Source organism: Natrix helvetica, assembly GCF_964273705.1.
Source record: "Natrix helvetica genome assembly, chromosome: 1".
Lineage (NCBI taxonomy): Eukaryota > Metazoa > Chordata > Lepidosauria > Squamata > Natricidae > Natrix > Natrix helvetica.
In genome coordinates, this window is record NC_138548.1 from 96,794,801 (window position 1) to 96,938,979 (window position 144,179).

The 144,179-nt window shown below is 38.6% G+C and overlaps 2 protein-coding genes and 1 long non-coding RNA gene across 3 annotated transcripts in view; 1 reads left to right on the plus strand and 2 right to left on the minus strand.

Moving 5' to 3' along the window:
- Nucleotides 1-48,687: 48,687 nt before the first annotated feature.
- On the minus strand, nucleotides 48,688-104,474 carry LOC309390174. The gene is made up of 3 exons (XR_014175082.1): nucleotides 101,452-104,474; nucleotides 100,088-100,191; nucleotides 48,688-51,002 (listed from the first exon to the last, which is right to left on the minus strand). It is a non-coding gene; the product is annotated as an uncharacterized lncRNA (long non-coding RNA).
- Nucleotides 104,475-104,638: 164 nt separating this feature from the next.
- On the minus strand, nucleotides 104,639-110,231 carry KCNA4 (potassium voltage-gated channel subfamily A member 4). The gene is made up of 2 exons (XM_081949213.1): nucleotides 110,062-110,231; nucleotides 104,639-108,923 (listed from the first exon to the last, which is right to left on the minus strand). Exon 2 carries the CDS (start codon nucleotides 108,177-108,179, stop codon nucleotides 106,200-106,202), a length of 1,980 nt encoding a protein of 659 aa, XP_081805339.1. The 5' UTR covers nucleotides 108,180-108,923; nucleotides 110,062-110,231; the 3' UTR covers nucleotides 104,639-106,199.
- A 24,983-nt stretch (nucleotides 110,232-135,214) lies between these two features.
- FSHB (follicle stimulating hormone subunit beta) overlaps nucleotides 135,215-144,179 on the plus strand; it is a gene marked incomplete at its 3' end in the record, with an annotated part of 50,000 nt that continues 41,035 nt past the window's right edge. Inside the window, exon 1 of the mRNA XM_081945647.1 lies at nucleotides 135,215-135,297. The remainder of the gene's footprint in view (nucleotides 135,298-144,179) is intronic.

The following is a 144,179-nucleotide window of genomic DNA, read 5'->3' on the forward strand; positions in this document are numbered from 1 at the left end:
TTCAGAGCGCTTAAAACAACCGCGCCTCTGGAGCAACCCTGGCGCTTCGGGGACGAGCCCCGCCGAATTAGTGCCGGTGCAACAACGTTGTGCTCTCCTTTGCAGGGATCAGCAGGGCTGCGGCAGTACGGCTGAGCCAAGCGGGGGCCCAGGTGGTGGCGGTGAGCCAGACCCAGACAGATCTCGATAGCCTGCAAGAAGAGGTAGAGGCAGCGTGGCTCCTGCCTGCTCAGCCTCTGTGCCCAGTTTGGCTTCTGCCTGGCCCGACCCTCGCTTTTCCTCTGGCCGAAGGCACATCCTCTCTTCCAGGAGGGCCATACCTGGGTGGTTGCCTCTCACTCAGAGGAAGGCTTTGCTTCTGGGAAACAGAAATACGAGGCAGCTTTTCCACTGGGGTCTCTACATATTATAGGACTAGATCGGTTCTCAAAGGTTTTAGCCTGGGGGTCTCTTTGATTTTTAAAAAGTGATTGAGGACACCAGAAAGCTTTGATGTGTGTGGGTTATATCACTGATGTGTAGTATGTTAGAAATTAAAACCGAGAAATGTTAAAAATATTTATTTATAAAATACTCCGCCATCCCCCTGAAAGAGTATGGTAAACCATACTTTGAGAATCACCGCTCTAGATAAACCTTGAATTTCATTCTGTAGGGCCCTTGTTACCAATTTAAAAATAAGATATTTACTGCATTTCTCATCATTTTCTCACAGAATTGCAATGAATTACTTATGGATAAATGTTTATTGTATAAAATAAGAGGTGTTTAATAAGGATACAGTGTTATGCAGAGGTGTACTTATAACAATTTTATAGACAAATGATACTATTTACAGTCGCGCGGGGGGCGCGAAATGTTTTCTTCTTCCTAAGGGGGGCATGACAGAAAATAATTGAGAAGCACTGTGTTACACCCACCCTACAATTTTCTCTTTGGAATTCAGCTTTTTTCAAAACATTGAAACATTGTTTATCATTTTATTGCTTTTTCCACAATAATATTATATTCCAGATTTTTTCCAGAATATATTATATTATATCATATCATATCATATTTATTTATTCGTGTGTGTGTGTGTGTGTGTGTGTATGTATGTATTGTCGTATATTTTCACGGGTACAGGTATGCTGGTCTTGTTGTATTCGGATCTTTTCCCATGTAAGATTGAGATTGTCTTGGCAACATTTCAGCAAGGTCTCACTCGCCATCCTCACACACAGTATATATATATATATATATATATATATATATATATATATATATATATATATATATATATATATATATATATATATATATATATATATATATATATATATATATATATATATATATATATATATATATATATATATATATATATATAATCAATGAATCCACATGTAATACTAATCCTGTCAAGCTTATTAAGGTAATATAAATAAGTTTTTTGATGAGATACCTGAGCCATTAAAATTTGATTCTGAATAGCACAGCAAAAGTAAATAGCTACATGTCAGACAACAAAATATATTGAGATGATATTTCTTCCCCTGATATTCAGTGGCATATACTATTACATTGTTTTATGCCTTTTGAAAACCAACTATTTTCCTGCGTGAGTGGTGGAAACAGATCTCCTCCCTTACATCTATAATATTTATCTCTCATGACTTATTTTTGTTTTAAAATTTGATTGCAAACTGCTTGGAGATCATTTATATTACATGTCACATTTTTATCACATGTAATATAAATTCTCTCCAAACACTTTGCAATCAAATGTTAATAAAATGAGTATGTATGCATGTTTTAATAAAATAAACTAAAACAGAAATAAAACAATTTCCAATATCTTTAGCCTCAATATAACTTAGGGAGATATATGGTTATTATCGTCCTGTTTTAATATTTCAGTGCTACATTGGAGTAATTCTACATCTTCCAAGCTTGTGGGTGCCCTGGTGGCACAGTGGTTATAATGCAACATTGCAGGCTAACTCTAACCAATGCCAGGAGTTTGATCCTGATGGGGCTCAAGGTTGATTCAGTCTTCCATCCTTCCAAGGTCAGGAAAATGAGGAGCCAAACTGTTGGGCACAATATGCTGACATTGTGAACTGGCCAGAGAGTGCTGTAAAGCACCATGGAGCAGTATATAAGTCTAAGTGCTATTGCTATTGTTTTGTTTACTGCAGGGGTGTACAAACTTGGGAACTTTAAGACTTGTGGACTTCAACATAGCTGGCTGGGGAATTCTGGGAGTTGAAGTCCACAAGTCTTAAAGTTCCCAAGTTTGGACACCCCTGGTTTACTGAATTGTTTTGATTACTGAAAGCCTGGATGATAGAATAAGTCATACCAGACTAAACTCTATTTCTTTATAGACATCAATTGGTATAGTATGGAAATATTTATAGTAAATATTGATTTCAATGAAGCCCTCAGCCAAGTTTCTGTGATATGTTTCTACCCAAGAGAGCCAAATGTAAATTGAACACTTGCTATTGTTATGTGGATCTGCAACTTATAGAAGGACTAGGGGTGACAGGACAGCAGCGTTCTGATATCTCAGTGGTTGCCACAAAAAAGAAGGAGTCAAGCTATTGTCCAAAGCACCTGAGGACAGGACAAGAAGCAATGGATTGAAACTAATCAAGTAGAGAAGCATACAAGAACAATTAATCAGCTGAACAACTTGCCTCCAGAAGTTGTGAATGCACCAACACTGGAAGTTTTTAAGAAGATATTGGACTACCATTTGTCTGAAATGGTATATGGTTTTGCTCCCTGAGCAGGGGGTTGGACTAGAGGACCTCCAAGGTCCCTTCCAACTCTATTGTTCTGTTCTGTTCTCTTCTATTTATAGAACAACTGAACCTATTCTTTGAAAGGCTCTACATTAATCAAGCTAAAAGGAAGAATGAGTGCATAGTATCAGTGCTGGTCTTAGATCTTGAACGCTTTTACCTCCCATCCTTTTTCACATGTATGATCAATAACCATATGCCAGATCAATAAATTGATCACTGCTAAACACTGCTCAGGAGTAAAGTGTTTGGATTTAATAAACATGCAGTCATTAAACTTAATAAAATGAAATTCATTAATTCAGAAGAAGAATGTTTTTTAAAAAATCATACTTAGGTAGAATAACAGGATTTTGAAAGCCTGTCAGAATTTCTTTCAGTGCCATCTTACTAAATAAAATAAAATAAAATAAAAGTAGAGTTATGAGTTTATTTCTTATATTTTCTGCCTTCTTGAGATTCTTGTCCAATTTTTCCTTCAGTAGCTCTCAAAAATGTCTGTGGAGTGCATCATTTTTTTCAATTTTTCTAAACTACATTTTTTTGTGTAACAGCTCACTCATTCTTTCCTTATCCAAGATCCAAAGCCATTTCAAGAGACAATAATTTTGAAGCAAAGAATTGGTAGGATAATATTCAGATTTAAAGAAGTCATCAACAATGACATCAATTGCTGTTGGGAAACTGGTTGTAATATCACAAAGACTTAGAAAGAATTTGGATTGTCTAAATTTGGAACAACTTTGAACATCTCAGCTGAAAACAACAGCAGTGTTGGGCACATACTTAATGTGAGGCAATATCAACAATGATTATGGGGACAAAGATAACGGTAAAACACAGAATTGTCTTTTTTTTTGGGGGGGGGGGACTTGAACCAATGGCTTACCAGCAGTGATTATGGGGACAAAATATGAGTGTAAAATCGGAGTGATTTGATTTTTCTACGTGACATAAAAATAGTTCTGAGCTTTGAAATGGACAGGCATTGTAATCCACAGTAGAGAATATAATATTGATAGTAGAAAGCAAAGTGAATTTTAGATTAATTTAGTAATCCTGTGATTACGCATTTTCTTAGCCTATGCTTTTTTAAACAGAGAATAATGTTTAAATGGAATTGGATTCTATATTTGTCCCCTTCTACTCTTGCTTCCTGCTCTAGCAATAATGAATACATGCTCTAAAGAAAATAAATGTGTTTTCATTAGACTTATGCATGAATAAAGTTTTGTGTAATTAGGATAAATGATGATATACACCATTTACAAAACACACAGCATCTATGTTCCCAATTGTCAGCAATTATATCATTTCCTAATTATTTTCTAACAGTATATTACCCAAAAGGAAATCTGCATTGAAGATATGAAAGAGAGAGCAGATACGTATGTGAAAATAGAGCCAAAGGAATTGCATTTTGTTAAAAAATATGGTTCATTCTTAGGTTCTCAGGCAATGGGAAATGTTCTTTTCTCAGAAGCCGAAACATAGCTATGGGAGGTTTAAAACCTAGTTAAATCAAATATCATCATGTTGCCTGCTTATAGGAATATGAGCCCTGAAGTGACACAAAGTGTATGGTGATACTAACCTGCAGGAACCACAATAGCAACAGATTATACTGTGCTATGCATGTTGTAGGATTCCCCCATTCATGACATAAAAAATAAATGTATTTTATTTCTGCATCTCTAGGAAAAACATGTGCCATGCTTTGTAAATCAGATCCATACCTTTCTGAGCTTGTCAATCAGAAAGGTCAGCAGTTCAGCAGTTCGAATCCCTAGTACAGGTCTCCTGCGTGAGCAGGGGGTTGGACTAGATGACTTCCAAGGTCCCTTACAACTCTGTTACTGTTTACTGTTTACTGTTTCATTTTGTTAAATAAAAAAACTCGTACATTTTGTTACACAGTGAAAAGACTGATTCTAACCTAATTCTATTATTTAAGTTGATTAAAAGCTTCTGTCTTTTTTATATGGAAAATTTCAGGCATAAACAACTTCTTTTCTTGACGGCCACAGCAGAAGTAACTGCCATTAGCAAATGGAAAAAGGACCCCACGCCCTTAAACTCCATCTTACCCCCAGCTCTGCGGCATACAGAAGTATTGATGGCAGACACATGCATCCCCAGGCCACATTGTAAAATGTAAGTTAATTTTGTTGTTTGCTTGAAGCTTTACATTCTTATTTTCCCCTGAAATCAAGCCTCTACAAGCGCAATAAGGCACAATAATTACTATTTCATTGATGAGCTTCCAGTGAACTGAAAAAATGGAGCCAATAATCAGGCAAAGATCAAGGGATCTCTACCTGATCTCTCCTCTCTGCATAAGGAGAGGAGGGGAGATCAGCCATATGCATTCTTGTTGGCTGCTCATCACCAGGAGACCACAAGACAGTGATTTTCCATAGATCTGAGCCCCCAGTGATGATGAAAATGGCCATCTTGCTTGCAACTGTGGGGAAGACTTTTAAAGGACACATTCATACATCTCTTTTTTCTAATCACTTTTGGAAACTTCTCCTTAACTCCTTCTAAGATATTCAAGATCTTTGGAATGACAAGTTTGAATCTGTCCTTAATTGAATGAAATAAAACTTTAATTATAGGTTTAAGAATGTAAAGAATCTAAAGTGTTTTTGCTGTCTTAAATTAAAATAGGTAGATAAGATCCTTATCTTATCATGCTATAAATGAACTAAGGTTCCAAATAAACTTGGAACATAGAAACCTTTACAATAAGATTTTGAATTAATTATAAAGTACTAATTTTGTTTATACCTGCTGGGATGAAAGCTGGGAATCATTTCTTTATATATTATATTATTACATCTTTCTTTCTTTCTTTCTTTCTTTTTCTTTCTTTGTTACTTTTTATTCCTCTCTATTTTTTCTTTCTTTAGTTTGTGTTAGATTATACTATTATAATTGTTTATTTTCAATAAACAAATTATATATAGTAATATTATCTAAATCATTTTTGCAAACCAAAACAAACAATTTAGCGATAGTCATAAGCCAAAAGCTTAAACCAGTACAGAACATCCAAAGGTTATATATATGAAAACTGCAGGATTTGAAGTCTATTAGACCATGCAGAAAAAAACATATGGAAAAATGTGACCTAAAGGCTCTAAAAACAGGCTGTTTGCACAAATAATTCCTTGCAAAAATTCGACAAACAACAAAGACCTTCTTGGATCTTTAAACAATTCTAAACATTTGCTCCAGAAAATGCAATTGGATTAAATTTGGGTAGATGCTTCATACACTTGCTGTAGGGGAAAATTAAGTCATCTGGATGTACTGTATAGCCAGAGATTCATTTGCCACCCAAAGAATGGCGTCATTTAAAATTTATGTATCACATGAATTTAAAATGAATGAATATGGCATAAATACATTTTTGAAAATAATAATAATAGGATGCAATTTCACAGCTTCTCTAAAGGTGAGTGAAGATTTGAATATTCCAGGAAATCACATCTTTCTTGGCATTTAAAAGGATTAAAAAAAATATTTAGAAAAGTTTTTACCAGTTAATGGTTGTTTAATTAGTAGATGATATATTAATGGTTTCTGCCACTTGGTTAAACGCTACAATTATTATTCCTTTGACTTTTTAAGCAATTTGATCAGTGTTGTTTTTTTAGGTGGCTAAAATACTTTGAAAACAAGTCCACAAAGCATGGATATACAGTACATTAGAAAATACATAATAAGCATTCATTTAAAAAGCTGGGGTCATGAGTTCTCAACTATTGTGTCCCAATGCTTTGAAACAATAGTGTATGGCAACTGATTTACATAGTGTTACATACCGTACAGCTTAGCAAGAGAACAAAACAATCTGGTGCAAAATTAATTATTTCAGGCTCGTAAGTATTTTTAACAAACAACAGAAATCCATCTGCAGGAAAAAAAATGTTGATTCAAATCTTTCAGGTCCTAGTTTCTAAACAATGTACTTTTTCATATATTAAATATATCTATATAAAATAACTGCAGTGTGATTTGCCAACCTAGGGCATTGTCTTTTTACCCATCAGGCTATATTTAGAACTGTCAGTTGTTAAGAACACTGTCAGCCAAAATTAATTCACAGAGAAGCTTTGCATTGCACAATGTATGCTCCCTCCTCAGCAGTGATACTGTAACATCACAAGCAGCCAAAATAAAAGAAATGTGTGATAGTACAATCTAAATATTGTTTAATTCAGTTTCCTCACTATCTGAATAAGGTCTCTTGTTAGGGGGACTCCCTCAACACAGTTTTTCCCATCCTCTTTGCTTGTCCAGCATCCAGAATTTTCTAACACCAGAGAATCATCCTGGTCAAATGATCAGTTTCAGTGAATCTGAGCCTTTCCTGGTCAGTTCAGTGCAACGTTTTTATGATAGAATGGCCAGAACTTAACAGTAACCTATATATTTTTATTGATCACTTGATAGAACCTTCTTTTCCTTTTTCTTGCTCTATTTGTATTTCACCCCTCACTCTATTCTGCATTAACTTTTTTATAGCACATGCAACTCTGCTTTTTATTTATTTATTTATTTTATTCCAAGGATAAAGGAGGAGGAGCTTCCAAGGCAGATGGCGGCTGCCGTGTGAGCTCCGCAAAATTGCGGAGGGGTTTTCCATCTGGGAGAGGTGCTGCCGACCCCTAATGCTACTCTGAGGGTCGTGCTTTGTCGACGACCACCCCCCGATTCTGCCCTGGCCAGGAGGGGCCGGGCAGGGCGTTTGGGGCGGTCAGCTGGCTAGCGAGAAGCTGAAACACCGAAGGACTCCGAGGACGCCGAACGCGCCAGCGCTTAGGCGGAGAATGGAATGGAGAATGGAATGGAGTGGAGAAGGAGAACGGAATGGAGTGGAGAAGGAGTTATGGAATGGTTTGCTGGCTGTGGCTGTGGCTTCCCATCTGGCTAGTGAGAGCACCAGATGGGGAGCGTGGAGCGCGGAGCTGAGCGTGGAGCGTGGAGCGCGGAGCTGAGTGTGGAGTGTGGAGTGTGGAGCTGAGCTGAGTGTCAGGCGGCTAGAGAGGAACGGAGGAACGGAGAAGAACGGAGATACGAAGTGGGTCTCGTTTGGCTGTGGTTGCCCGTCTGGCTGGTGAGAGCGCCAGACGTGGAGCATGGAACGGATCATCTGGCACCAAACAGAGAACGGAGTGTGGGAGGCGTGAGGGAGAAGCGCGGAGAGGCTGGAGAGACAGGAAGATGATGAGAAAGATTGCAAGTATGTCGGTCTGTTGGCGTGCTGGCGTGTTGGCGTGTGGGCGTGCTAGCCGGGGCGTTGGCCAGAAACCTGGAGGACTGCTTCGTTGTGTGAGAGGCGAGAAGGGAGACGGAGGAAGATCTGAACGAAGCAGCTATAGGAGGGGTGAGCCGGTTAAAGTTTCTCAGAGCAGAGCAGACACAATTAAATGGCAAACCTAGAACCTAGGTTTGAATCCTTGATACTATTCTGATTGTGACCTTGGCGTTTGCTTTTAACATCTTTTTAAACATCTTTTAAATATCTGCTTTTTAACATCGTTTTAACATCTGCTTTGCCGGTTCCTACACCATCTTGAAACTCTCCTGAATGAAACCCGGGGAGGCGACTAGCCCATTAACTCACCCTTTTCATCTTGGGTCAGGAAAACCTTCTCGACAAACAAATGATTTTACATCTATTTCTTCAGCACCAGTTACCAACTAACTGTACCCCATGATTCCATTTCTATGTACACGAAGCCGGAATTACTGCGGCTGCGGGAATCCCCTTTCTCGCAGGTCTGGCCTTCAGCCCTTTCGAGGGCCCACCTTGAGGATGGGTTTATTAACCCTGAGAGGTGGAGGAAGCGCAAATTAAGGGGTTTTTTAGTAAAATATTTTTTAAGAATTTGTAGGGATCCTGGGGTTGGGGGGTGGGAGGAGGGGGGGGAACAGGTCAGGAGGGATGGTAGAGCCAGGCATCTAGGTGTGGTCGAAGGAGGAGGGAGCGGAGTGGGGGAGGAGAAGGAAGATAGCATTCCTGTGCAGGGCACTTTAATACCAACGGTCGTAGGGAGGGGCAGGTGCGAGGACAGTTTAAGAGCACGTAGTCGGTTGGGAGACCGGTGTTTTTGGTCATTCCCGGTCGTTTGTACCAACCCCTGCATACTAGGTGGTCAGGATCTACAGACCCAAGGCCTGAGACTGCTGTTATGCAATGCGAGGTCCGTTGTCAATAAGGCCCCCCTCATCCACGATCTAATTTTGGAGGGGGACCCGGACCTCGCCGGAATAACCGAGACCTGGTTGGGCCACGAGGGAGGTCTACCCCTTGTGGAAATGTGCCCTCCAGGTTATCGAGCATTTCACCAGCCTCGGGCCCAGGGAAGGGGCGGTGGGGTAGCAGTGATTATCCGGGAAGACTTAGAGCCGAGAGAGTTCACTGTGCCGCAGACATCCGGGTGTGAGTCCCTCGTCGTGAGATGGGGCCCAGGGAGGCAGTTGGGCCTGCTGATAGTATACCTGGCTCCTCGCTATACTTCAGCGGCCCTGCCCGAACTCCTTGAGCTGATCTCATCGGTGGCGGTTGAGACCCCCAAACTTTTAGTGATGGGGGATTTTAATCTGCCGTCGATGGGAGAAGCGTCTGAGGGGGTTCGGGAGTTCATGGCTTCCATGACAGCCATGGACCTGACCCAGTTAATTCAGGGCCCTACTCATGAGGGAGGCCACACCCTGGACCTTGTTTTTGTCTCTGGCCAGTGGACGAGTGATCTGGGAATAGGGGATCTAGACACTATTCCCCTGTCATGGTCGGATCACTCACTTCTTCGGCTGGACTTCCCTGGTGCTACCCCCCGCCGCGAGGAGGCGGAACTGGAAGGTATTAGATGGTTCCGCCCCAAGCGCCTGATGGAACCGGATAGGTTCCAGACGGAACTTGGGCCACCTCCTGTGGACCTGACCCGCCCCCGAGTAGAGGACCTGGTGGTCGCATGGAATAGTGCGGCTACCGGGGCCCTAGACCGGGTGGCGCCTTTGCGGCCTCTCCTGCGGCGAAGAACCACCCTGGCACCTTGGTTTACCGAGGAGCTAAGGGTGATGAAACGCCACAAGAGACGCCTAGAGAGTCGTTGGAGATCCTCCCGTTCCGAATTTGACCGAGCACAGGCACGAGCCTATTTGAAGACGTACCTTGTGGCACTAAGAGCGGCCAAACGTCAACATTGCGCTGCTCTTATTGCGTCTGCAGATAACCGCCCTGCCGCCCTGTTTCGGGTGACCCGTTCCCTCTTGTTTGAGAGACCACGGGAAGCCCCTCTACAGGGCAGAGCAGAGGAGTTTGGGAATTATCTACAGGACAAAGTCGCTCAAATCCGGATGGGATGGACCCCTTTCAGTGGTCCAGTAGAGACGCCCGTTGCGAGTCTTGAGGGACCGCTTTGGGAGGAGTTTGACTCGGTTGCCATCGAGGATTTGGACAGGTTGCGTGGACGTCTGCGACCCACCACATGTTTATTGGACCCGTGTCCCTCCTGGCTTGTACTGGCATCCTGGGAGGTTACGCGCGACTGGCTCCTGGGCCTGGTGAACGCCTCGTTGGGTGAGGGGTCTCTACCGGCCGCCTTGAAAGAGGCGGTGGTGAGGCCCCTGCTCAAGAAGCCTTCCCTGGACCCAACGGACCTAGTCAATTATCGTCCAGTCTCCAACCTTCCTTTTTTAGCGAAGGTTGTAGAGAGTGTGGTAGCACAGCAGTTCCCACGTCACCTGGAGGAAAATGATTATCTAGACCCGCGCCAGTCCGGCTTCCGACCCGGGCACAGCACGGAGACGGCCTTGGTCGCATTGGTCGATGATCTCTGGAGGGCCAGAGATAGGGGTTGTTCCTCTATCCTGGTCCTATTAGATCTCTCGGCGGCGTTCGATACCATCGACCATGGTATCCTGTTGCACCGGCTAGAGGGGCTGGGAGTCAGAGGCACCGTTTTACGGTGGTTTGGCTCCTACCTCTCTGGTCGGACGCAACGTGTGTTGACAGGGGAGCAGAGTTCGACCCGGAGGCCACTCACATGTGGAGTGCCACAGGGATCGGTGCTCTCGCCCCTCCTGTTCAACACATATATGAAACCGCTGGGCGAGATCATCCGTGGTTTTGGAGTGGGATATCATCTGTATGCTGATGATACTCAGCTATACATTTCCACTCCGAACCACCCCAATGAGGCCGTCGAAATGATGTCCCGGTGCCTGGAGGCCGTACGGGTCTGGATGGATGGCAACCGACTAAAACTCAACCCTTCCAAGACGGAGTGGCTGTGGCTTCCGGCCTCCCGGTTCAACCAGGTGCTTCCATCTCTGGCCATCGGGGGCGTCCAACTAGCCCCCATGGAACAGGTGCGCAATTTGGGCGTCCTCCTGGATACCCGGCTGTCCATGGATAACCATGTAACAGCCGTGGCAAGGGGGGCGTTCCATCAGGTTCGCCTGATGCGCCAATTGCGCCCCTTATTGGACCGGGATGCCCTACGCACAGTCACCCATGCGCTAGTGACGTCTCGCCTGGATTACTGCAATGCTCTCTACATGGGGCTTCCCTTGAGATGCACTCGGAGACTACAGTTGGTCCAGAACGCGGCCGCGCGGGTGATTATGGGGAGGACCAGATACTCCCCTGTAACACCTCTCCTGCGCGAGCTGCACTGGCTGCCTGTGGTCTACCGAGTGCGTTTCAAGGTTTTGATTATGATCTTTAAAGCGCTCCATGGCACAGGGCCTAGTTATATGCAGGATCGCATCCTGCCCCACACATCCCTACGACCAATTCGCTCACACAGAGAGGGACTTCTCCGGGTGCCGTCCGCCAAACAGTGTCGGGGGGCGACACCCAGGAGCAGAGCCTTCTCTGTGATGGGCCCAGCCCTATGGAATGACCTCCCCCGTGACATCAGGATTACTTCCGATCTCCGCTCCTTCCGTGTACAGCTGAAGACCCACCTCTTTCAATTATCCGGCCTGGCTCAATCGCAATCGTAATTTTCCCATTCCTCCAAACTGTTTTTTAAATTGTTCTTAAATATTAATTTTATTGGGTTTTTACAATTGGGGTATTTTAAAGTAGATTTTTAACTGTCTATTGATGTAATTTGTTTCCTCCTCCGTGTATATGTATATGTGTTGTGTATGTATGTACGTTTGGTGTTGTTATGTATTTTATGTTATATGCTCCATTGTACGCCGCCCCGAGTCCTACTTGGAAAGGGAGCGGCTAATAAATCCAAATTTATTATTATTATTATTATTATTATTATTATTATTTATTCGATTTATCAGTCGCACCCTCTCCGCGAAGGGACTCGGGGCGACGTACAATCAAATATATAGGCGTGTGGCATGGAGGAGGTAAATACATCAACATTTAACAATTCAAATAGAAATAAAAGCCACAAAGTTAAGATAAATAACAGTAAAATTACAACAATTAAAACAGTTAAAATACCCAAAAAATTTAAATTTACAGTTTAAAATTGCCAGGGAGGTTAGAGAGTACTAATTAAGCCAGGCCGGCTAGTTGGAACAGGTGGGTCTTGAGTTTCGTGCTGAAGGAGCGGAGATCAGTCGTTGTCCTAATATCAGGGGGGAGGTCGTTCCAGAGTGTTGGGCCCATCACAGAGAAGGCCCTACTCCTGGGCGCCGCCCTCTGGCACTGCCTAGTGGACGGCACCCGGAGGAGTCCCTCTCTGTGAGAGCGGATTGGTCGCAGGGATGTATGGGGCAGGATACGATCCCGCGAATAACTAGGTCCTGTGCCATGGAGTGCTTTAAAGATGGTAATTAACACCTTGAAGTGCACCCGGTAGACCACAGGGAGCCAGTGCAGCTCGCGCAGGAGAGGTGTTATGGGTGAACCTCGTTCTCCCCATAATTGCCCGCGCGGCCGCATTCTGGACCAGCTGTAGTCTCTGGGCGCATCTCAAGGGGAGCCCCATGTAGAGAGCATTGCAGTAATCCAGACGGGACGTCACCAGCGCATGAGTGACTGTGCGAAGGGCATCCCGGTCCAATAGGGGGTGTAATTGGCGCACCAGGCGAACCTGGTGGAACGCCCCCCTCGCCATGGCTGCCACATGGTCATCCATAGACAGCCGGGCATCTAGGAGGACGCCCAAATTGCGCGCCCGCTCCACGGGGGCCAGCTGCTCGCCCCCGATGGCCAGCGATGGAATACACTGGTTGAACCGGGGGGCCGGTAACCACAGCCAATCCGTCTTGGAGGGGTTGAGTCTGAGTCTGTTGTCTCCCATCCAGACCCGTACGGCTTACGTTCTGCTGATGTAACTCTGTGTCCCTACATTAATTTGATTACCCAAAATTAATAATTTCAATTTCAATAAAGAAGATTATCCCTTTCCTGCAATACAAGTGCACAAACCCTAATTTTCACACAATGTTTTCTGTTATGTGTTCTAAACTTCCAGTACACAAATATTCTTTCTCTATATGCCATTTGTTCCATAAAACTCAAGTTCACAGGTGTCAAACTCAATTGCATCACAGGCCAGATCATGATGTATTGTGACATTTTTTGCCTTTGAAGAGTTGGGGTGGGCGTGGCCTGCACATGACGTATCCAACCCATGAGCTGCCAGTTTGACAGGTCTGTTATAGTTCTATTTGTAATTAGGCAGCCATTTGATCATTAGAACATTAATACACTATTTGTTAATAACTAAAAATTTGAGTAGTCGTTGACTCATACATTTTTCCCTGTGAATCACTGCTGTCCTTAACAGGCAATGTTATTTTCTAATCAAAAAATGATTCAACATATTTTTTTTCTCTATGGCATAGATTTTATGATATTTTGTAATGTTAGATTTGTATACCCCTCCCTTCCAGAAACTACAATAAGTGGAAACAAGACATTTTTCATAAACTATTATGAAAAGGCTTACTTCAATCAATCATCGCTGTAGTTAAATACATTTTGTCAGAATTTACAGTAGATAACAGAGTAAACTATGGTTAATCTAATAAATAAAGCATTGCTTTCTCTCAGAGAAACTGAGGGAGGTGTTTATTTATGAGGTATTATGAATAATAAGCAGGTTAGTGTTATATTCAAACCAATCCATTCCTCAGAGATAACATACCAAAAAGATAAAATACAGTGTGTTAATTGCCATCAGAACTCATGTGGATTTTTTTAGTTTCCTCCTAGCAAACTCTTCTCGTAGATTACTTAATTACTTAGTTCTTAATGAAAATTGTGATATTATATTTTTCATAATCCCCAGTAGCTCTGAATTTCATAGGTTCATAGGATTTTTATTAGGCTTTAGATTTCAGACTTACATATGTCAATGCCTCTTGATTAGACTTCAAGTTTCACAGTTGAAATACAGGTGTGTGTGTGTGTGTGTGTGTGTGTGTGTGTGTGTCAGTGGTGTGATACAACTGGTACACCCCAATATGGTTGTACCGGTGCCTGCTGGGAGCACCAGGTATCATTCCGGTATGGTGCTCTGGAGGGCCCACCAGCCCGGCTGTCCTTACCAATATTTGAGCCGATCGGGGCTTCTGCGCATGTGCACGGACCGTACGGCACCTGCATGACACTCCGCCGAGCAGCTAGAGCATCACAGACCATCGCGGGCAGTAAGTATGCATGTGTATGCCGTTACTGGTTGCAACGGGATCCGGAACCCACCACTGGTTTGTGTGTGTGTGTGTGTGAATTCTGCTAAATTGTACAAAAATCTTTAAGTCTCAAAATATGTGATAAATCATTTTAATACTGATGGTCATATTAAAAAAATATTCAATTTCTGGAAGGTACCTATAGTTGTGCATTCTTTTCTTCCCATTTTCTTCTTTTGAGGGGGATTTTTTGTGTTGTGTTTGTGTGCATGTATGTGTGTATGTTTTTCTGAACAAGCAGGTGCTGTTCTGGGGTCCTGGGAATTGGCTCACAACCGAAAGTCATGTGATTAGCTATAATTGGTCTGAGATCATGAAATACACAAAGAATAATATTGTAAAATCTCTTAGCAACATCCCCATTTAGGAGCAGAAGATACTGTATCCCACCAACAAGAGTACTTTCTTTACCTCATCCTTCAAAGCAAATCTTAGTGCAAATTCAAAAGCTTTAATTATATTCTTACAATTCAATCATTTAAAAAGAATTAAGATTCTAGAGCACTTTCTTCTAAACCAGCATTTGCTTCCAAATTAATTATGCTGTATTTTTTAAAAATAAACTTGTAAATACATTCTGCTGAATAATGTTAACAATAGTATCATTAGTTCTACAACCCTTTTTAATTGTATAGAAACAGTACATTAGGAGCTAAGGAATTTAATTAAATCAATTAAGTTGGTTGCTTTTGTTCTTTCAAATGGTGTAACTCAGAAGTTAATATTCCCCACCCAAAAAAATACAAGGACTACATTTCCAAAGTTACTGCATTGATTTACAGTGGCTTTAATTACACACACACACATACACACATACACTCTTTTGTGCCTTGATTTAGTTATAAATAGTAATGGTTAGTATCAGCCATACCACTAGCAAGTATCATGAACATACACAAACATAATGACATCCTAGATGTTTATATGAAATTACTATTATGCAATATACTTTTCTATCCCTCTTGAAATTAGGGGGGGGGGGGGAATGAGGACAAATCCCCCAAATCACTGAATTCATATGAAAATTAAAATTGTCACATTCATGAAAACCTACTGTAGATTTGTCTCATAATGTGAATAAAACTGAAAAATCTTTTCTGTGCTTTGCTATGGACAATATATATAGGATATACAATGTACATGAGGAACACACAGATTATTTAAAAACAAATCCTGACTTGAACTTTTGCAGAAAAGAAAAAGACAGATTAGTAATTATTCTTATATCAATTATATTTCAATGGCTTTTTATCATTACTGAGTTCCTTTAAATCAAGGACACCAGGAGATAATTTATTTAGAAAGATGTATCTATGATAGGAAATCTATTCCCAACCTAGCTGTCTTTGATCTCCATAATAGAATATTTTATCAATAGGAATGGAATGATAAAAGATTCACAGACATTTCACTTTACTTGAAATGAAGTAATTCAAAATACTTTGTATGACAGCAGTGCCAGAGTTCTCTGTTAGTTGTCGTAATTTTGCTGGAAAAACTAACACAAAATAAAACAGTGTTCATTTATAAGCATTTTATATAACTAATTTTGTTTATTAGATTTATATCCCATCTTTCATTCAGATATTTTATTCATTGGTTAGTGAAGATACTAAAGATAGTGAACTCTTCAAAATTCTTAATATTATGTACAATTTTCATAATAAACACTAATTTAAAAAGATTAAACTGACAGATAAGTTGTCAGAATAGAATATTATCTGGGTACATACAACACTGAGGAAGACAAGATTTATTTTGATCTGCGCATCCTATTTATCAAAATCAATCAAGTAGTCAATCCTGGATTAATTTACAGTGACAGCAGTTTTATCTGAATGAAAGTCTCCAGCATACAGTATCATAAAGTATTATAGAAAACTAAATTAGGTGATCTAAACATAAAAAATTGGAGTTGGGCTGAGAATCTAATTTTGGTTTGCTGGGGTATTACTAATGGAACTTACCTCTAAATAGCTAAAAATATCCTGAACTATAAATACTTGTGGATAAAAAAATTGCTCTGAGAGATACTGACATCAGTACCAAGGACAGCACAATTTCTTCCAAAGGATTAGTTCATTCCTTTCAGCGAGAAAGTGTGAAAGTAAAATTAGAGGGTAATTGTAATTTGAAGAACCATGAAAGACACATAGAATTACTTCTGAGCAGTTTCCTTTATTGCTCCTCATCTACAGATAGAAATCTTGCCAAACTAAACCAACTATTTGCTTTACTATTGATATATTTTGGGAGTTGCTAGGAAGGAGTCTTCTTAATTCTTCCTCCCCCTTTCCCCTAACCAAGCTTTGCTATCTGTTTGTTCTCTAAAATGCAGCCATTTCCTCATGGGAATCCAGACTACATTCCACCACAGTAATGCATTTACTAACCACAAATTAAAACATTATCGATGTCTGTCTGGACTTGAAAGAAAAGATAAAAGGGAGGGCAAAGAGAGAATACTGGTCATGAATTTGAAGCCTAGATTTCTATCAGCCTTTCAAGTTAGGCCAGGTCAATAAACAGACACTGAAAATATACCATAAATGCCACACTATTTTTTCTAAGGTGCAGGAAGAATTTTGAAAATCTATCTAAATATGTTCCATTTTAGACCAGATACAGTCAATGTGGGATTATTTTCAATTTCGTCCCAATGCCTGCTCCCATCTCTGGACTAGGTACTTTCTTGTTCTAGAATCTGTTTAATGACTTCATACTTTTTCCAAGGTTATCTCTAAATTCCTTACAATATCCATCAGAAACACTTCGCCCTCCTGCATACAAAGTTGAGCCAAGCAAGTTATTTAAGGCATTGGCTGCAGACTTACTCCTTTGTCTCTCATTTGTAAATGGGTCCAGTAGCTTGCCAAGGTCAATGAACAAGTCTGGAAGAGAAGAGGGGGATGGAAAAGTTCCCCCTCTCCCCCTGTTGCAATTAACATATAACATTTTTTTTAATTGTCCAATTCTCTGTTGTGCCTTGTCTCACTAATTCATCTCTCAATGTGTCTGCAGATTATTCCTTAAATTAGACTAATTATTTCCATAAATCATTTCACCCACATCTCTGAAAATCAGATATATATCTATAAACTTAGCTTTAGCTTGCAAATCTTTCAATTTGCTGTTGCTCTTCTGGACAGAATATCAAACCAGCCTCAAATATTTGGGTGAAGGTTGGGTTAATTATACAATGGATCACTGACTTCAATAAAGGTTTCTGGGTTTATGGCTGCTTGTTTCCCGAGTTGGGCTTAACAGATGTGTAGGCTTCCCTGATTTGGTTGAATCATTCTGTTAAAACTTAATGTTCGGCACTTTTCCTTTGAGGATATGAGGGGGGGGGGGGGGAAGCACTACTGCACATGCCCAAGATGCTGTCCTATCGCGTTTGAGGAGAACTTCGGGGAGATGATTTTCCTTCTTGGGGTATGCAGGGGGTACCCTATCCCATCGTTGGTTCCAGTTGGTGGCCTCTCTTTCAGCAGTGTAAAGAACAAATGCACATTTAAAATGATCTAAACACCACTCATCAATTCACCATAAATAATTAATATTGGTTAATGAAAGCCAGAAATTAATTCCGACCATCCTACCCTTCAGCTTTGATACAGATCCTGTAGAGGTTATTTGGGCTGGGCCTAGCTTGATTATATGGGGGATAATTTGATTCTGTTGCGCCTGAGGAAGTGGACAGGGTTCTTAGGGCTGTTAATGCAGCCACTTCTCTAACACATGTCCCTGGCTGGTAAAGGGCTCAGGAAAGGGTCTGTATTTGGATTCTGGCAATGGTTAATTCATCTTTGAGGGAGGGAATAGTTCCACTCTTTCTATGATTTACATACTTGAGGAACCATCTCTAGATCCCACTATTCTAAACAAATTTTGTTTGGTTTACAAATCTTTCCTTTCGAGGTTGCAGAGAATTGCAGCTTGAGAGGACTCTGGAAGAAGAAGCAGTAGATCTGGACCCTTTCAGCTAGGGTTCAGGCCTGGGTATGGGACTGAGATAGCATTGATTGTATTTTTGGATGACCTATGGTGGGAATGAGATGGGAGTGATGCATTGATCCTTTTATTCTTGACCTCTCAGTAGCATTCTATATCATCAACCAGGGTATCTGGATTGGTTCCAGGAATTGGAGGTGGGAGGCAACATAATGTGCTCATTCTCTTGCTTTGTCCAGGTGTGTTCCAGTCAGTATTGATAGCAAGAAAAGATCCACTTAGGGGCTCTTATTTGTGGGTTACCTCAGTGTTCTATATATCCTCTACTCCTGTTTAACACTTACTGTACATGAAACCTCTGGTGAGGTCATTTGATAGTTTGGGGTGAACTGCTACTTGTATGCTGTAATAGCTCCATTCCAGGCATGGAGGTTATGTCTTACTACCAGAGACTGTGGGGTGCAACAGGCTTTAGCTCAAATCAAACTGAGTGGCAATGAATTTTTGAACAATCTGGACTATTGTAATGCGATTTATGTGGGGTTGCCCTTAAAAAGTTTCAAATGGTGCAAAAATCAGTTATGCAGGTAGTTTCTGGTGCCAGCTATTTCAACACACGTGATACCATTGCAACATGAGTTGCAGTGGCTTCTGGTGTGCTTCCAGGTGCAATTCAAGGTTGTCACCTTTAAAATCCTTCACATTTTATGTTACTTACAGGACTGTCTATCCCCAAGTGTTTCTACCCAGTCTATCTGATCTGGCAGGAAGGGCATGCACAAGGTATTGTTAACTGAGGAATGTTGGCTGGTGGAGCCCAGAAAGGGAGCCTTTTCTTCCATGGCAACATAATTCCCCCTGAGAGTAGATTAGCCCAATCCTCTTGGTCTTTTGAAAACTTGTATTTGTGCTTAAACCTTGGCCCTTGGAAATGGGTTGAGTGTCACAACCTCTAGGTTATATGAATAATAGATTAAATCATACCTGCCTGATATATGTTTTTTATTTATATTATGTGCTTTTATTTGTTTCATTGTAAATTACCAGGAGTCGTGCAAAAATAAGTTGGGCAGCTATATAAACCATGTAAATAAATATATATTTTTTAAAAAAGTTGTCTTTCCTGTTTAAAACAAGCTCATTCCTCTGTATCATGGTTTTGTGTGAATTCACTATTTTAATATCTATTTGTTGTTGTCATAACAATGCCTGGAGGATCTGTCTCCATCTTCCAGACTTGAAAGCACCTTTTGTGCCTCTGTGATAAAAGGCTTTTGAGATTATCACCACACCTTCAAGAGAGGCAAAGAGAGGCCAGATCAAGAAAACAAATATTGTGAGGGAATGCAACTTTAATGTTATTGGGTATTAAAAGCAGAATCTTGGAAGCCAGTCACAGTTTCTCTCTGTCTCTCTTACATTAAATAAATTCAAGGTGTTTTATTTTGAGTATTTTTCCCTGTTGGCTTTAATCTCTAAACTGAAGAGATTTAGTTTGTGAAGTTCCTCTCTAATGGCTTTCCATGTCCCTCATCAATAATTTGTTCCATTGTTTACTTTTAATCTCTCTTTCATACCTTCCCCAAGGTACTTTCTCAATTCATTTACAATTTCTGAAGCTACAAATGTTACACAACCTGAGGCTCTGCTAAGTACAAAATACACCTCATAGTGTTCTAAGGTTTCTGAAGCAAAGGAATAATCTTTAGGTCATTGCTCTAGCTGGATGGAGCCACAAATTAAAAGAAGCATTATATTTGTGACAGTACTAATGGTAGTCTCAACTGACTAAGAAATAACTAATTTTATTAAGGAAATGAAGAGAACAAGAATTCAATATTCCCAAGGCAAACAGCAGCAGATGGAAAGTAATGAGTTGCAAAGGTTCATAAAATCTTTTGCAATGATTTGGCTATGATCAGAAGTCATTTTCACATTTCAGGAGTCTGCACAACTGTAGGAATATAAAAATTAGCTAATTTATGGTGTGTCTCCTTGACATGCTATGTCAACACTAGAAAATCTGGCTCCCAGAAGAAATTTTTGGAGGCGACAATTTTATTTCCCAACTACAATGTGTTTGCAAAGCTCCAGTGAAATGAAACAATTAAATTCAAAAGAACAATATTACTAGGTCTTTATTTTCTGTTACTGCATTAAACCTATGCCTCTAATTAAAAGGAATTGACCAATCTTATTCATCTTGATAGTAAGTCAATTTCCCAAATTTCTAAGCAAAATTGGATTCCTATAAAAGTAGTAACAAAACAGCATACGCTTTGATTAATGATTATCACTATAGGAGAAAAGTTATTTTGTTAACTTCTCAGAAAAAAAGCAAAGTGCATTACATGCAAGTTTTCCGAACAAAGCCTACATTTCAGCAAGAAATAATCATAGCATCCAATTATTTTGCATGGATTTGGATGTGATATTATATCTTTAAGGGTTCTATGCTTAATTGGGACCAGATTATGGGTGATAGTGCTGATTTTTTAAAATGGACTGGACATAGGAGGGCACACTGAGACTTGGTTGACATCTAATGGAAGCATTCCTGATCATGGGACCATGGGGTGAAGAGTATCTCCAAGTGACGTTCCTTGGTGACCCACCATGTCTGGTGATCAAGACATAATAAACATAACTTTTTGATTCTTCTTCTTTTTATCAAATGTTCTACATTTTTATTTGATTGATATACTGTATTGATTTTGGTTTTGGGGAATTTAGATTTTTCTTTGGTTGGAAGCTTTTTTTTTTGCTTTTTTCTTCATTTTAATGTTTCCCTTTTTATTATGTTTTATAAATCTCAGTACATTATGTTATTTCCATTGATGCTTGTATATTATTTAAACATTACTAACATTGTTATTTAAATATCTTACAATATTTAAAATATTATTGCAAGCATAGGTTTTTCTGGTTCTTCATTTGAACTTAAGTATAACATTGAAAAAGAATTGCTATAACTCACATCAAATTAATTATTACATATTATATTTTGATATAGATTCCAATACAAAACAGATAGAGAGATGATAGATAGTTCTATATAGAATATACATTAAATACAGCTGTTCATTTCATGGAACAAAGCAAAGTATACAATGCTTTATAATTGTATAATTGCTAACAGGGGCCAAACAAACTATCTATCTACTTCTAGAAAATTTATCATCATTGGCTATACAAAATAGGACAACATTAGAAGTTACAATTTGTCTTTATTTTTATGGAATCAGATTTTTTCTGATTCCATTAAATAAAATAATTCTAATTGATTTGATTTTTTAAGGTACTTTATGACAGCTGTTTCCCAACATTCCTAAAGGAATTACCTTTTCCAAATCTATACATTTGCAATCTATACAACTATACAAATCTATACTTGTATAAATCACAGTTCTTTATGCTGGCTCACCAAGGTTCTCAGTAAGCTCCTGTTGCTATTTCCGTCTTATAAGCTATAAACATGTTGGTTTTTGATTGCTTTGGCTTAATTAAGTAAATCTTTTATCTTTAGGCTTCCCTTTATTAAAATAGACTTTAAATAAATGTGTTAGAATCCTTTCCCAACTAGAACACTGGCATTCCTATTCCTCCCCATCTTCTAGCACTTTATAGCTGGAATGACACATCATGTAACAAAAGCTTCCCTCCCTTTCTGAGCTGAATGTAAATCTGTCCAACTGTTAATTAACACATCTTCCTAGGAGAGTCAATCATTGTAGGGTATTGTAATGAAACAAAGCATGTACATCATCATAAAACTGGGACTCTCATAAAAGTCAACAAGTCAAAGTCTTAGTTGCTTGCCCTAAATCATATGCTTCTAGCCCACACCACCATTGTTATTTCACCATCTGAGTCAGTGCAAGAAACCAGAGCACAAGAGCCAGGATGTCAGCCTCTGTTTTGGTTACTTGCTTATGGCTGCTTTGCTATGCTTGCTTACTATCGGCTGCCATAGGAACAGGGAGGGGTGGTATTGGGGAAGGGGATAATATTGTACTGGAGAAGTCTTGTTCTCACCATCTTCTGCGCATGCTGGTGGCTGATGTATGGACTTGGTTAAGGACAACCATCTCACATACCAACTTGATGAGGCTGTTTGAAGATGCACCCCACATGACATCTTAGGGAGTTTCAGATTGGACACTGGGTTGGGGAATTGGGGGGAGGGTGCTGGGTAAATGTTTGATATGTATATGTTCCCGCCTTTCTGGCTCAGATCTTGCTTTCCTTTTAGCTGCTTTCACGTCATATCTAGTAAAAGTACTTTATCTCTATTAACATGGAGTTGAGGTTTTTCTTTCTTGGATATTGAAGGAGGCATGCCTGACACAGGATCTATGTAAGACAGAACTAAATCCTACCAATTTAGGAATACTGTAGGTTGCGTCATTTTGACTTTTCTTCTTTTAAAAGCTACTTATGGAAATCAGTAGGGAGTTCATCTTCAAAACTGATTGCACTTTTCTGGCCTTCATAGAGGTCTGATTTAAGTACAAAATTGCTTCATTTGATTCAGCCAATGACCTAGTGGGTGGAAAGAATGCTAGTACTATGGGATCCAGGAAAGAAAATGTTATTACTCAGAGTTCCCAGGGAGAAAGTTAAGCAGTAACAAACTTCAGGTTTGTCATACTGTACAGTGCAGTGTAAAGAATTATAGTATTTACAAATACATAGAAAGGTATTTACATGAAAAGTTCAAAGCAGCTCTTAAATTCAGAATGTAAAATAGGGTGAATTCTTTTTTTAAGGATAAGATCCACATTTGGGTACTTTGTAGTACAGTGGCATTACATTAGAAAGAATTATAACAGCAAAGTCCAGTGCTGAATTATTGTAGGCAACATTTGGAAGAGACAGTGAAATCTTTATTAAAAATGTGCTATCATGTTAGCATTTCCCAAGAAAGCAAGTGAAGAGTAGGCCTCTGAAAGTGGAACATTGGCAACTTTAATTGTGTAGATTTCAGGTGCCAGAATTCCCCCAGTCCAAATTCTGGGAGTTGAAGTCCATACCTTAAAGTTGCCAAGACTGAGAAACACTGGGATAGATCATCGTGAAGGAAGACAATGGCAGGAAGACTAAATATCTGCACTCCACTCAGCAATTGTTTTTTCCCAAATCATAGCATTGAATAACATTGATATCTTTATATTAATCAATCAGAATAGAGGTGAAAGGGACTTTGGAGGTCTTCTAGTCCTATCTCTTACTCAAGCAGGAGAACTTATGCCATTTCAAAAGCATGGCTGTTCAGTCTTTTCTTAAAAACCAGTGACGAAGCATCCACAACTTCTGAAGATAAGCTACTCCACTGGTTAATTGTTCTCACTGTTAGGAAGTTTCTCCTGAGTTCTAGGTTGCTTTTCTCCTTGATTAGTTTCCATCTATTGTTTCATGGATTGCCTTCTGGTCCTTTGGAAAATAAGTTGACTCCTTCTTCTTAGTGGCAGCCCCTCAAATATTGAAATACTGCTATCATATCACCTCTATAAAACACTCTATTTCTTAATACTGCTACAGATTATACATCAGGTTGGATAGATTCTAAATAAGTCCAAATCACACTGGGCTTTTTAAATTGCTTATTCTTATAGTCAATTTTTTTTAAAAAAATATAACTTATCTTGGTTAGTCCTTTATATTTGGTTGTCCGTGTTTGGGATTTCCTCCTGACTATAATTCCAATGTATGCCCCCTTTTGAGTATTCTTTTCAAGACCCTTTTTCCTTTTGCTGCTGGCCTTTGTTTCTGCATCCTTGGGTGGTTTTTAAAAAAATTAAAACATACTCCCACAGCACGCACAAGTGCTGATTAGTTCTGGAACTCGTAATTTAAAATCTAAATCCTATGTAAACTTAAATCTAAAAACCTAAAATTACTGTTCCCAATTAAAAAAGGGGATTACACCTTATCACTTTGGATCATCCCAGTGTTGTGGTCTGCTGTTGGCCTGCAGATCTGGCAGTAGAGTCGGACAGTGAGGAGGTTGGGGAGGAACATGGGCCAGTTCTGGAAACTGGGGAAGGCTCAGACAAGGGCTCTGAGTCAGAGGCAGAGAGGGGGCCAGGCCATCTGGTAGTTATGTGCTGCCTTCAGAGTCTGACATCAGCAAGGTAGAGGATCAGGGGGAGTCTGTTCCCGGTGCACACATGCACAGAGCTGCCAGAAGGCAAGAACAGTTAACACAAAAGGGGCGACTCAGGAGTAAGGCTTGGAGATGATTGGCCCCACTCATAAGATATAAAAGAGGAGCAAATGGACTTGAGCCTTTGCAGGAAGCAATTTTGTTCGTTCTGGTCAGTTTAAACTCTGAAGCTCCGTTTGACTCTGTGCTCCATTTGGCCTTGCAAAACTAATTGGCAGTTAGGTCTCTGGCAGCATTTCAAGGGAGATAAAGGTGGGTGTTATCAGCTTTACCCTGAAAGACTGTGGCAGATTTCTGTCGGACTTTTCACAGACTGGTTGTAAATCATTACAGGTTATGAATGAACATAATTCACAGCTGTTTAAATAAAAAGAGGGTTTTTGGGACTAAGTGTGTGGTTTTTACTGCCTTGGGAAGCCTAGGTCAGAACACCCTGTTCTTTATATCCTTGATCTATTGCAGGGGTGTCAAAGTATGGGCCATGGACCAGATGCATCATGCACAAGCCATGTCAACCCCAGCTCCGCAAAGGCTGAAAACATGAAACGCTACAAGTTTGACACCCATAATCTATTTCAATAATATAGATTATGTCTGTATGGGATAAATAGCTAAATTCAAAGGCTTTCCACTCTGTACTGCTTTTTAATAAAAACAGGTGAACAACTACAATAGAGGTAGATGACAAAAAAAATGAGATTTGTTATTATTTTCAATCCAATGCTGAGTGCCAATAGAACAAACCTGAGCAGTGAAACAGATTATTTCTTCCTTCATCATTCGCCACCTTCTGTTCCCTGGGTTTGGTGATATACAATAATACAATAATACAATAGTAGAGTTGGAAGGGACCTTGGAGGTCTTCTAGTCCAACCCCCTGCCTAGGCAGGAAACCCTATACCGTTTCAGACAAATGGCTATCCAACATCTTCTTAAAGACTTCCAGTGTTGGGGAATTCACAACTTCTGGAGGCAAGCTGTTCCACTGATTAATTGTTCTAACTGTCAGTAGTGTTCTAACTGTATGTAGAAGATTAAAGGAAAATGAGGAAAAGACAGGCCTAGTGCACAACCAGAAGTAGGGCACTTTTAAAGTCATAGTGATTTTAACATGAAAAGAGATGAAAATATTAAAGTTAAATATAGTACTAAATGTTATAATGTGGAAATCTCAAAAAATAAATCCAGTTTAATATAATTTCTAGGAATTGACATTATTGGGCGTTTCATATGCCTAATGAAAACTAATCTGAAATTTCCAATTTTGCTCCACCCAATTAAACCTCTTTCAGATGGTTCACAAATTCAACATGTATATTTCATTGAAAAGCATTTGCATTGCATCACCTCCTTTCAGAAGCAACATTCTTCATTTCAGGATCCATATCAGATTCAGATATTTTTTATTGCTGGTCCTAAGATGTAGTTTGCAAGAAATTAAAAGATATAAATCACTACATGGTTTCATTTCAACTCCATTGAAAAGGTACTTGGAGCAGAATAAAACTTTAGCATATTTAAAAGTGACGGATTTCATCTGTAGCTTCTTTTTCAAGTTTGTGTTACACGTTGGCAAAACTTCTATTTTAAATGACATCTGTTACATCAATGAAATGATGTAGATTTATTCTAAAAAAAATAATGTAATGAAAAATTATCTGTTGAAGTTGTTCCTTTCAGTTAGTAGATTGCCTTCAGATTATTAATGCGGAAAAATAAATATTTTGTGTTGTTGATTTAAGAGTATTTGTTTTGTTCAGTTAACATGCCACAGTGCAGGTAGAAGAATAGTGTTGGCTAAATTTCCTAGCTGCTTAATCTCATTATAGAATACTATGATTAATTTCTGTATTTGGACCATCTAATAAAAATAAAGAACAAGAGCTTTAATTTGAAAGATGAAACTACAGTTATTAATTCAGAAATCAAAGATAAAAATAGAACTGCTTCTTTGAGGTCATTAATTAGGAAAGAAAAGTAAGATAAATGCTTTTACCATCAAGCAGATGAGCATTTGTTCACAGATTCCTCCGGCATTTCCTGAGGAATAGAAAACATAGATTTGTAGTTTATGTCCTTTCCTCATTCCCAGCTCTGTTTTCTGGATGGCTTTTATTTCCCTCTCCCTCAAACTGGAAGTCAAAACAGCATTTGGGAGTGTGTGGGAACATAAATATAATGGAATGGAATTGTGGATGACCTTGGGGGACAAAGGCAAGAGACACTGCTTAGCAAACAGACAAAAGACACAAGAGACAGTCCCCCAAAGGATCAGTGGTCAAAGGAAGAAATTTAGGAAGGATCCCCTTATTGTTCCAGTGGTTAAAAGTAGTGGCAGGAAGTTATATCTTCAGACTTGCAACATTTTGTTAATGTAGCCTTACAATAAAGTAGAATTAGCTCATCTAGTCCTATTTCCCAGGAGGCTGACATGTAGCCCTGTCTGTAATATATTATTGATCTTGTCTCTATCCACCTTGTGAGGTAATTACTCCATTCCAGGGGTGGACTCCTACCGATTTGGACCAGTTCAGCCAAACCAGTAGTGGTTTGGCGGCCTGGGTCACCGGAACCAGCAGTGACCCAGGCCTGCCACACCTCCGAACTAGTTCCCCACACAGCGATATCGGTGGTGCCATCTTGTTTTTCAGTTTCAGTCTTGCCATGATAGAAAGAATACTAAAAGCTTTTCCAGGAATTTCATTCATATTTCAAAAGAGAAGCAGAGAAAATTCAGGCAGAAATATGAAAACATTAGTTGTAAGCTTCAAAGTGTGCTTTTTCAAAATGTGCTTTTTTGAAATATGCAAGCCACTGGACTTTTTTGTTTTTTCTTGAAGACATTTTGCTTCTCATCCAAGAAAACCTTCAAAAAAACAAGAAAAAAGAAAACAAAGCAAGTTTAGTTGCCTTTTGAAAAAAGCACCTTTCGGAAAACCATGACCTGCTTGACTGAAAACCTCCATAGGCATTAATTGTAAAGAATTCTGAGGTGAAGTTCCAAGACTGAAATTGAAATAATGGAGCTTGTATAAGAGATAAGTAATCCCACAGAAATAGAAGTTTCCCTTGTCTTCCTTTTTATAATACGCAAAAGTTGAAATTATATCTAAATTCACAGTTGACCTGACATGCACTCATGACCAAATAACTAGTTTAAAGATTAAACAACTTCTGCGGATATAGTGTATCTTGATTTGGATAAAAACATTTGAGCAGGTTTCTCATGATATCCTTAAGGACAAGAGGAATCAATGAGGGTTAGGTATACTTTGGTCCAAGGAATTTTCAGCTGTTTGAACAACTTCTTCCACAGGTGTTAATGAATGGTTTGGCATCCTATTGGAGAAAAGTCTCAGATGGACTCCTTTACTCAGAACAAATAGAGTAGAGTAGAGTAGAGTAACACTGCAAACTTAGAAAGTACCTTGGAGGTCTTCTAGTCCAACCTGCTTTTCAAGCAGAAGATGCTGGACAAATAGTTATCCAATCCCTTTTTGAAACCTCTAGTGTTGGAGCACCCACAACTCCCAGAGGCAAGCTGTTCCATTGATTAATTGTTCTGTCAGGAAATCTCTCCTTAATTCTAGGATAGCACTCTCATTAATAATTTTCCATTTGCTTCTTCTTGTCCTGTCCTCAAGTGATTGGAGAATAGGTCAACCTCCTCTTATCTGTACAGCCCATCAAGTATCATGTTACCTGCTCTCATGTCATTCCCCAGTCCTTCTCTTTGCTAGGTATCTTTATAAATGACATAAACTGAAAACAGTGGAAATAAAGGAAGAGAATCTGGATAATAGGATGACTTGTTTTATTTTTATTTATTTATTTAAATTTATTGCCCTAATGATAATAATTGTTAAGCAATGAAAGCCTTCACCATAGTGGATTCTTCCAATCTTCTTTGCTGCAGATCTTCAAAAAGGAAGTCTATGTCCATCAGTGGTGGGTTACAAATCCGGTTCCAACTGGTACGGTTGGAACAGGGCCAACAGTGTCCTCATGGACACGCACAGCACATGTGCAGACGTGTGCAGCATGCACATGCATTCAAGTGTCTCCATGATGCTCCGCAATGCTACAGCTGCTCCCTGGAGAGTCGCACAGGCGCTGTATGTGCCATGCGCCTGTGCCGAAGCGCAAAAGCCTTTAAGCTCTGGTAAGGAGCTCGGGAAGGCAGGCCTTCTGGAACATCGTATCGGAACAGTATCCAGTGCTCCGGGCTGGCTCCGGTACATGTGTACCGGGGCGTACCGCCTGCAACCCACCACTGATGTCCATTGTCCTAGTTTGTTAGTGGATACTTGCAATGAGTAAGAGTTGGATTAGATGACCTATCTGTCCTTTCTTCCTCAATATTCTAGGATTCAATTACTCATAACACAAGACAAAATAAGATTTATTGAGGGCATAGTGGAAAAATGAAATCTCTTGCAATAGCATCAGACTATTTTGTACATTTTGCAGATGCCTCCATTCCTTCAACAGGATATTTGTACCATTAATTAGCTGCATGATAGTAGAGCTTCCTTTAAAAAATCCCTTACAAGAAACTATACTTTGAAAAGTATGTAGAATTGGCTTCACTGTCAAAAAAGTTAAATGTTTCAAAAATGTAGGAAGCCATTCTGAAATGCATTATATATTCTTAAATATATTTTTATACAATTGCCATGTTTTTCTAAAAAGTAAGTTTGTATTCTTGGGAGAATTATGTTTTGAAGAATTACACTTAACAAATACATTTAATAAAGAAATCCAGAATAAAATATACATACTGAAACCTTCTGAGTTCCCAGAAATTTGAATCTGCCAAAGAATATTCTTCTTTTTACAATAAAACATGTATGATGAAAAGTCTAACACTCACTTTTTGAAAGGGGAGAGTTCTTCCTTCATATCCAGGAAAAGAGAAGTTCCTTAATATATTTGTGGCAGGAGGCATCAATTATCCTTATGCCTTGGCAAGGATTGATTCATTTGTTTAGCATTTTAAAGCTGTGTTTTCCTTCTAGCACCTTCAAGGACTTACACTGCAGCTCCTGATGTATTTTTCAGATGAAGCAGCTAATGAGAATGATACCACAAAATTTCATGCCAGTAGAACTCACTTTGCAGGTGCATTGAGAAAGTGCTAAAAATGAGAATGGAAATTCAAATATGCTAAATAAATAAATAAATACATGAACCATAGCTGTCCTGTAAATTTAAGCTAAAGCAATTGCACCATCTTTCCCACTTTAAATTTCAAAAAAGGTGCCTTTTTGAAGTTCTATCATTACCTATTGGAGGGAAGACAACATTTTGACTTGAAAGATAATAAATGAACCTGTTTGAAGTTTATTAAAATAGCCTTGACCCCTATATTGGCAGTATCTGCAAAATTGAAAGAATGGCCCAGCAGGAAAAAGAAACTGTAACACAGCAAATGATTATATTTGAAATTCAAAATCTATTAGTTGTGACAGAGAGATTGAAAAGATATTGGAGAATATGGAATACAAAACAAAAAAATCTGATGGAGAAACTGAGGATGTTTACCAAATGAAGAAAGTGGAGGACATAGTTCAAAAGATGGAAGAAAAAAATGAGCAAAGAGATAAGAAAACTGTGGATACTGATAACAAAGTGAGTGTAGTTGGTAATGGCAAGAGCAGAATATGGAAAGAGGAGATGGATGGATTGGAACTCTACCCCACACTTCAAAGCACACAAGAAGAAAAGAGAGAAAAATTGACGGAGATAAGGAGTGGAAATCTTGATAGAAACACTAGCGATAATCAAAGATAAGCTGATGGAAAGAGCAGATGTTGGGTTTCAAGCTTTTGTGAGATATGAAAGGAACAGCATGTTGCCAAGGGAGGTTTATACAAGATTTATTAAGAAAGTAACTAGAACATTAATGCTACAAATGGCAAAAGATATAAGACCGTACTATTGCTGGAGGGATACAGGTTGATGCAATTAAAATGTATAATAAAAATTAAGCTAAATTTAGTTTATTAGTAGTATGTATAAAATGAAGCGACAATTGCCATAGTTAAATAATGATTAATAATGATAATAATACATGTAAATATATTAGTTTGATAATATGAAATTTTATATAAACAACATATGGAGATTATGAAAGGAGGTTTAAAAGCTTTATCTAGAATATGTTATAAAGATGTATTGCGATTGGATGACTTTAGGATGATTTAATGGAATGTTATCATATAATCCTATTCTAGATTTTGAATATTATATATAAAAGAACGTAAAAACAATTAGAGTCAAATTAAGGTTGAGATATAATAATTACGATATACATGCATATAGGTGAATTTAAAATATGTGATTTGATATGAAAAGCAGATGGTGACTATGGAAGAGATGCAGGGAAATACTGTAACCAACTGACACACTATCTACAATTTGTAATGGAAGATGTTTTTTTTTATGTTTATGTTTGTTTGTCCTTGTTTAAAAACAAATTAAAAATGTTTTTTAAAAAATGCTGAATGCAACACATTTCTTCTTCCTACTAATTAGACCTTCAAACTATTGCTCCCACCATAACTAAAATATGTATATGCATTTATGAAGCATTAAAGATACAAACCAATTATCCAATTAACCATGAGTGAAATCTGCATAAATATTTGTTTGCTTGATGAATGCATTTATTCCATGGGTTTACAGTTCAGGAATCAAACACACCCATACACATACAAATACATAGTCATTGCTATCAGATCTAACAATTAAAAATGTACTATATAGAGACCAAGATAGTATATGTACACACGCTACCTATAATGTAATTTACCATAACATGCAGTTATTGTGTGCTGTAATGTCACTTGATTTTGATCTTCTCATCACCATCACTGCAAGGTGAAAAGTCTTAATTTGGGACCAGAGATCCAACAAAGGCCATTTACTTTCTTTCAGCAAAACCTCACATGGTTGTTGAAAAGGTTAAAAAAAAGAGGTGACTCCATGTACTCCATCTTGAGCATCTTAGAGGAAAATGGGATAAAAACTCTATTAATGAATTAAGGAAGATTGCTCTAAAAATCAGAAAAGTTCATAGTTGTCAGTCTTTCAACTGAGCTGATAGCATAGACCTACTTCTTACCTCTCCCTATGCTGCAGCCTAATATAATATCTTCTGGGAAGCAATAATAATAGCCCTTAGACTTATATACCACTTCATAGTGCTTTATAGCCCTGTCTAAACAGTCTACAGTCGGCATATTGTCTCCAACAATCTGGATCCTCATTTTACCTTCAGCTGGTCAGGATTGAACTCCTGGCAGTGGGCAGAGTCTGCCTGCAATATTGCATTCTAACCACTGCACCACCATAGTTCATGGATAATCACTGACGAAGAAACTGCAGCCGATGAGAGTGGTTTTTCAGGAGCACTCTCTCTTCTCCACATTCTTCTGTCTGTCACTATCTGATTCAACTGATTATGCTAAATGAATGTGACCATTATATTAATATAATAGAATCAAAAGATGCAGAGGACCACTATTAGCAATAAAAACCAAATAGTGGAAATCTAGGATTCTTTAAAGAGATTCTAGGATTCTTTCAAGAGACACATAGAATTGTAGAGTGGATTACAAAGATGCTGTATATTCTGCTTCTGCTTCAACACTTTCTGGAAAAGGGAACTCATTGTACTCATGGTAATTTGTTCCACCGTTGAATCTTAATATCAGGATACAACTATAATATATGGTTTAGAACTGACCTAAAATTATTCTCTATAAAGTGGCAGGGGACTAGATTTTCTCTGGCTGATTGGAATCTCGTCCCCAGGGCAGATGCCTAAAAGCAATGACCAAGGATAGTTTGAGAAAAAACAGGGAGAGAGAAGAATATGTATCTTCTTCCATCCAGGGTTTCCTCTGTGAGTTGACTCAAAATCTCAAGTCATAAGAAAGAGAATTAGAGAGGGATGTAGGTAGCTTGCAGGTGGGAAGAGGTCAGGAAACAGGAAATGCAAACATACATTATGCCCTGAATAACTTTCAGAGATAGGACCACAAGCAGAGGCCAGTGGTATCAGCAAAACATGATGATAAGTGAAGGTATGTTTATAGAAAAGCGCTCTTAATTCTTTTTTTCTCAAACAATAGAAACATTGGTAAGAGGCTAGATTTTTGCTTGACTGTCCACATCATGTCCATCGGGATCAATCAGCAAGAGCTTGGTTATAAACTCTGGCTGTTCAGAGAAGAAATATGCTCTGGGCTGCTTTGCCTTTTTTATCCAAGAGGTGTTGACCTTTCTTCTCTCACGTTGACTTTGCAGCTATGATTGATGCCCTTGCAACTGCAAGATTGAACTATGGCTGTGGCTTCCACTACAGTTTACCTCTGGAAACCTTTCAAGAGATTACACTGCTGAATAAAGCCAGAACGTATTTTATTAAGGTAATCCATTGGTGAAGCAAATATAAGAGTCAAAGGAAAAGAGTGTTGCTGTCTGTGGATCTCTGTTAGGATTTTTTGAGACCAGCAGCTCATCCACACAGTCCCTAAACATACCACAAACAAAGCCCTGCAATCCCATCCTTATGACATTAACTTTGTCTCCTTTCCTGTTCAAGCTGAGGCTATTGTGTTTTCTCTCTTCCCCGCAGTTTTTGCTGTGGATGTGATCTAGCACAACTCATCAAGAGTGTAATTGACATGGTGCTGATAACTGCCTTGGTTTTAATAGCCATTTTAGACTACTGCAGTCATTCCTTTCCATCCAGCCACTGGGCAATGTAGTCTATGGTTATTTCAGCTCAGGTTTTAGCAGAAATCAACACCTGGTTTCTGCAGAGGCATCTGGATTTGAAATAGCTGGTTGACATTTTCCCAAATGATTATTATGACTTGTATGGGCTCCTTAAATATATGGGTTTCTGCTGTAGAGCTCATGGGTTTAGACGGCTAGGCTTATTTTTTAAATGAGGGTTTTGAAAGAAGGTCCATTTGGACTGGGAAAGAGAATTATATTCTGACTGCTGGGGGTTGTTGCTTCCATGACCTCTGAGGTTTTACATGATTTTAGCCTTTACTGCTTTATTATTTGGAGTCCCACTTTGCCTACCCTACAGACTATTTCTGGATGTTCTGGCAATGGCCGCATTCTACCAATGCTGCCATTCTTTTTCATTACTATGCAAGGCTTGAGCCTACTTATCATCAATCACACCCTTCTGTTTCACTCTGCACCCCTCTTCTGTGTCTGCAATCTGGCCTACTTGACTACTTTTGAATGTGGGTTAAGTGCCCTTTCACAAGAGCAGTAGTCCCATGTTCAGAAATAACCTAATTTACTGGTGGCAGGCATAGAGCACTTCTGCATCTGCAATGTAATAGGCAAATTGACTGGTAGCTAAAAATAGCTGTTCTAAGCTCATCCTTATCCCACCACTTATAAAGAGAGAAATCAATGTTGATACTCTCAAGTAAGAGGTGAAATGAAGCCAGGAGAATTCAACAGTCGAGCTTTTTAATTTGTCCAACATTAAGTAAGGATGACACCACTCGATGACCTTATTACTAAGGCAGAATGGGATCGGCAACAAAGCAGCACAATTTATGCTAGCAAATTTCCCTGCCCATTCCTGGAGGAAAGCACTTTAATGCAGCTCTCTGGGTGTACCCTGCCCACCTTCTAAGCACATGTGATGGGCATGTACTTTAGAGGTAATTGTACCTCCCCGGAAAATCATATAGATCCTAAGCAGCACAAAGTGCAGTGTGGAGAACCAGTAAGGCATTGAGCTAGAAAGCAGGAGATCATGACAGATGGGTGATCTTGGATCAGTCACTTTATCTCAGCCATGGGAAGAAGACAGAGCTAACTCACTTCTGAAATATTGCTAAGTAAACTGCAGGAGATAATGACTAGAAGGAACAAAAAAATGAAGTGCAACAGAGGTGGGTTGCTCCCAGTTCTAGCAGTGACAGTGGGTGGCTCCACCCACCCACCCAGATGCTTCTCTGCGTACGCAGAAGTGTCATGCATGAGCACGTGACCACACACAAGCGAACCGGTACTAAAAAAAATGGAAACCCACTGCTGAAGTACAATAGTATCTTTTTACTTACAGAAACATGTCAGAGATTCAGAGCTGTTTCTGATTTTTTATTTTGGGAGAAGTATATGGAAGGCCAGTAGTTGTTTTGCTGCTTTTATGGCCATTTCTGCCAGGGTATGAGCAGGACAACACAGAGTTTCCCCAAAAAGTCACAATATAAATGACAAATGTATCACTGTTTAGTGAGTAACTGATACCAAGCTCCAATTAAACTCCATACATCCCCTCACAAATACGATCAAGCTGCTATGTGGCTTTTTGATTAGCTCTCAGGAGCATCACTGTCTCTGTCATCAACTTATAACATTGTACATCATTGTACATATGTACAATATAGTACCGTGATGGCGAACCTATGGCACGCGTGTCACAGGCAGCACGCGGAGCCATTTCTGAGGGCACGCGAGGCATTGCCCTGTCAGCTCCAGTGCGCATGCGCCCGCTGGCCAGCTGATTTTCGATAGTTTTTTTTAAATCTCCGGAGGATTCCCTGAAGCCTCCAAAGGGCGAAAAACAGCCCAATGCAAACCAGAAATGAGGAGAGAGCTGCCGGAACGGGGGAAAGACAAGCGGCAAGGAAAGAGGATTCTTTCACTCGTGCTGGCTGCTCTGTTCCCCCCTCCCTCCCCTGCTACTAAAAAGGATCCTGCCCGATCCGCTGGAATCCACAGGGAAATGAGGAGAGAGCTGCCAGCACGGGGGAAAGACAAGCGGCAAGGAAAGAGGCTTCTTTCACTCGTGCTGGCTGCTCTGTTCCCCCCTCCCTCCCTTGCTACTAAAAAGGATCCTGCCCGATCCGCTGGAATCCACAGGGAAATGAGGAGAGCTACCAGCAAGGGGGGGGAGACAAGCAGCAAGGAAAGAAGAAAAGAGGCTTCTTTCACTCAACGTGGCTGCTGTTGCCCTTTTCTCCATTTCAGTGCTACGGCATCGAGGTTGCCACACCCACCATCGCCCAGGTCCTCGCTTCTCCCAAACATTTCTTTGCCTACCTGATTTCCAGCTCCATCGCGTTTCTTGCCATCGTGTGCAGAGAAACAAAGTTTGTGGGACTAAAAAAAAACTTCAATCAATTACAACTTGGGGGGGGGAGAGATCTCGCAAAGTTGGAATTGATTGATTGAAAGGTTTTTTTTTTAGTCCCACAAACTTTGTTTTCCTGTCCAAAACGGCAAGAAACACGTTGGAAAAATGCTGCGGAGGGGAAATTAAATAGGCAAAGAAATGCTTGGGAGAAGCGAGGACTTGGGCGATGGGGGGTGGGTCAGGCTCCATGGAGTGGTGCTGAAATGGAGAAAAGGGCAACAGAGCAGCCACCTTGAGGAGAAAAAAGCTGCTTTTCCTTATTTCCTTGCTGCTTGTCTTTCCCTCATGCAGATAGCTCTCTTCCGCATTTCCCTTTGGATTGCAGGGACCAGGCAGGATCCTCTGTGCTAGCACGGGGGAGAGGGGGAAACAGAGCAGCCACCTTGAGGGAAAAAAGCTGCTTTTCCTTATTTCCTTGCTGCTTGTCTTTCCCTCATGCAGATAGCTCTCTTCCTCATTTCTCTTTGGATTGCAGCAACCAGGCAGGATCCTCTATGCTAGCACGGGAGGTGGGGGGGGGGAAACAGAGCAGCCACCTTGAGGGGAAAATGCTGCTTTTCCTTATTTCCTTGCTGCTTTTCTTTCCCCTGTGCCAGCAGCTCCCTTCCAAATTTGTCTATTGACGGTAGTGCCCAGGATCCTCTTTAATAGAAGGGGAGAATTTAGCAACTGGACTCACACCTGCCATAATAAAAATGGTCCAATCTTTACACAGGAGAATGATAAGGGAACTTTTTTTGACACAGGAGCACACTTGAGCATCCCCCCACCCCCACCCCAATCTCTGCCCGTTAGTGGCAGAGCAACGTCTCCCCTCACTGGGTGTTAGCCAAGGGGAAGCAGCCAGAGCAGGGAGTGGTGAGGAAGCCTTGTGCAAAAATGCACGGTCCACACAGGTGAGGGGGGACATTAAGTTATGTGGGTGGGCACTCCAGTTCGTGTGATAGCGCACACATATGTGCTTTTGGCACCCGAGGCAAAAAAGGTTCGCCATCACTGATATAGTACATATACCACAGCACTCTCCTGTCATCAACCTGTAATAGGATTTACGAATCACAAGCAGACAAGAAGCATTGCTACAAGGAACAGATTCCGGCCTCACTGCATCTCCGATTCCCTCTCTTCTTAATGTAAGTCCACTGTGATAAATTGGGGTTCCTGACTCTGAAAGAGGAATGAGAAAAGCCACCACCTCATATGCGCCTCATAGAATGAGGAGATTTCCTGAAGGAATTACTGAGCCAGGAAGGTTTAATCAGATTTTAACAGATAAACAGAGTTGGAAGGAACCTTACAGGTCATCTAGTCCAACCCCCTCCCCCCCCCCCGCTCAAGCAGGAAACCCTACACCATTTCTGACAAATGGCAGTCCAATCTATTCTTGAAAGTTTCAAGTGATGAAGCTCCCACAACTTCCAAGAGCAAGCTGTTCCATTGGTTAATTGTTCTCACTGTCAGAAAGTTCTTCCTTCTTTCTAGGTTGAATCTCTTGTCAATCAGTTTCCATCCATTATTCCTTGTCTGGTCTTCAGGTGCTTTGGAAAATGGCTTGACCCCTTCCTCTCTGTAGCAGCCCCTCAAATATTGGAACACTGCTATCATGTCTTCCCTGGTCCTTCTCTTCACTAGACTAGCCATATGATTGATAGACAAATAAACACATTTTCCTTAAAGTGAATAAAGCCGTAATATTGATTTGAGCTTCTTAGATTGAGAATGAAGAATCAGAAAAACTTCAAATGCTTTCTCTTCCTGAAGAAGTTGGGAGTTGGTATTCTGAGACTGCCATAAGCAGTCAGGGTACACTGACTACTGTCAGAGTGAGGGTTTTTTAAACTTAATTTCAAAGGCAGATTAATAGTTCAGACACTTTTGGAAATGAGGATATGAGGCATCATTTCATTGCACTGTAATAAACCTGGGTCAATGGTCAAATTACAATGACCGTTATTCCCATGGAAGTTCCATCTGTCAGGTTTAATATGTGTGGCTGCTGAAAATGCCCCACATGAAAATAATGTGACTTTCCATATCGAGCCAAGCAATAATAATTATCACTCCCTCACACACAACTCTTTGCATTCTAAGCACTTCTCCAAATAGAGTGGAGAGAATTTCCTCCCATAAATTATCCAAATGCCATTAAAAAGGCATTTGAGGTAACAGTGACTTTTGTTCAGGAAGACTCTAGGAGTAGGAGGCAATGATTTGCAACCATTTCCACCTCCATCCTACCAAGTTTCCAAATCATAGGATGAAGATTCAGAACTGGAGAGTGAACAGGCCTTCATTTGATGTTTCAAGCCACCCTAAGAGCTATATTAAAAATAACTTACAATAATAAATATTAGCAGGAGCATCAACATTCATGGTCTGATAGAAAATTAGCACCACCCTCCACCTACAGGCAGTCATATAGAAAGAAAAAAATATATAATTTCTCGTTCCATGTTCAACCAGCGAGGCTGTGGGGACATCTCTTTTATATATTTATTTTCACTTAGGCAAAATAATTCTTGCTCAAATTAATCTGCATAAACAGTCGTGCTGAACAGCTCATTGATTGCCATTTAGGTCACATGGACATACTATATATTATTTGTTTCAGAATATACCGTAAATAGGGAAGAAAATGAAATAGGGAAGAAAATGGTAAGTGAGCACCTGCCTACCCTAGACGAGTTCAAATCACCAGGACCGGATGGATTACACCCCAGGGTTCTGAAGGAACTAGCAGACGAGATCTCAGAACCACTGAATTATATCTTTCAGAGATCCTGGAACACCGGGGAACTACCAGAGGACTGGAAAAGAGCTGATGTGGTTCCCATCTTCAAAAAAGGGAAAAAAATAGATCCAGGAAACTACAGACCTATCAGCCTGACCTCAATAGCAGGAAAGATTCTGGAAAAAATAATCAAGCAATGAATTTGCGAACACCTAGAAATAAACAAAGTAATAGCCAAAAGCCAACATGGGTTTTTCAAAAACAGATCATGCCAGACTAATATTATTGCATTCTTTGACAAAGTGACAAAATTAGTGGACCAGAGCAATGCTACCGATATAGTTTACTTGGACTTCAGTAAGGCATTTGATAAGGTAGACCATAACCTACTACTAGATAAAGTAAAAGAATGTGGTTTAGACAGCATCACCACCACATGGATTCGTAACTGGCTAACCAACCGCACTCAATGTGTAGTCCTCCATGGAACTGCATCTACATGGAGGGAGGTATGCAGTGGAGTACCCCAAGACTCTGTTTTAGGCCCAGTACTCTTCAACATCTTCATCAATGATTTGGATGAGGGAATAAATGGGGAACTCATCAAATTTGCAGATGACACCAAGCTGGCAGGAATAGCCAACACTCCAGAAGATAGGCTAAAGATACAGAAGGATCTTGACAAACTCAAACATTGGGCACTATCTAATAAAATGAAATTCAATGGTGAAAAGAGTAAGGTTCTACATTTAGGCAACAAAAACGGAATGCACAGGTACAGTATAGGTGATACCTTGCTCAGTAGTAGTAACTGTGAAAGGGATCTTGGAGTCCTAGTGGACGACCATTTAAATATGAGCCAGCAGTGTGCAGCAGCTGCCAAAAAAGCCAACACAGTCCTAGGCTGCATCAACAGAGGGATAGAATCAAGATCACGTGAAGTGTTAAGACCACTTTATAATGCCTTGGTAAGGCCACACTTGGAATACTGCATTCAGTTCTGGTCGCCATGATGTAAAAAAGATGTGGAGACTCTAGAAGGAGTGCAGAGAAGAGCAACAAAGATGATTAGGGGACTGGAGACTAAAACATATGAAGAATGCTTGCAGGAACTGGGTATGTTTAGCTTAAGAGAAAGAAGGACTAGGGGAGACATGATAGCATTGTTCCAATATTTCAGGGGTTGCCACAAAGAAGAGGGAGTCAAACTATTCTCCAAAGCACCTGAGGGTAGAACAAGAAGCAATGGGTGGAAACTAATCAAGGAGAGAAACAACTTAGAACTGAGGAGAAATTTCCTGACAGAACAATTAATCAGTGGAACAGTTTGCCTCCAGAAGTTGTGAATGCCACAACACTGGAAGTCTTTAAGAAGATGTTGGATAGCTATTTGTCTGAAACGGTATAGGGTTTCCTGCCTAGGCAGGGGGTTGGACTAGAAGACCTCCAAGGTCCTTTCCAACTCTACTATTGTATTGTATTATTGTATTGTATTATTGTATTATTGTATAAGCCCTTATTAAATTTAATGTAACTATAATTAGAAACATGAGCTTCCCAGCAACAGTACATACAAACCACAAATCATCTCCATGGATTGATCTGTCTGACTAAATGCCATTCTGAATATGGATCTTGGTATCTGTTTGTTGAATTAAGTATTGCTTTCAAGAGAGATTCTTTTCCTTTTCTCTTTATTTAAGCATACCACAGAGCTAACATGCATTTTATCGCAATGGGTAGCCTACAAATATTTGAAATAATTGCCTCCCACAAATTGAAGGGATCCGTTTCCACTGGACTTTACCCATTTATTTATGATATATCTGATTTTTATTCAAACTCTGGTTCTATTGTTATTATGGAATTAGGTCAGCACTTAAGCAAATAACTTAAATGAGCCATTGAAATATTTACTAGGCATTGGAACCAGAATGTTAGTTGTGAAAACTGTTTGGGTCAGGAATGTTGTGTATGATCTGAGATTTCCAGAGTTGTGTATGATCTGAGAAGGGGTTGGAATACTGCATTCAGTTTTGGTCACCACGATGTAGAAAAGATGTGGAGACTCTAGAAAGAGTGCAGAGAAGAGCAACAAAGATGTTTGGGGGGACTGGAGACTAAAACATATGAAGAATGGTTGCAGGAACTGGATATGTCTAGTTTAATGCAAAGAAGGACTAGGGGAGACATGATAGCAGTGTTCCAATATCTCAGGGGCTGCCACAAAGAAGAGGGAATCAAACTATTGTCCAAAGCACCTGAGGGTAGAAAAAGAAGTAATGGGTGGAAACTAATCAAGGAGAGAAGCAACTTAGAACTGAGAGAAATTTCCTGACAGTTAGAACAATTAATCAGTGGAACAGCTTGCCTCCAGAAGTTGTGAATGCCCCAACACTGGAAGTCTTTAAGAAGATGTTGGATAGCCATTTGTCTGAAGTGGTGTAGGGTTTCCTGCCTAGGCAGGGGGTTGGACTAGAAGACCTCCAAGGTCCCTTCCAACTCTGCTATTGTATTGTATTGTATTGCATTGTGTTGTATAACCCTCCCCCCCCAGTGGTTTTTTTTTAAAGTAAGGTATGGATTGATTATGCTTTTAATCTGTTCACCATCCAGACTGTCACTAAATAGATGTATGGTATACATTTGGTAAATAAATAAATAAATAAATAAATAAATAAATAAATAAACAAACAAACAAACAAACAAACAAACAAATAAATAAATAAATAAATAAATAAATAATAAATAAATAAATAAATAAATAAATAAATAAATAAATAAATAAATAAATAAATAAATAATAAATAAATAAATAAATAAATAAATAAATAAATAAATAAATAAATAAATAAATAAATAAATAAAAAATAAATAAATAAATAAATAAATAAATAAATAAATAAATAAATAAATAAATAAATAAATAAATAAATAAATAAATAAATAAATAAATAAATAAATAAATAAATATTTATTCTGGTCGTGAATGCTTCTGACTACGATCAAATTGGGTTCCAACCAAAAAATTTACAATTTTTGTGTGTGGCCAATTTCTCCTTCTGTGCCATTTTTTTTGTAAGTGCCAAATTTCCAAAATTAGGTTCTTGTCATGACCAAATTGGGTTGCGACCAAAGTTATGGAACAAATTATAGTTGTGACCAGTGATTCTACTGTATATAATAATACGCTGCCTATAGTAATACACTGTATAAAGATTAGATTTCAAAATACTACTAAATACAGTAGTGCTTTCATTGAGCACATTAATATTATATGGATAAAACTGTCACAGCACATTTAGGAATGGCAATTATCAAATGCAAGTTAATTTAGCCAATAGTAGACATAAGCAAGCCTCCTGGAAACCAATGTCCTCCAGAGGTCTAAGGTCTGCAACTCCTCAAATTCTTCATTCAGTAAAGCCAAAAGTTGGAAGTTCTGAGATTTGTAGTTCTGCACATCTGGAAAGCAATCAGTCTGACTTAAATATTAATATGGATGATAAAGACTGATGATACTTTGCAAAACAATTAAATGAAGCTTCTAGAATTAAGCTGCATTGTTTCTTCCAGCCCTATATCACAGGTGTCAAACTCGATCACGTCATGTGATGTATTGTGACAGTTTTTGCCATTGTGGAGCAGGGGTGGGCATGGCCAGTATGTGATGCTTCCAGCTCATGGGTCACCAGTTTGATACCCCTGCCCTATATTATCTACTTGGTGCAGCCTCCCAAACAGAGAAATTCCAGGTTGTTTTTTTCATGTTTAGAGGCCAAACCAATACTGGTATATGTCATTGTTATGTCAATATAATATGGTGATTTATATTGTAATTTTTTTTCTCAGAATCACTCTATATTTTTAGTTATATTTCAGATATATTTCTAGGCAAAAGGAATTCCTTCAGTTGAATTTTCATCTATCACTCATAAACTTCCAAATATGTCATTCTAAAAGTACAAAGGGAAAAAGGTTTCAATACTTTGAATCAGTACGTTTCCTTGTGAGATTTCCAAAAGCACCTGGAAAATGGAAGGTACCTAGAAAACCTTTTGTTTTTAGCATTTACAAGACTTTTCTTATGGTGGAAAAGCAACAGCAAGAGAGTGTTGCAAGAAAGAACCAAGGAATCATTATTCCTTTGCTCTAAGAAGCATTTAAAATGTGTAATTGGAGGCTCATTCAATTCAAATTCATAGCATTGTAGACTAGTTTTAATTAATTGAAACTAAAGAAATCAAGGCACTTCTGGTCTTTGAGAGCACAGTGTTTGAAGAGAGCTATTTTTGATCCTTTTGAGCAAAACAAAGGTTTTGTATCTTTGTTTATGTGACAGGGTTAATTACAGCCTATGCACTGCATGCATTGCCAACTGTAACTAAGCATCCTAACTTTCACTACCTGATTGCAGAGAGAAGATAAAAATAAATATTCTCTGGTGGTTTCATTGATTTAATGTGTACGTCTATGTGGCTATCTCAGTGATAATAAAGAATCGATTCATGATTGACTTACTTGGGGATGTTCTGTGACTTATAAAGCCAGCCAAAGTCTTGCATTTCCTGATGTCCTGCCCTCTATGTACTAACTAGGACAAGCCTAGTTGCTTAATTTCTTGAGATCAGCCAAGGTCAGATTTTGCCAGTGAATGAGGCTTCAGCAATTCAGCTGCCCGATTCAGAATATATGGAATGCACTTTGCATTTAATAGGGCAAATCCCATGAGAAAAATTGAATGGAAAATCAGAATATAATAGATAATAAATAGTCACACACACCCTCCCTTGACTCCATCATGCAATGTACCTGTTCCTGCTCCATCAGGCACTGTGGCTAAGGCAGTAATTTATTGCAGTGGAAATATCCACGGGGTGAAGGTTAAAACTTCAGAAAAGAAGATAAATGAAATGCTTTGGTGGATTATCCTTGCCTTAAAAACTGTATTTTTCACTTGTGGCCAATTTCAGCTTCTAGAGTTACAACAGAATGCAGAATTCCTTGTTATCTGTCTGACCTATATTCATAGAGGTAACCTTTCCAAAACCATCATCATGGGATGCAAAGAACACTAATCTTTTTACCTGCTTCCATTTATACATGTTGACCAAGGCCAAAAGGCTACTGTTTTCTCCAGGATATGGTTTTATTCTATGTATACAAAATCTAGCCTGCAGATCGCAAGCTCTCATTGAGACCAGGCATCCAACAGAGGATGCGTGCCATTCTTGGAGCTCTCTGAGCTTTCTTGTTTTCTTGCAGATGTTTCATTACCCAGACTAGGTAACATCATCACTACCACTGATAAAGTTACCTAGTTTGGTAATGAAATGTCTGCAAAGAGACAAGCAAGCTCAGAGAGTACTAAGGACCCCTCATATCAACTCTGCACTACAAACATTTTCCTTTATCAGTATGCATGACCGTGTCAAGTATTCTGATGCCAGAGTAAGGTACACAATAGAAGCGTTGCATGAAAGGTACTTAAAAATTGCTCTTTACCCAGGGGTGGCTGCCTCAAAGGATAACCCCGTGCCCTTCAGGTGGGAAAGGACAGAGGAAATCTCTAAAGGCATCGGCTGAGCGATTGTGTCTGAATGATGTGCCATGTGGAGGCACTGATCAGGGAGAGTCATTTAAAATGTCCTCCTTGTGTGCTGGGAATGCAAAAATGCAGCCTTAGAAGAGGTATAAATATAAATATGTAAGATGACGATTTTTTTTAAATGCAGCATCTTAAAAACTAAATACAATGTTAAGTTTTGAGCAGGTCAGGTCTCCTTCTTGAGATTATATTTTAAGCTGGCGCTGTCTTCCCCAAATGGAAGCAATTTATCAAGGGCATAGGTAGAATATATTAACTGGGTGAAATATTTTCCAGGTTTATTCCTAACCATGAAAATATCAGCAATTAAATTTGGTTCTGCTTCATGCGATGTATTGAATATAGACAGAAGCCTGAACCATCACTCCTAAATTGTTGCAGGTTTACTTGCTTTGACGGTTGCCAAAATAGCTGGGGAGTAGCAGCAGAGATTGTGGCCAAAAAGAGCAAAAACAGTAGACATCTGGAGAATCCTGAAAATTTGTAGAACAACAACGCAATAAATCTAAGCCTGTAAAAAGAGAAATAAACCACTGGCATTTCTCAATCACTTTTCAAGCTTTCATAGAATACTGGGTTGTTTCTTTTTTCTTTCTACCATTTTTTGCAAGTGCAGGATATGTTTTTTTTTTCCTGATTAACTACCATCAACTACTGTTGATCCATTGGTTGTGACAGGAATTGACTGACTGGCTTGTTGCCTTAGCTGATGTTGAGGGTTGAGAGAGAGTGACTGTAATGTGTATTCCCCCCCCCTTTTTTTTTTGTCTTTCTTTTTTTGTTTGTATTCAGTTGTATATGTACTGTTTGCATTACTTGTGTTAAAAAAAATAAAAAAATATATTTTTTAAAAAAAGAGAGAGTGACTGGGCCAAAGTCACCCATCCAGCTTTCATGCCTAAGGCAGTAGTAAAACTCATAGTTTAACTTGGTACTTTACTCACTAGACCACACTGGCTCTATTTTTACAGGGTCCTGGGCAGTGGTGGGATTCAGCCAGTTTGCACCACTTCAGGAGAACTGGTTGTTTATGTTCTGAGCAGTTGGTGAATTGATTGTTGGAAGAAATCATTAGAGCAGAGAACCAGTTGCTAAATTATTTGAATCCCACCACTGGTCCTGGGTGTCTATTGAAAAATTAAGCAGAAACCCAGAAGAGGAATATAGTGCAGAACAAGGTCAGGTAGCTGAATTACAGGAGGAAAATATCCTACAGTGTGACTTTATGTTAAAGTATGTACTCCTATATTTCTGATTGAAATTTGGCAGTGACAAACTAAGTTGAATTTGGTGTCAGTGTAGTATATGACTAAAGATGAGAAAAAAGAGAAATGAAATTTAAAGAGGCTTCAGGTAGGAGAGTTTTCCCAAGAAATACGAAAGAAAGAAAATTAAATTAAAGTGAAAAATAGAATTATTAAATTGAAGTGAGAATAGAGAAGGCAAGAAAGAGAAGAGCAAGACACAGCATGATGTAAGTTTGAGCAGAAAGACAAATGGAAGAAATTGGAAAGAAGCAGGAAAATTGCTTAGAAGAGACTGGAGTTTGAGAGAAGAAGGGTTTTAGAGGGAAATAAATCAAGGAAACAAAAAGGATTTGAAGAAAAGTGGTATTATTTTATTTATTTATTAATCAAATTTATATGCCCCCCCCCATCTCATTGAATGTCACTCTGGGTAGCATACAACAGTCCAAGAAAAGAAAGGGCCCAGTGAGAGTGCTTCTCTCTAGAGCAGTTGGGAACAGAGTGCATTATTTTAATTCTTCCCACCATTTTTTTCTTCCTGGCTATTCCCAGAAGAAGAAGCTGCTTGGGATATAACTACTCACCTCTTGCAAGTTTCCCGAGGACTTACACGGGAGCTCTTGTACCCCAAACACATCCAAGTGCTTGGTTGTTTAGAGGAACCTTTCCAGTTCAGCAGCTTTAAAAATTACTGGTTCTTCTTGGCAACACATTTCATCCATCTATCCATCCATCCATCCATCCCATTTCTATAACCACCCAGCTAAATCCAGTGACTCAACTATATAATATGCTTGGCCAAGGAAAAATTTTCTTCCCATGAAAGTCCTCGGGCAACTTCTCTTGGCTATCACTCAGGGGTAATTTTTATTGTTGTTATTTACCTGCCCACAGAACTATCCATTCTGAATGACATCAATAGTCCAATGGCAAAAAGGAGGCCAAGTGTTAACTTGGCTATTCTTAGAGGGATAGCCTGAAGTCTGCAAACTATGCCTTGCCATGTATTCTTGTAAGGTAATTGGTGGTGGATTCTTCCATTAGATAAAAAGGAATCCCACCTTCAAAATGTAAGTGACAACAACATTATCTATGTTTATTGTTGAGGCATAGAAAAGCACAGCTGTGGGGTTAACATAATCCTGGCAGCATGTATTTTCCCACCCTCAATAGTAGGAAGAAAGGTCCTTAAAACAACCATCTGGAAGATCCCAGGCAGAGGAAGCAACCTAGAAACACATGGAAGATGGAGTTTGGCTGGCATGAAGTGGCCATTGGAGGGAAGTGGCTGTCAGCGTAGCTAATGGAGAAATGTCTAAGAGAGCATGTAGAGATCAAGACCAGAGGAACCAAGCAATACAGCACAAATGAGGAAGAAAACTAGAGTTTAAGCAATAGAGAGTGTGAACGGTGCTAAATTATGTGGGCATTGGAAAGATCTGAGAGAAGGGTTAATCAGCTGAGGAACATTAATTCTTGCTTTAAGACTTCAGTGACATCGTTGTGTCCAAGACATCTATTGGAAAGTAAACTGGGGGGGAACAGGATGAATATAGGATAAAGTGCATGCAAATAGAAGGGAAGTAGGTGTTACATTTCTCAGCGCAAGGCTCTGCCATAGATTCAAGTCCTCCACAATGATCCCCCAAGAGCAGGGGTCCCCAAACTTGGCAATTTAAGACTTGTGGATGTCAACTCCCAGAAGACCAGCATTGTTAAATCAAAAAGTATATAGGAGCTGGGAAAAATCCAACAGAATTGTTGGATAGTCAATAGCCAAAGCTTTGATTGGAATTGATGGGGAGGATGGAAGTATGTCTATATCTGAGCTGTGACAATGCAGACAACTATAAGATATCAACAAAGAGTGATAGCTTTCCTACATCTTTGTTTCCATATAGTCTCATATAGGAGAAGGAAATGGCAACCCACTCCAGTATCTTTGCCATGAAAACCCCATGGACAGCATTGTCCATGGGGTCACGATGGGTCACAACACAACTTCACAATTAACAACAACAAAGTCTTATATACCATATTTTTCAGAATATAAGACGCACTTTCTCCCCCCCCCTCCAAAATCTTGGTGCATCCTATACACTGAATACAGCATTTTTTGCTCCCGAAACTCTGTTCCTGCATCCCGTTTTTTGCAAAAATGGACGTGCAGAGGATTTGGAAGGCCTGAAAAGTACTCCTGTGGCCTGAAAAGGATAAAAATGAGAAAGAAACGGGCCCATTTTTCATAGAAACGGGGTTGTTTTTGCCCTCCCCATCCCTGAGGAGCACTCTACAGGTTTCCCAAACCCTCTGCATGCCTCATTTTTTGGGGAAAAAACGGGCCTGTTTTCATGAAAAACTGGCCTTTTTTGCTTGTTTTTGCCCTCCGCAGCCACCAGTTTGCCCTCCCAAACCCTCTGCACACCCCATTTTTTGGAAAAATGGGCATATTTTTGCTCATTTTTTGCCCTCCACAGCTTCCAGGAGTACTCTGCAGGCCTATCGAACTCTTTGTATGCCCCTTTTTCACAAAAAAATGGGGCATGCAGAAGTTTGGGGAGGCCTGCAGAGTGCTCCTGGCAGCCAGGGAGGGCAAAAACCTTTTTTTTTTACATTTACCTCTTTAAAATCTTGGTGCGTCTTATACTCAAGTGCATCTTATAGTCCAAAAAATATAGTAGATTTTTGTAGCCAGGTCAGGTATACCTAGTTTATCTTTCTTACATTATCTTAGCTTTTTTTATTCCTACTTAATTCACCTGTGTTGAGAAGAGGTATTTATGTTTTACTTCCTTCCCCTCTTTTAATATTTCACAATATAGTTGCCCAGAATATATTTTACTGGACATATAGTTTGGAGAAAACATTTTATAGAAAAGATATTTAGCTGCAGGATTATTTGCTGGCCATAATCCAGAACCATTTTTTTTTAAAATGTTTGCCTTATTATAATTAGGATAATATTTATAAAACAGTATCTTCTGATATGCAATAAAGCTAGTTTTGTATATTAGAAACATGACATTTCTTCAACTCCCAAATTATAGACTTTCCTGTTTAGAAAAGCAATATAAACATTTCTTGATTACATTACATGCTTTGCCTACCTGCTTTTATTCGGTTATGTTCTTTTTGCATGATGTTTTTCTTTATACAGAATGTTTAATTGCCTTTAGCTGCCTTCAGTGGTACATGCACATTAGAAGGGTATGACATAAACAATTATGTACAAAAATAAATAACTGAATAACACCCGTATTTTTAAAACTAGATGCAGTTATTTAAGGCATTAAACCCAAAAGGCTCTCTGGAAAAGTAACAACTTCACCTGCTTCCAGAATGGGGGTGTGGAGATACAGCTGAATTTCAGTAGGGAAATTCAATAAAGAAGAATTCTATGGCAGTATATCTCACCATGGCAAACTAATATCAAAATACCTATGATATTCACTAGTTGAAAAGATCAGTATATCCGAAATAGTACAAAATGAGAATGTTATTATTTAAGGAGATTAAACTCAAACAAGGTTATTATTCAGGGAGTTTATAAAGAAACAGAGACATGTCATTTGAAGATGCAGAATAGGCTATAATTTAATCTTGTACAAATGTATTTGTTTATATGGCTATCTTCTCCATCCGAAGACAACTGTAGCATCAACCTCCTTCCGATGACTTATGAGAAAGGATCATAGTGACAAATGGAGGGTTCCATGTGGGAGAGAATTAATATTTTGATATATTATCTTGCTGCAGAATTTCATATCCCTCCTGGAATGACATAAAAGATGTTAGAAGGATTAAAAGAGAAGCAAAACCATCATTCATAAAACTAAGTTTATACTTAAGGGCAGAATACATGAGATCATTCTATAGTGGCTATTAATATTGTTATCCCTGTTATGATATCCATAACCAAAAGTGGTATTTAACCATTACTGTTGAATTACAGGACATCATCTCCTATTGGACTATTAAGTTCCTAATTAATAATATTCTTCAGGCTTGTCTTTGTTAAAGTGGAAATCTCTTGCAAATCACTCACATTGCCCAGTTTCACTGTGCATCTTCTTTCCTCATTAACTCTGACAGTCATCAGGAGCCAAAGAGAGAAATAGTTCACAGTGCTTCAAATGCTAACGTATCTCAAATGATAAGGTCTGAACATAACAGAGGTGGAGAAATGAAGAAATGTCAAAGCCCTGCCAGATTGGGATAATATTCTTCAGATGTGTATTTGTGATTTTGCTGAGTACATCAAAATTTCAATTCTTCCATAGTGAAACTGAAGCTGATCAATTGAAGTTGCCTTGCTGTATATCTGAATCATGTCCAAACTCTGCTTAACTCATATGGACTTTCAGTGATTCAAATTTTTTTACTACCAGTTCTGTGGGCGTTGCTTGGTGGGTGTGGCTTGGTGGGTGTGGCAGGGGAATAATACTGCAAATCCCCATTCCCTCCTCACCCGCCAAATGGCTTTCCAGCTCCATTCTCCTGTGCAGGGCAACAAAAGAAGACCCAGCTGATTAGCTGGGACTCCAATCAGCTGGGAGTCAGGAGGCAGCAAATACATGGGGGCAGGGCCAATTCAGAGGTGGTATTTGCTAGTTTTCCAAACTACTCAAACTTTCTGCTACTGGTTCGCCAGAACTGGTCAGAACCGGCTGAAAAACACCTCTGGATTACATTCTCTTCAAACCCAGTTGATACAAAGATGGTCAACTATGAAAACTACATGAGGATGTATGAGATGTGTGTGTCAATGGACAACTGATAAAAAAGTAAAAAACAATGTATTTTTACTTAAACATGATTCTAAATGAATGCCTTTATAGATGACTTTGCAAAGCTGTGCATATAATTATTTTCTATATATCCTTAAATGGTGGTGCAGTAATTTCAGGACTGATGTATGTAAAAGCACTGTATTTGAAATAATATCAGGAAAATATTCAAATTATTTTTGTGTTATTTGATCTATGATGGTTCATTCACACTTAGTATCTTTCCATATATTATCGATATTTCTAAATTTATCCCAAGTGAAAGGAACTCAAATGTACATCTGCATCTTCATATACAAATAAATTGTACCTCCGTATGATACAATCTTTCATAAGAGATGGAATGGGAGGAAGAAGAGAAACAAATATACAGACTGCATATTTATGCCTGAATTTAGATAATGCAGATTGAAAACAAAATAATTGGCTCTCAAATCAGTTTACTAAAGGGTGTTTGTAAAGTGGTATTTTCAGTGGTGAGATCCTCCCAGTTTAACAACCAGTTTGGTGATTGTGTGAATTGTGTGCGTACTGTATGCACATGCGCATTATAAAGAAATCTTTACCTCCGGTTAAAGGAATAACAGCTGATTCGGCTATCCACTTTGCTGCGCTAATCAGCTGAGAAGATAAAGGTAAGAAAATTGTCCATGCAGGTGGGTGGGCTGATGTGATTGTTGGGGCAGAACAAAAACATCAAAAATACCTTGGGATTTATCCAAAATTTTAACAAGACACTCAGTTGCTAGTTATGAAGCATTCAATCACAATTATATTGATTGTGTAAGTCTTTGTTGCAGAGTCATGTAGTCAACGTTTTGCTGTAGTCATTTGTTCTACAAAACTGGACAAATGGATTTAGAGAGCAATTAACATCAAAATAAATTAAATCCAGTGATTTTGGGATACAAATAAGAAATACTAATGAACAACTTAATTAAAACTTATAAAGAAGTATCCTTATGCATTGGGACTTAAAATACATAAGAATATTAAGAAAATGAAATTCAATTTAACATATTAATTGTTGTCAGAATATGTTTTACAACGAACATGCTTCCAATCCCATATTCCCCTTTGATGTTATTTCCAAACGAGAGAAATAAACTTCTGAACCATTGCAACAAACCTCCTCCTTGATGTGTCCTTACTTCTTTCTATATGAATGGCACTAAAAAAATAAAATTCAATCTATCTTCTATATCCCACTTTTTCCCCCATGAAATAGCCCATGGCTTTATATGTGAGGCCACTGTAGTATAATCTTAGCACAAACCAAAGGCAAACATTCTTGTACAATGATTGCACTAAAATGTCATCTTTCCTCCTCTACTCACCTGGTATTTTACAAATCTTCAGGATTTCTCAAAAAGATAATGGATTTAGCGACAGAGAGATCATCAGCTACTGTATGTACAGAACATGGAGAAACAGATAGGCTCTGGATTGGCAAAGTTGTGTGACAAGTCTTTATATGCTCTTCTTATGTATTCAACCTACATGCTGAATATGTACAAGGGAAGCTGGACTGGACAAAAAGCTACACTACATGGATTCACCTATATACTATACCGATTCATTATGATCCTAGATCAATGATGACTAACCTTTTGTCCTTGGTGCTGAAAGCGTGAGCGACAGTGCGCATGCATCCACACCCATAATGCAATGTGTGCATGACAACCCCCTGTACCCGATGCCTCCCTGCGCATGCACGTGTGACCCACTGTGCCCCATTTTGGGCCTAGCAGGCCTCCCTGAAGCCTCCTGGGACCAAAAATGGGACATGGGGGGCACCCCCTCATGCTCTCCCCACCCTTCCCCCACATCCATGCATTAAGCCCCCATCCCCATGCATGCGTGTGCATCTCCCACAAGTGTGGCAGAGATCCAAAACTCAGCTGGCCAGCGGGAGGTGCACACGCAAGCGCGATGGAGTTGAGCTGGGTGACTGTTCATATGTCCATAGAGAGGTCTCTGAGTGCCACCTGTGGCATGTGTGCCATAGTTCACCATTATGGTTCTAGGTTCTTGGAAGGAACTCAAAGCTTATGAAGGCCAACACCAGCTAAAGAACTATCTGTGATTTCGTATTTTTTTGCATATTTTAATAACAGTGTATTACATTTATATGCTGCCAACTCCCAGTGACACTGCATTATGCTGTGACATTATCCTGTAGTCACAAATGCAAAGGATCTGCAAACTCTAGTTAAAAAAAAATATCAAGGTGCACAGTGAAAACAGCAGTAACCACAGGCAGAACTCTCAGGCTTAGATAATGGATATCAAAGTGATAGATCGCTTTGCCTTTTATGATCAATTAGTGCATCCAAACTAAAAGAGAAAACAGTTGAGAAAAACACTTCATTCTACCACTTAGTAGAACATCCAAACAAATATTAAATACCATGATGTGAATATATCTACAAAGATCAGAATTATACAAACTGGTATTCCCTGTGACGCTCTTCAGAAGTGAAGGTTAGACTCCGAAGAGTCAGTATAGGAAATGTATTATAATTTTGAACTTTGTTATTGGAGAAGACTCCTGTGGACAAAATGTATTTGAATATTGGGAGCTCGAGATGGTAGTTAGGCTGTTGGTTAGAGTTCTGAGCTTGGCAATTTGGTTGCAATCATTTTATCACCATTCAAGTTATCTGTGTTCAAAATGCACTGACAATGTCTCTTTGAATGGTGATGAAACATTTGCAACCAAATTGCCAAGCTCGGAGCTCACACCAACAGCCTATACTGTGATCAGTCAAGAAAACAAACAAATGGATCATTTTTTTAAAAAATCAACGCAGAGTTTTCACTCCTAGCAAAAATAACCAGGCTCAAATAATTCTACTCCAGATAATTATTTGAAGACTGGGTCTTATTTTCTTTTGATCCCGAAAAAATCTCTAGGGCTTCTTTTCAGGGAGGGGCTCCACTCTGGCTTCTATTTTGCCTTCAGAGATCTGGAGGTCTGTTATCAGAGAGGGCTTTCAGAGGGCTTTCAGAAAGGCCTTTGAAAGCAAAATGGAAGCCGGGGGTGCCACTCGTGTCAATCTGGTGTCCATTTCTCAGCCGCAGATGGCTTTCTGGAAGGCTCTGGTGGTGAAACAGAGACCAGGAGGATGCATGCAAGCAGCGTCACGTGGCCGCAGAGGAAGTGGGCTGCAGAAGGTGAGACAGATGTCATGGTGTGGAAGGCCTGGTAAGTAGGGCAGCTTACCCCCCCCCATTCCCCCTAGCTTAATGTTTACCTGCTCCCATCCCCGGCACCCCAGGGTGGGTGAGGTCTTAATTAGGGCTAATTTGGGGGGTAGGGCTTAATTTGCATGCATGCATTCAAAACTTGATAGGGCTTCTTTTTCGGGTCGGTCTTATTTTAGGAGAAACACAATAACTCTCTTGAGAAGGCTCTCATGCTGGGAAAGGTAGATGAAAAGAGAAAAAGGAGAATACTTTTCTAACCTGGTGGTTAGATTCAGTTTTAGTGATAATGAGTACACCACTGGAAAACCTGAAGCACCAGATTAGGGACAAATGGTAATAGAGAAAATCCATCTATGTTATTGCTAAGAGTTGACACTGATTTTATGAGAAATAATCAATCAACCTTATCATCAGCAAGAGCTTAGGACTGAATTTCTCAGTGTTCTGTGGAACTCATGAAATCTGCAGGAATGTGATGAGATTGCTTGATAAAAAAAGGTATTCTTTCAGTTATTTTTTTAAAAAAATACTAGAGATTTTTCTTCTTGATTATTGGATTTCTTTTTCCACTAACAGATTTTGTGTCCTTGGTCACAATCTGGCCTTGTAGATTTTAACACCAATAGATATTCCCTGACTACATCCCTATTATATTTGAACTAGAATTCTGTTTCTGCAATGTCCTCTTCTCAGAAAAGAAAGAGTGAAAATAACAGTTCTATCTTTTTGTGGTTTCCTTTAGCATTTTGTCATCTGCACAAAATAGCTGGTACATTTCAATTTTTCTTCCTCTCACATTAAATGCATCTGAATTTTAATCTTCCAGCAAACACTTATACAAATCTGAGCTACATGAATTTTTGTTCGTTTGATACCTGTATCATTTTCTACCTCCTATGAATTTTTTCAAGGTTCATATTTATATTATGTTCCAAAATAATCTGCTTTAAAGATTTTGCTCTGAGTTTTATAATTTGCAGGTGACCAAACCTCAGCATATTACCAGAAATATAAATTTATTTATATAGCCTGCATCACCTTTTATTCTTTTGTAATTGTTGCGCCAAGAATTATTAGCCAATCTGTTAAAAGTAAGTAAAAGTTTCTTTAAGAAAGGAAACCATATATCCTCTAAGAAAAAGAATATTTCATTATTCATTGATTCATAGAAATTTTCTCCTTGGCTGCTTGCCTGGAAGGCTTCACATATATCTGAATGTTATTTATCTTAATGGATCTGACACTTTCTCTCAAAAAGATTTCAGAGCATAAAGTTAGCAGATCTGCTAAACCTCACTGAAATTTTGCCTTTCTTCTCCTAAAGCAGTTGAACTAGACAATCTTCCCCCATCTTTTGGGGGGGAGGGGGGGCAGAGGGAGAATGAATGAGAATAACTTTTATTGCTAGAACTAACATATAGGAGTAATTAATGTGATGTGTCTGTATAACAGGGCATGTATTGCATTTGTATGAATGAATATTCCATTCATGTTAAATTATTCAGCTACAAGCAATATATATCCAATCAGATTCAATCAATCAATCAATGTAACAAAGTTCTTAGCAACCTGGCCTGGATTTCTCCAATGAGTTACAATTGGTACACCTGATCTAATTAGTTATAACTACATACCTGAGCACCATAAAGAGGCTGACATATTTAATATTTTCACAGAACACCCCAACAGCTGATGGTAAATTATGTCCTACCATCAGATAATATAATCTACAGATTTTCTTGAGAATTCCCAATGTAGAATATGCCCACCATGATCCAGTTGTTTGGACAACAATCTCAGGTACCTAAAATCTTGTCCTACTCTATCAGTTCTCATTTATATATCATCTGTTTCATTCATGTCCCTTGGTCTTTATATTTTAGGAGTTAATGGTCCACACTTCATTTATGCAATAAAAGACTAGAGCACCCCAAATTCTCAGAAGTGCTGGCATAACTAAGAACACTGTTGCATAATGTTTAACCAGTAGCTGCACAGAGTTTGTTGTAACATGAGCAGCTATATAAATGTTTAAAATAAACAATCTTCATCCAAAAATAAAGTGCAATATCTGACCATCGGTTTAGACAAGTGGTAACTAGAAGAGGCAAGCTATGAGCCATTGAATTTATTCCTAAAAGGACCATCACGATTCAAACTTGAAAGGACAGATTGGTTGGAGGGTTAAATGTAATGGCTGGAGAGCTGTAGAAGTGTTGGAGTTGTTGTCACCTTGGATAAGATAAATTTAATTAATATAGGAACAAGAAGGAATTGTAAAGTGATATAGGATCAATTTTTGTTCACCAGGCATTTGATATATTGATATTGATCTTGCAGGTCTATATCCTTCAAGCTGCAATTTTTAAATGAGCAATTGGAAAAGTAAGTAAAATACCCAGGGCTTTAAGTAAATAGCAAAGCCATTTGATTGACTGATGACAACAGCAAACAAGCAAAATTGCTCTTTGAAATAAGAGGTGCTATCGTTTGCTCTGTGTATGTGTGTGTGTGTGTGTGAGTGAGGGGGAGAGAGAAAGAGAGAGGGAGGGAGAGGGAGAGGGAGAGGGGGGAGAGGGAGGGAGGGGGGAGGGAGGGAGGGAGGGAGGGAAAGTGAGAGGGAGTTTTTAAAGGGATTGCTTATACATTTGGGTTTGGGTTTTTTGCCTATCTGTGATTCTAGCTAAAGATATTTAATAGTTTTGATCTTAGCAAGCTTTATTTCTCTTCACCACTACACAGTTTGGCTATATAAAATGGGATCTGTTTTACATATTTAATGACCCACATTAGTGTCAGTTTTTTTAGATAATAGGATGCTGCAGATGGCTTGCAGTAACTATTCCCTGCTTCTAAAATCTCGCATGAAAGATCTTGGATGTACTAGTCACCAAGGTGACCTTGAATCTAATGTAGGTTAGAACTGTAGTTCTTACTCAATACTCTTTCAGTCTAAACTTTATCTTACTGTATAATGTCTACTTAAAAAAATATTATATTTATGTGTATAGTACCTGAAATCGCAGAAACCTTTACTATTTCTTAAGGAATTCATAGTGTACTAGACTTAGTATAGACTGTGGGATTGGTGAAGAGAAGAGAAACATTAGCTATTTGCCTTCAGGGTTTCTAATCCTTTTGTGTGCCTGCTTTTTTTAACAGTGCCCTTCCCTTCTTCCAGTTTTAAAATGAATTCTTTTAAACTGCTATAGCTATATATGAAATTCACTGAAAAGGGCAACCAAAGAAAATGTTCCAATATTATTGGCATTGATTCAACTCCAATACTATCCTTCAAATAACATGGGCAACAAGTATGTTTTCAGACAACACATATGTGACATAAGTATGGTGTCTCTAATACAATGATGCTATAAATTCAGGCACAGAATATTTATGAAATATAGAACCTTGTCCTTTTACAAAAAAGGGGATAAGCAGGGAATTGCACTACCACTTCTTCCTATTGTGACAGAACATTTTGGAACAATTTGTTTTTAGATGCTAGTAGGCATTTCAAATTGTTTAGCTATTTAGCCGCAGTACAATTCCACTGTGCAGTTGAAGTTGCCTAAAATTAGTTTTTAAGATAGACTTTTAGCTAACAGGTTCTTATAGAATTTAGGCTAACAGTGAAGAGCTTTCATTTATTCCTCTCTTAAACAATCTCAAAGTTAATAAACATATGATTCAGGGTAAAATAATTCTGTTTCATAATAATTATATACTGCAAATCCTGCTATATGAATCTCCAGGATTATAGCAACTTCTCTATCATATTTAAACTTTAAAAATGTGACTGTTATAGATTTTCAACTACTTGTATCTTATTTTTCAGACAATTGTGATTAAGAAGAGTATATTCATTGCATACATAAATAATCTGATAATATTAATTCAAACCCTGTGCAAATATTATAAATATTATTAAGTATAAGATTAATGTATTCACTATGTCCACATTATTCACATTTTGCTTCTCCTTGTATCAGTGCAAATTAAAAGTAAAACAATGTCAGTCTCATGGGTTAAATGTCATCAGCTTTGGGTTTTCTAAAATAATAGATTTCAAAAAATAATTCTACATCAAATAGCCTATTCTTTTTGTATGTGTGGTGGTGGTGGTGGGTATTGACTGAGAAAAATGTTTTGTTCCCTTAGAATAACCTACTCTATCTGGTATGCTTTAGATCTGTTCAAACAAAAATTCCAGCCAAGCTTTCTTATTAATCTAATGTACCACAAGGGCTTTGTGTGGGTGGGTGTGATCCTTTTCATAATTGATATACAAATTAATATTCAATTTATTTAAGATTTTTTAAAGTCAAATTTATATAGTTGCCCATCTCACGCAAGGTAGCTCTTGGCATCATGAAATAAATCAACTTTCAAAGCTCCTATAAAAACAATTAAAATAATTGAAGAATTAACGTAAGTTAAAAAGAAAATTGCAAGGAGGTTAAATTAAGAGAGCACAGTCAGAGTGCAGGCTTTGTGCTGTCAAAGAATCCCAAGGCCTGATGAAGAAACCATGTTTTGAGGGCTGTTCAAAAGGCCGAAAGGGTTGAGTTAACGTTACCTCAGGGGAGATGATGTTCCAGAGGGATATAACACAGAAGCAAGGCTAATCTCTTGAATCCCATTAGATAGAACTCCTTAACAGACAGTTCCTGCAATATACCTCTCCTGTAGTACCTGATAGGATAGGTAGGTCAGTCAGGGAGAGGTGGTTTCTCAGATAACCTATCAATGTCATAAAAGGATTTATGGGGTCCTGATCATGAAATAACAGGTCCTGGTCATGAAATAACAAAGCTAGTTACATTATTCATCACTTCACCCAACAATCAATCTTATGTTTATAAGTCACCCAGAGATTTTTGTAAGCTGCTCAGAGTCATCGCTAGATGATATAGGTAATTTAATATAAATAAATATTTAGCATTCTTCAAATGCTCTTTTCCATTGCTTCACATGCTGTTTTTATAAGACCCTACTCACTCACTAATAGATCTCTTCTTGCCTAAATTATGGTTAAAATCTGATTTGAGTAGATGTAAACTGCAGATCTCGTTTACTAAATTCCACCAATGTAAGTAGAAACTAATTTCATGACCAAAATAATATAATAACACTTACACCTATAAACTACATGGCATAGCAATTTTGGTCATAAATTTTGATTCAAAATAATAGAAGCACATTAAGGTTTCAATAACTTTATTCTTTCCCAAACTATATGAAAACTTTGCTACTGGCCACCCATTATTAAAATAAAATAAGGAATGATCTTCTATTTTAAATAGACTTAAACTAATTCTTAATAAGACCAAATATTGGGAAGAGATCAATTTCATGCATCATTACATAGTGCATTTGATAGATTGTTTTCTGATTTTTTTAAAAAAAAATCAGGCTAAATAAAGCATAGAAAGAAAACTGTTGTACATGTTTGAAACAATGTGGAACCCATTTTGATTTTTCAGCAGGGAATTTTCTGCTTTTCCTGGTCAAGTTATGCTTCATCTCCTAATACATTAAGCAGCAGTTTCCTCATAATTAAAAGGCTGATTTCTGGGTGTACTGCAAGGCCTAAGTGAAGTTCACAGTCATTCGATAAAGAAAATGTAAAGTTACAGATGGTCAAGCTGTTTTAGTAGATTCCAAAAAGCCTCTTTAAATAAAGAGAAATTAAAAAAATAACTCCTGCAAAAACCTCCATATGAAGGAAGGATGTAATTCATTACTTAAGATCAGGCAGGAATTTGAATCTGGAAGGCATGTTCACAGCTATGTTTGCAAAGCTTTCAAACTCCAGCTCTGGCAGTAGTCAATGTAGCACATTGTAAGATAATTCTCATTGTCCCACCTACCTGAAAGTTGTAGCAATCTCAGAGTTAAAACCTGGGAGCCAAATATACTTACTATGTATCTGAATAGTAAGTTCAGAAATCAGTTACGGTTCAGTTACTAAAACTATCAAATCAGCAGGGGTGGGCTACTGTAGGTTCACAAGTGTTCAGGAGAACCTCTAACTAAGATTCTGTACAGTTCGGAGAACCCTCAAATCCCACTCCTGGCTGGCCCCGCCCATCCCTCCCCTCCCAGGAGTCCCCACGCGACCCGTTTTGGATGCAGGTAAGTGTAGGGCACATGTGGAGGCTCAGGGAGAGCAAAAAGCAGGCCTACTGGAAGTTCAAGAAGTTCCAGAGAGCCTCCGGAGCTTGGAGAGGCCATTTTCACCTTCCCGGAGGCTCGAAAAAAGCCTCAGGAGCGGGGGAAGAGCAAAAATCCCGGCCCCCGGCTGTGGTGTAGGAGGCTGACTAGGCCACGCCCACCATGGCCATGCCCACCCAGCAACTGGGCAGAGAACCCCTTGCTAAAAAATTTTGAAGCCCACCCCTGCATCAAACTCTTCAGACTAACTTGGACATTTATTTTTAGAATTTCCTCTTCCCCAAAGGGAACATTTGGATAAGTTTCTGAATCAATGCAAAATTCAGAAAAATGACCACAATCCAGCGCTTTCTGGCTCTCATACATCCTGTTACATTCAATAGTGGAGGAAATAATATGTCTTGGGCAGAAACAGAAGAAGAAGAAAGAAGACTGTCTTCCACAAAAATATTCAGAAGTTAACCTCTGAGGTATTTTTTCTCTTCCAGAGCTTCTTCACTTCCCACTACTCTATTGGCTGCAATGGAACCATACTGCATCATTAGGACATTCAGAAAGGAAGAAAGAAAAATCCAGAGGTTCCTGAAGCTAGGAATATTTTTTCAATTCATATTTTAATCCATGTCTAAAGAATACTGAGACTTTCTCTCTTCTGTCACAATGCAGAGACTTCCAGCTCCACACTTTTCTTTTGCTATAATTCCTACTCTTAACAAAATCATTTTCACTGGTAGCCACTGTGGGTTTTATTCCCTTGTTCTGACCTTAAGGCTCATTAACCTGCAGCAACCACTTGCCTAGATGGATTACCAGAACAGTTTTAGCCATGCCAGAGTAAACATCTCTCAAATTAAACTCTGAAAATGATGGTTGGTAAAGTGCCTGGGTATGGAAGTGCAGCAAGCTGATGCAAATATTTCCAAACAGAAAGGTAAGAAATTTATGAGTAGCCTGCATTATCCAAGACTGGAGACAGATTAGGCTGTAAAACTGGGAACAAATGGCAAGCTCTTAGAAGCAAACAGATTGCATCCAGAGATAGGGAAAGGCAACATTTGCCAAACCATAGAAAACCCAGACAGTCATTTCCTGGTAGTCCTTGCTTAGTGGCTGCTTCAGACAGCTACTGTTCACAGTTACAACAGTGATAGAAAAGTAATTGTGCCGACATTTACACCTTTCAAAGTTATATAAAACAAAAAACAAAAAAAGCTATAAGCACAGTCGTGATCATATATTTTTTCTCGTAGTGACTGCTTTGCTTAACAACCACGTTGCCAGCCCAATTATGATCACTAAAAGAAGGCTACCTGTAGCATAAACAGCATGATAACTTTCTTCCCTACTGCTACAATCAAACAGAGTGCATAGGTCATAATACTTTGGGACCATTTCAGTCCCTGCTGTCTCATTTCAGCCATCTTCTGACAATGGCAGCATTCCAAAAGGAATGCCTGGATACCAACTGATTTTTTAAGTTCCAGGCCCAGCTGCTAACTCTTCTAGATAGACCAAATCTTCTAGATAGATCAGAAAAGCAAATTCACACGAAGGCTAAAATTAATTAAAATTGATCATAATAACAGAAACTTGCAAATCTGATTGTGCTGTCCCTCCTCCTCCTCTTTCTTATATTTCAGTGGATTAGTAAGACATCTGCCCAAGTCATGCCAATGTAATCATGTTTTTCTAGACTTTAAAAATGTTTTAGCCCAATGATGGCTAACCTTTTTTGCCTGCCATGCCAAAAGCGGGGAAAGCGCAGGGGGGTCGTACGCAAGCATGCACACCCATAATGCAATGCATGCAACAACACCCCCTGCACATGTACATGCAACCAGCAGCCCCACCCACTTTTGGCATAGTGTCTTTACCCTCCCTAGGCTCAAGAGGCTTTCTAGGAGCCTGGTGAGGGGATAAAAAACCTCTCTGCATCCCGGAGGGAGAAAAACGGACTTACGGGGAATCCAGAAGTTTGGGAATTGTGACTTCTGGTTTGTCCGTAGGGCCAATTTTTGCATTTCAGAGCTTCAGATAAGCCGCCAGAAGGCTTCTGAAGCTCTGAGGGTTAAAAAACAGACTCTTAGGGCTGGTTTTTGTCCTCTAGAGCCTTCAGGGAAGCCTCCTGAAGGCTCCAGAGGGCGAAAAACAGTCCTACAAGCAAACCGGAAGTCTGTTCCTGAACTTCCAGTTTGCCCGTAGGGCTGATTTTTCATGCTCCAGAGGAAGCCTCTGGAGGGTGAAAAATGGCCTCAAAAGAAAGCTGAAGTCAACTGGCCAGTGTGCGCATGCACACTGGAACTGACAGGAAAATACCTTGCATGCCCTAACAAATGGCTCCATGTGCCATCTGTGGCATGCATGCCATAGGTTTGCCATCACAGTTTTCACCTCTTAGCTCAGGTAATAGTTCCTGCATATCTCCATCAAAGTGATTTCCTTAATCTCTACATCAGTTGCTTGGGAGTGTGGGACTGAATGATTAAGAGTTAAACAATAGCATTTCCTAGACACAATACTGTTGATGGGGTAAAGGAAAGAAAATGAAAGGAAAGGAATATTATTTAGAACTGGCCATGAAAAAATTCACAAGAGTACATTATAAAATTGTAACATTTCTTAATTGTGTTGGCAGGATTATAAGCCAATTACATATTATAATCTTTAATGGCAATAATCATTTAACAGTTTAATCCTAATGGTGGTTTATTGTCCTCTTTTCCCAGGATATATGAACTGAAGAAACAAAAGGAATGGATGCTATTCCTGTTGTTAGCTACTGGCTTCATTATTAAAAGAGTAGAATTCTAAATACGTATATCTTACTGTGGATGGGTTATACTTTAAACTTTATTAAATTAATTTGGCAAAAAAAATGTAATACTATAATTCTTTCAAAATTTCTATGATCAAATATGCCCATCAGATTAGAGGATGAATTCAGCAGAAGAAAACATCAAGTTGTGATATTGGAAATTTTTTAAAAGGCCAACCAATGTTTGGCCTTAATACTTAGAGAAACCAGTACCCAATTCCAGTAGGTATTGGACCAGTAGGAGGTCCCCAAAGCAACGGACTGGAATACCAATTGAAAAACAATCCCAGAAACAAGCAGTGGCAAGCCATGGCTCTTACCAAGAAAGCAAGGTGAATATATTCATTAATCACCAAAAGTCAATCTCAATTCAAGGGAGAGTTCACTTTTTATTCATAATAGATTGCCATTTTAACTATATGCTTTTGCTAATTAACTCTTGGTATTCAATTAAATAATGATGCTGATATCTATCTATCTATCTATCTATCTATCTATCTATCTATCATCTATCTATCTATCTATCTATCTATCTATCTATCTATCTATCTATCTATCTATCTATCTATCTATCTATCGATAGATCGAAGTGTGTGTGTGTGTGTTCCAACATATCTCTGGAATGCCTCGAGCAATTTCAACCAAACCTGGTACACAGATGACCTTCTCTCTAGAAAAATACTGTGGGGGTAAGATACCCCTAACACAACTTGTGGGGGGGGGGGTGTTATAGCCTGTTGTGCTTTAAAATGACTTCTACTGTACTGCTGTAAAATGGCTTCTACTGTACTGCTGTAAAATGGCTTCTACTGTATTGCTGTAAAATGGCTTCTACTGTACAGCACAGTGGAGTTGACATGGTAACGGTTTCACAGTACTCCACAAGGGGGCTTCCTCTGGTTAAGGTGGATAATCCAACATTACAAATTATGTTTGCCCCTATAAATAAATTCCCGGGCAATGCCGGGTTATCAGCTAGTTCAGTTTAAAAACAAGGAGAGACAAAATATTGTTATTTGACTATGGAAAAGGATGGGGAGGATTCATAGAAGTACTAATACTTCTGCCCATTTTACATGGTTTATGTGCCCAAGATCTTGAACGCTTATGCCCTATCTATATTGATCTTTACCAAACCGTATAAGACGTACCTCAGCTTTACTATTATTATTTGTACCATTAAGTTGCTATTTCACTTGTTGGGCTACCCAGTGAGAGATGTATAAAATTCCAGTTAAGTACTATCCATGGCATTTCCAGAAGAAGACACAGCCAAGTCTCCTCCCTTCCTACTTCAGTTTATTGTCCCCAAAAAAAAAACCCTCCTAACCCTTTCACATCTCACTTCATTCAAGCTTCCTATCTCCTAGCAAGCATTTTGCACATTGTTACAGATGTTGCAAAGTGAGGCTAAAAATAGCAACCATTGGCACAGCGTAAAAAATGTTTCATGATATTTAATGTAAGCTGAGGTCTCTGAGATAATGCAATATCTAATCTTATCTTTCTGTAATAAAGATATAAATATGATAACCCCTTTAAAAAGAGCCACACGTTGTGCAGGCAAATCTACATCATGATTTTGATGTAGATTTCAAAAATTTAACTCTGCTTGTTTAGTTATTTGCTCTCCGCAAAACCATTGTTACATGTTTAGGGAGATAAAAGGGACAGCCCACTTATCAATTTGTGTAAAATGCAAATGTTATTCCATTGGTCAGACTATCATGACAGTTTGCCAAATATCCCAAATTATTTTAGCATCAAAACTACGGTTCCAGAATTGTAATCTGCAACACTGTGACTCTCAGCAGTTTTATAAACCATCACCTGAAAGCCAAGAAGCTCATTAAATGAATCATTAGATGGCACTTTCAAAATGATAAAAGCAGACAGCTCTGAATTTGAAAAGCAAGGTCATGGGCATCCACATCTCTGGCAAATGATGAACGCTTGATATTTTTTAGCGCCGAGGGCAACTATAAGCTGGCATAACATTAAAAGACATTAAAGCTGCAGCCAGCCTTCATACATATAGTTATCAAAAATGCAACCAGTCCCAAATTTGCTGGTTACAGAAATCAAATGATATAACTCAAATGCTGTTTGACAAATATGCAGGAAACAATTACATCCTAACAGAACAAAAAACACGAAGTGGCAGAGGAAGTTAAAGAATACTTATGATTTCAGCATATGATCATTATATAGCAGAACTGTCTGTGTGGTTTACTTTGTAGAACAAAGAAATAGCAGAACAAAACAAAAGTTTCAAATGCAAAAGGGTGTAAGAACGATGCAGTCTCATTCCTAAAACAAAATTAACAGTAGCTAAAGCCGGGATGGCCCTATGGAAATAAATCCTTTCCAAAATGCTGCTTCTTAGTTTTCAACAATGAATTAAGAATTTGACTCAACGTTTGAAACCCTTCTTGCTGTTCCAGTGACTAGGGGGCTAAAAAAAAAAAGAAGGTACTTTATCCAGCATTCTTCCTTTGTCAATGGCTGGGCTCTTATGTAGGCAGGACATGTCTGATTATCTGACTTTAAGTTTTTAAACAGAAGATTAGAGAGGAGGAGGAGGAGGAGGATAAAGAGGAGGGGAATAAGAAGAAGAGGAAGAGGAAAAGGGGAGAAATAGACATGCTGAACAGAAAGCATCCCCTTGTTATTAACTTTTTAAAAAGAATGCTTCTATATTTTATACAGGTCCTGTAAGTATTCTTATTTTGTGTTTGTGTGTGTGTATTTGTGCTTAGTTTGAAAATGTATCAATTTGTCCAGAAAAATAAAGGCAGAATTGAAATAGTAAAGAGAATTTAGGAAAGGCTAGAAAAGATGGAATTACTTCAGCTGTTTGCATGTAGGTTAATGGCTGTTTGTGACAGGAAATATCTACTACAGTAGCCATTTTGTAATATTTAATATTAAAGGGAATATTAGCTGCCCAGAGTTGATAAATTGCCATAGAAACTGAATACATAAATAAATAAATAAAATCCCCAAATTGTCATTTTGTGAGAGGGTTCTCAATAAGCTCACAAAATTCTGGTTAGGCCTAGTGACGTAAAAGTTTATCTGTCGTAGTGACAAGCTACCATGTATTTATGTCTGGTTGATTTCAGTTTAATATGATGTTAGAACCTACTGAGATTGGTTTTCTACATATTTATTTGTGAATTTAGAATTAAATCAGAACCTCAAAACATAGACTAGAGAATCTGCGGTTGGCTCAAATGACAACAGCTGCATTGTACTGTAACCTCCACTGTTTATTGGCACACATGATTGCCTCACATACACATATACAAAAGAGGCAGAGCTGCCATGATAACAGCAGACCACTTTCATCCATTTGATGAAAGCATGAGATTCTGAAGATGCCTATGATTGTAGCGTATTCCATGATGGTTGAGGCAAAGTTTTGGGTGATGTTTGAACCCAGTTAGTCACAACTCTCCTTTAAATTTTGCCTGGGATTCTGTCTTGTTACTAATTTACCTATTAAAAATCCAAGAATCTGTGATCAGCGTGCGCAATTTGCTTTTGATATTTTTGCTTCTTTTCCCCTACCTTCTCCAGACAATCTCCAGTTGAGGGCAGCAGGGGGCTGAGTCTCTGCCTTGTTACAGGGTGGAAGAAGAAAGCTTCAAAGGAGCAAAACATCAGCCTCCTTGCCAACTAACTCTACAGTTTTGCCCCTTGGCTGATTGGCATTAGTCTCCCCCACACATATACAACTTGCTGCTTCTATATATTCCTCTTCACACTTCCCACTGCCCACTGTTTAAATTACACGTTTGTGTCTGCATCTGCATATCATTTTCATTTCAAGGGCTTTAAAAATGCATATTAAAGCTCTTGTTCTCATTATTTATGCTATTTTGCTTTTCCTTCTATTGCTTCATTGGATTTTAACTGATATTATTAAATTATTTTGTTTTTAAATATTGGAATTGGGCAGGAGAGGCCAAGCTAATTAAATGTCTACATGAGTAACACCGCTTGTGATTAAATCAATCCTTTCTATGAATGGGTCTGAACTCATTTTATCTAGATTAGAAAGAATGGATTTATTGGCAACAAAAATATATAAATTATCAAACCGACTGCTAAAGCATGCTTGTACAAAAGAATTTAACATTCACATTTGGGCTGCTGTATAGTAGCTTGATTGATTTGATTTTTCTTTCATTGAATTCTACTCTACTTTCTTTCTCATCGTCTCCATTCTTTCAAGCCTCATATATATTCTTTTTAAAGAAAGAATAGACATATAAAAAAGTTCATTCTACTGTATATTGTAGATTAGCATTAAAAAAGGAGGGTTTTGCTTAGGAATGCAACAAGAGATAGGAATATATTTTTGTCCCTTTATTTTTCTCAGTAAGGCAAACCTTTGCCCTATTGAAAATATGCAAACAGCCACATGTAATTTAGAAGGTAAAGTACTAGCCACTTTTAGTTATCTGCCTCCTTATCCAAAAAGGATACTGTATTATTGATGCATTCACATATCTCTCATGCTAGGCTTCATGTTTCCCTACCTCAGAAAGTAGCTCAAGGGTAACTCTGTTCACCTTTTCAAATCAAGCATAATTTCCAAGGACAGCCAAAAAAATTAGCACTTGAGGCCAAAAAAAAAAATCACTCAGGCCCAAGCCTTGTAATAAGACAGAATCTGTTGCTATTTTACAATACCCAGACTTTGCTATTTGATGTAGCTTTACATTCTACTAACTGAAATCTATTTGGTCTATTCCAGTGGTCGGCAAGCCGCGGCTCGCGAGCCACAAGCGACTCTTTACACATTTTAATGCGGCTCTTCTGTGTGCCGGATTATTATCCTCCCTAATCATTGTGGATCGAAAAGAAAAAAGGGAAAGGGGCGCTTGTTTTGAAGCGCCCGCTCCCCTCCCTCCTCTCGGGCACTTCAAAACAAGCGCCCCTTTCCCTTTTTTCTTTTCGACCCACAATGATTAGGGAGGATCCTGAAGTCGGGCGGGGACAAGAAGCGAGGAGGCTCCTTTTTTTTTTCTGCCTCCTCGCTTCTCGTCCCCGCCCGACTTCAGGATCCTCCCTAATCATTGTGGGTTGAAAAGAAAAAAGGGAAAGGGACGCTTAAAGTTTCAAACAGTAGAGCAAATGCTTCAGAGGCAACAGTTTTCACGGGGAATTAGAACAGAGAGCCCTGGAGTTTCGCTGCCCACCCGGTCAGACCTCGCTTTCCTCGCATGATTGGCTAATTTGCTACTGCCCGGCTCCCCGGTTAGATTTTTGCTGGGAGGGGGCGGGGGGGAAGCTCCTTGGCCTCCGTCTCTTTTTCTCCCTCCTCGCTTCTTGGGGCTCCACCAATGGGGGAGCAAGGCCCAGCACCAGGCTTTGGGCTAACACGGGGGTCTGCAAAGTTGGCTGTTTTAAGACTGGTGGACTTCAATTCTCAGAATTCTGGGAATTGAAGTCCATCAGTCTTAAGAGCCAATTTTGCAGATCCCTGGGCTAATATGATTGATGCCCTTGGTGGACTTCAATTCTCAGAATTCTGGGAGTTGAAGTCCACAAGTCTTCAAGCTGTCAGGTTTGAAGACCCCTGGGTTTTTTTTCTAAAGGGTTAGGGGTGCAAGGATCTTGTAACTTGACAGCTTTAAGACTTGCATGCTTCAAATGCCAGAGTTTATTGAAACTAAAAACAGTGTACCATCCTATGTATTTTCGGTTTTAAAAATGTGGCTCTCAAAATAAATTTCAATCGTGGTTTTGGCGAGATTTGGCTCAGTTGAAAAAAAAGGTTGTCCACCACTGGTCTATTCTATTCTACCCACTGAAATCTATTTGGCCTTTTTCTTGACTTGGGTATTCAACAAGGCATTTGATTCTGTGGCTTAATATTGTACCTCCATACCTGTCACTAGTTATTGACCAAATATACTCTGCAGGACAATGTTCATAACCATGTTAATAAGCAAAATTATCATTCATTGTTTTCCTACTGGCAGGCAAGACTTAATAGGATGAACGAATGAATGACAGGGAAACAATCATTTTCCTTTACTTGCTCCAGTGATACAATTCAGTCGTTTCTATCCGGTTTGGGCGAACCAGTAGTGCTGGCGGCGGGAGGCTCCGCCCATAAACCTGGACGTCATCATGTCCCATTTTTTATGCTCTGCGCAAAAGGTCCTGTGCATGCACAGAGGTGATGCATGTGGCTGAAGTGAGCACGCACATGCTCTTACATTTGCGAACCGGTAGCAAAGGTAAGTTGAATTCACCCCTGACTTGGTCCATGTTCCAACTGTAAGTCATAAGCTTTGTTACTGTGGCAGAACTGAGCTAAGCAACTGGTCTGCAAAATTACACTTATCTGACAGTCTTTTAACAGTGTTGCTCTGTGGGAAGATGCTCTAGTTATGTATGACTGCACTAATCATTTTCTTATAAAAAGCTCACTTACAAGGAATTAATGTTTATTCTTAAACCTTATGAATGATGTTTTAACAAAATATTTCCATCCTTCTTCACTGATTTTAGGTTTCAGCTCTAGAAGTTAGGGATTTCTGTAATGGTACCAATAGTAAGTGATTGTTTTAATTTTCCACAATAACTCTCATCTTGCATTGCTCTGAAACATTATGAACCATTTAATTGAATAGCAGGATATTAATTTTCTACAATAGTTCCAGATTGAAAGATTTAGAAAAAACCCTGTCTGGAATTAAATGAGTCCCCTATAACTCCTGCCTTCAAATAATCCCATGACCAGAATCACCATTTTTAAATATCATCTCACATTTAGTATTTTGTAGGTAAAGTATTACCTTTATTTTAGCTTACGTAGCCTCAATAGACCATGCTAATTTTCCTAAAACATTTTTATACGAAGAACGAATTTTAAAGATGTATTCCAAAAACATGGAAATATTATGACATTCATTATTGCATGTTTCAGTATCTGCTACATATTGTTTTATGTTTCCTATCAGATTGCTATGGGATTGCCTTCAAGCAGTGCTGGGGCTTAGTGAAAAACTGAACAAGACAAATGAATAAGCCAACTGATATTTCTAGTGCAAAACAATAACAACAAAATAATTGGAAGATTGATTCTTGGAAGGGTTATTGCCCTGGACTCTTCAGAATGAGAAAAGAAACCATATGAATCTAAAGGGAAAAACTTCCCTCAAAAAAAGACATTCGGCCTGAAATTATCTCATGATCTTTCTTTTCAAAAAGAACCAAACCAAAATAAATATTGTGTTTGTCTCACTTCTCCAGAGAAAGAAAAATCATAACAATATAGTTTAACTTTGAATATTTTTTTCACCCAGATTGTTTCCATATTTAGATGTGGCAGGTTAGGAGTTGAGGAAGGGGGGGTATCCTTTTTGAAGCTATTCATCAGCATTCATCATTTTAACAAAATGGGTAAACTTGTTCAAGAAATGTGTCTGCAGGCCGATAGCATCACATAAACCATTGTTGCCCTAATCATATTTCAGTCATTTCAAGTTAAAAATTTGAGCACTACATAAATAGTGATTACTTTGCCTATAATCTAACCTTTTCCTATAGATCCACATTTATTTAATTTTATTTTTCTAATGAATGTCTAAATCTTTCATGCACAGGCATCCATGCTCACATTTGGTTTGTAATATTTAACACGCTGGAAAGTGTGAATATTGAATTCAGAAAAATGAACCTTAAATATAAAAGATTCTAATTATGTATGAGGTTTTGTTCAGAACATCTGGTAAAAACATTGGGGTTATGGAAAGAATTTACAGGAACAATAAGTGGCTCCTTGCCTTTACATTTGCACAGCACTCTATTCTAATCTTCTTTGGATATAGCCTTCTTCCAAAGGAACAGAAGGGAAGGGAAAGGAAGGCAAAGCAAGGCAAGGCAATTGTTAGATATTAGCATATATCGTAGTAAGTCTCCCCTCTGGTCCGCTGCTACAGCGGGAAACAGGTATCGTTCTGATTGGTCGAGGGGCGTACCCGATCCCTATAAAAGGGGAACCCTCCGACCACAGAGGAAGCTGGATCATTACTACTACTAATAAAGAGCTGTTAAGTCACTACGTGTCCGCAGTCTGTCTCTCGTTGCCCAGATCCAACATTGGCAACGAAGGTGGGATCGAGAGGCAGATAGGACGAAGAACGCTACCTCCAGAATCTCCGGATTTGATCCAGCCCAGGAATTCGGCAGAAATTCCGGCCGCCATATCAGATCACCGCAGCGCGGCAAATTCAAACAGAGAAGATGGCGATGCATGCTCCCCCCGCTCCTTTCGACCCAGCAAACGACGAATGGGAAGCCTTCATGATTCGTTTCGAGTGTTTCCTCGAAGCGAACGAATACACGGGGATCACCGACGCGAGGAAGAAAAACATCTTCCTCGGCTACTGTGGAAAGGAAGTCTTCAATACGGCCAGAGACCTCACCGCGCCTACTCCAATACAGGCAGTATCGTGGACGGCGTTGCAACAGGCTCTGCAAACTCATTACGCGCCAAAACCTTCCCGCCATGTCTGCCGCAAGGAATTCAACACGAGGAACCAGAAGGCGGGAGAATCCATCAATCAATATGTTGCAGCCCTACGAAAAGCAGCAACTCACTGCGAGTTCAGGGATCTGGACGAGCACATCTTAGCGCAGCTCATCTGTGGGTTAAGAGACATTTCTCTACAAAAGAAGCTGTTGGCAAACCCGAATTTAACCCTACAGATAGCGCTGAACGAAGCAAGAGCGTCAGAGTCAGCAGAGAAATCATCGGTGACCATACAACGAGGGGCCAACGTAAACCAGCCAGCACCGAGGCAAACCAGAGTACACTACGAGGACACAAACCCCGACTACGAGAATCCCGAGTTCGAGGACAGTCACATGATGCGGAGCAGTCACATGAGGCCTGGGGGGGAGACCCGGATCCCGCTTGCCGCCCTGCGCAAGTTGCGGAGGGAATCACCCCAGGTCTACTTGTAGGTTCAGGAATGTTGTTTCTTCGCACTGCAACAAACTTGGGCACATCGCACGAGTGTGCCGGAGCGGAGTCCCTGCCTCATGGCAGCCACCCATGTACCGCCAACAGAAGCCCAACCCAGGGGCTTGGCGGAATCAGAAAGGGCGCCCAGAGAGAAATCCACAAGTATATACCCAGAGAGAAAATTCCCAAAGAGCTGAGCGAGCGTATCCCCAGAGAGATTACTCACAAGGAGCTGAGCGAGCGTATCCCCAGAGAGAATACACACAAAGAGCTGAAAGAGCGTTCTATCAAGACGCTCAACGAGAGTATTTTCAGGATGTAGACGATGAGATAGAGTTGATCCAGAGAGAGGAGCTGCGAACGTATCTCACCACAATACATCAGGTCCGCCCTAAGCGGCCAAAAAGGCTGAGAGTCACAGTCCTCTTGGAGGGCTCACCCTGCGAGCTAGAAGTTGACACAGGATCGACCCTGACGATTATTTCATGGGCATCCATGAAACAGGCTATCCCTAGCCTCAGAAAGAGCCAACTCCGCGCTCCAGACGTCCTACTGCGAGACTACCAGGGGAACCAAGTCCCCATCGTGGGCCAAGGCACATTCCACATCCGTTTCAAGGACATCGAAGCCCAGCTGCCCGTGACCATCGCCAGTGCGCCATTACAGAACCTTCTGGGGCTTGATTGGTTTGAAGCCCTGGGGTTAGAAGTCACCGGAATCAACGCCGTGAGAAACAGCAGCGCTGAACAGATTTTTAAGGAGTTCGAGGATGTGTTCAGCCCCGGTCTTGGTAAGTATGTGGGTAAACCAATATCATTCAATTTAGACCCCAAAGTGGCGCCAATCCGACTTAAACCGAGACGAGTGCCTTTTGCACTCCGACCAAAAATAGATAAGGAAATAGATAAGTTAGTGGAGCAAGGAATCCTTGAGCCGGTGGATCACGCGCGTTGGGAAACACCCATCGTGACCCCAGTCAAACCAGACGGATCAGTCCACATCTGAGCGGACTATAAATGCACAATTAATGTCGCGCTACAACAGAGCGCATATCCTGTGCCTGTAGTACAGCACTTATTGCACTCGTTGGGGCCAGGAAAGGTATTTGCTAAGTTAGACATGGCACAAGCTTACCAGCAACTGCCAGTTGATAGCGCCACAGCGGAGGCCCAAACTATAGTGACGCATAGACGAGCATTCAAATGCAACCGGCTACAATTCGGCGTGAGCATTGCCCCAGGATTGTTCCAGAGCGTCATGGAACGACTTTTGCAAGGGATACCGGGAGTCGTCCCCTATTTTGACGACATCTTGGTGTCCGCTGCAAACGAGGAGCAATTAAATAAAAGAGTCAGAACTGTTTTGGCCAGAATCAGAGAAAAGGGTCTCCGCCTTAAAAAGGAAAAATGCCAAATTAACGTGCCTAGCGTAGAATTCCTGGGTTATAGAATCGATGGTCAGGGAATACACCCCACTTCAAAGAAAATTAAGGCGATCCAGGACGCCCCCACACCACAAAATCAGACCGAGTTGCAGGCCTTCCTCGGATTACTTAACTTCTACAGCGTTTTTCTGAGGCAGAAGGCGACCGTTGCTGAGCCACTACACCGTCTACTCCAGAGGAACGCACCATGGAAATGGGGACGATCCGAAGCTGCAGCTTTCGCCGGGGTAAAGCGCCTGCTCACCACTGACTCACTGCTTGTTCAATACAGCCAGACCCTACCGCTGGTATTGACCTGCGACGCATCACCCTTCGGAGTTGGAGCAGTCCTCAGCCATAGGATGCCCGACGGAAAAGAAGCACCCATCGCCTTCTACTCCAGAACTCTTTCATCGGCCGAAAGGAATTACAGCCAAATGGACAGGGAACGCTGGCTGCTGTAGCTGGAGTAAAGCGTTTCCACGAATACCTCTACGGCCGCGATTTTGAACTAATTACAGATCACAAACCGTTGTTGGGACTTTTGGCGGGAAACCGCCCCACCCCGATCTCCCTTTCTCCACGCATGACCAGGTGGACTGTTTTCCTGGCTGCGTATTCATACAAATTGATTCATCGACCGGGCTCCACTCTCGGACACGCAGACGCACTCAGCCGTTGCCCATTACCTGACATTCTGCCAGACCCCACTCCAGAAGTACCGGTATTGCTCATTGACTGTTTGGACTCTGGACCGGTTTCTTCATACGACGTTGCAAGGTTCTCCTCTAAAGACAATGTAATAAAGCAAGTTCAAACTTGGGTTTGGAGGGGGTGGCCGAAAGGAAACGTGGGCCCGGAATTCAAAATGTTTTGGTCAAAACGGGACGAACTCTCAGTGTTACAAGGTTGTTTATTGTGGGGGGATCGAGTTGTTATTCCGTATGTTTTACGTAGGAATGTATTAGAGGCTTTACATGTGGGTCATCCGGGGATTGTTAGAATGAAGGCGTTAGCAAGAAGTTACGTTTGGTGGCCAAACATGGACAAAGAAATAGAGGAGTGGGTGGCCACTTGCGACCCATGCCAGGAATCGAGACCAGCACCCCCGGAAGCGCCCGCCACAGAATGGGAGAAACCTAAAGCACCATGGTCGCGAATACACATCGACTTCGCAGGGCCATTCCAAGGTCAGACTTTCCTTATAGTTGTGGATGCATACTCAAAATGGCTAGATGTAGTCCTAATGACTTCAACCACGGCAGAGGCAGTCATTAAGGTTCTACGGCGACTTTTCGCCACTCATGGCCTGCCCGACCTCCTAGTCTCCGATAACGGGCCCCAATTCACAGCCATGCATTTCGAAACGTTTTTAGCAGGTCAGGGAATTCGGCATGCCCTCGTCGCGCCATTCCATCCGGCATCAAACGGACAGGCAGAGAGAATTTTGCGATTCGCAAAAGAGGCCCTCGCTAGGATGGGTCCAGGTGATTGGCAAACACGCATTGACCATTACCTCCTAATTCAGCATATTACCCCAAGCGCAACGACGGGTAGGAGTCCTGCTGAACTACTCATGGGCCGCCGTCTACGGTCTCACCTGGACCGTCTTCACCCAAATTACTCTGCCACAGCTCCCCCAGACTCCACAAGTAAAATTCGGTCTTTCAGCATAGGGGATTCAGTATACGCCCACAACTATGCAGGGGGAACATTGTGGATGCCGGCAAAGGTCATTGGCATCACGGGTCCACGATCGTATTTGTTGGAACTAGAAGATGGGCGGAACTGGAAAAGGCACATCGATCAACTTCGGTGTCGCCTAGCACACTCAGACCTTCGAAACGAAGACGAGATTTCCCTGCCTACAGAAAGTCAACCACGCGAGAGCCCCATCATAGAAAACTACGACACCTGCGAACCAAGCTTGGAACAAGAAAACACGCACGAAGCAGAGCAAACCCCAGACAACGCAACCGAGCAGACTCCAGAACGCCTTAGCAACGAAGGCACAAAACCTCCCGAACGTGAAACAGGAAAAGCACCCGATCCTGCAACCACTTCTAACCAGCCCGAACTACGACGCTCCTCCCGAGCAAGACAAACACCCACATACCTAAAAGACTATGTTACCTACCGCAACGTCCCATCTAGGAGGGGAGGGGTGTTAGATATTAGCATATATCGTAGTAAGTCTCCCCTCTGGTCCGCTGCTACAGCGGGAAACAGGTATCATTCTGATTGGTCGAGGGGCGTACCTGATCCCTATAAAAGGGGAACCCTCCAACCACAGAGGAAGCTGGATCATTACTACTACTAATAAAGAGCTGTTAAGTCACTACGTGTCCGCAGTCTGTCTCTAGTTGCCCAGATCCAACAGCAATTCTACACATATAGTACTTTTCTTCAGAAGATATCGTTGTCCAAATGTCACACAGGGAAACTGAATTCCCACTGAATCATTCCTAAGATAAGTCAAAATCCATTTTGAAAAGGAAAAAGCTGAAGGTTTTCAGGAAATGAACTTTAATTCATTAAAGTTGAACTTTAAGGGAAACTGGAGCTTCATTTATACATTAATTTATTTTACAAAATGTTTATGATGTCTGATTCACTAGACCAGCAGCTCTCAAAATGTGGTCTGAGGATCCATGGGTGTCCCTGAGATCCTTTCCGTGGATACACCAAGTCATTTAAATAAATATTGACACAGTCAATTGACAAATTGGTAGAGTATATTGTATCATCATAAATATTTTAACATTTCTCAGTTTTAGTTTTAATACAATAATCATGATAAACCAAAGCTCCTTTGGATTCTCAACTATTTTTCAGAATACTTTTTCAGAATGTAAAGAAGTCCTCAGACAAAACCCAACTGTAATCATAAGTAATATCTATTACTGACCTTCCTGGATGGCTTTTTAAATTTTAAATTTTGGGGTTTTAATTGGTTTTAGATTGTTTTTAACTATTAATTAGTTTGGGCTAATATACAGACTGTATGTTTACGTTGTTTGTCTGGGTTTTCGTGTTGTGCTTTGTTGTTTTTATATATGTGGTGTCTGTACACCGCCCCAAGTCCCTGCGGGGAGAGGGGGCGGTTTATAAATTTAATAAACTCAAACTCAAACTCAAAACTGTTTGAGAACTACTGCATGATTATGTTTATTCCTGAGCCTTTTTGTGTTATTGTTATTTTTGGTAGAGGTTTCTATGGATCCATGAAATGAAAAACCAAAGGGTTTAAAAGTCATTCCAAGGCCCTGGTAATAAATAATGGACAAATGCTGAACCCTTTTCCATAATCAAAATATTCTGCATCTATTGCTTTACTAGCATTAGTTCTAATCTTTCCCAGATCACTATTATAATCCATTCTCTATTTATATATGAGAAGCTTTGCTACAGAAAAAAGAGTATGTTCAGGGAATATGTTTGGTTTATGTATTTTCTTTTTAAAATGTTGTCTTTTTTAAAAAAACTGATGAATTAAAAAGGTTTGAAAAAAGCATCTAATATATCACCAAACACCTCAGGACTAGATGAAAACTTTGGTTGTGATCGCAAAATTCCCTTTTAAGGGAAGTTTGTGGCCTTGTAGAAACTTGTAGACAAAGTTGCATCCATCGTTATCAGTTATCATTGAATGATATTTGGAGAGCCACGGAATGTCTCCCCCTCATGCAATGGAACAATATATAGGGACATACCTCATTCTGTAAATAATAAATAAAATAAACCGGTTTGGTGTAATATCTTTTTTAAAAAAAACAAACTTGACCACTGGATGAAAAGTAGCATCCAGGTCGAATAAATAACAATTACAGCATGTTTGTCTTAGAGCCTAGCTTAGCAAAGATTTTTAGCCTGTGCAAAACTGTGTCTACAATTTGTGTGTCAGGCAACCCCCTAATTATATCAAGCACTTAGAATCTATAAGATTCACCATTGCAGCAGAAATAGATACAAATATACTATTGCCAGTAACTGATTTTATAAACCGAGGTTGTTGAATGTCATATTGAGAAAAATAAACCAAAACACAGAAAGTTTCCATTGAAACAAATTATTCTACAACTTAAAATGCCAGATAAATGCAATTGATAAAAGAATAAAAAGAGTATGAAGCTGAACTGGGTTTTGAGGGCTATTTTATATATTATATTAATGTTTGTATTGAGGAGAGTTAGTGTAGGCTTAAAGATCCAAAGGATTCCCTATTTCCAGATCAACCTGGTTGACTTTACATAGCAGCAGAGCTCATATTTTGAAAAATTCAGGTCCTGACATCTCCAGAGTAGCGCTGGAAATATAGATATTAAGGTAAGGGGTTCTGAAAAATACATGTTATTATCCAAATTGGATTAATTTGGGAATTGAATTCTGTACAAATACATTCCAGAACATTAGTGCACTTGGAGAACAGACTGGGAAAAAATAAGCAGTTTGAATTTTAATTTCAACGTACCCATTTCACAGTTTTAAACATGTGGTCATAGTTATATTTCAGAAGTCACACCTCAAGGTTTATGTTCCTGTTCTCTATTTAAAGATAAATTTACACTTTACATTTTGCATGTATATTTCACTTTATTTTATTTATTTGTTGGTTTGTTGACAGTGAACACACGTTCTGTTTCCTATTTTCCCCACAAGAACAATCATGTGAGGTGAGACTAAGTGACTGGCCTAAAGTCACCCAGCTGGCTTTCATGAATAACGTGGGACTTGAAGTCATGGTCTCCTGTTTTTTTATTAACTGAATTTAACTTTGATAACATTGAATTAAATTAATTAATTTAATTAATTAAAGATAGACATGGCAATGGAAATACACTTTTTGTCCCCATTAGCTATATTTGAAAAGTATGTCTACAGGTATCATTTCAGCTGAAAATGCTACCCTCGGACTATTTTCCACATTCTGTACGTGTTATAGTACAGTGAATTATCAGATACTCTGGACACATCCTTTCAAAAGGCTGAAGTGCCTAAGATAGAACAAGAAATGAATAACATGTTTGCATAATGAATGGGTAGAATAAAGAGATCACATATTACTTGATCTAGAAGACATAGACAGCTGGCTTGGCTAAGGAACAATAGTGTATCCATGGAGGGTGGACACAAGAAGGTTCTAATAAGGAAACAGGGATAGCAATATCATCATATAAAGCTGTGATTTATATAACTGCCTCAAACATTGATATGCATGTGTTCTGTCCAGTGATTCCAATGAATAATAATAATAATACTAATACTAATACTAATACTAATACTAATACTAATAATAATAATAATAATAATAATAATAATAATAATAATTATTAAATTTCTAGACCACCCCCTCTCCCCGGAGGGACTCGGGGCGGTGTACAGGAATAAATTTAAAACATACAAACAATCATACACATAGGTAAAAACCAAATTATACAACCCCTGTACAATTTATAAAAATTAAAAAAACAAACCTTAAAACCAATCTTAAAAATTTAGAAATAGAACTGAGGTGGGATAGGTGGAATTAGGCCAAGCCGGCTAGCTGGAATAGGTGGGTTTTAAGTTTCTGACGGAAGGAGCGGAGATCCGTAGTCATTCTAATGTCGTGGGGAAGGTCATTCCAGAGGGTCGGGCCCATCACAGAGAAGGCCCTTCCCCTAGGCGTTGCCCACTGGCACAGCCTAGTGGACGGCACCCGGAGGAGTCCCTCTCTGTGTGAGCGAATCGGCCGGAGGGATGTATGGGGCAGGATACGATCCCGCAAATAACTAGGTCCTGTGCCATGGAGCGCCTTAAAAATGATGGTCAACACCTTGAAGTGCACCCGAAAAGCCACAGGTAGCCAGTGTAGCCCGCGCAGGAGAGGTGTTACGTGGGAGTAGCTAGAGACTCCCGAGACTGCCCGCGCGGCCGCATTCTGAACCAGCTGCAGCCTTCGGGTGCATCTCAAGGGGAGCCCCATGTAGAGAACGTTACAGTAGTCCAGCCGGGACGTCACAAGCGCATGAGTGACTGTGCGAAGGGCGCTCCGGTCTAATAAGGGACGCAATTGGCGCACCAGGCGAACCTGGTGGAACGCCCCCCTGGCCACGGCTGTCACATGGTCATCCATGGACAGCCGGGTATCCAGAAGGATGCCCAAATTGCGTACCCAATCCACGGGGGCCAGACGTTCACCCCCAATGGCCAGTGATGGAGTGAGCTGGTTGAACCGGAGGACCGGTAGCCACAGCCACTCAGTCTGTGCATGTGAATATGCAGACACAGGCTTGGCTGTCTGCCACGGCTAATTATATAGATAAAGCCACCCCCTTGGCTAGGAGCCTAGAAAGCTATCTTCAAGAAACCAAGATTAAACTTATGGAATGCTTTCTCAACGGCTAGTAAAATGGACTGTTGTTTCCTGCAAAGATTCTCCTCCCATCGCTCTACCTATAAACTCTTTGGGAGGGGCCACAACCTTAGCCAGCTGTCCCTACTTCCTTCTATGATGTCTTCTCCACAGTTGTTCCTTTCTCCTCTCAGCTCTACGCATACTCACATCAGGGACAACCTCCCTCTGTTCCTCTTCACTGCTCCCTGACTCAGATGCCACCTGGTGGCCAACAGGCCTCTCTAGTTCCTGCTCTGACTCCAAACACCCTCCAGAGTCTTCCTCATCCTCCAGAGCAGTCCCATAATAGTCTGAGCTGTCAGAGTCCACCAACTGCTCAGCCGGCTGCTGCTGGGCCACAACAGCATGTATGTAACATGGCAGTTGCATGATGATGTCACTGTTCGTGTGTCTTTGTGAGATTCAATGGATATGTTATCTCTTGTACAGATTTGAATGACCACAGCTTAATAGTCTGTTAAAATCTCCAGTATAACTCAACATGGTCCAGTTTACTGTCCTCATTTAGTAATGAAAATTTATCCAGTGCCTCAGAAGAAAGGAGAGTAAAATAGTCAAGATGGATTCCACAACTGTTCAGCTGAAATATCACCTTTTTACAAGTGTTCCAAACGTATAGAAAAAGGGGGAAAAAAACTTCAGTTTCATGGCTACCATCTTTGTTTTTTTGATCCCTCCCAAAGAGGTCCGTGATCTTTGCTACATTTCAGATGCCTACTGAGTCTCTAGAGCTACTTGAAACAGATAAGGATCTCAGTTAAGGTTAGGGATATTTTATATTTAACAGTAGAAACTCCTCCTATCAATAGTAAATTTTAAGACAGAGATATGCACAACATTTCTGACCTCTGGATGACAAGCTAAGACTTATCATACAAAAAAGCAGCAGATGGGGATTAGAGCAAAAAAAATCCTTTTAATTTCCTTCTCTTTTCATCTAAAGTATAAAACAGGAAGAAAAAATAGAGAAATCTCAAAACCATTCCACAAATGCTATACAGTTGCTAGCAAGAAGCCACAAACTCAGTCTTTATTATAGACCACCACAACTCTCATTTCTGATTATTGTTCTAATTCATCCATCTGGTATAACTATTTAATAAAAAATATATGGCACAATTTAATTGCCTTATGTAAGGAGCTGTGGGACATCATTCTGCTTCTGCTTCTAAACAAAAGAATATATTTAAATCATCTGTAATTCTAACTACAAAGTATTAAAAATAAGCTGTATTGAAATCCATGTAACATGTTTCCATAGAACAGAGAAGGTAAACCATTTAATGTCAACTATGTATAACATACACATTGATACAAATTAATGTCACAATCTACTTTTAATAAACCATGACATTTTTATGATTAGAACATTTTTAATTGGGAAGATGCAAGATGGTTGATTTCCTCCTGGATTCTCTCTATAGATAGCAAAAATTTCCATATAGTATTACATTTATAGTATGTGAATCTTATATACTGCTACGGTATATACTGTCGTGATAAGACCACACTTGGAATACTGCATCCAGTTCTGGTCACCATGATACAAAAAAGATGTTGAGATTCTAGAAAGACTGCAAAGAGCAACAAAAATGATTAGGGGTCTGGAGGCTCAAACATATGATGAAGAGTACATGTCTAGTATAACAAAGAGAAGGACTATGGGTGACATGATAGCAGTCTTCCAATATTTGACAGGCTGTCACAAAGAAGAGAGGGATTATCTATCTTCCAAAGTACCTGAAGGCAAGATAAAAAGCAATAACTGGAAATTGGGTACCACACAACTTCAAACAAATTCTCTTTGTATCCATCTCTTTTAATGATACCTAGGTTAAGGCAGAGTGGCAAATATTAAAAGAATTTTATGTAGATAGATTAGGAATCTACTTGAAGCTTTGGGCTACTTCCTTGGTAAAGAGGGAAGCACATATTTTCTAGTGGATGTCTATGGAAATCCTCAAGTGATCCAGGTTACAGTTGTCCCAAAGGTGTTTTTCAAATAGCAATTGGACTTTCTTAGTTTTTTCCCCTTGAAAACATTTAGCTTCTCACCCAAGAAGGTGTTTTTTTTAATTCTCCAGAACTAAAGAAGCTTCTTGGATGAGAAGTGAAATGTTTTCAAGGAAAAAAAACTAAGAAAGTCCATTTGCCTTTTGAAAAGCACCTTTGAGATATTTCTAGTCTGGTTCTTCATCAGTTCCATGATACTAAGGCTGATGTTTGTTTTCCTTTGCTTTCTTGTTAGGATATATACTCAACTGGCTGTCCAGAAATTAGTCATGGAGATGTCATAAGATTCATCTCAAATTCTACGTTGTTTCAGCTCTCTTTTTTAGCTAAAGCAGTTGTGTTTTGCAATGTAAGACTATTTTGTCTGTGTTATAAATTATAACTGGTTCAGTGTAACATCTGCCTACTTCTATTGCATATAACCATTAGAGTCTTCATTTTAGTTCTTAGGGGGGAAATGAAAGCCATAAAATATTAAAATCTAGATCAACATGCATAGTAATTTATTGTAGCCATTTTTCAACAGGAGAAATTATTCAACATTACCAAAATTGTTTAAAAATAAACAGTTCCTATATATTATGACTGTTAAATGTGCAGTGGATTTATAGGCTAACTATATAAATAGAAAAGCAGTGCTGGTCAATTTAGCCTTATTTCTCCTAAACATTTAACCCTTTCAAAACCAGCCGTGGCAAGGGGGGCGTTCCACCAGGTTCGCCTGGTGCGCCAATTGCGTCCCCTATTGGACCGGGACGCCCTTCACACAGTCACCCATGTGCTTGTGACATCCCGACTGGACTATTGCAATGCTCTCTACATGGGGCTTCCCTTGAGATGCACCCGAAGGCTGCAGCTGGTCCAGAATGCGGCCGCGCGGGCAATCATGGGAGGTACTAGGTACTCCCATGTAACACCTCTCCTGCGCGGGCTGCACTGGCTACCTGTGGCTTTTCGGGTGCGTTTCAAGGTGTTGACTATCATCTTTAAAGCGCTCCATGGCACAGGACCTAGGTATCTGCGGGATCGCATCCTACCCCATACATCCCTGCAGCCGATTCGCTCTCACAGAGAGGGGCTCCTCCGGGTGCCGTCCACTAGGCAGTGCCAGCGGGCGACGCCCAGGAGTAGGGCCTTCTCTGTGATGGGCCCGACCCTCTGGAATGACCTCCCCCCCGACATCAGAATAACCACCGATCTCCGCTCCTTCCGCAAGAAATTTAAGACCCACCTGTTCAACTTAGCTGGCCTGGCCTAACCGTAGCTTTAATCTTTAATCTTTCTAGCCTGTATTTTAAATTTTTAGGGGTAGGCTTTTTAGGTTGTTTTTTAATTTTTATTATTGTACAGCCTAACATTTAATCTGTTTTTAGGGGTATTTAAGATTATTTATTTTGTACCTGGTTTTTAGCTTGCTGTCTGTACACCGCCCCGAGTCCCTTCGGGGAGAGGGGGCGGTCTATAAATTCAATAAATTCAAATTCAATTCAATAAATACCTGTGAATCATTATGTGACCACTTGAGTTACTGTTGTGCACAAAATTTGTAAGGCAGTGGCAATTAGCAAAACATGGGCATTAGGATCACTACAGCTGGGAGAGACCAATCTTCCATGCTGCTATCCAGCCACCATCGGTAGAGTGTTCAAAGAACATCTGAATTGGAAAGCCTACTTTTGAGCTGTAGCCATTCCTATGGATCAAAACCCTATTTACATATGACTTAGAACTTGCATAATTAGCACTACAACCATAAGGGCAGACTATATAAATAGAGCAGACCTCTCTGTGTGGCTTTGTCTAACCTACTCCCCCAGTACATGGAAGCTTCTTTTCCCCCTTCATTGAGATTCCATGAAGGATCATACTTGACTAAAATTCTTATTATAGAGGATGCATGAAGCCTAATCTCAGACATGTTTACTCAGAAGTCTTCCACAGAGATTGAGTTTATTTATATTTTAAGCAAACCAAAGGCTATTTCTTGGAAATAATTCTCAGTTAATTCTTACATTCAGCAACAAGGATGCTTTTTGTAGGCCTATTCATGTATTCTTCTTTTCCTTCTCATGAACCATTTCCTATACTGGTGACACTGGAAAAGTCACACTGAAACAAAATGGAATCATTCAACAAGTCTGGAATAATAACTTTTTATTTCAGTAGAATTTATTCAAGGTAATTCCCTGGGTTGTGTTCTCTATCAATATATGCATTTGACATTATTTTTTAAAGAAAAAACTAAAAGTAGATTGTAAATCAAGGGCATTCTGTTATTCTCCAGTAGGGTCTTGGAACTGAATGCAACATTCAATACAATCTCACTATAACAGTGTTTCATATAGTAATCTCTAATTCTTACAACTGCTGGAGCAATTCTGGTTTGTCCTTACAACTAGAGGGCACAGTTATTCAAATTTAAATATACCCAGGAGCTGTGTAGTTAGCTTAAAAGTGAAAGCATCACTTCCAATCTCTACCTCTGACAAATGAAAGAGGAATGTGTCAGGTTGAGATATCTGCAAGCTCTTTCTTACACTGCAAAACTCTTTTTCCATTAAAGTGGAACTGTGCCAATAGACTGATTAATTATGTCCAACAGACATACACTTGGAAGGCAATTGAAAAGAAATTTAAGGCAAGTTTAAAAGCTGCACAAAGGCTTCCATAAAGAGAGAGGGGAAGGTGGGAGGGAGGGAAGAGAGAAAGAGAGAGAATATCTGTAACTATAATCCTAAATAATATTCTTTAATCAGGGTTTCAAGGATTCTATTAGTGGGATAAAAAAGAAGTGGATCCTATATATAAGTTAAATTTTCTATAAAATCTAAATCAAACATGAAACATAATACTCCAGTTGAGCCAAATTCAGAACACAATCCTAAATTTAGATGACCCACAATAAGCGTGAGCTGGACTTTTAGAGAATCAAGTAACTAGAGCCTACAGCTATCGGTGTTCCTACCTCATGTTCCCTTGTGACACTGATTGTGATCAGTACTTTGTTGAGCTGAACAGCAATTAGCATGGGTTTCTGTTGTGCTTAAAAGGATGTGGTAGTTAATTGTTTTGTTACAGCAATAGGGATTCTAGCCAGCCACATTAGAATACTCTGCACATTTAGAAAACAATGTTTATCTCAATAGGAAGCAGAAAAAGATGATGGAATATGATCTAGTTATATCCCTTGTCTGACACCTGAACCCACAGACAGACTGATCAAAATGGGCATTGACTTTAAATACCTTTATGGATTAGCCAGTTTCTATGAAAACCAGAAAAGATTTAGATTATTCTGTGAGGTCCTTGTGCTAGTTATGTTTGGAATTGTCTTCTAGGTAATTATTTTTTTAGCTCTATGATCAAATGTACTTACACATTCCAGTGTATAATGAAGGTAGACAAGGGAGATGTCTAATAAGAGATTTTCCATTTCCTTTAAATCAAATTACAGTCATATCTATATCTTAGCCCACGGCCTAAATCATTGCCATATGCATAACTACTCTAATATCTTTGCAGTGGTTTTGTTGTATTCGGGTCTTTTCCCGTGTAAGGTTGAGATTGTCTTTGCAACGTTTCGGCAGGATCTCACCTGCCATCTTCAAGCTGTGGGCTTATATATATACACACCGCTCCAGAGTGCTTTACAGCCCTCTCTAAGTGGTTTATAGAGTCAGCATTTTGCCCCCAACAATCTGGGTCCCCATTTTTTACTGACCTCAGAAGGATGGAAAGCTGAGTCAACCTTGAGCCTGATGAGATTAGATCTGGCAAATTGCAGGCAGCCAGTGATCAGCAGAAGTATCCTGCACTCTAACCACTGTGCCATTGCGGCTCATTATAAGTCATTTACCTCTAGATTCCTGAATTAACCAAACCATTAACTAGATAGCCTTCAAGGAGCAGGGAGTCAGTTTGGTGCAATGGTCAAGGCACCACATACAAGGTTCCTATGTTGTAAGTTCTAGTTCTGCCTTGGGCACAAAGCTAGCTGGCTGTCTTTGGACAAGTATCTCTCTCAGCCTTAGGAAGGAGGCAATGGCAAACCCCTTTAAAAAAAAAAACTTGCCAAGAAAACTGCAAGGATTAATCCAGTAGGATGCTAGGAGTTAATACTGACTCAAAGCCTGCCCCACCCCTGCCATAAGGAACAGCTGCGACTCTATATGGAAAAAAAATTCTCTGCCTAGTAAAAATAAAGGTAAATGTTTTCCTGTCTAGTTGTGTCCGACTTGGCAGTGTTTATCTCTGTTTCTTAGCCGAGGGAGCCAATGTTGTCCGAAGACATTTCCATGGTCCCATGGCCAGTATGACTATATGCCGAAGCACACGGAATGCTGTTAACTTCCCACCAAAGTGGTACTTATTTATTTACTCACATTTGCATGCTTTCAGATTGCTAGGTGGGCAGGAGCTGGGGCAAGGATGAGAGCTTAGCCTGTCACACAATGCTCAGGTCTCGAACCTGGGCTATCAGCTTTTCAGCTGACAAGCTCAGTGTCTTTAACCACTGAGCCATTGTGCTCCAGTATACTGAAAATTTACCCCAAATTCCCAGCATATAACTAGCAGAACATTTTAGTTCCCTCCAAAGATATCTAAAAAAAAACTAAATTGGAGAATGGTGGCTTGAGTTAGTCTGACAAAACTATTTTTTAATATTATTTCTTATCTCATGTGGATTACTTAGATTTTTACCACTGGGAGAGGGAGAAATAATTCTTCTCCCCTCCTACGCATGCACACACACACATTCAGCTATAGTTAATAGCAGTGACTCTTAACACAGAAAGAATAACTTCATCAAGAAAGGGCTTGGAAAAAAAGGCATTTCCATTTTGAAGTGCTCTAGCAATTTGTTTTCTATATTAAGGATACATTACTCATCATTAAAGGTTATTCATTAAATACAGTTATGCAACTGGTGTGGGAGAGAGAATGGGTTTTATGATTTACACCTTTAAAATAAGCAAGTTAAAAGTGTCACATATTCTTCAAGCTTTGCAAAAATGTTTATATACTTTGAAAACCTTAGTACCTGGCAATAAACAAAGGTCAAAGTAAAATATTCCTCTCTTCTACTGCATTTATTCTTCAAATGTTAAATGAAAAACTATCAAACAAAAAGCAAGAGTAAAACTATATTTTCATAAATGGGTTGAAAAGGGAATGAAAAAATGGCTGTTCAGAATTTGGTTAACGTGGAGAAAGCACGATGGCAAAGCAAATGGATAGTTCATTTGAGCTGAAAGAACTGGAGTGCAAAAAAATTCAAAAGCCACTAAATGGCAGTGGAGTTAGAGTTTTCTCTATTTATTTGTTATATCTAATAATTCTCTGTATTTTTGCAGTCCAGATCTGATCTTCCTATTGCCGATTTCCAATTTCATCAACTGTGAAATTCTCAACTTCTCAAAATCAATTACCATAGCTTTTGGTAACCCTTGGAAATGGCTACAAAATTTGTCAACCACCTTTCAAATCTGGACCAAGTTCAAAAATTCAGTAATGTATGTGTGATAGCCTTATGCAACTACAGCTGCTAGAATTTCCATGCCAAACGGCCTAATGATTATCAAGGAAAATGATTAGATAGATGAGTGCAACTATGCAAGGTTTTTATATTTCAATTAATGTGGGAAGGAAAGAGAACACTCAATAGCTACAGTTTCTGTGATAATTCATTTATTTCCTTATTTCATACATTTTTAAAATAATATGAAAATCCAGGATAGATACCTTTTTTTGAAGACAACAAAAAGGCATCAAGATAAGATCAATTGACTCTGTCATATTATAAAATTAAGGCATTTTAAATTCTGAAGTGTTCATGGCTCATAATATGTTTCTCTGAGAATTCTGGAAGTTATTTCAATATAACTGGAAAAGACGAAGTTGCAGAAGACTAGTTTAAATTGTTAAGCCAAATGACAACTGGAATAAGTGTCTTGTACCAACTAAGTTAGTGCTTGTTAAAACAAAATATATGAAAAGGCATGATTTAGATTAATTAAAAAATGATTTACAGTACTATTTCAAGACTGAGCCTCAGGCTTATATATGTCAACTTCCATTTTGCATTTGAGTCAATGAAAGAGAAGACTATTCCTGCAGATTATTTGCTCGAAATTGAGAAATTACAAACTCCACTTAGTTACCAAGCCATCTCACTAGGATATTAATAGATATTAATAAATAATTTCAATGCTTATTATACAATATTTACTTTTCTTTACTTCTTTATAGTTGACATTAACTAAAGTTCTGTCCGTCTGATATCTGTGTCGATAAAGTAAATATTAAGAAACAAACATATTCAATATGAACTTGCCTGAAAATGAATGAAAAAACAAAAATGTATGTATGGTGTGTTATGGAATTTTAAAACTCATTACTCACTATATTTGACAGTAGTGACAGTAGTGAGTATACAATATACTCAGTAATGGCATATTTTGTATAAATATGCGACTAGGCCTATACTTAAAAGGAAGCTAAAAAAAAATAGCCTAGTTAGCCTAGTCCAAACAGCAAGATGGATATATAAATTTAATAGATTTTAAAAGACTTACTGTGGTTAAAAAGTGGAAGAAGTTGTTGTCTTATAGTCTTTCTGTACAAATCTCACTAAAGGTATCCAATGCATTGTAAATGACTAACAAATATTTAAAAAAGATTGTGGCACAAATGGTTCTTAAATTTATTAAGTATCACAAGTAGCAGCAAATTTACAAAGTGGATTATTTATCGGATAGTATTGGATAAATTTAGACATTTAGAAGGAATTTTATCATTGGCTTCTGGGAAGAAGAGGAGCATAAGACGGCATGATAAGTGAAGTACCCTGTTTCCCTGAAAATAAAACCTTCCCAGATAATAAGCCCAATTGGGCTTTTGAGCGCATGCGCTAAAATAAGTCCTCCCCCGAAAATAGGGCCTTCCCCCAAAATATTGCAACAAAGCAGCAGCCATGAGGCGATCACACTTGCTGTCTCCTACACCTCAAATATAATAAGGCCTCCCTGAAAATAAGGCCAAACGTTTATTTCGGGAGTCAAAAGAAAATAAGATCCTATTTTATTTTTGGGGAAACACAGTATGTATGTATATATGTATACACACCACATAATATATGTTTGCCTTCAAAAGTCTGATGGAAGTACAAAAGTCCCTCTGTGAGAGAGAGGGGAAGTTTCTGAATTTCACTGAGGAAGGAAGGAAGGAAGGAAGATTGAGTTTGTGTTGTGACAGTCATCATTTTTACATCATTATAGTTTGTATCAGATGCATATACATTTTATGACATGCTTCTGAGTAAATTCCACTAACTCAGCAAATTAATTGTGAAGAGACTTGGATAAAATTTCACTCTCAGACTGTTATTCTAAACATAAGCAACAGGAAATTAATCCCAACAGACTTAATGGTTTTATGTCTTAAGTAAATATGCACAGGATTTTGCTGCATGTTACTGAGAACAATCTCCATCTCCAAGTGGATAACTTCACAGAAATGTGAGTGTACATATATTCTCCATTTTTATAAATTTTCCTTTTAAATATATGTATATCTGCCTATGTAGATAGAAAAGTGTTCAATAATCTAAGAAAATTTTTAAAAGAGACTTTGTAATACTTCATTATCTAGACATCTGAAATGAAGCTTTCTAAAGTATAAAATGCAATATACCATAAAAACCTCAAGGTTGACATCGCTCTTTGTGGTTTGGAAAGGGTAATGGCCATATTTACTCAATTAAATGAAGCCTCCACAGTAAAGCAATATTATTAATTCATATTTCTGGGATTTCATGCAATCTGCTACACTGACTGAGGATCTGCCCACATAACTGGCTTATTTGCATGGCAGCTGTGAGATGAAATCATGTTTAGTACAAAACACACGTCAATATTTGCCGAATTAGACAAATGTTAAGAGAATAAGATTCTTGGTGGGTTCTTTTCCCCAATTGTACAAAAAATGTTTAGAAAACTTTAAAATCCATGCAGGCAGCAATGACCCAATGACATCAATATCATGTTGCTTTAGAAGCAAGCATTTAAACAAAGGAATTTCAATTGAGCTACAGGATAATTTCCTTCATTTTTTTTTTCTTCTGCCAAGAGCAAGCATTAAACGGAGGTAAAAACTATTTTGTATAGACACTTACCCTTAAGCAAGAGAATATAGCACTTAAAAGTATTAATCCAATTGCCAAATGAGTTTGTGATAAAATCAGATGCATTTTTTTAAAAAAATCTATACATGATCATAAGACCACCACCACCACCACCACCCAAAAAAACAAAAGTAACTGCAAATCACTTGTGCATGTTTACTGCTGAGATGTCTGTTAGCAAAGAAAATCAGAAGTCAATACAACTACTGATTACAATGTTTAAATTATATTGATTTCTGCTATGTCTTGGTGACATTATCACTGGATTAGCAAAATGACAATTATGTAACATGTAGCACCACAAAAAGCATTCTCAGTATTAGAATAGGTTAGGTATCCTGAACATGAACCCACAAACTGTAGCCAAATTAAAGTAACCTGATCAAAAAGAGGCTCCCAGGAGTACTACTCAAGTTTGACCTTCATAAAAACATTTAAGCTATCAGATCTAGGCTGCAAAAATCAAACCAATTTCAGAATCAATACTTGGAATGATAATGTTGACTCCTGTAGCTCAACTTTGGCCTGGTGTAAACATAAATTAGCGAGATATGATCAACAAAATATACTAATACAATACACATAAAAACTGGGTGGCATTTCAATTCTACCATCACAGTCACCATCTTGACTTTTTGACCATACCCTATGAAGAATGACAGTAGAAGGTATTGGTATTCTGAGATGGACTGCATTACACTAGGTGATGTTAAAACTCCATTGAAAAACTGATAAAATGATTTTGTGATAATTTTAATCTCTCAGTTGCCGTGTTTCTGTTTGTAAAAATGTTGGAAATACTGAAATACAGAATCCTCATGTAAACCAAAGCAATGTGGTCTTTTCTAGAACATTAGCATTATTGATTTCAGTGCTTTGATAACTCCTGAGATAGATCCATTGCAAGTCAACGTAGAGCAAAAAGCAAAAATTTGTCAGAAACAATGCATTATTTATACTTTCAATGTAAAAAATCATTATGGCTATGGCTAAAAAATTAAGTGGAATAATTTGGAAGCTAAAACATAAAGAATGGTTGCTGCAATTGGGTATGCCTAGTTTAATGAAAATAAGGACTAGAAGTGACATGATAGCAGTGTTCCATATCTAAGGGGTTGCAATAAAAAAGAGGGGATCAACCTATTCTCCAAAGCCCCTAAAGTCAGGACAAGAAGCAATGGATGGAAACTAATCAAGGAAAGACACAACCTAGAACTAAGGAGAAATTTCCTGATAGTTAGAACAATTAATCAGTGGAACGACTTGCCTCCAGAAGTTGTAAATGCTCCAACACTGGAAGTTTTTAAGAAGATATTGGATAGCCATTTGTCTGAAATGCTATAGGATTTCCTGGCTGAGCAGGGAGTTGAACTAGAAGACCTCCAAGGTCCCTGCCAACTTATTCTGTTACACTGTTAATTTATTGTGGTCTGTTGAAATGAAAGCAACCAGCTTTCAGGAATATCCAGGAAAGTGTCTACCTACCATCAAATATTAAATCTATTTGGATATTGAAAGTCAAAACCACTGTTTTCTAGTAATATTTTACATATTTCAGTCGGCACTCAACTTTTCTAAATTTCTTTCTAAGGAGAAGAGTATATTGGTGAAATTTCTTCCAAATTTTTGATGGTTTTCACTCATCAAAATATCCTGAAACTACAGGCTTTCATCAATGTGCCTTATGATAAATGTGCCTTATGATAAATGTGCATGGTCATTTTCTCAAAGTGTCATACTATACTCTCTCAGCATTTAAAATGTGTCCACTAACCCCAGAGGATTGAACTGTGGAAACAGAATACATAGATAAATCTAACACAAGGTGTTTTCAATTGCCTTTCACAGAGTGATCAAACTTGATGCCATATAGGGCTTAGCAATGCAGCAGCACCAGAGACTAGCCATGCTGCAGCTAAGCAAGTACATTCGGGGGCAGGGGGGGGGCAAGCAAATGTAAAACAGTTCAATAAGCAGAATTTTTAATTAAGTTTCCAAAGGACACTATTGTATCTTTTTATTCCTTTTAGGGCAGTTGAATGGCACGGAATACAAACATATCACTCAATGCCATCTTAATAGCCAACAAACAAGAGCTGAGATGTGTTGTTGGTAAAACAGTATCTGCAGTTGAGACAAAGAGGTCTAAATTCCTCAGCTTATGAAAGGTCAAGTCTTAGAAATGTAAACCCAGGGAGGTTGCATTTCATGGAACACAGAAGCATAATGAACTGATCAATATGTAGCAGTTGAAGATGACTCCTAATTCAGTGGTCTCTGACAAATACATACATTATAAAGTTAGATTTTACCTTCTTAAAAACGCTATCATCTTCTCCTCAGCTAAATTCCTGGATATATTAATTAAATTAGAAATAATTGCTAACTAAAAGAAACAAAGAAAAATGGGCACAACAGAAGATATTAGAGAAGGAAATTAAAAGTTTAGAAATAGAATTACAAAATAAGCCACAAAGTGACAAATTGGAAAGGATTGGATGTTAGCAAAACATAAATTAAATATATTAGACCAGGAAGAAATGGTAAAGGGCCTAAAACTAAAAAAACAAAACTTCTTTGAGCAAGCAAATAAACCGGGAAGGTGGCTGTCATATAGATTGAGAAAAGAAAGAGAAAAAAGATTAGTATATCAACTTCAAGAGGAAACTGGTGAACTACAACATACAATGGAAGGGAAGAAAAAGATTGCATACAAGTACTTTGAGAATCTGTATAAAGGGGAATAAGTAGATAAACAAATAAAAGAATATCTAAATGAAGAAGAAACCCCGTCACTAACAGAAGATATGAAAGAAATGTTGTAAAAAAGAATAACAAAACTAGAATTGAAACAGGCGATTCAGAAACAGAAAAATAATAAAATGCCAGGCCTAGATGGATTCCCAGCAGAATGGTACAAAATAGTAGATGAATTGAACAAATTGATAGAACCCTTGATGTTGGAGATGTACAATGAGGCACTGATGAGAGCAAAAATACCAGATTCATGGAGGGAAGCACATATTACATTAATATTTAAAGAAGGTGCAGATAAAAAACATATTCAAAACTATAGGCCACTCTCGTTGTTAAATGCCGACTATAAAATATTCACAGCAATAATAGCGGAGAGATTGAAAAAATTATTAAATAACTATATACATCCAGACCAAAATGGATTTCTCCCAACAAGACAAATCAGGAATAGCACTAGAATAATAGCAAATATTTTATAGTACTATGAGGTGCATCCAGAGAAACAAGAGGCACTTGTCTTTCTGGATGCACAGAAGGCATTTGACAATTTAAATTGGGAATTCATGATACAACAAATTAAGAATATGAAATTAGGGGACCAATTTGAAAGATTAATAGAAACGATATACTCCACCCAAAGGACAAATGTATTATTAAATGGGGAAAGTACAGAAACCTTTAAAATAATGAAAGGAGTAAGGCAGGGTTGCCCGCTATCACCTCTGCTCTTTATCCTGACACTTGAAAGTCTTTCAATAAGAATTAGACAAAATTCGGAGATAAGAGGAACTAAAATTTTAAAAGAGGAGTATAAAATTCAGGCCTTTGCAGAAGATTTGGTATTCATTATAGAAGACCCACTAGAAACAGGAAATAGCTTAATGCAAGAATTAGGAAAATATGGAGAGGTAGCAGGGTTAAAGATTAATAGAGAAAAGACTAAAATGATAACTAAAAATTTGAAGGAAGAACAAAATAAAGAATTAGAAAGAATAATAGGACTGCAAGTGACAAAGAAAGTTAAAAAATCTTGGAATATGGCTAACTGCAAAGTGCTCAACTATAAAAGAAAATAATTATACAAAATTAGTGCAGCAAATAAAAAAGGATCTAGACTTATGGGGGAAACTACAACTATCATTATTAGGGAAAATATCAGCGATAAAAATGAATGTACTACCGAGAATATTATACTTATTTCCCATAACAATCCCCATAAAATTAGAAAAAAAATTTTTTTTACTGAATTGAATAAGATTATATTAAAATTTATATGGCAAGGGAAGAAAGCCAGGATAAAGTTGAAAGCTCTACAGGATGACAGAAGCAGAGGTGGTATGGGACTCCCTGACTGGGAGCTTTATTACAAAGCAGCAGCACTAACATGGATCAGGGATTGGATAAATTTAAAAAATAAAAGAATACTAACATTAGAGGGCCATGGTTTGCAAACGGGATGGCATTTTTTCCTATGGGAAGAGGGTAAAAAGAAACAAAAATATTTTCATAGACACTATATTAGAGATGCACTGATACAGGTCTGGAATAAAATTAGAGAAAAACATTACATGAAAATGCCGACATGGCTTTCCACTATGGAAGCCATGACACATCCCAATACACTAGATCTATCGAAAATGGTTAGACATAGTGAAATTTTAGACAGCCAATGGAATTTGAAACAAATCAAGAATTAAAGGAGCAAAATATAAATATAGATTGGTGGCCATATCTCCAACTACAATCGAGATACAAAAAAGATGTAAAAGAATATGGAATATACAGAATTACAACAAATAGATAAAATTTTAATTGGCCTGGAAAATAAACTCATAATGAAAATTTACAAATATTTATTAGAAGTAACATTAGAAGAAGAAAAAGTTACAGGTTGCATGATAGCGTGGGCCAAAAACTTTGGTTACAACATAGATCTAGTGAATTGGGAATTTGGAACACAAATTATAAACTAACACAATCAGCAGCACTTAAAGAAAATATGTACAAAATGTTTTATCGTTGGCATTTACCACCAACAAGATTGGCTAAAATGTACCCAAACATGAAGCTGACCTGCTGGAAGTGTAAAAAAGTACAAGGGACTTTTTATCACATATGGTGTACCTGCCCGGAAACACAAAAATATTGGACAAAAATCTGGAAATGGGTGCAAGAAATTACAGGAGAACACATAAAATACAAACCCAAAATCTTTCTGCTGGGAATAATCAAAGGGAAATATACAAAGAAAATTAAGTACACATTAACACATCTGCTAACTACAGCTAGAATAACATTTGCCCAATGCTGGAAACAAAACAATACCCCCTCGGATGAATTAGTGATTAAAAAAACTTTGGATTGTGTAGAGATGGACAAATTAACACTGAAATTAAAAGATAAAGAAGAGTCGGAATATTATGAAATTTGGAACAATTGGTACAAATGGCTGCAAAACAAGAAAATTAATTAAGCCGAAAATATATATAAATACATATAGAACTGTGTATAAAGGTGTGTAAATATAGAAGTGAAATATTATATACATGTACAGATATGATGACATAACAATGTTGATATAATGACTGTAATGTGTTGTAGAAGGGAAAAATAATAAAAAAAATCTGCAAAAAAAAGAAATAATTGCTAACTATTAACTCAGCCTTATATACAACGGAATCTGAAATTTCCAATATGGTATCCAATGTACTCATGGGTACCTTCTTTGGTGCTCATCAGCCACTTATTCCCTATTCCACTTTTGAGATTTTTAAAAATGTATTTACAATGTAGAAAGGAACTGACATGTTGAAAAGCAAAACACCAGCTTTGAAAATTGTATTTATTCCCAAATGTCTTTGGGTGACATAGAACCATATATTCATTTTTAGGAGAAAAGTACTGATTTGGGAATTCCTGATATAAAGTGTGTGTGTGTGTGTGTGTGTGTGTGTGTGTGTGTGTGTGTATGTATGTATGTATGTATGTATGTATGTATGTATGTATGTATGTATGTATGTATGTGTCTGTGTTTATACAGAGTGTAGCAAAAGCCAGGCTTTATAGATAATTTATGATATAAATTCAATTAAATGTTTGAATTGGTTGCCATTTTAACAATTCCTTACTTGAACATTTCTAAATACAGTAAGATTTTCTCTGAAAAAAAGTAATTAATAAACATATTGTGATTGATCTATCAGGCCTGACTTTTAATACATCCTGGGTGTGGGTGTGGGTGTGGGTGTGAGATTTTGTGTAGGTATGTATGTCAATATGCATCTATCCAAGTTTGGAGCATAGCAGATCATACAGGAATCCTTTGCTCCTGTGTTTGCCATTCCAGAGTAACAATATTTGAGGGAGAAGAGTCCATAATAGCTATCACCACCCATAAAAAAATTGGCCAAGGCATTGTTTTTTTTTTAATTTTTAGAACACTTTTTTTCCAAAGTGTATTGCTAAAGAAAACATGCCACAGTTAAGCAGGTTTTAAGACCAATCTTGATCTGCCTGTAGAAACAGCTACCAGATTCATCCCCCAAAAAGTGTCCTTTTGTTTCAACACAGACCAAAAATAGTCATTTTAAAAAAAGCTCCACCGCATTTGGCAGTGTGTCTGAAAAAGAATGGTTTCTATATTGAGATCACACAGAGAAAACATTGCATTGTAACCTGTAAACTAATTTTTCCTGTCAAGCTGTTTAAAGCAGTTCACCAAAAAAAAAAAAAAATCAAACATAGATTCTGAGTAATCAGATTTCCTGCAAGGGAAAAAGCGTTCAGCTACCGAATCTTTAACCTTCATTCTCATTAATATGTTTAGGTGTCTTTGTTTCTTTTTCTAACAGCTTGTTGAGGTAATGTAGAATGTGCTAAATAGTTATTTCATACCTCAAAAATGTCGATCTGTTCTCGCTCTGCAATGTTTTGGAAATATCCATTTCTGTTCCTACACTCAGAAAATTCCATCACATTCCCATAGCAAGGAATTTTTATGCAGACCTACACTATCCATCAGCTAGGCATCAGTCTTTTTCTTTTATGCCTAAAACTATTGCCAATCCCTGGTCAAGTGCTTAACTAAATCTCCCACAGCTTATCTTTCATTCAGTTAATTTCATCCAAGAGAGAGAGCGAGAGAGAGAGAGAGAGAGAGAGAGAGACCCTGTGTTATCTATTTTATTAACTATGAACTCTCCATGTTTTTTTAAAAAATGTCTGTAATATGTTAGAATATACAAAACAGCATGGAAAACAATAAAAATGCCTTCTTTTGTTTTGAATGTGGAACAATTTAAACTATCATTTTAGTTCAGATATTTTCCAGGTTAGAACATTTTGCAACCCTTTATTTTATATTTCATTTCAGCTATGATTTTAAATATATTACTGTGTTTTGTTTTTTTGTTTTTTTTCCTGTTAGGATTTGAAGCACTGTTTTTGGATAGAAAAACAAAACAGAACCCAAATAATGGAACATTTCACATGGTTATTGTTATTTCTAACTAGTGCTAGGAATATATCTAGTTAATGAAAGAATAAAAGATACAATAGACTATCAGATCTGATGTCTTTTTTTTTTAGTTAAATGTGGACAAAGATCCAAAACTCCAAGAATATATTTAGCTATGCTGGAAATCCGCTGCCAGCTAACAGAATATGGCTAGTGAGAGTTCTGTTACAGAAGCCTAACACGATAAACAATTATTTCTATTGTGATAGGCTAGCAACACTGCTAAGAGGCAGGACACCAGCTTCACCAGACGCCAATGTGACAATGTGAGTTTGACACCCCTGGTGTATATGGAACTCCACATATGCTGAACAGGATATTAATACTACCAATGTTCCTACTAACATCAATTACCATGATGGTTGGGTATTTTGCAAGTCAAATAACCTTAGATGCCACTAGTTAGGAGAGCCTGAATTACAGCCTTTGAAATGCATAATCCTATCATTAATTACCACACAACTCCTGATCATCCACTGCTAGCTCTATACCACATGCACTCAAAACACTAATCCTAAAAATAAGTGTGCACACAGAGAGACACAAAAACACACATAAAAAGCCAAAATTTCTAGTACATTTTCTTTATCAAGTTCCAACTTCCTCAGTATAAATAATAGTTGAGTCAGTCAACAAATCAAATGTTGATTCAGTTTGATTATTGGATTGGATTACATCAGTGGGCAGTCTGCATTTTTATTTTGAATTTGCTTATTAAATTAATCATCCATTTATCTACTTTAAAACGGAGAGTTCATTCAGTTTGAACTAATGGAGAATATAGGAGATGATAAAGTCATTCAATCAAAAACTGTGTAACGCAAGCTTTTGCTGCCAAGAGACACAATGGGTTCTTCTTAATTTTGCTTGGGAGAGATGATGGTATGTTTAAACAAAACAGTGAACATGCTTCCACTGTAGACTCTAATTATATTTATAAAGTATCATGTGGCAATACTGAGCAAAACTACTTAAATCAAACTATTCGATGCAAAGCACTTGAATCAAAACTGCCACTGCAATCAACAAGATTCTCTTCTGAGTACAGTAAACACAATTACTTAAGGCAACATAACAAATTTACTATAACACGATCTTTCCAAAGTAGTAACTTCCTTTGTTAGATGCATATAGAAGACTGGGGAGGGAGAAAACATATTTTCACAAGTGTAAATATTATGCAGGATTAAGTCAGCAAAGAGATAACTGGACCCTGATAAATTGAATGAAATGCTGAAGACATCATTCATAACCAGCATTTAGAAGCTTTTGTCATTCATTATTTGCAAAGTTTCCAAGTACAAATTGTAGCATTTGTGAATCATGATAATTCATCTCTAGGCAACAGAAGCCTCCTGTTTTGCCTTGTGGCACATTATTACACTGCTCGAAATTGCAACAAATCATTGGGAACTTTCACAATTACATGTCTTGACACAAACACCCTTACAAAAAAGGACAAATGGGTGCAGAAATTTTATTTTTATCAAAATAAAATATGAAAATTGGCCCAAAGAAAGGCAATTCTGAACACTTAAGCAAAGATGAGCTAATTTCTTCATCCTTTCATACATTTGTTTCAAATATTTCAGTTCCTACGCTGACATTTCATATATATTTCTTTTTAGAAAGGGCTCCATCTAGCTTCTTTTCACTGCAGATTTTCATTTATTTAATAAAGAAGATAGGATAAGCCAATTCATGGAATGCAGTAATAATTTCAAAAGCCGTCCTGATGATACATTGTCTATGGTTCCTAACTTAAAGGCAATCCATCTTCTGTGGAGGGTGTCCTTCAACAACTCTGAACTTCATCAATTCTAATCAAGATGACCAAAAGCAAGGGACTATGAGAGTTGTGGTCCTGAATTTATTGAGGTTATTATATCGCCTATGACTAATTTATTGCACTTTATTCTCCCTGTTGGAAACTGCTTCATGTTCACATTCATCCATTTTAATTTCCTTCTGAATCTACCATCACAACATGATTTTTACTCTTTTGCTTGATTTCCTGTCTTCACCATTTCAGTACTTCTCCTCCACAACCATTTCTGGCAGCTAAAGCCAGCAGCAGCTGTAATGCTTAAGCACACTCCATACCAATTATGGAAAATTTTCACACAACCACTAAATGGCTGGCATTGACATCAAAATGATTCAGGAGAACTAGACAGTATAGCTGCTGAAATGATCTGCAGTTCTGTAAAGGCAATTTCAGTAGCATTCTTGTAATAATTATAATGTTGAATGTAAGCTATTCTGAAGAAAAAGATAAATGAGCAGTAAGAAGGGCAGTCATTAGAAACTAGTTGCAGCAAAAATGATTACAGTGGAATTGTAGAGATGAATTGCAGAAGCATTTGTGGAATGAACTTTAGTGGACCAGAATCTATTTCTTCAGATACAGGCTGAAAACTAATGTAAAAAGACAATCTTATAATAAGTAATTGTGGTTACATTCCCTCATCTCCAATCTTCTGTCTTTCATGCAATCTAACACTGAATGAATTGAAAAGGATAAACATTGCAATCCAGAGAGGTTGTAAATGGAGAAGTAAAATAATACTTTCATAAACACAAGCAGTAAAATATTAGTTGGATACACAATTAGCAGTATGACTCCTTTTACATAGTTAGATTTTCTCAGGAAAATCTCTACAGTGTAGAAAGCTGTTAGATGAAGAAAATAGTTATGATCCATACAAAATCTTGATTGTGTATGTAAACTGCTACATCTAAGCTTTAAATGATGAACAACCTCTATTGTATTGTAATGTTGTAGCTTTTAATCTTTAGCCTTGTCCCACCTGTGTATACTTAATTATAATAATGTCTAGAAATAATCAACAGCAATAAATGGACACAACCTTAAATCTTCAGTTGCTACATAATGCCTAAAATACAATTTTTTGAAATGAGGAAGAGCTATTGACAGAATAATTATTTGTCGTGCAATTCAGCTCATAATAAACTATAGCAATCCAAGTCTTTCATTATGTAACCAAACATCAATTCAGTTTACACTACATATTTTTATGACTACAGATATTTGAATCTCACATTTCATAAATTCAAAAACCGGGAATAGGGAACCATCAAACAAGATAATATGCCTTGGCATTTTTAATCCCCAATCTGTATCTACAAAATATTGTATGCAAATTCTGCCTTTTTATGCAGAATTGCTACAGCACTCTTCAAAGTTCAGATATGCTACTATCTGCATTTTTAGCATCTTGAGTTCCTTTTGCTTTCAATAAGGAATACCTTAGTCCCCAGTCAGAATGAAAGCTGTAATAAGCATAAAATCAAGCCCTAATTCTAGCAGGAACTCATTTGTAAGATTTGTGATTTCATCTGTACATGTACATTTAAAAATGACACCACCTTTCTAGAACTTCAAACAAGTACATCATTTCATTTGATCAGGAAAATGAAAAGTACCTTTAGTTTAAATCACTTGTCCATTGCACGTTTCATTAACTTTTGCTTCTCTGTATTGATGGATAATTGTTACTGATTGAATGACATTCTGATTTCATTAGAAGCTGTATCATTGTGAAAAAAAACAACAAAATCAGGAAATTGTATTTAACTTTTTGCAAATTACGTATTGTTACAAGCCACCTAATGACATATGGAGAATTCCTATGTTTGCATCATGGTCACGGCTGTCATCTTATTCATTTGAGCCTGCAATATTGCTATTAAACTGTTAAGGCTAACGGGATTATATTTTTCTACATGGATCACTCAAATTTCTTCAAGGGGACTATCATTTTGCAAACAAAGCAAGACAAAGTCCTTGTAATGCAGATAAAAATCAAAATTTGACAGCCCAGCAATCCTGTTCCTATAATATATAAAACCCTAATAAGAAGGAAAGAAAAGAAACATCAAAATCTATAGGCCCAATGCAACTAAAAGTAAAATATCTAGCAATATTTCTGCTAGCTATTCTAAACGTTTTCTACAAAGGCCAGTGCAAGGAGCTAAAATAAACAATACGATAAGGAAGGGCAATCTGGAGGTTTGGAAGAGATAGAGTGAATTATTGGAGAATTAAAATAGTCCTTTAATGTATTGCAACTTCTCCTGAAACTTTATTCCAGCTTTTCTATCAAGAATAGTATGTTTCACAAAATCCCCATCTTTCTGTTCAGAAAAGGATTCAATGGAACTTAGCTGCACTAGATCCTCAGAAAAACAAGAGTAATACTTTTTCAGTAGGGCTTACTTTTGAGGAAAAAGAAATAAGATTGTATCATTGTGCATTCATCCTCTTTCCATAGAGAAATACAGGGGGGGAAATAACACTTATGATTTTAACATTCCCCTCTCATCCATTTTATTTGGATTTCAGTGTAAATCACTGTGGCTTTCAACTGTTGCATCCTGGATGAATTATGGCTCCCCCACCCCTTTTCATCTTTGTTCCTTTCCCTACCCCCACTATAGTCAAAATTAAAAAGTGATTTCTAATATAAGAAAGCTTCTCTTAATTTTAACCTCCTCCACATACATACATATATTTATAGCCCTATTTATATTTGTATTTTATCTGTGATTTATTGTGGACTGTACACCGCCCCGAGTCCCTTTTTGGGAGAGGGGGCGGTTTAGAAATGTGAATAAATAATAATAATAATAATAATAATAATAATAATAATAATAATAATAATAATAATAAATAATCTCTAAAATGCTGTAGTGTACCATCACCCAAAATTGTAGAGTGTGCCTCTGTTTACTGAAAATTGTGAGCATACATCTAACAAGCAAAGCAACACAACCAATATTCTACTTACCTACATTTCTTCAACCAGAATGCTTTACCAGATTTTGAACAGTAACTCGACAGATTTTAATTTCTGTAATTGTTAGGCAGCAATTTCTAGTGAATACTCTGTAGAAAAAAACACCCTCAGGGTATATTCTAATTTTAGAAGAAAAGAGTTAAAAATAATAGTTAATGCAAGCAAGTAAATACAGAATGTTTTCCTTACTTTTCTCTGTAATGAACTTTTAATTAAAAATAGTGAGTAAAACTAAGCAATTTATTTTTATTTCTAATTTACAGCCATCAACATTTTTATTACTGTCATGTGTCATCCTATAAAGAATACGGAATTCATGTTTCTGGGGTTTGTTTGTTGGGGAGGGAGGCTTGGGGCTGCTTTTTCTCCGGGCCAAGTAAAGAAATATTATTTTTATACATTGTTAATATCTTCATGGATGTTATTTCAAACATTGTGCAAAGCCTTAAACTTGTTCTCTAATCCGTAGCATTTAGAATATTTCTTTCTGCTTCTCTCTACATGCACACTTCACTGTTTAGAACAGCATCCTTCATGCTATTATCTTCAGGCAATTCCCCCCAAATGGTCTTTACCAACCACTTTCAATGTTTCACAGTATTGCTGTTGTACTCAAGTATCTAGCATGCCTCCCAACTAAAACTTCTTGTATTGTTGCTTGTATTCAGATACAAGAAGGAGAATACCTTATAATAAGATATTTCAGAAAATTTGCCAAAGCAATCTGCTGGAGATCATATTGTATTCATATTATGCTTACCTCCGGCAGCCATTTTTGATAGGCAGTGGTAATTCTGAAATTCAAGAAATTATCCCAAACAAGGACCTGGTATCAGGCAATGTAAACCTAGAATAAAGCAGTAAAGAATAATCTAGGGGTAATTTTGCAATTCAGTCTTTGAAAACTGTAAGAAAACCAATCCTTGTTCAATAAGGCTCAGAATGATGCTTATCATTCTAGTTCAGGATAATTGGAAAATTGCTTGCTTCAGGAATCAGTATAAAGTGGAATAACAGTTACTCTATGCTGATTGTTGATGTGAGATCGATCGCTATCTTTCAAGCTAACTCACCTAACAGTATTTTTCAGGGCTTTGGCAAAGATTCAGTGAGATGCTGTCATATACATGCATAGGCATCCGTTCCTAATCACAAGATGTCAAAATAGTAAAACACATCACACTAAAGAAGCTCTTCCCTTTAGTACTTGCATGCACAAGTACATAAGGAGTGGAGTTTTTAACATTTTACTCATTTGATTACTTGACCCTTGAGTTTAAATATGTATGCATATGCATACATATTTAAACTCTTGGAGGAAATATCAGGGCCAAATAATATCTGTAAATGAAACACCAGAGTCAAAAGTAACTTTGTTTCCTACTGTTTTCAGAAACTTTCCAAACCATGCACCGCTAAAGCTTTCTTTAAAAAAAAAACCCAACAAAAGATGCCTGAGACTTACCTTGTTGACTCTCTCTGATTTTTTTTTCTTCTGACATTTGACTTATGTTACCTTGAAAAGATAATTCATTAGCTAACTATAGCTTACACTAGCTGCAGAGATGCCTCCTAAAAATACCTTCAGCATCGTCATATAGGGACAATAGAAACCAACTTGCCTGCTATTTTTTTTAGTATTGCCCAGAGATGTTGTAATATTGTCCCCAAAACCTGCTAGGCAGATCAAAATTCTTAACATAATGCAAAAAGGAGTGAAACTACTCAATGTAAAATTGTTAGGTAATTGCTAACTGCATATTATATGCTAAATTACTACATTAAATCTTTGGCATGTGCCACCTCCTACTCAAAAGGCTGGAGCAGTGAGTAGATTGAGGGGGAGGGCATCTGCTCTCCAGCTTTCTTACTTACATCTCCAAAACAGGATGAGACATTTTGCTAAAAACAATTAGGCTAAAATAAGGACAAGCAGTTTCCCTTCTGAAAGCACATTTTGCTTGCATTCTGTTCCCAACGTTTTCTTTTCACAGTTATCTGTGAACTTGATGTAAAGTATTACATGGGTATTCTTTTCTAAATATTACTAATTTTACAGCTCTACTCAATGTTCAATGTTATTTGAGTTCAACAGTTAATACTGGCTTCTGGGCTGGCAGTATTTCATTTGTTAACAGTATTAAACAGTGCATTAGCTATAGGAGACTTCTGGCAACTGTTGGCATAAAAAGCATAGCATTTGTCAAAAACTTTAAGATGATAAATTGGTGGTGACTAGGTATCATATGTACTGGAATAAAATTTTGAAATCCTGCAATTAATCTCAATCAAAAACTATAAACATTTCTTAAAAACTAAAATTCTACGCTCTTGACAAAAAAAAATTCACATTCCAGAATTTAAATTAAATAGATGTAGAGTTTTGTGGGCATCTAAACCCCATCATCATTAATCACAATGCATTAGCTTCAAGCAAATTATCAAAGTAGGATTTTTTTATAAAGTCACTTTAAATAGCTGAACTGTGACAATTAGTTAAATGGGAGAATACCAGGAGATCCAAATATTATAGTTTGTACTGTGAAGCTGAAGAAACATTCCAGAAAAAAAGAGAAATAATTACCAAGACATTGTCAAAAGATGCTGAGCTCTCCTACAGCTTTCTTAAAAAAAAAACCAATAAAACAAACATATTCCAGCAGGTAACACTTAGCAGCTATAATTCTGTTGAAAAATGAAACATTACATCCTACTCTTATTCAAAATAATGGATGAATCTGATAAATCATCTACAAACTGCTTTTAAAAAAAATAATGGAACATAATCCTCCCTCTCTCTCTCTCTCTCTCTCTCACACACACACACACACACACACACACACACACACACACAAACACACACAGAGAAACTTTTATTTTCAGTTTAGAATTTCAATAACTTTCTTGTCCAAACCATATTTTTCTAACCTGATTGGACTACAGCTCCAACTTTCTTCCCACTGTAGCTGGAAAGTCTAGACATCATATTGTAAAACATTTGTCCAAACCACATGTTTCTGTTTTGTTCTGTTCAAGTCATTTATAAGGAAACTTATCTTCTCACTATGATCTGTCCAGACCTCAGTGTTGTTTTATTAGTAAAATGTTATTTACAGAATTCCAAATCTTGCAATGCTTTCACCAGGCTCATATTGTTTATATCATTTATTCTGGATAAACAACTGCCTACAAAAGCAAGCATGTTTAAAAACACTTTTTAAAAAAAAATCACGCTGGAACACCAAAACTATCTATTTTGGATAGACAGATAGCTCCTGTAGTTTGTAAGAATCTGGTATTTAAAAAAAGTAATGGCACTGATCCAAATGTAATACCAGATGAATATATAATTTGTTTAATGCCCAGGTTTTAACTATGCCATTTGCAAAAGTAACATTTTTGTGTCTTACAGTCCATTTCATTGAACGATGCAGGCTTCCATTAGAAAATCCCAAACTAGCATATTTGCAAGTTAGGTAATCCCGTTATTTTACTGGTTTAGTAATACATTACTCTTTTCCATTACCCAGAAATATTTAACCAGTGTTGATATGTATAAATAACATAAAACACATTTGTATTGGCATGTCATTGGTCTTGTGAAATTGTTTCTGCACTGAATACACTTTGCATTACCTTTGGTTCCTGTTATGTTTGATTATATACCCTGTTCATCCAATCCAAATGGCACACAGATATACACAGACATTGCCTATCATGAATAGATGTTTCTACTGTATCCCTCAGACTAAAGGTTTGTTTCTAGGGGTGATTGGTTGATTGATAGCTTGAAGATTTGAAAAAAACTTATTTAGGAGGAGAAATGATTATAAAATTTTACTTCACAATCCATTTTTTTCCAGGTAACAGATATTCATAATTCAAAGACTCGTGGAATTCATGTAAAGTTAGCCGCTTAGCCAAACAGCATTACGCAAAGAATAATACAAGAAAATAAAGATGTGGGATTCACTCTTCCAATGATTGTCATTGAACATTAGTAAACATTCACAGTATGAAGTCTGTCATAAATTCTCCAGCATATAAAGTAGTGCAAAAAAGCAATCCAGTCACTTTTTCACTGCATCCAGAACATGTTAAATGATTTTCTTACTTGATTCATCCACATATTACTTAACAATAGCTTCAAGGTCTCAAAAGACTGTTATAAAAATAAACCATTTCTGGGGCTCGATAGAATCTTCAACAATTGAATATCCATTTTTTTAAAAAAATTAATCCATCTTTAAGCAAATTAAGGTTAAATTTGGACTTTTCATAGAATAAAACTTCCCACAAAATTCTTAGCATTTTAAAAGTCAAGACTATGGAATCCACTGGATTTTGGTAGCTGTTTTTAAAGCATTAACAAATGAATACATGGCTACTGAATGTCATTGTTTCTTACATAGTAAATACCTTGAAATGCTAACTTTTACCAGTGGGCAGCAAGTGACGCAGTTAAACACAACTTCCTTAAAAATAAAATTGTTCTCCCTCATGTGCAAAACACCTGCATTCTAGTAAAAATATAATCTTTGAAACAACTTCATGTAAATCCCCCTTCACAAGGTATAGCATTTACTTGATACATAACACAAGTTTACTAATGCTTTGTAATTCATGTTTAACCAGCAAGCGGCATTTTCCTATCTGCTTGTTTAAACACCTGTTTGCATATTTCATTTTTTTTAACCATTGCACATTTTGATGCATAAATTCATTGGAAATGCACAAAGCTAAACATCTGTTTCCACAGATTTTGCATTTGTACAGTTTTGCTTTGTGGTATCTTTCCCATTTCCTGTGACCTGGCCCTTTTTCTCCTTTACACAAAGAGATTCCTTAACCCCTTCCTCCATCTCTAGATACTCTGATTTGACCTCGGTGGAAGAAGATGATGAACTTCGGAATTTCTTGAGGATTGTTGGGAGATAAGGACAACTGACTGCATTTTGTGTCAACTGGGTCTGTTCTTCATTGTCAGTTTCTCTGTGGTAAAAATAGTTAAAGTTGGAGACAATCACTGGCACTGGTAATGCAATGGTCAGCACACCTGCAATGGCACACAGGGACCCAACAATCTTCCCACCTACAGTTATGGGTTTCATGTCCCCATAACCAACCGTAGTCATGGTCACCACAGCCCACCAGAAGGCATCTGGGATGCTCTGGAAATGGGTGGTAGACTCATCTGCTTCTGCAAAATAAACAGCACTGGAAAACAAAATTACTCCAATGAAAAGGAAGAAGATCAAGAGCCCCAGTTCCCTCATGCTGGCCCTGAGAGTGTGACCCAAGATCTGCAAACCCTTGGAGTGTCTGGAAAGCTTGAAGATGCGGAACACCCTGACAAGACGGATGATCCTTAGGATGGCAAAAGACATGGCCTGTTGACCATTACTGCCCTGTTGTTGGGCCAAATCTGTACCCAAGGTGATGAAGTAAGGCAAAATGGAAACAATGTCTATGATGTTCATAATGTTCTTGAAGAAAACAGCCTTGCTAGGGCAAGCAAAGAAGCGCACTGTAAACTCAAAGGAGAACCAAATGATGCAGACAGTCTCAACGATGAAGAAGGGATCGTTGAAAACTGTAAGCCCTCCACCTTGCAGCTGAAGGGTTTCATTGATATTCTCCAAACTCTGGGTGAAAATGAGCTCTTTTTCATCTCTAAACTCTGGCAAAGTTTCTAAGCAGAAAATGACAATGGAGATCAAGATGACCAACACGGAGACTATGGCAATAATTCGGGCTGGGCCGGAGCTCTCTGGGTACTCAAAGAGCAGCCACACTTGTTTTTTGAATTCATTTTCAGGCAAGACCCTGTCATCTTCTTCCTTGACAAAGCCTTCATCCTCTCTAAACTTGAGCATAGCCTCTTCCCCAAGTTCATAGAATTTCACTTCCTCACTGAAAATGTCAAACGGCACATTGACTGGCCTTTTCAGGCGTCCACCTGACTGATAGTAATATAAAATGGCATCAAAGCTAGGCCTGTTCCTGTCGAAGAAATATTCATTCCGGAGGGGGTCAAAGTACCTGCCCCGTTTTGCTGGGTCCCCTAGCAATGTTTCTGGGAATTGAGCCAAAGTCTTCATTTGAGTTTCAAACCGTAGGCCAGATACATTGATCACAATCCTTTCACAGCACTCATACTCACTGTAACGGACTGAGCTGTAACCTCCAGGCCCCACACCATCTTCTGGAGGCTGCTCTGTAAATGAAAAGTCATCTTCTCCATCCTCGTTGTTGTAATAGAATATTCTTTCCTCATCTTCATCTTCTCCATCCACATCCTCGTCTTCTTCCTCATCATCATCCTCACTCAAATCCTTGAGGATTTTCTCCTCTGAGCCGCTGAGTGGTAGCAACTCAGAGCAAGGAAAAGAGGCACCAAATTCGCGAACACCAAGACAATGGGTTGCTTTCCTCCTCTGCTTCCTTCTTCTACTGCCTTGATAAAAGCCACTGTGTGATGCAGGCCCACCTTGAGATGATGAAGAATTCTGCTGTTGATGGTAATGATGATGTGGACCACCTCCTCCTGCAGAAGCCCCCGTTTCTACAGCTGCTGTTGCAGCTGCCACAGCTGCGGCTGCGGCTGCCCTAGACTGCGCTAATCTCTCTCTCTCTCTGGCCCTTGCTTGGGCTGCATAGCCATAGGGCAGGTGGTTGTTGCAGCCAGAGCTCTCGGCACTTACCATGGCTACCTCCATTTTGTATGTGTTAGTTTAGAAGGCTCAGGAAGGAAAATAAATGTTTGCCTCAATAGTCATCACTTGGTGTTCTGCATGAAAACAGCAAAAGCACTGGGGTTTGGAAAACAATTTCTTGGACATATAGGCCTGTCATGTTCCCATATTTGCACATTTGCATATTGCTCAAACACAAGATTTCCATTTTCTGTTTGTTGCCCAGAAGGCTTGACACAGCTTAAGGAAAGGTGTTTGTCCAATTATAGCAAATAGTCCTCGGATGTAGAAAGGAAATATTTCTGGACCATATTGTTTTCCATTAGAGATCCTCCTGCTTAAAGGATCTTTCAGTGGTTTAGGGAAAATCCACAGAGACAAGTTCATGATTTTTTTGCGAACACTTTGAATCAAGAAAGCAGTGCACCGAAGTGAAGTATGAATGACAACTATTAAAAAAAAAAGGATCTTGAATTCCTCAGAGCATCCAGTAGCAGGTATTTTCACTACTGCTCAGTGATGGGATTGTGCATCATTACATGTTACAAAAAGTTGAAGCAACTTCTCATGTTTGCTCCGTACACCCACTTTTTCCAGTCCATCAACAAATGTTTTAAGCTCAAGAAAATACTACCCAGGCAGTAATGGTAGCAATTGTGGCAAGAAGAGGAGGATGAGGAGAAGGTTGAAAATCCAATTCTATGTGTCCCATTTGAGGAAAGGAGTAAATCACCCTTCAGTTGTCCTCATGCAGGAGAAGCATTTAACCTGAAGCACACACATTAAAAGGGGGGAGGAGAAAAGAAATAGATGGGTCATAATCCAGAAATACAAATGATGCTGTCTTATATCAAAAGATTCAGATTTGCCTACTTGCAGTAGTCATTATTCTCCAACTCTGTACACCCACTCACACTGCACACTCAAAATTTCAGTGTACATCTATCTATATATAGATAAAACTACCCCCTCCCCCACATAATATGCAGGCATATACACACCCACATCTCATTCTTTTATGTCAAGGACTGAGTTTTGAGTACACATCTACATTGATTGCAACGTGCAAGTAACTCTGCATTACATAATATATGTGGGCTTAAGCTTGTTTATAACACAGGTATGAATGCCGAATAGGTACAGTATAAGTATAAACATATCAAGATGCACTGTTTGATCTGTGCCAACATACACTGTTTTACACAGATTGCTCTATTTGTCTTGTGGAGAGATTTGACACTCATGACATTTGACATCAAACATGTTGATTAAGAGTCATGTTATCTGTGTCTATATGGCTATGTCTCGCTCTCTATAATTTAGAATTATGATCATGGACTGTTTACATGTAGGCAGAAAAATAGAGCCAGGCAAGGGCCATAGCTATAAACAAATAGATATATAACGTGGATAATAATTATATGCATAAATGCTATGCCACAAACTGTTAAGAATGTGTTCATATCAAATATTTACAGAAAAATACCTAGCCACTAATGCCAGCAGCAGCCTACATATTTGGAGCACAAACGACAAAGCCGATCTTCGAAAATACTTTCTAAAATCCATTCTCCTCCCCAACACGCCCTTCCCCACCGGATTCCTCTCTGTCGCTGAAAATGAACGAACGCAATCTTGATTGAAAAGGCAAATAAAAAGAAGTCTTAGAAAGAGAGGAGAGAGAGAGAGCATATTGCACGAAGAGAAAGCCGAGGCTTCAACCTGCGCACAGAAACATCCACACACATTCAGAGGCTTAGCCTTTTAAAGCGCGCTTCGAAGACCACCTTCTTTAGGGGGGGGGTGGAAATAGCCATCGGGCAGAGCGAAATCGACCCTCGGCATCACGCAACGGGGGGAGATGGTGAGGGGGGAGAACGACACACAAACATTCCTGCCTACTTACCCTCTAGGGCAGCGACAAAGAGACGCTCGCGGATCGCAGAGGGCAAGGTGGGGAGAGGGTGTCCCCCCGAACAACCTGTTTTCACAGGTGTAGCTTTCAGGGAGGGGCGAATAGTAAAGGCGGCGGAGCGGTGGCTTCTCTTCGCGTCTTTCCAGGTCGCCGCGAGAAATGCTTCCCGCCCGGCGATTCCGACCGTCGTTTCACGGGAATTTTGAACGAGGGCAGGGATTCAGCGACCCCTTCGCTCGGCTTCGATCTTGCCAAAATTAGCCATCGGCGAAAGAAGCGAGCGAGCGAGAGAGAGACCCCGGATTCCAGCAGGAAACAGATGTAAGAGGAAGGGAGCGACAGGAGAGGCTGGCAATGTGGCGCTCGCTACCAGATCAGGGGATGCGCAGAGTGCCCCTGGCTGCTCTTTCGAAGCCCCGCCGTCGCGCCGAGCCGTTGTTGTGAATCGCCCCTTTCGAAATAATCTCTCGCCCCGAGGCCGGGAGGCTGTTGCTATTGACAAAAGAGCCGGCGCTGCGCTGCTTAGCGGGAGCTCCCTCCCACCCGGAGCTCAGGGCGCGCTGAGCCGCTGCAGCCCGGCGGCTGGGGCAATTCCGCCGTCCGAAGTCACTCCCTGGAGTAAGCGGCGTCCACTTGTTGCTGTCGGCTCGGACCTTTTCTTTATCCTTAATCCAACCACCTCCGGTTTCTTACCGGCCTCCCTCCGGGGAAAGGAAACCCTTAGCATAGTCGATCAGGGTTCGGGATCTATCTGAGCGCGGATCAATGAGTTTCACCTTCGGGGGGGAGGGGGCGAGTTGTTGTGCGGCGCGCGCTCTCCCTCTCCCTCAGCCCTTCGCATCGCAGAATCCTCAATTATGTTTACCTATCCAACTGAAGGACAAACGGCCTGAGCCGGGTCTGATTTATTCCCTGGGTTTCTTAGCTCTCTAGGGGCCTCTAGTGGCAAACGATCTCATTGATATTCACAACCCATTAATCATTCCCTTTCTTTGGAATATAAACACTAACCCCCACCCTCAAACACCCTTGGTTCCAGCCTCTCCTTCTCTTCCTGTAAGTTCTTGAAGGGAAACTTCAATAATTATAGGTATTATTCTTATTATTTTAATTATTCTTAAATCATGCACCCAATCATGTTCCCAGATTATTAAAAGTCGCCAATCGCCATTTACCACCAACGAGATTGGCTAAAATGTACCCAAACATGAATCCGACCTGCTGGGAGTGTAAAAAAAAACAAGGGATTTATGGTGGACCTGCCCAGAAACTCAAAAATATTGGACAAAAATTTGAAAATGGGTGCAAGAAATTACAGGAGAACAGATAAAATACAAACCCGAACTCTTTCTGATGGAAATAATCAAAGGGAAATATACAAAGAAAATTAAGTACATATTAACACACCTGCTGACCACAGCTAGAATAATGTTTGCCCAATGCTAGAAACAAAATAATATCCCCTCGTATGAATTAGTGATACAAAAATTTTGGGATTGTGCATAGATGGACAAATTAACACTAAAATTAAAAGACAAAGAAGAGTCGGAATATTATGAAATTTGGAACAATTGATACAAATGGCTGCAAAACAAGAATAAAATTAATTAAGCGAAAAACAATTATAGATAGATGATAGATAGATGATAGATAGATAGATAGATAGATAGATAGATAGATAGATAGATGATAGAGTATAAAGGTTTATAAACAGAAGCGAAATAATATTTACATGTACAGGTATGATGACATAATAATGTTGATATAATTGCTGTAAGGTGTTGTAGAAGGAAAAAATAAAAATAAAAAAAATTCAAAAAAGTCACCAATCGCTAGATGGCAACAAAGAAATGCCCCCAAAACCTTAGAACGATTTTCTGCCATTTAATGGTTGTCTAGACCTCAAGTTTAGACCCTGCCAGTTATTGTTCCTGAAGGTTTATGGAGGGAAAGGAAATCTAATCAAAGTCATGCAATCTCAATATGTAGAACCGTGATGGCGAACCTATGCCATGCGTGCCACAGGTGGCACACAGAGCTCTCTCTGAGGGCACACGAGCCATTGCCCCAGAGCATCTCCACTGCACATGAGTGATGCCTCCTGCCAACCAGCTGGTTTTCAGGTCTCTGCCATGCATGTCGGGATACATGTGGAAGATGCGTGCGGCATGCGTGGGGAGGTTGTGTGCGCATGCCCAGGGGTGGAGGGAGCGCAGGGGGTCACACACGCATGTGTGGGAGCAAGGTACATCCAGGGGGTCATGTGTGATGTGTAGAGCACACATGGGGTGGGCATGTGCGTGAGCACAGGGGGGGTCATGCATGCATTGCATTACAGGTGCACTTTTGGCACACCATGACAAGGTTAGCCATCACTGATATAGAACATCAGAACATAGTTGTCCAACATGTCTAGGTAGGGATAGAAAAATACAATATATGTTTCTGAAGAGATACCTGTCAATATCAACAATATTAAATGATGTGATTCCATGTATCATGCTTTGAGACAGTGTGGTGTGGCTCTGTGAGTCTGGACTAATGATTCTTCTAATTCCAAGACTGAGTAATAATATCAGAGCTGTGAAGACTACACAGAGACTACAGAAGAAGAAGAAAAACACAGTAAGGTTGCTCCTTTTGGGGGGGGGGGGATAATGTGTGATAGGAATATTTAATTTTTTCCTTCTTCTTAATTGACCTAAACTATTTATGTATAGACAGGGTGATTTATGAAGCAAATTACTAACAATAAAATAGAATAAAACAAACAAGCAACCATTAAAAAGTCTTATCTAACATGTCAATTAGGAATGTATATAAGATGTCATTTAGAAGCTTGGGAGAAACAAATTGTTTCACTTGGCAGCCAAGGTAAGGAATTCAGCATAAGATCCATGGCTTCAAAAACCAGATAGGGCTGCAAAGAGCAGCACCCTTGTCAGCAGTTGTCCAGAAGAGCTTTTGTGGGCGAAGACGCTGTAATACCTCTGACAGCTCTCCATGGAATGTATGAATGTGGTGTGCATGGTTGGGGAAGGCAAGTTATGATGTGCCCCATCCTCACATGGGTTCACCTGAAGCATCTTCTTTTTCTATACATCTATGCACACCAGGAGTGGGATGGGGAGTAAGAGCTGTAGTATTTCTTGGAACAAATATAGATTTCCAAACCAATTTAAAGCAATCTAACCAATTTCGTTGTATTTAAGTACAATGACAATAAAGATTATACTTATTGCTAAAATATATGTTTATATACTAAAATATGCAGTAGCAATAGCAATATAGTATGAATTTTATCCAAGCAACATAGAAACAGGATGGAGAAAAGAGAGGGATGGGGGGGGGGGAAATAGGGAGGGAGAGAGGGGGGGAGATGATAGACAGACAGATAACTAGAATGTGCCCTCAAGTTGTTGTTAACTCCTAGGGACCACATACTGCATATACTGTATATTTTCTCTATGATAATCTTTCTTTAACCTGAGTCTTTCAGGTCTTCCAATGGTAAATTTATCATTTTAACTGAGAACATTCACTTCACTGCTTGTCATTCTCTTCTTCTCTTTCTTTCCACCATTTCCAGCATTAGCGTCTTCTCCAGAGAGCTAAAAATGTATCCGAAGTAGGAGGATTTGAACCAAGTCATTTGTGCTTTGAGTGAGAAATATGGATTAATTTCTTTTCATCCATTTGTTTTCCTGGCTGCCCATGGTATGCACGTGAGTCTTTTCTAACCAAAGTTCAAAAATGTCAATACTTTTCCTAACGTAGATAGATGCGTAATATCACAAAGATAAATTTCTTTTAATACGAATCTTCATTCTTTGATGGATTGCAGCCAAGTGCATGTTATACTATTGTATATGTCTGCTGCCCGAAGGAGAATGTGCTATAATCCTTTGAAGTAGTAGTGGTACTTCATTTATCATAATATCGCCTTGCTACCTTCCCTAGAAACAGGTGGTAAAACAATTTCTGTACCTAACTTTTCATTAGAAAATCATCCCATTAATTATTGGATTCCAATCAACCAACCAACCAAATGTCAGGCCAAAAAAAAACAAAAAACCCCAACCCCAGAATACTTTACTACATTTAGCATACCTTTAAAAAGGAAGTTGTGACACATTCCAATGGAAGGCATTAAATAAGGACTGAAAAATGGCATACAAATATTATGAGATCTCTCTGATTATTTTAGTTTTCATTACAAATTGTATTGCAAACAAGCAGGAAAGGATGGGAAGAGAAGACAGGAAGCTTCACTTCTCGGAACAGCCTTGGTTCTGACAAATCCAAATGGATGAGTGCCCGAAAATCTCAGCCAACATTAGTCATCCTGGGCATGATCCAGCTTACACTTAACTTTCAATGTCCACTGTTTTCAATGGAGGAATGCATTTGATTAAATGTGCTAAAATGTGTTCTTAAATGTCTCAAGCTAAAATCAGTGACGTTTTAAAAGTATCCAAATTTAGCTTGATTGTGTCTTAAGTTTGATTTTATCACCACTGTTTTCTATTACTGCTGAAGAAAATGATTGTGGGGCCACTTAGGAAGAAAACTCCCAAATAGTAAGAAACTCATGCAACCCCCCCCCCCCCAAGTTGTGTTCCTTTACAGATTCTGTGATTGTAGATGCTTCAAGCTCTAGACTCCAAATCTCATCATCCTAGATACTTTGTCCAAAGTAAACCATAATGGAAATTTGAAGCACCAGAAGCAATAGATTTACCGTTCATGCTCTATGGTGTACCTGCTCAGCCCAGTTTATTTGTACAAGGATTGACATTTACTTCAGAAACATTTTTAGAAAATGAAAGTTTGATGTAATTTAACAGCCCAAATACATGCCTATAACACAAATGGATTAGTAAGGTCCATAAAATACAACCAAACCTACTGCTGAGTATATCTATGTGTATTTGTAGGCTCAGTTTTATTAATTTAACTGGTTTTTTTTTAAAAAAATGCTGCATTTCCTTTCATAATGTCCATCAAACAGAATAGCATACAGGTGTACAAATAGCAAACCGATTAGCAAAAAGAACATGGCATAAGTAATCAGTTAGGTTTTTTTTTTTTTAAAAAAAAGGTTATTTCTCTAACCAGATGAGGAAAATAAAACAAACTGAATGTGCTTCAGTCAAACATGCTTGTAGTCGCAAATGATCTAGCTAAACCAGCTAGGAAAATGTAATGAAGATGTTAATGTTTGGTTATTATTTATCTTTATTTTGTAGCTGTTTTATTGACTGCTTAATGTTTATTAGATTGAAGATACATAGAAGTCACAGTAAGAAAAGCATGCATACATTTTAATCAGATAATTTCAATAATTCTAGTGTTGTATAGAAAGAAGGAAGGAAGGATGGAAGGAAGGAAGGAAAAGAAGGAAGGATGTATGGAAGGAAGGATGGAGGGTTGAGCCATTCTCTAGTACTGTATTGTTGATAGGACACGTATGTCTTATCTGTTGTTTTTTCACTGCAGAAGCAGCATGACAGTCAATGATCAAACAACAAAGTTATTTCTTCACCATTTTCCTTATCTTGGAATTCATCTTGTAGCTTTGCAGCACTTGTGGATAACCTATGGGCCAAAGCTACCTGTAGCCTTCAGCTTTCTCCAAGACAGTCCCCTTGCTAAATTCTCTTTCAGTGGGCCTGACCCACAATTTTCTTACAGAGGATGGAATTTGGAGTGATGCCCATCTTGTTGTTGTTCCCATGTAAACAGCACAGCATTCTTTTGAAAACTGGCCAAACAGTTAGGGAAACATGGCTGTGATGGAAAGGGTGCTCCATCTTTTTTCCCATGCAAATTGGGTGGAATGTGATTTAGAGAAGAAACTAGCAAACAAAAAGGGTAACTCCTATGCATCACATCCCCTTGGATGAATATGTTCTATATGAGTATGTGGGGAGTCTGGGAGACATAAAAAAGAAAGAAGAAAGAAAGAAAGAAAGAAAGAAAGAAAGAAAGAAAGAAAGAAAGAAAGAAAGAAAGAAAGAAAGAAAGAAGAAAGAAAGAAGGAAAGAAGGAAGGAAGAAGAAAGAAAGAAAGAAAGAAAGAAAGAAAGAAAGAAAGAAAGAAAGAAAGAAAGAGTCTCTTTCTGTTAGGTGATTGTGAGTAAATGGGAAAAATGAATGTCTGTGCAACAGAGTGAGGAAAAGTAATGGTGTATGGAAATGACCATGAGAGACAAGGGACAGAGGCACAGCCATGGGAACAGTAGACCTAGTCCATCCAGGTGTGCTTTCTAGACTACCTCACAAAGCTGACAGGAAATAAAATGAAGGATGCTTGCCTGAAAGATCTTTTCAGCTCATTCTAGCCTGTAATCTGAATCTTATCCTGACTGTTCACCAAAAAGTCAATCCTTATGTATGTTTAATGTCAGGTTCAGAGAATTTTCCCCATTTTCCCAATCCTTTCATTGGTCCCAACTGATCCTCTTAACTGGAAGATGTTAGTACAGCTGTGGCTGTTCAGCCCCAGAGAGAGACAAAAAGTCTTTTTTGAGGGCTTTGTCCACTCACCGCTCACTCATGCAGCTGTAGCACCTGTCTCTCTCAGGCTCAGGGATGGCATAAGCTTCGTGAATCCCAGGGTACAAGCCTGTTTACAGGCTTTGCACAGTCATAATTCTGCACCAAAAATTGCATCTGTTTAGAATGTTATGATGGACAAATAATACTGTTGAAAATGAACCACTCTGTGATTAGGAGGACCACCCTTGAATAAGGCAGATGTCTTGTGTATAATGGAGAAGCAAAGCTATCTAAAACTGAGACCTCAAACCATCTGACTTTGCAATAATGTCTTACGAAAACGGTGTTAGCAATGTAATTAATTGCTTTAAAGCTGGGCAGGAAATCACATGCATATTCATTTAATAATTGGCTTCTTCACATTTTGTTCTTAAGTCCTGTATGTTTTTCCAGAAGCTTGCCCTTCTTCAGTTAAGATAATTTAGTCTTGTAGATACAGGCATTTAGTTAACTGCTACCAGTTGCTTTGTTAGAGGAGCACACTAAGCTGACCAAGGAACCAGAAACCAGGAAAAGAAGCAATGGATGAAAGCTAATCAAGGAGATAACCAACCTAGAATTAAGGAGAAATTTCCTGACAGTGAGAACAATTAACCAGTTGGACACCTTGCCTTCAGAATTTGTGGATGCTTCATCACTGGAAGTATTTAAGAAGAGATTGAAAAGCCATTTGTCCAGAATGATATAGGATCTCCTGCTTGTGCAGGGGGATTGAAGACTTCCAAGGTCACTTCCATTGTTCTGATTCATCTGTTAACTGAGTTAGCAGCAGGTGTGATCAAAACCCATTCTCACAATCAAGAATAGTCACATTGGAGCCAAACTCCACCGTTCATTAAAGATCTCTAGCTGGAGCTCCCAATGTCATTTTCTTTTGTAAAACTATATTCACATCACCATTATGACCTTGTTTGTATGGAGATGAATAGGAAGTATTCTTCCTTGTATATCACAGGTTGGCATTAAAGTAAAGCCTGCCAAATTAGAGTTATTTTACCAAAAAATGTTATTTTGGAAGCTCAAGACAGCTGGATTAAAATAAATGGCTTGAGCTAGGATCCTTCTCATTGTCTTTAAATCATGTATGAGGTTGGGAAAGAGGAGCAGATGTTTTTCCACTGCCTTTTTCAGACAATATAAATAAATTTAAAATATCCTGCTAAATCAAATATAAGTAACCAGATAGCCAAAGATTGGCCATAGATTAAATTCAGATGCTAAACATCATTGTGAGTTTATATTCTGCGTGTACCAATATCTTTACAAGTCTTTACAAACTTTGCATTCAGCCATGGTTAATTGAACCATGTTCTCCTCCATACATCTGAGGATATGAATGCCCAGAATTTAATTATTAATTTACTTTTCATTTAGCAAAGACTGCAGTAAGTGGTGATGGAACAAAGGAAATTTAGGGGATTCCTTTTCCTATAATGGCCTTCTTATCTCTGCTCTAGAAAATTGGGGACCAATTAAGGGGCAATGAAAGTTGTGATGTGGGAGAGCACAGATAAAAGAGGCAAAAATAATTTCCCTCTAGATTCTATTAGAAAATCCACTAGAACAAAATGCACCGAGATGGTAACCTATTGGATGCACCGCATGGACTAAACAGGTAGTCCTCGAGTTACAATAATTCATTTAATGGCTGCTTGAGGTTATAATGCTTCTGAAAGAAGCAATTTACAATTGGTCATCACACTTACACCCACCACAATGTGTCCATCGCCACATGATCAAAATCTGGGTCCTTGGTGACTATCGTATTTATGACAGTTGCGGTGTCCTCGGGTCACAGGATCACCCCTTGGGACTTTCCTAGCTGGCTTCCGAGAAGCAAAGTCAATGGGAGGAAATAGAATCTCTTAACTATGTGACTCATTTAATAATTGCAGCAAAAAGGTTCTAAAATGGGGTGTGACTCATTTAACAACCATTTTCCTAAGCAATGGAAGTCCCAGTTCCAATGTGATCGTAAGTCAAGGACTTCCTATGTAGACCTCCCTAACAGTGGACTAAAGGTCCATTGCAATTCCATGAAGAGGCATCCTGCTCTTTCAATAAGACCACTTCTTCTCTTAAAATAATGCACAAAAACAATATGGCCTCTGTTACCAAGCTATAGCATTCTAAAGCCTATAAAAACAGCTAGGCCAGAGGTGTCAAACTCTATTTCTCTATTTGGGGGCCACATCATGGTTGTGTTTTACCTTGAAGGGTCTGGGTGGGGCATGGTCAGGATAGGCATGGCCAGCTCGACATCACTTGTGTGATCAAATGCCATTTCACTCTGCCAGTGAAAACGGATCTCATGAGGGCCACATGTGGCCCTCCCAGGCTCCAGTTTTGGCTGAAATGATCTCCAGTGCTCTTCCAGGAGGGCTGTGCACCTTTGCTGTTTCCAGGGTGGCCCTGCAGTCCATATCTAAGTGCCCCACAGGCCATATCTATGTACCTCGGATTCAGCCAGCAGGCCTGGAGTTTGACACCCCTGAGCTAGGCTGACAACACAGGAGCAATGTGGCAATATTATAAGATGTGGCTGTGCTATGCTAACAACCTGTAAATATGCATGAATGAAATTTTTTGGCATTCAAAGATTCAATACATGAGCCCGAGAATTCATTTGAGCATCACATTTTACTGCTTCACTTATCATGACCAAATGAAAAGATGCCGGTAAGCAAAATCTTTTACCTGCTGTTGGGGAGGCGAGGGGCGGAATGGGCTACAGTCCTAGATATTTCATTGCTTAAATATGACAAATTCATTCCTACTAGACTGAATTCCTGCTATCTTATAAATGTTTTGCTGATTTTGTTTATACTCACCACAAAGGACGCTCAGCCAAAGCTGCTGGTGCATTCTCTTTTTTATTAGTTTTCCTCCCAACCTCCTATCATTTGTTTGCTATTAAAACAGCAACTCAGACAGGGCACCATTTGGCAAGAACACCTCTGAAGCACTTATTGTTCCATTATTCCTTGCATGGAAAGCATTTCTTTAATTTATTTCAGTAGAGTCAGTCATTTCTATTCTAACACTGCTATGGCTATTTCAAAATAAACCCACAGAAAGTCATCCCAATGAATGTTTTTAACTGGTACAATTTCTAAATTCCATCTTGAACTTACATAGAGAATGGGCTATTTCTGTTCCCATCCACCCAAGTTTCTTGCTTGTCTCAGAAGCATGAGGAGGTCGCGCCATTTCCTCCGTCCCTACTTACCGTTGATCATTTTAGCTCTTGCTTAAAAGAAGAGACAACAGCAGCCGCAGAACCAAATAGGAACATTAGCAGAGGTAAGCAAAAATGACACATTAGCATTTGTGCTTCCTTGATGTGCTAAAGACAGCCATTCATTCATATAAGATGAGAACTAACAGCCTCTTAACCTCCCTGGGGGCTCTCTATTTTATTTCTACCTTGAGGTAAATGCCTTGGAAAAAGGGTATTATTTTACCCTGTATTACTTTAAGAGCCATTTGAGTAATCCATCTTAACTCAGGGTTGATAAGCCTTTCCTGGGCTTCCTACATTCATAGGAGATTTAAGCTTAATGTGAAGCATTTCAGTTCCCAGCCTTTATGTTTAGCGTACAGCAACTTCTCAGATGAAAATTGAAAGAAAATGGTTGTCTTCATATCAGCAGTCAAATAGGGGTTAGGGGTTAAGATGCAGAGGCGGGACTTCTTGGACTGACATTTTCCACTTTTTGCACCAGACCAGCCATGAAGATCTTTATACGTAAGGCCTTTCTCACATGGCAATGACATGGTTATTTTGGTAAGGACTTCGGGATCGCATCTTACCTCATACATCCCTGTGACCAATTCGCTCCCACAGGGAGGGGCTCCTCCGGGTGCCGTCCACTAAGCAATGCCAACGGGCGGCGCCCAGGAGTAGAGCCTTCTCTGTGATGGGCCCAACCCTCTGGAATGACCTCCCCCCCCCCCGATATTAGAACCACTACCGACCTCCGCTCCTTCCGACAGAAACTCAAGACCCACCTGTTCCAATTAGCTGGCCTGGCCCATTTATAGTTCCATTTTTAAACTCCTGGCAAACGTTTTATTCTGGGGTAGCTTTTTTAGGGGTAGTTTTTAATGTATCTCCAATTTTTAATTTTAACTATTATCGTACAGTTTATATGTTACCTCCTCCATCTATATTTATTTATATTTATGTATTTATATTGTGTTTTAATATGACTGTACACTGCCCCGAGTCCCTTCTGGGAGAGGGCGCGGTTTATAAATTAAATAAAAGTTAAAGTTAAAAAGTTAAAGTTCTCTTGGGGCGGATTCAAACTATGTTTTCTTCTAATCAAAGCTGTGGACTGAAAGAGTCGTAGCAACATATCTACAATATATTTAATAGTATTAATATATTTTTATTGCATTCAGGCTAAGGATGAAATAACTAAACCTTCCCTTACCTACACACCATTGGTGGGTTCCTACCAGTTTGGACCGGTTCAGCTGAAGCGATAGTGGTTTGGCGGCTTGGGTCACTGGAACTGGCAGCAACCCAGGCCTTCCATGCCTCTGAACTGGTTCTCTGCCATCTTGTTTTTGCTTCTGTGCATGTGCAGAACAATTTTTATTGTACTGCGCATGCACATGCCATGCGCATAAAGAGCACCCCACACGCCGCGCCCATGAGCAAACCGGCAGTAGTGACTGCTGGAACCCACCCCTGCTACACACATACACACACTACCGTTGTAATTCTATTGAAAATCTTCGGAGACATATATTAAATTTTAAAAATAGATAAGGTTTCTACATTCATTGCCATGAATAGTTGGGCTCTCGGAGGAATTCCAACTATTTCAAAATGCCACTGCATAGTCTTTAAAAAAGGTCATAATTCAGTTCAACCTTGTACTTGATCAAAGTCAACAACACACAGTTGTTTCTTACAGGACCGCCGTCCCCATATTATTTTCTCAAATTAATGGCATTGTCTGAGATCACATAATAATGCATAGGAATGTGACAGATGAAGTCTTTATTAAAATAATCTGAACTGTAAACAGTGTAAAAATAAATTATACCAAAAGCCAAAGAGGCATTGTATCAAATCTGCACTGGAGTCTTAATCCTGTTAAATAATGTAATTATGTCAAACACAGTTTATGAGTGATGGCTAGCATTATGTGTACCAAATCCCTTTTATACACAATGATTCACAATTTTGGGCATTAAGATTGTTGGGGGAAAAACCAACATAATGTAGATATACAAGGCTTGTCTCATTCTCACCCAGTAAATATTAATTTTGGCAACTGAGTATAGAAATCAAATAGCAAATGTTACCTAAACAGTATTAAATGAGCCAGTAGTATGAAATTAAACAGTGCAATTGCATAAACAGATATACTTCTGACTGTTTTATTTTAGCTCCATTTATAATGTGCAAATAATGAATGTCTCAGTTATCTGTAGAGAGGCTTAAGATAAACTTTGAAGATAAACTTGGAGGTAGGCTCCTAATAACGGAGTTATGAACTTTTTGAGGAAAGGTAAGATGTAAAAGATAAATACATCCCCAATAAATGACCCAAAGGTCCTTTTTTCAAGAGGCAACTGGGCTTTCTTGTTTTTCTTTGAATATGTTTTGCTTCTCATCCAAAAATGGAAATGTCTTCAAAGAAAAACAAGAAAGTCCAGTTGCTTCTTGAAAAAAACACCTTTGGGACAACCATGACTTGGATGATCAAGAATCTTCATAGACATCCTCAATAAATAATAAAGAATGCTATAAGCAAAACGAACTGTAGAACTGTATTTTTCTCATATCTATGGGTGTTACTTCATTGCTACTTCTTTTTATCAGCTTTGTCTAAAGAGCCAAAGTAGTCTAGTGATTAAGACATTAGGCTAGAAAGCAAGAGACTGTGAATTCAAGTCCTACCTTAGCCATGAAAGCCAGCTGGGTGACCTTGGCCCACTCATTCTCACTCATCCCAACCCACTTCGCAGGGTCATTGTTGTGGGGAAAATAGGATGAAAGTATATGAGATATGTTCACCGCCTTCAATTACTTGTAAAAATAAATAAATGTATCCTCCATATGTTGACTAAATTCATTCCCACATATCTTCTGGCCACGAGGTCAGGGAAGGCACAATAAAATACACAAACTATTTTCTTTTTTTAAAATTCCTCACAGAATGTCAAAGAGTAGATGTGGGGGTTATCTCATTTTATATATTATAACATATTTATATGTCCCATAGCTTTATGAGCTAAGCTGTAATTAATGAGAATTGGTAGATTAATGTAGTAATATGATTCCCAAAAGTGATAAAAACCAATGACCACAAACTAATTTCTGGAGAAATCATGATTTGCCTTCTGCTTCAAACCAATAAGTGTTCCAGATGGTAGCAATTCCAGAATCCCATTCACCAACAGGCCACTCACTTAAAAAAAGAAAATTAAAAAAACTGGCACACATAGTTTATAAAGACCTTGTTCTGAAGAAAAAAAAATCAATTCTCAGGCACTGGGGTCTCATGGTGTTCAGGAAGTTTACACAATGACATTTCCTAATTATGAAAATTTTCCCATAAGTCCCACCTTCTCATAATAAATTGTGAAATTCCCTTGAGCACTCACATAATGTTTCACTTTGGGGAAGGGTTTAGAAAAACACTGACATTTCTCACATCAAGAAAATTGTCATCCAAAGGGCCTCTGGGAATACATATCAGTGTTATCTCCAGCTGTTGGGAGGATAATCAATGATGGGCAGACCATGGCAGTTGTCAGCCAAAAATTATAATGGTGACTGACCGTGGAGGACAGCAAAGAAAGGGACAGTCCTTGACTTTGGCAATTTCCTACTTGAATTGGGCTAGGTCTTACCATATATAATGGAAAATCTGGCTCTCAGGATAAAGTAGTATCATGCAGACCTAGTTATTATCTCAGAACCCCCCCCCCTTTTTTTTTCTTTTTTTTTTTTGCTAACTGCACTTTCCAAAGTTTTATTAAAGGCATTTCTTCACAATGAACTGCAATAGCACTTCATTTTTTTTTAGGAGACAGGAATTATCAGAAAGATGCACGCAATACTGGTTCAGGAACAGAGAAATGAAAAATCTCTGCAGTCAAAGGATAAAGAGCTATCAAAGTGTAAGCATGAGTTTAAAAGATAAGGAATGCTCAAATGAATGGAGATCAAAGCAATGAATTACCCTATGCATTTGATAGAGTCTGTGTCTATTGTCACGAAAGCACTTTTTTGTGATCCAGGAAAAGAAAGTGATAGGATAGCATTTTTAAAAAATGCTTAAAGCCAGCACTAATTAGAGAAAGGATCAGCCATTGATTTAAATGTTAATATTCCTTTCATGAAGTACTTCCAGTTTCAATCATATTACATCACAAATGAAGAGGGACCCATAAAACTAACTCTTGACTCACCGAGACCTTTGTATTACCTCATATTTCAGGTGATCCAGGAAATACCTGGACAGCTGGAATTCATAAATTGAATCAGATGCACACTTGGGATTCATAAAATGGAACTGAAGCTATTCGCCATGTTCTGTAGCCGTTGCTTGATGCATTTTGGGGTTGAGAATTCCCAGCCAATGTATTTGGTGAGCAACATATTAAGAAGAACAGGTTGTATCCAATTCGAAGAAGCAACATAGTCAGGAGTATAGTATATTAGGCTAGTTATGGCTCATATGCCTTCCAATTAATTTCTGTTGGTAGTTTCATAAATACAAATAGGGAAAGAAAAAACAATTCTATTTTATGACAGAACGAGTCACATTTCTCTGAAGTAATAAACACAGAATGTGTCCTCTGCCTCTACCTCTGAAACTAGAAGTATTCTGCACTTTCTCTGTCTTAGCCAGAGAGAGGGTATTCAGCAGGTTCTGACCAGTTATGGAGAACCAATAGCAGAACTTTTGAGTAGTTTGGAGAACCAATAAATACCACCCCTGACTGGCCCCACCCCCATCTATTCTCTGCCTCCCGAGTTCCAGCTGATTGGGAGGGAATGGCAATTTTACAGTATCCTTCCCCTGCCATGCTCACCAAGCCACGCCACACCCACCAAGCCAGGCACACAGAACCTGTAGTAAAAAAAATTGAATCCCACCACTGCTTAGCCATGATACTTAATGAAACAATAAGGGTCTATTTCTCTTTGGAAATATTTGAAAATAGAACTTGAAATTTAGGACAGAGTATGGGACAATAAAGGCACCATGACCTTCCTTCCCATGGTTCCAGCCATATCTTGTTAAGATATACTATACTGCATCACACTGCTTTTTATTTCTTGAAAGAAGGGACCATACCACTTCTCTTGAAGGCAAAGAGTGATATACAGTATATAACCTTTCCTCAAAAAATCCTTGCTGGACCAAACAATGCTCAATTATACACTCTTTAATTCAACTGTAATACAATCCTGCCTTAAGGTCCAGCAGGCCCCCTACTCTTCTAGCTTTCTGGAATGCCTATGGATCTGGTCTTCCCTGCAAGGCCAGTTGGTGATGGATAAGGTGAAGGAGTTGGATAAGGTAAACCTGTTGATTAGGCAATGCCACCTAATTGTACCTTGAAGGTGAGCTTTCTCTGTCATTGTGCTGAATGACATCTCCCAAAGATTTGTATAACTAACCTTATTTAGGTGAGTCACTAACACCTAGCCTTTTTCCCAGACCTTTGGCTAGAATGGGTAGTGTGTTGTCTGAAAAATGAGATGTTTTTTATATATTGTATTCTAGGGATTGCTTTGTTTTAAATTTTGTATATTGTATGTTGTCCAGAGTTATAATAGAATTGGGAAGCTTATCGAATATTTTAATTGGTCAGGATCAAAATCCAAGTCATGGAAAGTATCATATTAGAACAGACTGCATTAATCAGTATGTTACCTAAGAGGCTACTAAATGTAATATTGGAAAGATTTTTCATTCCAAGAAAGATCTGTTTTAATGGAAGGAAGAACAGCATATTTATATGCTGTTTTTTATTTATTCCTTTTTTAAACAATGTAAGTATTAAATTTAAAATGTGAATAAAGTAAAATAAATAATTTAAGTTAATTCAAATGTAAAATAAATAAAATAAATTTAAACTAAAATAATAAAAATAGGTATTAAATTAAATTAATAAATATTAAATATATTAAGGCAGTTTGGTCTCGTGGTTAGGACACTCAGATGGAAACCAGTAGATTGTGAGTTCTAGTTCCACCTTAAGCATGAATGGTTGCTGGGTAAATTTTCACCAGTTACTCTCTCTCAGCCCAACCCACTTCACAAAGTTGTTGTTGTGGGAAAAATATCAGGAGAAAGGACTACTAGTACAGTACATTTGTCTTCATTACACTTCTATCCAATTTATTGATTTATTATTGAATAGATAGCTGAATACTTTTCTCTTCTCTTGATTAAAGTAGTTTTGGAGTGGAGAACAATAAATTGAATGCCAAGCATCCAATAAACTGATTGAACACAAATATATATGTTTTCTTTTTTATCTATTGCACAGAAAATGCTAGATGTTCAATAGCTCCTCTTCTTCTTTGTTTCTTCTGGAAATTAGGTTTTTTCCCCCTTGAGAAATACTTTATCTCTACTACAGCTCAAAATAAAATCAACATCTTGCTGCATAAAAATAGGAGTAGGCAGACAGATGTTTCTTCTAAATGTTTCAAACATCATATTCTATAAGCCCAGATAACTGGGCTGAAAACTGTAACTGAATACATCTAAAGACTACTAGTGTGAAAATCACTCAAAAAGTGAAGGGTCTGTTCTCTGATCCTACAACATAATCCTTCAATGTAATGTTGTTGAACTAATACTGTGAGCAGCTCTATATGATCAATCAACAAACAGCATGGCTATTCCTACCTCAGCAAGAAATGCCATTATCAAACAATACCTGGAAGAAATCTAAGAAGAAAGTATGTAAATCTTTATAGTGACTGCATTTCAGATGTCATTGCTAATGCTGGGAATGCAAAGACCCTGCATGTCTCACTCACTTTTCAAAAATAACACTTCTCTCTGCGCTCATCTATCTTCTCCCTGGCTGTCTATTTCACATTATTGTCCTGGAACTTCTCAATGTGAGCCTTTCAAAAGTCTTTTTTTTTTTAAAGAAAAAGAAAGAAAGTAAATGTGAGACTTTAATCCAGTGGTGTCCTTTTCACAAAATGTCTTTAGTAGTGGAAGTGAGGAGGCAATTAATGGTATTTTCTCCTTCTCAAGGAGAGGAGAAACCTGGAATTAAAGAAAAACTTCCTAATAGTGAGGACATTAACCAGTAGAATAGCTATATGTCAGAAGTTGTGGGTGCTCCAACACTGGAGGCTTTTAAGAAGAGACTTGACAGTCACTTGTCTGAAATGGTATAGGGTCTTCTGCTTGAGCACTAGATGACTTCCAAAGTCTCTTCCAGCTCTATTGTGATAGATGTCTCCCTTCCCTCCTCTCTAGCCACTCCCTCCCTGTATGTTATTCTGGTTATTCCAAAGGTGGTACTCCAGCTTTCTAGACTAGATCTTGGGTGGGAACATGTTTTAGTAGGTAGAGGAAGGACCAAGAAAGCCATTCCCACCTATAAACAGATGTGTCTAGGGAATTAAAAGCCTTTTCCATCCAATCCCAGGACTTCATATTTGCTTTTTTGCATAGGAAACTGATTCACAGTCTTCCCTGTTTTGTGCACTGGAGGGAACCATCACACACAGCTTGTGCTTGATTTCACCTTAAGTTTTCAATTCAGCATAACTATTTTATTGTTGCTGTTTTGATCCATCAGTCCAATCCTGGCTGCTGTTGACATTACATCTCTGCACGTTTCTTGGCAACATATTCAGATGCACATTCCCATTGCCTCTTCCTATGACTGAGAGAGACTGGTTGGCACAAAATTGTCCAGTTGGTTTCATGCTGAAGCAAATTAGAACTCACTTCTCTCAATTTTGAGTCCAGTGCCTTTACATCAAACTGGCTTTCACATTTGATTACCAAGTCTCTACTGCCCAAAGTCAGCCCTTAATTTTCTATAGCTGGCGCTACATTAGAACTAATACCAGAGCACATTTATTTTGATCAAGTGTTAAGATTCTGGTTCCCTTTGCCCCCATCATTTTTAATTGGCCTGTTCCCTGCAGTGATGTTGTTGCATGACACTACATGGTCTCAGTCTATAGAGTCCAAATAATAATAATTTGAAAAATTTAGTTGCTAGCTTCCCAGAAGTAGAGCAGCTCTGTGATATATACATATTTGACTTAATTATTTCAGGCAGAAATAGAGAAAGCACATTATGAGACAAGATAAATTATGATGATCCATGTTTATATAATACATCCGTTTTCAGAGTCTTTTATAAACATAATAAGATTTATTCAATTCTATAAGATTAGTCAGACTTATTATTCTCACACTGCTGAGACTGAGATAGTAACTTGCAAACTGTAAGATAAAATGAGATCATAAAGCTGAAGACAAAAGTAATGTAAAAAATAAAAAAATATTGTGCGTGTTCATCCCGTTTAAAATCAAGAATTAAATGTTACAATTTAATGAAAGAGTAAAATGCAATCTTCCAAAATAATCTGAATATTGTTCCATCAGCTAAACTTCAGCAGTTGTAGTCTTATAAATAGTTTATAAAATCCCCGCATTCCAAGAAGGGGAAAGAAAGAAAAAATAATTACATTCTACAAATGTCTGTACTTTTCAGGAATTATCTTTATTTTTCCTTCTTATTTTTTTTACGCAAAAAATATTCTTTTTCCCCTTCCAGTTTGTATTTTTTTTCTTTGACAGCAAGTCAACCAACAAGTCAAAATATTGAATTATGAAGCAATACAAAATGGGTGATTCTCTCATCTTATTCTCATGTTATTCAAAGTATGTGGAGGATTTCCATTAATATCATCCATGCAGACCAGTGACCTATGAATTTGGCAGTTGTTAAAGCACCTGCACTTTGTGCTATATAATTATGTAGCATTTATATAGATTTTTAAGAAGGAAGAAATATTCTTTTCTGATAAATAATATCTGTTTTTGGTAGTTCAGAATGGAATTAGAACAGTTTATTTCCAATTATTTGCAACAAGCAAAGAGCATTTCCCCCCCTCAAGAAACAGTAAATATAGAATGATATATACAAGTTGAAAAAAAGTGAATTATGTTGCAGAATTTTCTCTATAGATCAGGTGTGCCTAAGAAATTAAGAGGCTCTACCATAATGCCAATGGGACATCTAACTTTTCATCAATTCATTCATCAAGCTGAATGTTCTGGCAATGTTCTCTCTTGATTACACAATGCTCATTTTATTTTATTCCCTGCCCAAGATGTAGACAGCTTTACCCTGATTCTTTCTGCACTACAAAATAGATTTTTTTTTTCTTTAGACTGCCCCAGAACTACATAAGCTTAATTGAACTTTCTCCTGCCTTTCAGTGTCTGGTTCATGTGACCAAATCTACCCTATTCAGATATTGGTAGATACCCAGGCGTAGTATCTGTATCTCAGTAGGGAATGTAGAAAATATTGCCAATGGTATTTTGCAGCCAGTTAGGATCCTGAAAATAATCTTCCAGTGAGGACCATATACTTCCTTAACCAACAAACACAGCAATAGAAATCAGGATAATTATCTAAGCAAGATGTTATATTAAGTTATGCTAAGGAATAATAAGCTTACATGCTTCTTTAGGCATTAATAATTGGGTATACAGATGGGTGCCAGGGTTATGCAATTCAGCCCCACTCTCAATACATATGCCTATATTTTCAGGGAAAGCTGTTCAGATTTTCTCTGCCGATGTGAAGAAACATATTTATCTTTCTGATCTGTACTGCATTTTCACCTCTTCAACTACATAAATATTTGAGAGACAGGGCCAGTGAACAGTCAGATAAGAGAAAGTATAGCTGAATATTGGGCATAGAAAGAGGCTCAGACGGGACCCTCCCTGGTTTCTTGGGCAGTAAAAGACATGGCAGGTTATTTGTACTTTCAGACTTACAAGCTTCTGTTAATGTACCTTTACAATAAAGTAGAATTAGCTTATCTGGTTCTGTGTTTCCTGTCTGGTCTGTTTGGTAAGGCTGAAAATACATTTCTAGTGTGATCACATAATAGATTCTGTTTTCTCGCTAGTAAGCATGTCTCCTGTATTGATTAATTACTCTCTGAATGGAGCCTGGCAATATTGCACATGATGGATGGGGTTTCATTAGGTAACATCAAAAGATGCAGGCATGTGAAATTCAGGGTTAGAGCATCATTTAAGTTATGTGAGACCCCTTCTTGAGAAGAATATCAATAAGGCATCTCCTCAAGTCTGGGTCATCATCTGTCTCAACCAATTTTGTCCCAATTAAATCTGTTTTACACAATTAAATCTGATTAGTGAGAGTATAGGAAGCCACATGTGTTGTGTTCTACGTCTTTGTTTAGTTTCTAACACAGCTAATAATTGGAATGGCAGGAATTCTTAAATTAGTTTCTGTTTCTGGGCTTGATGATCTGCATGCTATTTTAGTGTTTGGTAATAGTCCTTTAATTATTCTTTTTCTATTACAAAACACGATGTCTGCTTTGCATCCCTTAATTGTTACCCTAGTTCAGTATTCTCTGCTGTGCTTTCGAGAAGATAAGTGAGCTCTGCATGAATTACATCTGCTGAAATTGTAGCAGTGTTTAAAATGGGATTGGTTCTATGGATGAAACTGTCCCATTTGTTTCAGTGCTTGGAATGTATCTGCTGCCTTCAAAAGCAATTGCTAGAATTGCTTTTAAAGTAGTGTTAGAAGTGGAGGAGCTCAATTAAAACATCAAAGACATGGCCAGGTGCTGACTGTGGAACAGATCATAAATTGCTCCTGTGCAAGTTCCAAGCTAAAAAAAGAGGAAGAAAAAGGTCAGTCCATTTCCATAATGTGACCTTGAACATATACAGTATCCATCATTTTTCAATGACAGCATCAGAAGTCCTGAACCTTTGATAGACAACCAGAGGAGCTATAGAGTGACAACTTAAAGAAGTTGTTGAGGATGCATTTGAAAATAAACTGCCAAAAATAAAGAACCAGAATAAAGCAAACTGGATATCAGAACAAATAATGAACATTTCTGAAAAAAGAGGAAAAGACAAAAAACTCAAAAAGGAGCTGAAAAAATAATTTCAAAAAACTATTAGAAGAGACAAGAAGCATTATTACAACATCTGAAATGTCATTGCCTCATAAAATCACCCATCAACGGTAAAAGATTAAGCAGTAGAGAAATACAACACAGACTAGCACTTGGCAAAGCGACCATCAAGGCCTTGGAAAAGATATTTGATTGCCATGAGGTGTCTATATCCCTCAAAAATCATAGTGCAAGCCCTAGTATTCCCTGTGATGCTCTATGGAAGTGAAAATTGGACTTTGAAGAAGCCAGAAGGGAAGAGTATTTAAGTATTTGAACTTTTCTCTTGGAGAAGACTCCTGACAATACTATGAACACCTAAGAAAACAAGAAAAAATGATTATTAAACAAATGAATTCAGAGCTCACACTCAGTGCACAAATAACCAGGCTCAAATTCTCCTACTTTTGACACATTATGCAAAGACCCAGTTCTCTGGAAAAGACTGTAATGCTGGGAAAGATGGAAGAAAAGAGAAGAGAATAACCAGCAGCAAGGTGGATGGATTCAGTGATTATTAGTTAGAAGAGTTGAAAGATCTGGTTAGGTACATTATGGAGAAAAATCTATATATGTGGTCACTAGGAGCTGACAATTTCTTAATGGCACATAGCTAATTAACAAGGGTCATGCTGCATACCTTCATAGCTTGATGGAATGTTGACTCTTGTCATTGGGTTCTAGATTAATTCAAAGAGTGGATAACTAGATAAAACAAAAGAAAAAAGATTGTTCTAGAAGGAAGAAGAGTAATATTGCTGGTCAAAAGAGATAAACATCAGTGACCAGGATAGAAACAAAAAATCCCAGTGAACATCCTGCCTAAGGGGAAAGGTTTCTCAACTTTAGCACCTCCCTAACTTATAAAGCTTTGGAAAGCATAATACCTGTGTACAAATATCTTATAAAGGAGATATGTTTATTTATTTATTTATTTATTTACTGCTCTTCTAGACCGCCCCCTCTCCCAAAAGGGACTCCCAAAAGGGATATGAAACAGATTGTATTTCATAGTCAAATTAAGCCAGGAGTGAAAGCTATAGGACCATTACATACCTAAGTATGACATGTCTGTTTACCAATTTTAGAAGTTTCTGAAACAATCGTTACCTGCATTTTCCTCAAAATTTTTCTAAATAAGATAGCTAATCACTAGTGTGCTATAGAGATATCTTTAGCATATCTACATAAATGTAGGTCTGGAAATCAATAAATCTAGGCTATTTTAGAATGTAATCTTATATTCATTTACCAGGGAGAAAATCCATTCAGTGTAACTTATTTCTACAGTAGCTTATTTCTGAACAAAAACATATAAGTTTCTACTTCAGATAATTGATTTAGATGATTTGGTACCCATGCCTGGATTCAGATTACCAATATTTGCACAGGAAAGCTATTAGGGAAAACCCAACCCATTGCTTGCTACAATAATCAGAAAACTGGATATTTCAATTTTCTCCAGAATGGCACCTTCCAACTGTATTAGAAATTTAACTCCAGAAATCCCAGTGTGATGGCCAAAGTTGACTGGGACATCTGGTCATTGCAGTTCTAATTTACAAATAAATTGGGAATAGGTTGGGAAAGACTGTATTAATAAAACCTACAGTCATGTAAAGAGATCAAATCTATTAACTTCCAAGACAAGAAGTTTTGGATGAGTATAAATAATCATTTTATAAAATGTTGAATAAAATTGAATCCCATCATAGGTTTAATTTTTTCAGTTAGTCATTTCCTCCATAGGTCTTATGTTACAATAATTACACACACACACACACACACACACACACACATATGCTGGTCTTGTTGTATTATTTGGGTCTTTTCCTGTGTAAGATTGAGATTGTCTTGGCAATGTTTCAGCGAGGTCTCACTCGCCATCTTCAGGCTGGGTTTTGGGCTTAAAGTGTGATCGGAGCTTCCATCTTTCTATAAATCTTGGAGGGGTATGTGTGGAGTGCGGGCTTTGTTTCAGTAAGTGGAATGATTGGTTGTGTGGTTGTATCATGATTGGTAGATTGGTGCTGATTGGTGCTGGCTGTGTGTCTATTGTTGTTTCGTGTTGTAATGGCCTGGGTGGTGGGTGGGGCTCGTTTGTTGTCTGGTAGGCGGGAGGTATCATGACATTTATTCATGTTGTGGGGGTGTTTCTCTATTTCAATAGCTTCCATAATTATTCTCTTGTTGTAGTGTTCTGTTTTGGAGATTAACATGGTTCCTTCAAAATTAATTTCATGTAGCTTTAAGGTGCTGGAAAAGGTAAGAAGTTGTTTCTTTTTTCTTTACTGCGTTCTTGTGTTCTGCGATGCGTGCATTTATTCTCCTGTTCATTTGTCCTATGTGTGTTGCAGGGCAGATTTTGCATGGTATTTCGTAAACTCCTTGGTTTTCTAGCTGGATTTTTTCTTTGGGGTTTCTTAAGATGTTGACTATTTTTTGGTCAGTGTTGAAGGCTGTCTTGATATTGCGTTTGTGGAGAATTTTGCTGATTTTATCTGTGGTGCCTTTGATGTAAGGGAGGAGGGCTATGCCATTGTCCTGTTCTGTGTCTTGGTTTTTGGGGGGAGTCTCCCTTTGGATTAGATTGGTAATTGTTTTTCTTTGGAATCTGCTGGAGATTAATAAGTTTGTGAGAGTGTGTAATTCAGTTTTCAGATGGTCTTTGTCGGCTAGGCGTTTGGTTCTGGAGATGAGGGTCTTGGCTACAGAGTTGATCTGTGCAGAGTTGATCTGGTCTTTGTCAGCTAGGCATTTGGTTCTGGAGATGAAGGTCTTGGCTACAGAGTTCATCCCTGTGCAGGGATTGTGCATTTAAGTAACAGTTGGTGTGTATTTTTTTTTTCGGTAGATGGTGTGTCCTAGGGAGCCATTGGGTTTTTTGTAGATTAGGACGTCCAGAAAGGGAAGTTGGTTGTTTGCTTCTATTTCCATGGTGAATTGTATTTTGGGGTGTCGGCTGTTGAGATGTGTGAGGAAGTTGTCCAGTTTATCTTTCCCGTGTGGCCAAATCAGGAAAGTGTTATCAACATATCTAAGCCAAAGTTTGGGTTTGTGTTCAGATTTATCTAAGGCATTAGTTTCAAAATGTTCCATGTATACGTTTGCGATGACGGGTGAGAGGGGTGATCCCATGGGTGCTCCTTCTATCTGTTTGTATCTTTGTCCATTATGGATGAAGTATGTGTTGGTTAGGCAGTGGTTGGTCCAGGATGTGTTTAGGGGGGATGTGTCCAGGATGTGTTTAGGAGGGGTTGTGTTTGTTCTGGATAGCTGTCAAGGCTTCTTTTATAGGCACGTGGATGAAGAGGGATATGACATCGAAACTCATGAGTTGGTCGCTTGGTTGTAGGTTTTGTTTCTTTATTGTTTCTATGAAGTGGAGTGAGTTTTGTACGTGTGAGGTGATGGATTCTGCATAGGGTTGGAGTTGTTTGGTAAGGAATTTGGCAAGATTCTGTAGAGGTGAGCCTATGGAGCTGACTATGGGTCAGAGTTGTGTTCCTTCTTTGTGTATCTTGGAGAGGCCATAGAGTTTGGGGCATCTGGAAGATTTATCTCTGGGGATGATTCTTTGCTGGATCTCTTCACTGATGGGAGAGGCTTTCATTTTGGATTTGGTGGTTTTTTCCAGGTAGGTGGTGGGGTCTGTATTTAGAGGTTTGTAAGCAGGGTCTTGGAGTAAGTTGGATAGTTTGGCTTGGTAGTCATATTGTTCATCACCACTGTGGTGTTACCTTTGCCTGCTGGGAGAATGATTATGTTGTTGTCTTTCCTCAGGTTGGTGAGTGCTATTTCTTCTTGTTGCTGTAAGTTGCATTTGGGTGGAGCAAAGGACGTTGCTGACTGCAAGTCTGATTTTATTGGCTTCATCTGAGTTGATTTGGTGAGTGTAGCTTCAACTCCACATATGATGTTTTCAGTGGGGATGAGTTTAGGGGTGACTGCAAAGTTGAATCCTCTGGAAAGGACATTGGTTTCAGCTGTGGTGAGGGTTCTGTCTGATATGTTGTGTACTGTTTGTTTCATGAGTTGCTGTGGAAGGGGGTTGGGCTTCTGTTGTTTTTCTAGTCTGTGGAGTTTGTTGGTGTGTTTGTCTGTCTTGTAGGAGGTTTCTGTTTTGGCTCTCCAGAGGGCTAGTTGTTTAGATTTGTCCCAAAGTGCTGGGTGGATTTTGTTGCTGAATTTGAGGTGAAGAGTGAGTAGGTCTCGGTTTGTTTGGTCTAGTAGGAATCTTTTCCTGTGGAGTTCATTTCTGATTAGGGCTAATTCAGTTCTTTTCAGGATCCTTTCGGTGGCTGAGGTTTTTGAATGGAATTTTAGTTGGAAGCATGTCGGGATCAGGCTTTTGTCTCGGCAGTTGCGTAGGAATGTGAGGTCACATAAGATGGTGGCTCTTCGGACTTCATTTTTCTCATAGGATCTGGTGAGCAGGAAGTTTTCCTCCCCATAGAGGTAAGATATTTGTTTTCATAGATTTTCACGGATATAAGTATGCTAGTCTTGTTGTATTCGGGTCTTTTCCCATGTAAGATTGAGATTGTCTTGGCAACATTTCAGCGAGGTCTCACTCACCATCTTCAGGCTGGGTTTTGGGCTTAAAGTGTGATCGGAGCTGCCGTCTTTCTATAAATCTCGGTCGGTGGGTGTGGAGTGCTGGCTTTGTTTCAGTAAGTGGAATGATTGGTTGTGTGGTTGTATCATGATTGGTTGTATCATGATTGGTAGATTGTTGCTATTTGGTGCTGGCTGTGTGTCTATTGTTATAGAAAGATGGCAGCTCCGATCACAGTTTAAGCCCAAAACCCAGCCTAAAGATGGCGAGTGAGACCTTGTTGAAAGGTTGCCAAGGCAATCTCAATCTTACATGGGAAAAGACCCGAATACAACAAGACCAGCATATCTACACCCGTGAAAATCTATGAAAACACACACACACACACACACACACACACACACACACACATATATATATATAAAATTTATGAATGATTCATAAATTCCTTAATGTGTGAAATGTGAGCATGCTTTAATTAAAGAACTATTCAAAGTCCACGAGCAAATAGAGTGTTCATGTAAATGTGAATTACTCATCAAAGGAAAGAAATCTTCATGTTATAATTTGCAAACTGAAAAATGCTTTTAGCTGAGTTTATGATTCATAAAGGAGCAAATTGCTAAATTAGTAATAGTTACCCCCCCTCCCCAATGCAAAAATGACACTTTTCTATTTTTATTTTTACAACCGTTTCACTTTATTGACACTTGTGTATATTCCTTTTTTGTTATATGCCTCATTTAGGTATTTAAGTGGCATAGACTATTTTATGCCAATTGAATCAACACCTGTAACTGGTCAGTTTCCATTTTTAAATATCTTTCCTTTGACTCCACATAGCTATAGTACATAGAATAGCAGTCCAATGACAGCAACAGTGAATCAATATCGTGTTTAAACTTTCTTTAGTTCAGTGGGGCTATTTGAAATAAATACTACTCATTTAGGTATATATATAGGAAAACTAATTGAGAGACCTAAGACATGCAGAGGAGGGTAAATCACATTATCTTATATTTTTTAACAATAACTCATAGAATAAACCATATTATAAATTCCTACTAAAATAAACAAATTACATTGTAACATAGCAACAACATTCACAGTAAACTTTTTGTATCACATTGCCTCCTTTAATTTGATAGCAAAGCTTTGTTTTTAGCCATATGGCTGTAACATAGTTCAATGATGGCTAACCTTTTTGGTGCCAAGTGCCCAAAGCGTGCACGTGCCAAACCCCCAAAATGCAATGCATGCGCCCCCGTGCATGTGCCATGTCTCTGCGCATGCACGTGCATTTCCTGCGCATGCATCCCACCCCCTGCCCATTTTTGGCTTCCAGATTAATGCAGGAGGACTTCCAGGCCCAAAACAAGGTACGGGAGGCACACGCACACGGACCCCCAAAATGCAATGTGAGCGCCCCTGCACATGTGTCCCATCCCCTCCATATGCACGACAGAGACCTGAAAATCAGCTGGCCAGAAGGAGATGCATGCGCATGTACAATGGAGCTGGGCTGGGGCAACAGCTGGCATGCCTGCAGAGAGGGCTTTGCATGCCACCTGTGGCCGCGTTCCTTAGGTTCGTCATCACGGACATAGTTAATTCCTTACATCACCTTTCGAACTTGGCCCACTTCTGAAGAGTTGGATTTTAGTTCCTGTACTTTACAGGTATATGGTCATTAGTTTCAACAACTGGGTCAGAGTTAAGGTTGATGAAGGCTGGTTTGTTATGTTCATTTGTAATGTTAATCATATCTTATCTATCTGGGTGTTTTTTTCTGCTCAAGCAATTGCAGTCAGATGAACACATCTGTATTTTCTTTATACATGTATAAAGAAAATCTCCAGTACATGTATAAATATTTGAGGAAGTTGCACAACATTCTCAGAGACTCCTCCCATCCTGCTTACAATCTTTTTGGACTGTTGCCTTCTGGCAGAAGATACAGAACAATTAAAACTCGGACCACACGTCTTCTGAATAGTTTTTAATTCCAGAGCTATAATTGCATTCAATAATGAACTAAAGGGTCGCCATCAATGAGCTGTTGGACAGCATTACTTGGTCTGTTGTGCGGATGTTTGGGTGGTTTAAGGGCGGGGAATTTTTGAGGTTGGGGGGGGTTATGTGTGTTGGGCCTGGTGTCTGGGTGTTACGTTAATTTCGTTGTATTGGTATACTGCATATATACGTACAATGACAATAAAGTATTCGGTTCTGTTCTAAATAGTAAAGCAAATATATAAAAAAGAAGCATTCATGGAATTAAAAGGATCACAATGGGGAGTGAGCCCTTTTTGAAATAGAAATATATCTTTGTGAACTTGAGCAATCATGATAATGATTTCTTAAACATTGTTAAGTACTTAAATAAAGGGATTAAAGTTGGGAATACACTCATAAGTGTCTGACTGTCTGAAGACACTCATAAGCTGCTGAATATAATAACAAATTAAATAAAAATCTGACAAGGTTTCATATCCCTGACAAGATTTCATATCCCCAAAAAGGGTCAGTTAATATTGATTCAATCATTTTAAATTGGCAATATTTTAATGAATGAGAATCTGCATTAAAGGCTTGGGTGAATGGGATCTAGATGAACTATGAGAAACCCAGGAAGAAGAATTATGGGTTGCATTGAAGTCCTGCTCACCTTCTCCACTCAATTCTCCTACCCCATATACTGATATTCACCTTGGTTCAAGTATTCATGCAATGTCCCAGAAATAGCAAATGAGGCATTTTCAAATACAATGTTGAGTAGTGCTTCTTACCTGGCCAAACTATTGTAGCAGTTTGAGGTAGGAATTTGTTGTCAAACATAACCATCTCACTCTGATAATCTTTACATGTAGTATCTGTCACAAAATCCACCCTTAATCTAACCGTATCAGATTTGTTTTTCTTTGAATGTATGAGTCCAAATGACATGATTATTTGTGAACAATATGAAGATGTTTCACCTTTGCTCTGCCTTCTTGTAGTATTTCAAAAAGGATCACATCACTTGTGGCATTGAGGGAATAAACTTGACTTTAGAAATCCATTATCCTTTCTCCAATTGTGCTTCTTTGGTTCTGATTTCATATCGAAGCAGCCATGTTATCTCTAGTTTTGTGAAAAGATATACTTCACTTTCTCCCATCTCATCTTTTAGATCTATAATGATTGAAAATAAAGAAAAAAATAGATCATGCCCCATATACACATCCTATAGTATCTAAAGTAAAAATCAATACCACACATTTCCAGGAAAATTATCATAAACAGCTTGCTTCTGTCCTTAGAATAGTTTCTAAAAAGTCTATAATTATAACTTTAACTGCTCTCTAAACTATCTGGGGTTTATATCCAGTTATTTCCAGAATTTGAATACCGTAGTTTCTTATTTTTATCACATACCCAATTCTTTTCCTATATTTTGTTTGTCAGGGGAAATATGAAATCTGAGAGGGTAGGAAAAGAGGCTTAAGGCGGAAATGGATAAAGAGGCCTGGAGAAAGAGAGAGTGCTTGAAGGCAATAAGAAGGATAGGAAAGACCTCTGTGGGGTAAGCCTGAGGGAGAGAAGGGGATAGCACAGGAGGGGCTTCTGTGGGGCAAGCGTGATAGAGAAAAGGGGACAGGAAAGGAAAAGCTTCTGTGGGGCAAGCAGAAGAATCCACAAAAGAGCAGCGGCGGTAGAAGGAGAGCTCAACAGGCAATTTAAGAGAGGGAGAGAGAGAGAGAGAGGAAGAAGGACTGACCAGCCATATGAATACCATTTCATCACATGACCAGCAGGCTGGGAAAAGACTGACCATCACCCCACCACATGACCTGCCTGCTAAGAGGAGACTGACCACCATGACACTACATGACCCAGGCCAGTTGATGTGCCTGAGCAAGGGACCAGTGTGGACCAGTGGCCATACCAAGAGGCTCAGAAGAATCCGGACTCCAGCCGCCCTTTCGGTGGGTAGCGCTATAATAATACAATGAAATACCTCTTTTCTCCCACAGTTTCTCACTAACAATAATTGCTAGTCTAGTCTGCACCTTTCCTAATGTGTTTTAAGCATCATCTGCTAGAATCACCACAATTAAATAGAATTACAGTAGAAGTTTATAAAATTATTGTTCCATTTGTATCAAAATAATGAATAACTTGTACATATGTTTGCTGTTGAGAGTAATTAAATGGTGGATACAAGAGTTGGAGACTAGTCATTCAGCTCCTTGTGACTAACAAATGAAATGCTTACAGATATATATATTTGCATGGATTATTACAGTGAGCACATTAGCTTTTGCTAAAACTGTCAGATTTCAAATACTTAGCCATGTTTTCCCGAAAATAAGACACATGCTTAGCTTCTTTTGGGCTCCGAAATAAGAACTGGGGCTTATTTTGGGGGATGTCTTTTTTTCCCCATGTATGAAAGGCCCACTTCCGCTTGCTCATGCTGGGGCAGGCAGCTGTACTGTACACCAGTGCTGCCACTGTGAGGCAGAGGGGTGGAGTTGCCCCACATGCCCTGCACTGACTTAACATAGGGCCACTTCAGTCAGGCCACCCATGCCCTGACACCTGCCTTCCCTCACGGTGGCTCCAGAAGCCCCGTCCAGCAGTGCATGGTCACTGGCCCATTTCTTCTGCTTGCAGCTGCAAGGGAGAAAGAGGTCGAGTGACATGCCGGTGTTGCTGTCACAAGGCAGCTGGTGGGGCCCTGAGGTAAGCTGGTGCAGGGCTCATCAGGCAGCTCCACTCCCTCTGCCTCCTCATTGCTACAGCAGCAGTGTGTCACTCAGCCTTATGTTCCATTGCGGCCACGAGCAAACAGAAGTGGGCCAGTGGTCACATGGCCTCCTGTTGCACATGGTTGCAAATGCTGCTGCTGCAAGGCAATTATCAAGGCATGCATGGCCTGGCTGCAGGGGACCTGGCATAAGTCTCCTTGCCTCACCTCATGTCGGCAACACCACGAGCAACCAGATGGAATGGGCAGGAGGCCAGCTGCACAGCCACTTAAGTAGGGCTTATTTTAGGGATATGGCTTATATTGGGTGCATGCGTAAACACATGCTAGGGCTTATTTTCTGGATAGGTCTTATTTTGTATACATTTTTTAAAACTTCTGTTTTGACTGTTTTTCTTCTTTCTTCGGGGTAATTTGAGGAAGCATCTCAGACATAGTTGTATCTCCATAGTCATGGGGGAGAAGGGAGGAAGAACATTCAGACTTGCAAGATTTTGTTAATGTAACCTTATTGTAAGGTAGTATTAGCATTCATAACTCCACAAGGTAAACCATCCAAGTCTGGTTTACCTTGTGGAGTAACAAATCCTTCCATTAGATTGCTACTGGCAATCACATAGTCTCACTTTTCTAAGTTTCTTTTTGCATGTTTAACAGCCATTTTCTCACTCACAGTTAATACAGAAAATTCTCTCATGAGGAAATCAGATAGCATGGTTAGCTGTGCCCTTAGCTAAAATCTTTATTTTTGATTCTATGAATAATAGAATGACTTTTTAGTTCTCCTCCCAAGGTGTTGAATTATAGCCTTAATCTTTTAAATTAGGCAATTTCCTCCCAGATCACCTAGCAGTCTTCGTTCAATTATAATGCAGTATGTCTCTCTTATAAAATTATCTCCAAACTGAATGATTTAAGTATGTTTGATTAGGTTAGCATAATCAAAGATACCCTATAAAGCTCAGCAAAATATATTGTGCAATGTATATGATTGGTGAGTCTTCCGATTCCATACGGGAAAATGAAGTCTTTGCCAATTAACTGTTAGAAATCCTGTTACTATTTGGCTCTTAATTTGCAAATGAAGAATTGTGTTCATTAAGCCAAACTATATGAAGGTAACATGCAAACATGTTGGGTTTAATATAGACGAAAGGAACATGAAATCATGTAAATTATTCAGTATAAGAAACTAAAAATGGATTATTATCATTATTGCAAAAATGTACTTATTACAATTTATGAACTGTATGAACTGTCACTGTAGTTGAAATAATGGAAAGGCTGATAAATATTATTTGGATGGTTCACATTTCTTTTTTCTTTCTGATCTTTTTTCTTTTCTAATTCTTATTATCATAAAACCAAAAATATCTAATTTAAAAAAAAATGTATTGCATGGTTCTATAAACGTGCTTTATTTCTTTAATGAAATAAAAATAGAGAAATATATTTATTAAATATAAAGAGGAAAAGTAGAGTAATCAGTGATAACTATAATATAAGAAATTATTCATGTTGCTCAGGGGTGAGTTGCTGCTGGCATTGCTGCTGGTTCGGTGCTCACAAAAATGTGTGCATGCACCTTTGCACAAAAATAAATCTGTGCATGCGCAAAACATTAAAAAAATTAAATTTGTGCAATGAAAATTGTTCTGTGCATGCGCAGAACTGAAAATCAAGATGGTGGTGCCATAGGTGAACTGGTTCGGGGGTGTGGAAGGACTGGGTCGCTGCCAGTTCCAGCGACCCAGGCTGCCAAACCACTACTGGTTCGATCAAACCGGTCCGAATCAGTAGGAACCCACCTCTGATGTTCTATACAATATATAGATTGATGTAAGAAAACTTTATAAAAACAGTAAAACATGCAATATGAAAACATGAATTAAAAAATAATCGCATGGGAAAATTCATCTAAACAAAACTAGATATTTGGATGTTGTATAGGCATGCTGAAACTCTACCCAATCATTAGACTGGTTAGATACCTTTTTATAAATACTAAGCCGCAACTAGTATCATCAAGAGCAAGAACACTTAGACTTATATACCGCTTTACAATGTTTTACAGCCCTCTCTAAGTGGTTTAAAGAATCAGCGTATTGCTCCCAACAATTTGGGTTCTTGTTTTCCCACCTTGGAAGGATGGAAGGCTAGGTCAACCTTGACCCTGGTGAGATTTAAACGGCCAAATTGCAAGCAGCTAGCAGTCAGCAGAAGTAGTCTGCAGTACTGTGCTCTAACCACTGCGCCACCGCAGCTCATAATTTACTTTTCATCTATTGTTATTATCATTGTGAACCATTTTAATGCTGGATGATAAATGCCATTAGCAGCAATTAGATACAATTATTTGCCTATAGGATGCAATATGGCGCATAGTTTGATTTCACTATACTTATTATGCAATTGGGCCTAATCTATTCAGGAAGCAGAATGAGACACTACAGCTGATTACAATGTTTCTGTCTGTAGATATTGGAGATCATTTGAAATGCTCCTAGGTGTTTTTTTAAAAGGTCAAGTCAAAGGCTAGCATATTAGAGAGAAATGGCCACCACTGTCCATTGCTTGAGATGAAGTGAAGCTTTCTTGTTTTGTTTTGTTTTTAATGCAAGGGGATATTTTAAAATCTACATGTAATAGAAAACACAACAAAGAATGTATTTGTTTGTTTGTTTATGAAAGCAATACAGTGATACTGGGCAGCTTGCAATATAATAAAAAGTTTAAAAGTACTCAAAATTGAATAGTGAAGTTAAAAACCAAGATGGTGGGTCACCTGGGAATGGAAATCTTCTCTGCTCAGTCAGCCATCTTCAACGTAGCAGGCCCCTGTTGGCAGAGCTCAGTTTTTAGGCTCTACCTGAAAGCCAGGATTATTGGGACAGGCTTCACTTTTGGACAAGAGAATACTGTATTAGAGAGAGTAGGATCTTCTCCTGGACTCTGCCAGCCAATTTGTTTTGGCCAACAGGATCCAAAATAGGGCTTTCCACTGGATTGAGTCAGGCGGTTAGTCCCATCGGGGTGAGGCAGTTCCTCAGTTACCCTGCACCCATGCCAGGAAGGGCAAAAAAGGTGATTCTAAAAAGACTGGGGCAAATAAATATGCTAATCATGCTGAAATTTCAGAGAGAATCTATATTAAGTGCCACAGCCAGGATGAGATGTGCTTCCAAAATCATCCACTCCTAAAGGGCAAGGTAGGGAGATGACTTCTTCACTGTGATCCTCCTTTTCTTATTCCTCTTTTTTTTCTTCAGAAAATTGTTTTGAAAACTTCATTCTAAGCATTCCTGAAGGAGTGAATAATAGTTCAGTGTCTGGAGTCCACATTTAATATAGGAGGGGGGAGGGGGAAAGACTGTCAGCTGCATATGATTGATGCCATGCCATGCCCATGGGCACAAGTAGTATTTTCTGGAGAGGAGGTTATGAATTTGATGGAAAATTTGTTTGTCCTTCCCTCCCTCCTTTCTTCCCTCCTTTCTTCCCTTTGTTCCTTCCTTCATCTGGCTTATGAACTAACTCTAAATAGCATTTACTTCCAAAAATGAAATAACAATCTCTTTCAAATTTCATATGCCAAGGAGCAATATTGCCCATATACAAACCCTTCCACCACCACCACCATAAAAGAAATAGTCTTACTGCAGGTCAAATCATAACATTCTTTGAAGACTTGCTGGGAGACCACGTCTTAATAGCTTCCCAAAAAATCCAAAAGTTACAGCCAATGTAATATCAGGAGGGATGAGAAGCCTTATCTTGTGTGTCTTGTCTCAATGCTCCCTGGCTGTACTAGTTCAAGAGAGATTCTTTCTTTTATACAATGGGACATATTATACATACTTGTGGATACCCTCAAGAAATGAAGGAAAATGTGATTGCAATGTGTTCTTCGGAATGTAGATGATGGGGTTAAAGCCTCAGATTGACAGGCAGCTCTTAAAACATTTTAGAACACAGCTTATTACTTCTCCGTTTACTGATCATTTATTTGGTTATTTATTTATGAAATAA

What these genes read in the sequence shown, in the direction of transcription:
- KCNA4 (XM_081949213.1), bottom strand. Translation starts at nt 108,179, where the DNA reads ATGGAGGTAGCCATGGTAAGTGCCGAGAGCTCTGGCTGCAACAACCAC.